The following is a 144,179-nucleotide window of genomic DNA, read 5'->3' as shown; positions in this document are numbered from 1 at the left end:
AAGTTTCTTCAGGGTTCCATACAGCAGTTCTTGCAGATATTAGTCCAGATATTTCTTCATGGATTTCTTCAGGAGTTTCTTTTAGGTTCCTCCTAGGATTCCTTCTTGGATTTCCCCCCAAAAATATTCGGGGATTCCTGAGTGTAAATAGTGTGACTTTATTATCAAGTTTGAGTGCTTCTGTAGATTCTAAGAAAACAAAAAAAAAGCTGTAGCAAAATCAATACTTAATTGGCCTTCATTTGCAATGGAGTAATGCAATATTCATTACACTAATGTCTCAACATTCCTTTCCAATTGTAAATATGTGTTATCCCTAACCTCAAAACATCCGCGAATTCTTCGGCTTCCCAAACTAAAATAGTATTTAGGCAGTTAAAAATTTGAAAAATGTAAACTACTTAAAATCAAAAATGTACAAATCATTTCGGCAACAAACATTTTAGCTGTACAGGAGTGGGACAAAAATAACTCTTGAGCAAACTTTAGTACAAGGAACTGTCTAATCACGCAGTGACAGACCCGAACAGAAATAAACAAGGTATTCATTCTACCGTAATAGTTTATGTCATCAATGGTCATGAAAAAGCTCAGACTACAAATTCTAGAGCGTAATGACAGCTTCTTTGCTTTTGCCAATGTTAAGGTGAAACGGGACGCCGTGTTATTTTTCCTATCTTGCCTCTCTTTCTAACAATTTGCCTCGCGATTTTGAAGATGGTAATCTCGAGTTCTATCGCACTAAAGATGCTGAAAAACAATCAGCATATGCACTCCAAGTGAGCATACACAGTGATAGGTTTTTGTTGCAAAATATGAAGTAGAATCTGAGATTACCATCTTAGTAGCAACAGAGCAATGGCGGATATTTCCCCGACCGTCCCGTCCGCCCTTAAAATTATGGGCAAATTTTGGTCACGCCGATTCACGCCGCCGCCGCCGCCGCCGAAAGCTGCCACCGGCGTGACGCCGATGACGCCGCCGCCGCCGGTAAAAAATGACCCTCACGCCGCCGCCGAGCAAAATATAGTCGGCGCACAGGTCTAATCCGGAATAGTTGTTGGAAGATGTGCCAATCGAATAAAAATCCAACTATCAAAAAAGCTGCTTTTATACAGTTCATTTTGTAATGTTGCAGCGCTTTGTAGCGTTCTTTAGAAGACATTGGAGGGCCGGCGGAAAAAAAGGCTAACAGGAAATAAAAATCTTCTCTAATGAACTACGCGTAACTTCCAAACTGTGGAAAAGCCGCGTAGAGAAAGTCGTGTAAAAGTAAAACCACTATACAGCGAATCTGCGCGAAGTCGGTATACGACAACACTTTAATATCTCGGTTTCGGGCGAAACTTAGCTAACGTATTCAGCATAACAATAGTATAAGTGTTTGTGTTGTGACGTGAGAAAAGATCGTTTGGTATCTAGAGTAACTTTTGAGAAGTGCATATATGTTTTTGACATGAATGTTCTTGAAAACTGTAACTCGGAAACCATTCATATTAGAGAAAAAGTGTCTGAAAAGGAATGGTAAGGAAACCAAGTGAAAAAATAAACACAGAAAAAAAAACATTTTTCACTCAAAAAAAAAACATATTTTAACACAAAAACTCATATTCTCAAAATACGTCATTCTTTTACCGTGTATAATTTTGAAGGAAACTCAGGTGTTCTGGTGACCAAATAAAACATGGAGCATACATTATTAAAAAAAGCTTTTCTAATAGTAATTTTGAGGGGTTTTTTTAAATTGCTTTTGGTCGATAAAAAGATATGTTTCAATGCCAGAATATGGTTCCACCAAAAATTTCGTATCGTAATGCCCGTTAATGATTATCTTACTAAAAGTAACCGTTTCATAGATATTTGGAAGTTAATTTCATGATTCTCTCAATATGTAAAAAATGGGCCCTTTTCATAAGTTATTTGTGATGCTCCATCAACAACACTATGTTAATTCCAACACATTTTTTATCCCACAAACTTTCTCTTTAACACTCACTTGATTGGACGAACAATTTGAAAGTTATAGGAAGATTGTGAACTTTATATTGTAGAAACAAATGAAATATCTAACGTTCTTATATCGAATGATGGTAATTGGTTGTTTTTATCGATAAACTCTAAGTAAGAACAAATAAATATGACTTCGAAATACCTGAATTCTCTGTTTGATAATCAACCATACGTTTCATTATTTTAAACAAGCGTCATTTTTTCTGCGTGAGCAAGTTTAAGGCAATATGGCTGACAAAACCCACGTTATGAAGATAACCAACCAGCTGATAATACCCAAAGTCACCCGATGGATATTGCATGTGGTGTAATTTCCGTCCAGATGAGCATTTTTTCCGTTACATGGAACTTCCAATACTTTTGACTTGAATTTTACACAAATGACGTGTCTTTACACACGAAAACATGAGATCGATTACGGGAAATACCAAAACAGTAGGAGGAATTAAATAATTATTATCATTAAAAAATGCCCTCTATATTGCTCGATTTAATCATGGAATTTGTTTATTCTGCCAATTTTACTTCGACCTTAGGGAGCATCCATTAACCTTTCAGGTTTTTTGATGTTGTACTTTTTCCACCAGCGCGCGTCCTGAAGGATTAAGTACGCAACGCTAAAATTGGAAATTTTCAACCCTCGCTGCCTCCTCCAAACGTGACAATATACTTGATGACCGCTTATGTGATGGATTTAATTTCATTGCTTAAAATAAAATAAAATTTTGAACATAACTAAATTATATCTAAAGTTGTTTTCATATCTGCATATGATATAATTGTGATCGATTAAAACAAAATCTCTCACGACAAATCAAGTCTTTTATGTGTCAACGAGCCCAATGTGACGTCATACTACCCCTCGCGTGTACGTCTGACATACAAGGATTTGAATGACGAAACTGGCAATACGCAGAACCAGTAAAGCTTCTATCACCACCCTCTTCAAGAGCCGTGATGGCCTCATTGGTAGAAGCTCCAGATTTCTACCGATGAAAGGTGTCTTGGTTCAAATCCCGTTTGGATCCAAAAATTTTATAACGTTCTGGAAACTATTTTTTTATGTTACTTACTTTTTCTAAAAATAGAATAACACACTTAAAAATATTTACCCAAAAATGAGTAAAAAAAAAGTTTTTACCCTAATAGGTGTCAAGGGAATTATAACACAATTTGTTATAATTTTGTTAAATTCTATCATATTTCATGGAACAAGCTTTGTAATATTTTTGTTATGATCATAACACAAGTTATTACATTTTTGTTCTTTTCAGTGGGAAATTTGTTAGAATTTTTGTTATTTTAACTACTAACGGTACATGTTTTATAACAACCCTTGTTATAAAAAATTATTGTAACAAAATAACACAGCTTGTTATAATTTTGTAATGTCCATCTAGTCGGGAAATCCCCAAAAATATCCTGAGGAATATCTGGAAGAAACTCAGAAGAAATACAAGCACGAGTTTCTGCAGAAATTCAAGGAAAAGGAGCTTTTGGAATAATTCTTGAAGAAATTCCAGCCGTACTTTAAGGACTTCCTCCCTAAAGGACTTCTTATGCTCCACCAATAGAAAATTCTGGTGGAAATTTTAGAAAAATCCTTGGAGAAATCTTTCCAAGAATCGCAAGAATAACTCTTAGAAAATTTATAGAGGAAACCCTGGTGGTATTAAAGGTAAAGGAAGGTAAGAAATAATCTGCAGCAGTAAGTTAATTCCTGAAGAAAACCCAGGCGGATTGAAGGATTCTATACGGAATTCTTGGAGGAATACCAATTGATACCAAGAATTCATCTTATTTGAATGCTTCCAAGTGCTGGAAGTCTGTACTGGGAATTCATCATTTTAAAAATATCTGGAGGATTTTTACTTGGAAATTCTAGAGGAATCCCAGCAGTAATATCCGAAGGAATCTCTACAGGCATTGTTTGGGAAATTCCTGAATTGTCGTCTGTTTTCAAAGGATACCGTAAATTATATTTTGAAAACAGTTGCAAATTTAGCATTATTTTTTTTTCACTGAAACGAATTTTAAATTGTTTGGCCCTTTTCAAATATAACGAGAGATTTGTTTGTTACGTAATTTGTATATCATTCCAAAATATATGAACTGATATTAAAATTGATTGTTAAATAGTATGCCGAATGTAAAACACTTTTTCTTGTTACAAAAGCTAACACAATCGGATCAGAAAACCGACAATATCTGAAGAAAACGCAATAGAGGCCTTTCAAAATCGGGTCAGCACAGTATTATGATAATATACGATTTCGAATTTCTGCATTAAAATATTTAAAAAATCTCAATAAAAAATACTCCGGATACATACATACATACATTTATTTGTTCCACATCATTAAGACAAGACATAATCAACAATAGTACGCCACAATACTCGGTTTGTGGCTGCCGCTCTCCATCCTCGGTCACGCCCAATGCTCGCCAAGTCACGCTCCACCTGGTCCGCCCATCGTGCTCTCTGCGCTCCACGCCTTCTTGTGCCAACCGGATCCGTTGCAAACACCAGCTTTGCAGGGTTGTTGTCCGGCATTCTTGCAACATGCCCTGCCCACCGTATCCTTCCGGCTTTGGCCACCTTCTGGATGCTGGGTTCGCCGTAAAGTGCAGCGAGCTCCTGGTTCATCCTTCTCCGCCACACACCGTTCTCCTGCACACCGCCGAAGATCGTTCTTAGCACGCGTCGCTCGAAAACTCCGAGTGCTTGTAGGTCCTCCTCGAGCATGGTCCATGTCTCGTGCCCGTAGAGGATTACCGGTCTTATTAACGTTTTGTACATGGTGCATTTGGTGCGTGGGTGAATCTTTTTCGACCGCAGTTTCTTCTGGAGCCCGTAGTAGGCCCGACTTCCGCTGATGATGCGCCTCCGAATTTCACGGCTCACGTTGTTGTCAGCCGTCAGTAAGGATCCGAGGTAGACGAATTCCTCCACCACCTCGAAAGTATCCCCGTCTATCGTAACATTACTACCCAGACGGATCCGGTCGTGTTCGGTTCCGCCTACCAGCATGTACTTTGTTTTTGAGGCATTCACCACCAGTCCGACCTTTGCTGCTTCGCGTTTCAGGCGGGTGTACAGTTCTGCCACCGTTCCAAATGTTCTAGCGATAATGTCCATGTCGTCCGCAAAGCACACAAATTGACCGGATTTTGTGAAAATCGTTCCCCGGCTGTTGAGCCCGGCTCGTCGCATCACACCTTCCAGCGCGATGTTGAAGAGTAGACATGAGAGTCCGTCACCTTGTCGCAGTCCCCGGCGAGATACGAATGAACTGGATAGTTCACCCGAAACCCTTACGCAGTTTTGCACACCGTCCATCGTTGCTTTAATCAGTCTAGTCAGCTTCCCAGGAAAGCCGTTTTCGTCCATGATTCTCCATAGCTCTGCGCGGTCGATACTATCGTATGCCGCTTTGAAGTCGATGAACAGGTGGTGCGTTGGGACCTGGTATTCACGGCATTTCTGGAGGATTTGCCGTACGGTGCGGTGAAGATCTGGTCCGTTGTCGACCGGCCGTCGATGAAGCCGGCTTGATAACTTCCCACGAACTCATTTGTTTTAGGTGACAGACGACGGAAGATGATCTGGGATAGCACTTTGTAGGCAGCATTCAAAATAGTGATCGCCCTGAAGTTCTCACATTCCAAATGGTCGCCTTTCTTGTGAATGGGGCAGATTACCCCTTCCTTCCACTCCTCCGGTAGCTGTTCGGTTTCCCAGATCCTGACTATCAGCCGATGCAGACAGGTGGCCAACTTTTCTGGGCCCATCTTGATGAGTTCAGCTGCGATACCATCCTTACCAGCAGCTTTGTTGGTTTTGAGCTGGTGAATGGCATCCTTAACTTCCCTCAGCGTGGAAGTTGGTTCATTTCCGTCCTCCGCTGCACTGGCGTCGTCGTTCCTTCCGTTGCCGTGGGCTCCCGTGCCTACGTTCTCCACGCCGTTCAGGTGCTGATCGAAGTGCTGCTTCCACCTTTCGATCACCTCACGTCCGTCCGTCAAGAGGCCTCCGTCTTTATCCCTGCATATTTCGGCTCGCGGCACGAAGCCGTTGCGGGATGCGTTGAGTTTCTGATAGAACTTCCGTGTTTCTTGGGAACGGCACAGCAGTTCCATTTCTTCACACTCCGCTTCTTCCAGGCGGCGCTTTTTCTCCCGAAAGAGGCGGGTCTGCTGTTTCTGCTTCTGTTTGTAACGTTCCACGTTCTGTCGAGTCCCTTGCTGCAGCATTACCGCCCTCGCTGCGTTCTTCTCCTCCAAAACCGTTCTGCACTCTTCGTCGAACCATTTGTTTCGTCGATTCCGTTCCACGTACCCGATGGCGCTCTCGGCTGCGTCGTTGATGGCTGCTTTCACTGTACTCCAGCAGTCCTCTAGAGGGGCCTCATCGAGCTCGCCCTCGTCTGGCAACGCGGCTTCGAGATTCTGCGCGTATGCTGAGGCGACATCCGGTTGCTTCAGTCGCTCTAGGTTGTACCGTGGCGGTCGCCGGTACCGTACATTGTTGATGACGGAGAGTTTTGGGCGCAGTTTGACCATCACCAGATAGTGGTCGGAGTCGATATTGGCGCCACGATAGGTCCTGACGTCGATAATGTCGGAGAAGTGCCGTCCGTCAATCAGAACGTGGTCGATTTGAGATTCCGTCTGCTGTGGTGATCTCCAGGTGTAACGATAAGGGAGGCTGTGTTGGAAAAAGGTGCTACGTATGGCCATATTTTTGGAGGCGGCGAAATCAATGAGTCGTAGGCCGTTTTCGTTCGTTTGCTGGTGGGCGCTAAACTTACCAATCGTCGGTCTGAATTCCTCCTCCTGGCCTACCTGAGCGTTCAAATCTCCTATGATGATCTTGACGTCGTGGCTTGGGCAGCGGTCGTACTCGCGTTCGAGCTGCGCGTAAAATGCGTCCTTGTCATCATCAGTACTTCCGGAGTGTGGGCTGTGCACGTTTATTATGCTGAAGTTGAAGAATCGGCCCTTGATCCTCAACCTGCACATTCTTTCGTCGATCGGCCACCAACCGATCACGCGCCTCTGCATATCACCCATCACTATGAAAGCTGTTCCCAGCTCGCGTGTGTTGCCGCAGCTCTGGTAGATGGTATGATTACCTCTAAACGTTCGCACCATGGATCCTGTCCAACACACCTCCTGCAGCGCTACGATGCCGAACCCGCGGTCCTTCAGTAGATCGGCGAGTATGCGGGTGCTCCCAATGAAGTTGAGAGATCGGCAGTTCCACGTACCGAGTTTCCAATCGCAAGTCCTTTTTGTTCGCTGGGGTCGTTGCCGTTGGTCTCGGTTCGTATTATTCTGTTGCTGATTTTCCGTTACAATGGGTTTTTACGGCTGGCTCGTAGGGCCTGACACCAACCCCCTACTTTCCGGAGGACCATAGTGCACAGTTGAGCTTAGAGTCCTTCCCTGGCACTCGGACGTAGATCAGCCGCCCCTAACATGGGGATCAGACGCTGTTGTGAGCCGCTCCTCCTGGAGAACAGACGCTCAGGTTTGCCGAAGCAATCCCCCCTGTGAGCCTTCGACCAAAATTCCCACCGCGGTTGGTTACCCGATCTTCCCTAAGGTTGCTCATAGTTTCCGGCCGGTACCGCGTGGAGGTAGGGATAGGAGTTGCTGGGCAGAGGCTAGTGGATCACAATGGGATCTGAATTGCGCAGCATACCCAGCCTTTACCGTGCCAATTATACTCCGGATAATCGAGTCTAAAATTCCGGATAATCGACGATGAGTTATTTGTGCAAAAATAACAAATATTTCATGGCGTACTATAGATTATTTTTTATGTCAAAGTTGAACCGGGCGATTTTGGTCCCCTGGGGTCCATTGGACCCCACGACACGAATGATTATTAGCGTGGGACACAAAAAGACATTTTACTCCTGTACACTTTTTGAGTTCCATTTTGGTCCCATATCAACTGTGCAAAATTTCAGATCGATCGGAGAAACTATATTTTAGCGCCAGCCATTTTAAGTTTTCATACGATTTACTATGGGGAAAATCACTTTTTCAAAGAAAAATCGCCACAGGTTGCCCCTTAACCCTTAAAAATATATCGATGATTGATTTCTGTTGGAAATTTTACGAGGAACAAACCTTCCGAAGACCGCAAAGCGATCTGAGGCATGCGAAAAAAGTTATTGACTGAAAACCGAATGGCATGCAAACGCTGTTTAACATGTAAGGAATAACAATAAATAATAAAATCTCGTTATTTTATCGATCTGGTGAGGCCTAATAACTTTTTCCACGAACGTCGCATCGATTTGCTGTCTTCAGAGGTCTGATTCCTAGTTAAGTTTTCTACAGAAATCATTCGTCGACCTATTTTTAGCGATCTAGGGGTGACTCCTAGCGATTTTTCTTTGCAGGAGTAAAATTTCCCCATAGTAAATCGTATGAAAAACTAAGAATGGCGGGCGCTAAAATATAGTTTTTCCGATCGATCTGAAATTTTGCACAGTTAATATGGGACCAAAGTGGAACTCAAAAAGTATACAGGAACTTGAGTTTTTCCATTTTTTGTATTTTCCCATATAAACCGTGTACCAGGCTAATGATTATATCTTTTGATCGTCACTCCCTAGAATAATGCTGTCTTCAACAAAATTGTTCAATAGACCAAGGGCAATCTTGTGACGAACAAATTGAATTGGAATTAGCCCAGTAGGTGGCGCTATTGTTTATTAAAATTATGGATTGAAAGTTAAATTTAGCTTGAATATCTTGAGATTCGGAATGTATAGAAAGTTTGTGTCTTCGGTAAAAGTGTTCAATACATCAAGGATTATTTGGTAATGAAAATTATTTTAAAGTTTTTCTGCCAAATGGCGCTAATTAGTTCGTATATGCCCAGCATCCTAGATTACCGAGTGACAAGCGTCCTCAAATAAGTACGCTTCTTTTGAAGTGAATATCTTGAGAATAACACAATATAATTACATTCTGTTCACAATACCAATACTTCCAATTTGGTGGATAATTTACTTCAGAATTGACTCACCCGGATACCTCCAGGAATTCCTCCCAAAATTTCTGAAGGAACTCCTACCAGGATTCTTCCAGAAATTAATACAGGGATTCTTTCAGTAATTCTTCCCGAGGTTCCTCTACGATTTCATCTGGGAAATCCACTTAAAAACCCTCCGGAAATGACTCCCAAAACTACATCAGGAATTCCACCAGGGATTCAACTAGGAATTCGTAATAGGATTCTTCCACAAATGCTTTCCGAGATTCCTCCACGAATTCCTCCCAGAATTTCTTCAGGAATTTGTCTCCGAATTGCTCCCGGGTTTTCTCCAGAATTTCCTCCCGGGTTTCCTGCATGAGCTTTTCTACGAAATCCACTTGAAATTCTTCCTGGGATTTCTTCAGGAATTCCTCCGGGGGTTGCTTCAGGAATTCCTCCTGGGATTTCTCCAGGAATTCTTACCGGTATTTCTCAACGAATTTCTCCTGGGATTCCTCCAAGAATTCGTCCTGGCATTCCACTTGGGATTCTTTCAGGAATTTCTCCCGGGATTCCTCTAGGAGTTGCTGTCGAGATTCCCCTAGGAATTTCTTCCAGGATTCCTCCAGGAATTTCTCTCTAGGAGTTCCTCCCGGTTACGGGAAGGAAACGTTGAAATTTACATTCCATTTTATTCGATTTTTCATGAAAATATATTTTGTATCATAGAGAACAGACATCCAAGCCTATAGAAAATTGTCTCGAAAGCTGTGCAAGGATTCAATTTTTTTAGCGTTGACAACACTAGCGTCACCTATGCGGCAAGTTGCTATAATTAGTGGTGAGTACGCATATCTACATAAGTTTTATATTCACCACCGACAACAGCGTGGGAACATTGGGATAGCAGCGCCACCACGATGTTGCCACTTGTGTTGCCATTTCAAATGAACGTTTAATTCCTTACACAGTTTTGAAATTGAGCTTGGATGTCTGATCTCTGTGCTGTGGAAAATTGTGTAGATTATGATCAAAGTATAATTGTATATATCCCATAATCTGTAATATAGACACTATAGATTCCATATGCTTTCCAAGGTGCAGACAACTGTAAGGGGCCGTCCATAGATGAAGTGGCATTTTGGGGTGGTGGGGAGAGTCTCTGAGTATGCTACGAGCCATGTATTAGGTATGGGAAAATAGGGGGAGAAGGGGGGTGTCAAAAATCGTAAAAAATGCTACGCCATTTATGGATGGCCCCTAACCATGCGATCTGTCAATTCGTTTAGCCAAACGAGATTTACGGAACGATAACGACTGTGGGTTGTGTGACGTCATTTTCTATTAGTACACACTAAATTCACTATAAAACACTCTAAAATTGCGTAATTCAAATATTTCTCCCCAAGTCTTGAAGGCTGTTCGGGCTCGTTTGGAAGTTGACCATCAATGTTAACTTCTTTTCCCGATCAGCCTAGATAGCTGTGTAGTGTCGGTAGCGGTTGTCTCAATTGGCTAAGAATAACACTACGGATCGCCTGATCCAGTGGTAAGAGTCCACTAAACAGGTGACCCCTAATTCATGGTGTTATGCGGCTTTATGCTTACCGTGCCAAGGAATGAATGGTTAGGGGGGTCTAATAAAAACCTAACTATAAACGGAGCCTGTGGAGTACTAGGGCGCCCTCCACAGTATTTTGCCCTTACTGCGCTAACCGGAGCAATGGTGCAGTTGACCTTGTGTTTCTCCGAGATAATCTGCTATCCTTCTTAAGCCTCAACTGCGAGGCTCAATAAGGGTGGGATTATTTAGTATGTTGTTTATTAGCTTTAATTATAACCTATATGGCTCTTCGCATTATGCGTTCTTCACAGTGTCCTCTGTGTATGTTCGTCTCTGGCGTTCTTCAATCGATACCGAATTGGTTTTTATCGCTGCTCTTTTTTTCTTGTGTTGTGATTGTAAGAGTTTGATCCTGCCTAGTTTGGGTAGTGGCTACGGTTATGAAAGCTCAGATCAATCGTCAGCATAAAAGAACAGCTTTGGTCCAAGAACCTTACTTTCGTAGAGATTTCTATGTAGATGTAAATGTTTTAATTACCACCTATATGGTTCCGCATTTTGTGTTTGACCCGATGTTTGCTACTTTCAGCAAAATTGAAATGACAATCTTGCGTGTCATGCCTCGAATCCCACAATGTTTTGTTAAAACTGCAGCCTTGCCATTCCCAAATCTTGGTGGAATTATACTGTCAAATTTATTCCGTAAGTGGATAATGTCTTCGTATGAAGATCAAACCTATCAATTTGACCTCTTTCTTCTGAAATGATTAGAACGCTTTGTCGAGCATCACACCCGTGATGTTTTTCTAGCAAACATGCCTTTCCATGGGAACCAACATGGTTACCAAAATGGAAAGTCCACTGTGATTTGTTTCCACAATGTTGTTTACTATATCGGAAAAGCATTCATTCAAGAACAATTTTGTTTGGGTGTTTTCTCGGATTTCCAGGATACTTTTGAACACGTACCTTACGATTCCATATTGGAAGCCGCATGGATTGTCCTATTTATCTTTCAATGATTTCCAATTGGATTTACCAAATTCTCAAAAACCAACATCTCTTCTCGGCATTACGTCAAGCAGCGATTAGGAAATTGAGTGTTTGTGGATGCCCCCATGCGGGAGTCTTGCCATCACTTTTGAGGAATCTCGTAGCAGAAACGCAATTAAGATAACTCAATGTGGTTTTCCTACTTATGATTTTGTCCATCACAAGCCTCAACAGGCTGCTTCATTTGTATATCTTAGCTGAGAATCCGACTGTGGAACTTTGAATCATTTGATATGTAACTACCCAGTTTTTACGCAACTGCGTTTCCGAGTACTCGGTAAACACTTGATTAAGTGAAACTGACCTAAGAAGCCTGAATCTTCAGGATGTTCTGTTGTTCTGAGCCCGTTGTGACAAGTAGCTATAGGCTTACTTTACGCTTTATGCGTTTTTTACAGTGCCCTTTACAGGGCGCTGTTTGAACCCGTTGTGGTACGCTTATGCGATTATGTCGACCCTATTCCCTTACCTTCCCTTTCCCTATCCCATCCCTTATTCCTCCCTTCGCTCTCCCTCAGGTAAATGATGAATAGGCTCGTATTCATGGCGATGGCACAAATTTCCCAAATGGAGGAGAACGTGCCTCTTGAGCCGACCTACTGATACCTGATACCTGATGTATTAGGTATGGGAAAATAGGGGGAGAAGGGGGGTGTCAAAAATCGTAAAAAATGCTACGCCATTTATGGATGGCCCCTAACCATGCGATCTGTCAATTCGTTTAGCCAAACGAGATTTACGGAACGATAACGACTGTGGGTTGTGTGACGTCATTTTCTATTAGTACACACTAAATTCACTATAAAACACTCTAAAATTGCGTAATTCAAATATTTCTCCCCAAGTCTGTAGATTCTATAGTGTCTATATTCGGTAGGTCCATGTCCTGCCAAATAACAGCTGTAGACACCATCTCTATAAATAATAAGCATCCCGCACCAGCGTCTCCCAATAGGAGAGTTCGTATCAAATGGCTCATCAACTGAACATTTTTGACCTACCCAACAACTAAGACATCATTTTTCTAAGAAATCAGGATACTGAGATATTATGAGATAAAAAATTTGCATGCTATCTAGCACTGCCTAGTGGTGGAATATCGAATCAAACGGTCCATAATCTATAAGTTCTTGACCAACCAAACAACTTTGCCGAAGACATCAACTATATAAGTAATCAGGATCCTGATATATATGAGATTTAAATTTTAATAGTGCTACGTCTGTTTGTCTCTGATTCCTCTTGGGTTTATTCAAATATTACGAAACGCAAAATTTGACAACTTAAGGGCTCCTCCCTTCTCCGTGCAACAACTTTTGTATGTAATATTTTAAATGAAACGTAACACAGCGCTAGACCACCTCCCACTCCTTTGCGTTACGTAATATTTGAATGACCCCTTTTGACCCGCTGGACATATGTCTACTCGTCTACAGCAGTGCGATTTACCCTATTGTTTCGGTACGTCTTGTCCGCTTGTTTAGGTACGTTATATCCTGTAGATCGGGGGCATTTTTCAATGCTCACTAGCACCACCTAGCGGAAACTTCCCGAACTAAATTGTTCATCACTAGATAGGCCTTGACTTTCCTAACATCTTTGCTGAAAACATCACCCTTTCAAAAAGTAAGGATCACGAGATACGCGAGAATATATGTTGGGGTCCAATGGACCCCAGGGTCCCAAAACGGACCTTCATTTAAGGTATCCTCTTGAGGGTTAATAAACGAAACTTGTATAAAAAATGCGCTTTTTCAATAAAATATACGATTTATTCAAAGAAGGCTATCAGTTCCTTAAGCCATTGCCTACCTTTAGGCGTTATTCTCGGTTTGGGGAATTTTAATGTTTAAATATCTCAAAAAGTGCATAATTTGTAAGAATTATGACAACATATTTGAAATCAGAGACCCCAAATTTAGTAAGTAAGTGTATTTTCCATACTAACGAACATTGTTCACTTAGGTGATCAATGTTACCCCAAATCAACAAAATCAAAAATTAGATCAAAAAGTTTATTCAATCATGTTTTAAAGTGTCACTATACTTTTTCGAGTAGCTTAACACATACTCAGAGGGCCAGTACTTGTTTTAAAAATATAAAACATGTAACGTTTGCTTTAACAAGAGAATTATTCAAGAAAACTCGAGAATTTTGATCAATGATACCCCGGATTACGGTATTACAAGTTTTATTTTTCTGTTAAATGTACTAGTTTAACTTATAAGCTTTTCGTAAGTAGTGCTCTGAAGTAACCACCATAAGATCTCAACCAAATCATGTTTGGTGGCCACTTTCATGTCATTTCAGGCATAAAATCAATTATCAGCTATGTGAAGTTCAGATATCAGGGAGTTCAAAATGTAAATGTCTCGTATTAAAATCTGAATCGGGATGCTCGCTTTGGATTACAAATTCCTTGACAAAATTGAAGCCATGAAAGCAACGAACAAAAAGGCAACCTGCCAGGGAAATTACCATTACAGGATTAAGTGTAAAATTAGCCTAAGTTAAAATATACGTAAATAAAATTTACAAAAAAAAACAGTACAGGATTGAGTGATGGACCAACAACAATTATGAAATTTCGTCATCCTAGGGGCTGTCCATTAATTACGTAAGGGTTTAAAGGGGGAGGGGGGGTTTGAAAAATCTTACGAGCCATATAAAAAATTTTGGGCTCTCATACAAAAAATCTTACAAGGGGGGGTGGGGGTGTCGGAAAATCGTAAAAAATCCCTTACGTAATTAATGGACAGCCCCCTATCACTAGGGTCACAGGCAGCGTTGCCAACCTTCCAGATTTATCTGGATTTATCCAGATTTTTGAGGTCTTATTTTGCAAAAATCTGGAAGATCCAGACATTTGTTTTCGGAATTTGTAAGGTTTTTCTCGGAATTTGTAAGGTTTTGTACGGAATTTGTAGGGTTTTTCCCACAATCCAGACTTTTCCAGACAAAACTTCCTAAATCATCCAGATTTTTCAAAAATTGACCTGGCGACCCTGGTCACAGGGCAAAATATATGTTCTGTGTTGTGTATGTCCATATGTGATGTCCTAATTTATTACGCATTTGTAGTGTTCCACTAAAATGTCATGCACGCAGAAGTCGGTCCACTCAGAAATAAGCAAGATCTACTCAAATTTGTATTCGTCCCATGGCATTCCTAAAGTGAGCAAGAGGAACCTTACTCAAACCAGCTTGAGAGCGTTTCACACATTGAAGCGTTCGCACTACTTTTCGGAAGAATGTGTAACTGTCACTCATAGGGCGAATGCTTCGTTTGTTTAGAAAATGTGTGACAGTTACACATTCTGTTTCTAATTGAGACGGCAAAAACGATGTCAATGCCTGCTCGCACTTACAGGGAATGACGTTCAAAATTGTCAGAAAAAAGTAAGAAAAACAAACAAAAACTATTCCCATCCTCTTCCCTCTTCTCCAGTAGTAAAATGTCTTATTGATGCATATTAAAAAAAAAAAGATGTTTTTCGCAGCATATTTTGACTGTAAATATATATTTAATGTAATTCTTTATGTAATAAAAACTTATATAGGGTGACAAAGGGTATTATCGGTAGGTTTGTTCTCTTCGTCCTAGGGAGTTTTTGTGAGCCACATTGCCTGAAATTTGGGCATACAACTCAGTTTGGTTGAGAAGGATTTGAGGCCTACCATGGGCCTACTCTGAAATAAACCGGATTAAAAAAAAACATGACGAAGAGAACAAAACTGCTGAAAATACGCAAGTTCCCCTATTATTATTAGTACCGTAATCTGGGGGGAAGTTGATCACTTTTCCTCCATTATTTTGAATAAAATCAAGTACAATGCACATGACTCCAAACAAATATTTTTAAAACATGTACTGAGTGGACCTGTTTCAAGTTCCGTAAACGAAATTCTTACAAGAAATTGCTAAATTTTATAAAAATTGCTCAAATGGCCAAATTAGAAAACTTTCAATCCGGGGTGAAGTTGATCAACAAACGACATAACATTCTAAGAATGGAAAATTATTGAACAAACTAAATTTGATGATGCTGAATCCGAATAAGTTTTTAAAATTCTTACAACTGGTGAAATTTGTAAGTTAAAAATAAGATAAAGTTTAGTAAGTTACAGAATGACCCACATTAAACGCCTAAAGGTATGCAATTGCCTTAAAAAACGTCTTTCTTTCGCAAAAATATGCTTTTTTCAAATAAAACTTATATGTTAACATCAAATTTAACTCAAAGCTATGTTCAATAAGCCTACCATGAATAAATAAAAGTGTTTTGTGAGTCATCCGATATACAAGGCGTTGCTGGGAGGCGATTTTTTGAAAGGCAGTCTTTTCGCCGAGTTTCAATATGCATCCAAAAAAGTCGATTTTTTTATGTAAAATCTGTCACAATTGCCATAACAATTTTCAATAATTCTTCAAATATATTCACACGATCGATTTACATCAAAAGTTCTTCCATTAAAACAGAATTGAGGCATCCTCAGCGGTTGAAGGACGTGGACCCCATTGTGATCAACTTCACCCCCAGATTACGGTATTATACAAAACTTTGTCGATCCTGCGGGCATCCAGCGTCTCGACTTGATGCGTCTACAGCCCAGCTGTATATCGGGTTTACGCGCGGGTCGCTGCTTTCGAAGGGCAGTAAAGCGGCGTGGTTGCCTCTCACCCCAGATGGTCTAGGTTCAATCCTAGTCGACGCCGTCGGTATTTCTATAAATAAATACAATACAGTACAATTTCTGAGACAAAAATATCTGTTCACGCCTTACCTCGGATAGAAGCTAAAGCCGTGGATTCGATATGTAGGGTCCCAGGTGTGGTAGCTGTCTCCTTGGACGTCGTAATTTAAGGCCTCCTAGACCCAGCCGACGTACAAACACAACTGGCGCCGAACGGTGCTAGTATGCCAGAAATGATGCTGTAATGTTATAATAAAATATAAAGCATAAATGATAAAACTAACAATAACATGTTTTGCTTTTGTTACATACCGTCCATGCTTCCTATCCGCGATCATGTTTTGGGCAGTTATCATCACTCTTGATGTTGGCCTGGCTTTGCCTTTATAGTGGTCGATCTTGGAACGATGCAGCATCGAAGGTTATGGAGGGAATATGCAATGCAATACAACTTCCTCTAAGTGTAGTATTCGGCGGGTCCGGGGCGAGATCAACCATGCGAAAGTATTCCTCAGCAGAGCCGAGCGCATCAATTTGAGCTTTATTTCATTCAGTATATTCCTGTTTCATTCACAATCCGGTTCCTTTTCATCGGTTACTCCGTTTCCACCGGTTATTTCGTACTCTGTCCACCTCTGACCAACAGCTGAGACCAACTACCGCCGTTTCAAAATTGCGTTTTGGCCGGCTATTAACCGCTGGTAGCTGGCCCAGCCTTCGCTTCCCGTAGCGCAGCGAAGTTACTCAGCATGGGATTTACTGTCGTCCTTATGCTTGCTTTTTGGGTAAAAAACGCCGCACACGCCAGAAAATCATAGATCATGCTCTGCTTGGCCGTCACCTTCAAAGCCAACACATCGTGCAACCGGAACCAACAGGCGATGGCCGTTGCAGCATTCCGTGCTGCCAGCTCTTGCTGGTCCCCCAGGTAAACGTGGTACGGCCCCTGTTTGGTGGCCGGGGCCAGACAAACAATATGTAGGTTTGAATCTTCTGGCCCAGCTGCGTAACCGCTGAAGGGATTGTCACCGTCGAGAGGCTGTAATGATACAAAAAAAATGTCCATTAAATAGAATGTAGAAACCGTATATCGACTCTCTACATCTCGATGTACTTACCTTACAGGTCAGGCTAAGGCCGGGGTGGCCTCTGCTGTACATAGTAGCCGCCTCCATTCCACTCGGTCCATGGCTGTTTGTCTCCAGTTCCGCACTCTGCGTAGGGTCCGCAGATCGTCCATTTTAGGCGGGTTGTTATCCGACATCCTGATGACGTGACCCGCCCACCGTAGCCTCCCGATTTTCACGGTGAGGACGATGGTTGGTTCTCTCAGCAGCTGATGCAGCTCGTGGTTCATTCGCCTTCTCCGAGTCCCGTCTTCCATCTGCACTCCGCCGTAGATGGTACGCAACACCTTCCGTTCGAAAACTCCAAGGGCGCGTTGGTCCTCTGCACGTAGGGTCCATGTTTCGTGCCCATAGAGGACGACCGGTCTAATCAACGTTTTGTAGATGGTTAACTTCGTGTTACGGCGAACTTTATTCGATCGTAGAGTTCTGCGGAGTCCAAAGTAAGAACGATTTCCTGCCACAATGCGCCTCTGAATTTCTCTGCTGGTGTCGTTGTCGTCGGTCACCAGTGAGCCCAAGTACACGAATTCTTCAACCGCCTCGATTTCATCACCGTCGATATAAATTCGGGGTGGCGGGCGCGGTGATTCCTCCCTGGAGCCCTTTGCCATCATGTACTTTGTCTTCGACACATTAATGACTAATCCGATTCGCCTGGCTTCACTCTTTAGTCGGATGTACGTTTCCGCCATCGTCTCAAATTCACGAGCAATAATATCGATATCATCAGCGAAACCAAGCAGCTGAACGGACTTCGTGAAAATCGTCCCACTCGTGTTTATCCCCGCTCTCCTTATTACACCCTCTAAAGCAATGTTGAACAGCAAGCACGAAAGACCATCACCTTGCCGTAACCCTCTGCGAGATTCGAAGGGATTCGAGTGTCCCTGATACTCGAACTACGCACATCACTCGATCCATCGTCGCCTTGATCAACCGTATCAGTTTATCCGGGAATCCGTATTCGTGCATAATCTGCCATAGCTGTTCTCGATCGATTGTATCATACGCCGATTTGAAATCGATGAACAAGTGATGTGTGGGCACGTTGTATTCGCGGCATTTCTGCAACACCTGGCGGATGGCGAACATCTGGTCCGTTGTAGCGCGTTCACCCATAAATCCAGCCTGATATTGCCCCACGACCTCTCTTGCAATCGGTGATAGACGGCGGCATAAAATTTGAAAGAGTATCTTGTAGGCAGCGCTCAGTAGTGTGATCGCGCGGTAGTTCCCGCAATCCAACTTGTCGCCCTTTTTGTAGATGTGACACACGATACCTTCCATCCATTCCTCCGGTAATACTTCCTCCTCCCAAATCTTGGTAATGACCCAGTGTAGTGCTCTCACCAGTGCTTCTCCACCGTATTTTAGAAGCTCGCTTGGTAGTTGATCTGCTCCAGCGGTGTAGGGATTCAATGAAACACGTCCAGTTGCGACTATCAAGTCCTTTATTCTGACATATCTTACAACCTACTTATATTACAGTCTAGTACAGTTCGGCCATCTTGACTTTACACATCGTCCTCGATGTGAAACAACCGCCTGATGTCAGGTTCCTTCAAACTCCAACACTCGGTGACATGCTCTCAGATGTTGTGATAAACTTTCTTCTGGGGAATACACTCAGCTTCTCCGTTGATAATGGCAGCTAGGTTACAGTTAGCACATTTTATTCCAAAACTCCTATCGTAGATGTTATATCTCGAGAGTAATGTGCCATATTCAGCAGTCCTTTTCGAACTCCAACTTCTGTCTTCAACAACTAGTTTATTTTATACAGTCCGTATCTTCTATTTGACTTCGTAACTCCTCTCTAACGCTGTGTTGTTAGAGAGCAATGCACCACATACAGATTACTTTCGGGTGTACACTCAAACCTCCATTTAGGTAGGATCCATTTAGGTAAAATCTATTTAGGTCCCTCCATTTAGGTAACGTTACCTAAATGGAATTTGATTGCCATTGGTCATCATTGATGACGTCAAACCCGACATCAACCTATCATTGACCTGTTTTCATTTTGGCCGGCAAACCCAATATAGACCCAACAGTTGTTCGATGTTGGTCCAACAGTGGCCCAACATACGATAAAAATTGACCCGACATTCAACAATTTTTCAGTCTGGCGGAATTTTGCAGAGTTTTTCGTGTTTCGTGCCCATCTAGTCATTTGAATGACAAGTCTGACCTGAGACCCTCCAAAACCCCCGAAAATGCCCCTAAAGCCCCTCCTTTTCTGAGACTCCCTTGAAAGTCTTCTGAAACTCCGCATGGCCCCCTTTAAATCTCCTAGTCAATCTCCCTTCTTGAACTTACTTTCAACCTTGTACTCCATTTAGGTAATAGACTGAATCCATTTAGGTAATGAATCCATTTAGGTAAAAATTCTATTTAGGCAGTCCCGACTCATTACCTAAATGGAGGTTTTGGTGTACTTGTTTGTCTTCACGTGTGAGTAACAGTTCTCTTGGCGGATAACTCGAAATTTGGAACATCTTGAAAAGAACGAAGGTTGTAATCCCACTTCTGAAATTGTAGGGATTCAATGAAACACGTCCAGTTGCGACTATCAAGTCCTTTATTCTGACATATTTTACAACCTACTTATATTACAGCCTAGTACAAGCGGCTTTGTTGTTTTTCAACTGGCCAACCTCCTCATCAATCTCTTGAAGGTCAGGGGCCGGAAGTCTTTCGTCCTGTGCACATACTCCTAGATCTGTTACCACGCCACCTTCGGTACTTGCAACGTCGCCATTGAGGTGCTCATCGTAATGCTGCCGCCACCTCTCGACCACCTCACGCTCGCTCGTGAGAATATTCCCGTGATTATCTCGGCACATGTCAGCTTGTGGCACAAAGCCTCTGCGCGAGCGGTTCAGCTTCTCGTAGAACTTTCGTGTGTCCTTAGCGCGGTACAGCTCTTCCATCGCTTCGTGATCTCGTTCTTCCTGCTGGCGCTTCTTCATCCGGAAGACTGAGTTCTGCCTGTTCCGTGCCTGTTTGTAACGTGCCTCATTCGCTCTCGTACGATGTTGCAGCATTCCTGCCCATGCTGCATTCTTCTCGTTTTTCAACTGTTCTTATTCGCCGTCGTACTAGTCGTTTCTGTGATTCGGAGTCGCGAAGCCTAGTGCTGTAGCCGAGGTACTACCTATGGCGGATCGGATGTCCCTCCAGTCATCTTCAAGTGTAGCTGCGCCAAGCTGCTCTTCTGTCGGTAGGGCCACTGCTAACTGCTGCGCGTAGTCTTGAGCCACTTCTACGTTACGAAGTTGCTCGATGTTGAGCCGCAGCGTTCGACTTCGACGCGTGGTGATAACCGTCGAAAGTTTTGAGCGCATGCATACAGCGACTAAGTAGTGATCCGAATCTATATTCGCACTGCGGTATGTGCGGACATTGGTTATATCCGAGAAGAACTCACTGTCGATTAGAACGTGGTCGATTTGGTTTTCTGTTTGATGGTCGGGGGATCTCCAGGTGGCTTTGTGGATATCTTTGCGGGGGAAGAAGGTGCTTCGGACTACCATACCACGGAAGGCTGCAAAGTTTACGCATTGCTGGCCGTTATCATTCGATACGGCGTGCAGGCTGTTTCGCCCGATTACCGGTCTGTACATTTCCTCCCTTCCTACCTGCGCGTTCATGTCGCCGACAACGATTTTCACGTCACGCGGCGAGCAACCATCGTATGTTTGCTCTAACTGCACGTAGAACGCTTCATTCTCGTCATCGGGTCTCTCTTCGTGTGGGCAGTGGACGTTGATGATGCTGTAGTTGGAGAAACGGCCCTTAACTCTCAACATGCACATCCTTGCGTTGATCGGCTGCCACCCGATCACACGTTGTCGCATCTTGCCCAACACTATAAATCCTGTTCCCAGTTCATTGGTGGTGCCACAGCTTTGGTAGAAGGTAGCCGCTCGATGCCCGCTTTTCCACACTTTCTGTTCAGTCCAACAAAGTTCCTGCAACGCCACGATGTCGAAGTTGCGGGGATGTAGTTCGTCGTAGATTTTCCTGTCACATCCTGCGAAACCAAGTGACTTGCAATTCCATGTTCCAAGTTTCCAATTGTAGTCCTTATTTCGTCGCGTGGGTCTTTGCCGATTGTATCGAGTCGTATTTTCTCCTATGGTATTCGCAATGGGGATTTTTACGGGTGGCTTATTGGGCCTACGCCCACACTCCTTTCTCGCCGGAGGGACATCAGTCCAGAAGCTCAACGACACGCTCATGTTTTCCCTAATAGACCTTACCAGTTCATATTGGCAAATAACAATCAAGCCAGGTCACCGGAAGTTCACGGGATTCTTGTTCGAAACAAAATCATACGTGTTCAACGTCCTTCCATTTGGATTATGCACTGCTGTGGCCAGTTTCTCTCGTGCGCTGACATCGTGCCAGTTCTGTTTAACGTCCCAACCAACACTGGGACGACCTCCTTGGATCTAGCTGGGCGTGATGCATCATTTCTTACTAAGTCGCTGGATGTCAGAACAGACGCTGTTCGAGCCGCACTTCCTTGGTGAACAGACGCTCGGAACATACCTCCTCAATCTAGGTGGTCAGAAGGACAACACTGCCCAGGCTGCACTACCAGCTAAGCACACAACTCTTAGCTGGCGGTCTTTGTCATCGCTTGACCCGTGGAAGCATGAGGTAGGAACTTGTGAGGACCAGAGCTATGTTGGACGCTCTCCTTATCGGCTCACCGTTTTGCAGCCCTGAGCATTGGTGATCTTTTATGTTTAGGCGACAGTAGCGCCTGCCACGTCGCTGGTCAATGTGGGGAAGGGGAAGGAAGTGATGATTGCAATCGTTTGTATCCACATCAGACCGAAAATACCTCTGCGTCTGCACAAACTCATGCGGATATCGGAGTGTTGGGTGGATATGGGAGGGTTCACAGAATGGTGCGTGGATACCTGGCGTAAAATGATATATGTAGATTAGTGCGATTATTACTATGAAGCTAATGCGGCACAGTTCGCTTGATTGTATAACTTGTAGGCTTTATCTGATAGATTGACACTGTGCTGTGAAAGTTGGAAGGAAGGCAAACGGTTATTCAACCGTTTATTGTTTTAACGATGGCTATAAACATATGAATATACACGAGTTGTATGTATAGAGATGAGAGTATAGAGAAAGTGGATAGAAAGATACAAAGCAGAAGGAAATGGAAGGGCCAGGGATTGAATCCTGGACCTTCTGTATATGAATCAGAAGCGGTAGCAACCAGGCTTGACAGAAACTCCCTCGCGAGAAAATGAGGAAGCGATTTTGGCGATTTTCTGAGGAGTGAAAATAAAACTCAGAAATCACAACGCAAATCCTCAACAGCACCGAGCGCGAGCTTGCAGGGCAGCGAGGAGTTCGTCCAACACTCATAATTGCTTGTTGTGTTTCTCACGTCCACTCACACTCAAAAAGCTCTCGCGAGTTCCACTCCCATACAAAGACAGACTCTCGAGGCGAACATCGCACTCAAAAACCAAAAATAATCATCGGCTCTTTTTTCATTCCCCTCTTCCTCGCTCAGTTTTTACTGCCTCTCTGTTTGGGGTTTGTTCGCTCCCTCGCGACGAGGCAAAAGCAAAACACCGCTCTAGAGCATGTTGCAAAACTCTTTTGATTTCGAGGAGGATTATCAAGCCTGGTAGCAACTAGACCACCAAGCTCATCTCGTAGCTACTGAACGTATTACTATGTAAAAAGTGTAGGGCTCGATTGTTGATATTATCCAACATAGTCCAATGGTTCATTTTACGCCCATCTCCCCTGTAAGTACGTGGAGCAGATTTGCTTCCTTCGTCACGTCTGCCGTCGCATCCGTGTCATCCACCGCCGAGAGGTCCCGCAAAGGGCCTCGGTCAGTCAGTCAGTCAGTTGGTCCAAACAGGCAGAGATATCTACGCTACGTGTCCACTCCGTGCCTCTCCATGTCACCCGCCATCTACAGCAGCAGCGAGCGAGCGAGCGAACCGTCCAACGTCCAGCGTTTTTCACTCAACTCTCGGACGTCGGACTCGTCGATCGCTGCCGTCCATCTCCTTTCACCCTCTTTTTCTCGTTATGTTTCAAATGGTATAAATTTTTGTTATCACATTAATATGTCGAATTCAATAATATACAGAATTACTTTTTCATTCTCTGTGTGGTGAGCCGTGTGCTTGTGCGCGAAAATATCGCGTCAGATTCGCTCCACTCGAGCCGTGGCACGGTCGGATCCTGGTCCTTGGTCCAATGAGAGGCTGAAAAAAGCCATCCATTCCTGTAGCTCCTCACAATCTGGTGGGTTCTGGCATCGTCATCATCATCATCGCCGTCGTTCGACGGGACGGACTAAGCTGAGAGTAGGATGAAAATCGTTGCCGAGGCTGATTGCTGCTGCTGCTGCTGCTCCGGTTGCAGTTTCATTTAGTTCTGGTTTGATGTTGTTTTCCTTTGGATTCTGCCTTTTATGACTTTTTATGGGACTCCATTATGCCGTACACCAAAGAAGAGCATCTCATTCGGCCCTCAATTCGCTCAGTGATATTGAAATTTAAGTTTTATTGTTGAAGATTACAGGGTTGGAAGTGTACATAAAAGTAATCCAAGAGTTTCGAAAGAAAAGGACGAATATTAATGATCGGAAGCGTCGGATATGAGTTCGTTGACTGGTCTTTACTATTCCTTGATCTTTAGATTTATTTTTTTAACTAACCCATTTACGCCCAGCGATTTTTTTAATCAAATGGCCCCCAGCAGTCTATTCTACTAGTCTAGATCAGCAACTTTTTCGAAAATCGTGGCGAAATGAGTAAAGTTGGAAAGCTAGTGTCTCCAGCAAAGTTGTTGAGAAGGCCTGGGACTGTCCAACATCACGTAGTTTTGTGCATGTTCCCTCCGGCAGATGGCTCTGGTGAACATGGAACAGTCATAAACCAGTACACTAAGGTCTTTTTTAACACGGGGACACGTACCGAGTAAAAAAAACATGTGATAAACCATGTCAATTCATGAAAACAAAATTAGTGAAATCTGAAAAGGGAGAGAGGGAGGGGTAGTGAAGTAAGGGATGGTTCTGAGGCATAGTGGTGAGGGAGGCAATGGATGGTTCTAGAGTGTGGGGTAGGGCAGTGCATACTGGCTTCAAAGAAAATTTCAGATGATATTTAAGAGTTTTAAAAATGGTTAGACGAAGCGAAGGATCAAGGAGACTATCACAAAGTGTTCAAGAGAATATGAGGCTATGATTAAGTGGTGTATAAGGCTCAGGGATGTTCCAGGAAAGTTTCAGCAGATCTACATATGCAGCATATCAGGTTTTTTACAATTATAAATAGAAACTTTCTTAGCAAAAAAAACATTTTTACAATCGCATACGGTATGGTTAACACGATGATATTTTGATCTGTATAAAATCTAGGATTTTTGTCAAAATGTTCACTTGAAATTTCTTTATGGACTCATACCCAGACTATTGAATCCCCTTTTCTTAAATAATTCCATCAAAAATAACTTCACGGCATATTTCAGAAATTACGTAATATAGTCCTCTAGAAACTTTTTACCAGCTTTCTTGACTTATAAGCCTTCAAAGATACCACCAAGAATTATTTGGGCCACTTGTCGCCGTAATTCTGTAGAAAATGCTTCACCGCCCATATCCTGAACCATATATAGATTAAGGTATTTCTCCTGGAACATCTGAAAAATATATGTAATACTTCTGAATCAGGAATCTAGCTTCATTTAGCATCAAGTTTTCTGAAGAAATATGTCAGTAATAGCTTTGCTACTAAAAATATTGCAAAAAGGGTCATAAGTTATAGGGATATTACCAAAACAACTTAAAAATAGACTGAATAAATCTTCAGAATTCACATTCTGATATTTTGCCGAAAAGACCTTTGAAAATATGGCCATCTAGTAGTGTAGTACTATCTAGTAGGTCTAGATAGTATAGAATCTAATAAAAAAAAATGGAAATATGGGTAAAAAGATTTAGAGAGAACAGTTATATTTTAGTAGAAAACAATATTCTTTTTTTTTTTAATTTTCGGAAAATCCCGGGATTTTCGAAAAAACATATCTCGGGATTCGGGATTTTTTAGATCCCGGGAAATCCCGGGCAAGATCCTCTATCCTGTACTAATGCCTGGAGTAGTCTCTGGATAAATTCCTGGTGGAGGTTTTAGAAGAATTCTGGGAGGGACCTCTAGAAGAACTCCCGCAGCAATCTCTAGATGAACTCCTAGAGAAATCCCGGGATGAGTCCATGGAGAAACTCCCAGGAGAAATTTCTGGAGAAACCTCTTGAAAAATTCCTAGAGGAGTCCTTAGAAAAATTTCTAGAGAAATTATTGGAAGAATCCCTGGAAAAACTCTTGGAAAAATCCCTGGAGGAATCCCTGAAGCAATTTCTGGAGGAACCTCAGGAGGAATGCCTGGAAAGTTCTGGACAAATTCCTTGCGGAGTCCCAGGAAGGATTCCTGGATAAATTTGTAAAGGTTTTTTTGGGGAAATTCCGTGGAACTATCCCTGAAAGAATTCATGAAGGAATTCTTGTATGAATTCCTGGAGGAATCTCGAGAGAAATTCTGGAAGCAATAACTGGAGGAATTTCTGAAGAAGTTCCAAGAGAAATTTCTGAAGAAATTCCAAGAGAAATTTCTAGAGGAATTCCCAGAGGAATTTTTGGAGGAATTCCAGTAGGAATTGCGGTAGTTATTTCTGAAGGAATTCCTATGGGAGTTCCTGGATCAATTCCTGGAGCACTTTATGAAGAGATTCTTGGAGTAATTCTTAAGAAACCTCATGAGGATGATTCCTGGAGGCATCCTTAGAGGAATTTCTAGAGAATTACTTGGAATAATCCCTGGGGTAATTCTTTGAAAGTAACCTGGAGGAATCCCTGAAACAATTTCTGGAGGAACCTCAGGAGGAATTCCTGGACAAATCTCTATAGGAAATCTTGGGGAAATCCCGTGGAACTATTCATGAAAGAACTCCAGGAGGAATCCCTAAATGAATACATTGAGGAATCCCTGAATGAATTCCTGGAAGAATCTCTAGAGGAATTCTGGAAGGAATCCATGGTGAAATTTCTGAAGAAATTCCTGGAGCAATTTTTAGAGGAATTTAGAAAGGAATTTCTGGTTCAGGAGAAATTTCCAGATGAATTTCTTGAGGAATTTCAGGAGGAATCCCAGAAGGATTTTCTGAAGAAATTACTGCAGGAATCATCGGTGGAAGTTCTGGAGGGAACCATGAAATAAATCCTGGAGCAATGTGTAGAGGAAACCCTAGAGAAGAAGTACCTGGATTAATTCTTGGAGGAAACCCTGGAAGAAATTTCGGAATAATTCATGGAAGAATTCCTGGATCCATTAAGTGTAGAGTAGAATTAGCGTTTAAGTTAAAATACACATTAATACAAAAGAAAATCCTGGATCCATTCTTGAATAAATTCCCGGAGGAATTCTTGAGGAAATACCTGGGGTAATTCCTGAAGAAATTCTTGGTAGAACTCTTGCAGGAGTCCCTGGAGAAATGTCTGAATGAAATTCTAGAGGAATACCTGGAATAATTCTTGAAAAAAAATCCGGGAGGAATTTCCGAAGGAATTCCTTGAGGAAATCCTGGAGGAATCTCAAGATTTATTCCTGATGAAATGCAAAGTTCGATTTCTGAGGGAATTCCAGGAGGAGTTTCTGAAGAATTCTCAGGGAAATACTGAAGAAACCACTGAAATTCCTGAGGAAATTCTTAAATCCTGGATTAATTCCTGGGGGAGTTTATGAAGGAATCCCAACAAGAGTTCTTGCAGGATTTTTTAAAATAATCCCGTAATTCGTTTTTGAAAGAATAACAGAAGAAATTTCCGGTGAATCCCTGGAAGAACTCTTGAAGTAATTTCTGAAGAAACCCGATGAGGAATCCGGGAAGCAACCCCATGAGGAACTCTTTATGGAATCTCAGGAGAGCTTTCTTAGCGAATACCTGGAAGAATTTTTGTAGGAATATTTCTGGATAAAAAAAATGAAGAAATCAATGTCTGCAATAACTGTTGAAGGAATACTAGGATCCCTAAAGGTTTTTTAACAAATTTTTCAAGCAATTCTTGGAGTATTTTTTAATACACTAAGGTATTTTTTTACACGGCTTTTTTACACGGTTTCGCGAATTAACACGGTTTTTTTTTACACGGATTCGCGAATTAACACGGTTTTTCAACTTTCTCGCGCTAAGTGTCTAGAAGGGAACTCTTACTAAAGAAGAAATGGGATTTATGGGAAAGGGTTGCAAGGGAGTTGAAAAGTGGTATGAGGTGAAGGCGGATGATGATGTAAGAGGTCTGCAGGATAGGGATGTGTGGGGGGGTCTGTTTCTTGAAGGGGAGGGGAGGGGGTTAATATATGGGGGGCTAGGAGGGGTTAAATGGGGAGTTTCCTAAAGGTGATTTCTGGAGTATGGTTCAGCGTCCTACAGGTCCATGGAGCATAGTTCTGAAGATAAGTAATTTTCAAGGATATTCTAGGGCATCCAAGAACTTCCGCGAATAAAGGCCTTAAGATCTACAAGCGTAATCGATGGATTGTAGTCACATTACTGATACGGTGCAACATCATACAGGTCTTTAGATCACAGTTCTGTAGAGACGTAGTTTTCAAAGATATTGTAGGACCTCCAAGAACTTCCGAGAGTACAGGCCTGAAAATCTACGAGCGTAATCAATTAATTGTTGCTATATTACTGATGCAGTGTAACATCGTGCAGGTCCATGAAGGATTGTTCTGAAGAGAAGATATTTTAAGGATATTTTAAGACATCCAAGAACTTCCGCGAACAAAGGTCTTACGATCTACAAGCGTAATCGATGGATTGTAGTCACATTACTGATACGGTGCAACATCCTTCAGGTCCTTTCAGCATAGTTCTGTAGAGACGTAGTTTTCAAAGATATTCTAAGATCTCCAATAACTTTCGAGAGTACAGGCCTGAAAATCTACGAGCGTAATCAATTAATTGTTTCTATATTATTGATACGGTGTAACATCCTACAGGTCCATGGAGCATAGTTCTGAAGAGATGTTGTTTTCAAAGATATTCTTGGGCATCCAAGAACTTCCGCGAATAAAGGCCTTAAGATCTATAAGCGTAATGGATGAATTGTAGTCACATCACTGATACGGTGCAACAACCTAAAGGTCCTTAGAGCATAGGTCTGTAGAGACGTAGTTTTAAAGATATTCTAGGACCTCCTAGAACTTCCGAGAGTTTAGGCCTGAAAATCTACGAGCGTAATCAATTCATTGTTTCTATATTATTGATACGGTGTTAAATCCTATAGGTCCATGGAGCATAGTTCTGAAGAGAAATAATTTTCAAGAATATTCTAGGGCATCCAAGAACTTCCGCGAGTAGTGGCCTTAAAATCTACAAGTGTAATCGATGGATTGTAGTTACATTACTGATACGGCGTTACATCCTACAGGTCCATGGAGCATAGTTCTGAAGAGATGTTGTTTTCAAGGATATTCTAGGGCATCCAAGAACTTCCGCGAATAAAGGCCTTAAGATCTGGAAGCGTAATGGATGGATTGTAGTTACATTACTGATACGGTGCAACATCATACAGGTCTTTAGATCACAGTTCTGTAGAGACGTAGTTTTCAAAGATATTGTAGGACCTCCAAGAACTTCCGAGAGTACAGGCCTGAAAATCTACGAGCGTAATCAATTAATTGTTGCTATATTACTGATGCAGTGTAACATCGTGCAGGTCCATGAAGGATTGTTCTGAAGAGAAGATATTTTAAGGATATTTTAAGACATCCAAGAACTTCCGCGAACAAAGGTCTTACGATCTACAAGCGTAATCGATGGATTGTAGTCACATTACTGATACGGTGCAACATCCTTCAGGTCCTTTCAGCATAGTTCTGTAGAGACGTAGTTTTCAAAGATATTCTAAGATCTCCAATAACTTTCGAGAGTACAGGCCTGAAAATCTACGAGCGTAATCAATTAATTGTTTCTATATTATTGATACGGTGTAACATCCTACAGGTCCATGGAGCATAGTTCTGAAGAGATGTTGTTTTCAAAGATATTCTTGGGCATCCAAGAACTTCCGCGAATAAAGGCCTTAAGATCTATAAGCGTAATGGATGAATTGTAGTCACATCACTGATACGGTGCAACAACCTAAAGGTCCTTAGAGCATAGGTCTGTAGAGACGTAGTTTTAAAGATATTCTAGGACCTCCTAGAACTTCCGAGAGTTTAGGCCTGAAAATCTACGAGCGTAATCAATTCATTGTTTCTATATTATTGATACGGTGTTAAATCCTATAGGTCCATGGAGCATAGTTCTGAAGAGAAATAATTTTCAAGAATATTCTAGGGCATCCAAGAACTTCCGCGAGTAGTGGCCTTAAAATCTACAAGTGTAATCGATGGATTGTAGTTACATTACTGATACGGCGTTACATCCTACAGGTCCATGGAGCATAGTTCTGAAGAGATGTTGTTTTCAAGGATATTCTAGGGCATCCAAGAACTTCCGCGAATAAAGGCCTTAAGATCTGGAAGCGTAATGGATGGATTGTAGTTACATTACTGATACGGTGCAACATCATACAGGTCTTTAGAGCATATTTCTGTAGAGACGTAGTTTTTAAAGATATTCTAGGACCTCTAAGAACTTTCGAGAGTTCAGGCCTGAAAATCTACGAGCGTAATCAATTAATTTTAGCTATACTATTGATGGGGTGTAACATCCTACAGATCCATGGAGCATAGTTCTGTAGAAAAGAAATTTCCCAAATATGCTCTAGGTCATCCAAGAATTTCCGCGAATAAAGAATTCAAGACCTACAAGCGTAATAAATGGATTTTTGTCACATTACTGATACGGTGTAACATCCTACAGGTCCATGGAGCATAGTTCTGAAGAGAAGTTATTTTCAAGGATATTCTAGGGAAACCAAGAACTTCCGCGAGTAGTGGCCTTAAGATCTACAAGCGTAATCGATGGATTGTAGTTACACTACTGATATGATGTAACATCTTACAGGTCTTCAGAGCATAGTTCTGTAGAGACGTAGTTTTCCAAGATATTCAGGACCTCCAAGAACTTCCGCGAGTATATGCCTGAAGATCTTCTAGCGTATTCAATCAATTGTTGTTACATTACTGATACGGTGTAAAGTCATACAGATTTATTGAACACGGAGATGTCATTTGCAAAGATGTTCTAGGTCATCCAAGAACTTCCGCGAGATAAGGTCTTAAGATAAGAATCATGCATAATCAATAGATTATTGTAATATTACTGATGCGGTACAATATCCCACAAGTCCATGGAGCATGGTTCTGTAGAGAACTTTTTTCCAAAGATATTCTAGGTCATCCAGAATTTCCACGAGTGCAGAATTTAATATCTACAAGCGTAATTGATGGATTTTTTTCTACATTTTTAGTATGGTGTAACATCTTACAGGTCCATGGAGCATGGTTCTGTAGAGAAGTTATTTTCAAAGATGATCTAGTGCATCCAAGAACTTCCACGAGTCAAGGCCTCAAGATCTATAAACAAATTCGATCGGTAATTGTTGCATTACTGATGCCATGTAACATCCTATAGGTCTATGAAGCATGGTTCTGTAGAGATCTACTATCCAAAAACAATCTAGATCATCCTAGAACTTCTGCAAGTAAAAGCCGTACGGTCTACAAGTATTAAAATGAAATGTTGTTACATAACTGATGCGGTGAAACATCCTAAAGGTCCTTGGCGCAAGATTCCGTTAACGTGTTCTAGGTCATCCAGATCTTCCGCAAGTAAAGGCCTGAATCTACTAGTGTAATTAATCAATTGCTTTTACATTACTTATACGGTGTAACATCATACAGATTTATGGAGCACGGTTCTATAGAGAAGTGATTTTCAAATATTTTCTAGGTAATCCAAAATCTTTCGCGAGTAAAGGCCTTAAGATCAATAAGCGTAATCAATGGAGTTTTGTTGCATTACTGATCTTGTGTAACGTCCTACAGGTGCATGGAAGACAGTTCTGTAGAGTCTTGATTTCCAAGAATGCTTTAGGTCTTCCAAGTACTCTTGCGTTTATATACCTTAACAAACAACTATCGACAGTGACAACGCTTGTGATGTATGTAATAAACGTTATTTTTCAATCACGGATTATCACTGCACGATATGCAGGCATTGGGATTCAAACATTTGCATTATGGTAAACAATCGGACCGCAATTCCAGATGTAGTATTGCAACAATGCATTTGGAGATTTATTATGCGGGAAACGTTATTTTCGGGCGAGTGATTTATTGGCCGAAAGAAATTCGAGCGTTTATTATTCAGGTATTTGGAATTCGGACGAATGACATTCGAGTTTTGTTTCCAAAGCATCTCACTTTTGGAGTATAATGGGGTACTTATTGAGTATGTATAATCCAGTCAGCAACATTTATGTTTCGTAGCGATCAAACCCAAACAAAAATTACCCAATCATCTCTCTTTTGAATTCTTTACCAATGCGCATAAATAAGTCCGAAGTTGACCAAAGTTCATGACTATCGCAGTCGCAGTTGACAACCGGTAAACCTCAAGGATGTTGCATCGCATCAGTAATGAAGCAACAATTCATTGATTACGCTTAGAGATCCTAAGGGTTTTTTTCACGGAAGTTCTTGGGAAACATAGATATTCAGGTCTTTACTCATGGAAGTTCTTGGAAGACCTAGAACATCTGTGGAAATTATTTCTATACAGAAAAATGGTTCATGGACCTGTAGCATTCTACAACGTATTAGAAATGTAACATCAATCCATTGATTACGCTTGTAGATCTTAAGGCCGTTACTCGCGGAACTTCTTGGAGGTCCTAGATCATCTTTGGAAATTATTTCTCTACAGAACTATGCTCACTGGACCTGTAGGACGCTACACTGTATCAGTAATGTGTCAACAAACCATTGATAACGCTCGTAGATCTTCAGGTCTTTACTCATGGAAGTTCTTGGAGGACCTAGAACATCTGTGGAAATTAGTTTCTTATAGAAAAATTGTTCATGAACCTGTAGCATGGTACGATATATTAGAAATGTAACAACAATCCATTGATTACGCTTGTAGATCTTAAGGCCTTCACTCGCGGAAGTTCATGGAAGACCTAGCATATCTTTAGAAATGAATACTCTTCAATGCTCAATGGACCTCTGTGATGTTACAACGTATCGGTAATGTAGCAAGAAACCATTGGCTATGTTTGTAGTTCTTGTGGCTTTTACTCGCGGAAGTTCTTGGAGATCAAAATTGGAGGTCAAGTTTGAAAATTCTTTATTTACAGAACAATGCTCCGTAGACCTGTAGGATGTTGAACAGTATCAGTGATGTAACAATACAATCAATCGATTACGCTCGTAGATATTAAAGCCTTTACTCGCGAAAGTTCCTGGGTGTCCTGGAACATCTTTCTCTACACCACCATGCTGCGTGGACCTGTAGGGTGTTCACAGTCTCCTAAATAGATTCTTCATTTCGTCCGTCTAGACAGTCCTTAGCACCCCAAAATATCCTTTGCGATCTTCCTTTGAAACAGTATGCATTCTGCTCCCCATAGCCAATCCCTTGTTCCCTTCCCCACTAACCCCTAGATTCAACCCACTACCCCCCCCCCCCCTCCCTTTCCTTATTAACTCTCTAAAACAAACCTCGAATATCTGAAGGTGAGGACATTTCAAATATTTTCAGATTCCCCTCAGTTTTTTTGACCCGGATTCCCGAATCAGCACGGTATTTTTTTACACGGTTTCTCAAATTAACACGGTTTTTTTTACACGGTTTCGCGAATTAACACGTTTTTTTTTACACGGTTTCGCGAATTAACACGGTTTTTTTTACACGGTTTTTTTTTACACGGGACGTATCCCCCGTGTAAAAAAAGACCTTAGTGTAATTGCTAAGTAAAACTTTCTAAGATAATTTCAGGAATACTTTTCTGCAGAAATACTTCGAATCATTCCAGATGTAATTATTGGGGCAATCTCTAGTGGAGTTCTGAAAGGCATATATGGAGAAATTCCTGTAGAAATCTCTGAATACTGAATCTCTGGTAAAATTCCTGAAGGAAACCTCGAAAAAAGCACTGGAACAATTACTGGAGGAACCACTAAAGATATCCCAGGAAAAATCCTCGAAAAAATGTCTAGTGGAATCCCTAGATGAATTCTTGATTGAATTTCTGGAAGAATTCATGGCTTCTTGGAGCAAATATGGAGCAAAAAAAAATGGAAAAAAAAAATCTTGGAAGAATTGTTCGTACTCATATAGTTTACGAAACTATGAACAAATCTAAAACAGTCATTTTGATTACTCAAAACTACAATACTGATTTGCATATTCACATCCCATCCCGCTTAAAATTCATCTCAAGTCAGCAGTCGGGTCCAGAAGCACACCAAGATCATTCACTTGATCAACTCTACGGTGCAGAGTGCCATCTGTAGTTGAAAACTATTGGGTCCTTACTACGATGAAATGTCATCACAACACATTTCGGAATACTGACGATCAGTTTATTCCGACGGCACCAACTAACGAATAAATCCAGTACATTTTGGAGTTGATGACAATCCTCCACCGTGCGTAGGTACAACAAGGTAAAGTTTCAAATCGTCCGCGTATAAGAGTTTGACTTTGGCTCCCAGAAGTGCCGCAACATCATTGAAAAATAGCGTGAAGAGTAATGGGCCCAAATTACTGCCTTGAGGCACACCGGACAAACTAGTGAATGGTTCAGACACATAATAATCCAGTTGCACACGAGGTGTTCTATCAATCAGGTAAGAATGCAGCCATGATGTCAGCGTTGCTGATATGAAATTGCTATGGGATTTCTTGATGTTTCACCTTAAGAGTTGGTTTTACCTAATGAGATTACAATCTCATTCTAAAAACTATTGCTTCAAATTCATCTAATTCCGTTTGTCTCGAGTTCGTCGAAAATCGATAGTGCTCTAGAGCAACCATGGGAAGTAGAGGGCTAAAATCTAGTCATATATTTTGGAAGATTTGGCTTACTCAGTATAAGGAATCCAAACGATAAAATTGTCATTGCCCGACGTTTCGGCCTAATTTATTTGGCCCTTTCCAAGGCCAACCCTGTAGCCATAGTTAAGGTGAAAATGCATGTTAATTGACAGGAATGTGGTAGAAGTTATTAAAACACAATCCAATTCAACAAATCACGACACCAGAATCGGCTGCAAAGCAAAAACTGATATGGGTCATCAACCTCTCAGAATCGCAACGGGAGAACCACCCTATTAATTACACAGCTTGGGCGCAGTTACATTTACGATCCAAAAATTGATTTCGATCCTCGAGGCCATTGTTGAAATTCAATTTAAGTTGAGCAGTTTTTATTCTGTCTCCTTGCAGTGAAAAACAACTACACAATTCGCGACGCTCGTCGGTACTCGGTTCTTCATCCTCTACACTCTACAGGATGCACCCCGAGAGCGACAGAAAGACGTACAAGTCAGTTCTTACTACAAAGCTCCCGCAAACCCGAGAAAGCTTCGCTCCAGTATCATGGATATTGCTGATGTTACATGAAAAAAGCAGCTGAACGGTGAAAGAACATCGTGACGAAGGAAGTTTTTCTTTTTTTTTCCTCGGTTGAGTTTTTCAATTCAAATGTGTAACCGAAGATGATGCTGTGCTGACTACTGTTTCACATTGGGCGCATTCCATCTTCAGATGACCGCATGTATTGGCTACAGGCAAACATGTGGTGAAGGAAGAAAAAAACACTAGCATTGCAGGTAATGGAGAAATGCGATTTTCCTTCAGGAATGTGCGGGGATGAACGAGGACCAATATCATTGGCGTAGCTAGGATTTTTTTTTTTCTGGAGGGGGTCCAGAAGGGGCCTGACTTGAGATGACTTTTAAGCGGCATGTTCGCCTGATATATGAATATGCAAATCGGCATTGCAGTTTTGAGGAATCAAAATGACTGTTTTGGAACTAGCTGCAACTTTTCGAAATTTGGGCAACTAGTTTTCTATCAATAGACCAAATTTGGGAAAGATCGGGCTGTTGAATAGCTTAAAGTTAAAAATATCGAAGTAACAGTCATAACTATCCGATAGCCAATTTTGAACCGTTATATCTCCGAATTCGATGAACCAAATGCAATAAAATTTTGAGTTAGCCTAGTGGTTAAGGCTATGGATCGCCAATCCGGAGACGGCGGGTTCGATTCTCGTTCCGGTCGGGAAAATTTTCTCGACTCCCTGGGCGTAGTGTATCATTGTACTTGCCTCACAATATACAATTTGATGCAATGGCAGGCAAAGGAAGCTCTTCAATTAATAACTGTGGAAGTGCTCAAAGAACGCTAAGTTGAAGAGAGGCAGGCCAAGTCCCAGTGGGGACGTAGAGCCAAAAAGAAGAAGGACATAACTTATATAATGAGCTTTGAGAAACGTTTGACTTAACTCGAAATTGTTCATAAGAAAAAAAAAAGTCAGTCCTTCAGGAATTTTTGATTGAACAGAACATGGATTCCTCCAGAGATTCCTTCAAGAATTCATCTAGGGACTCCATCAGACACATCTTCGGTGATTTGCCCTGGGCAGGTTTGTCCGCACTGAGCGCATGAAAATTCTGCTCTTTGGATTTACACCATCAAGCACATCATAAATTAGAAATCTTTTCATCTTATCAGATAGAAGGATGTTGAAATATTGTAAATGTCATTTCGAACTGTCAAAAAACCGCACCGCAGCGCCGCACGGGCTGTTCAAAGTGAAATTCACTAGAGTGTTTTTAGCCGGGTGAAAATTTCTGGAGAAACCTGAGGAGGGATGCCTGGAGGAACTTCTGGAAAAAATCCTGACTGAATCCCAGTAGTATTTCCCTGAAACTTCTGGAGGAAACCCTGGAAAAAATCCTGAAGGAATTCCTGAAAGAATTTCTGAAGGAATCCCTGGAGGACTTCCCAGAGAAATTCCTGGAGGAATTGCTGTAGGAATTTCTGAAGGAATTCCTGCATCATTTTCTGTAGAAATTCCTGGAGGAATTCCTGACGAAATACCTGGATAAATTCTGGGAAGAATTCCTGGGGTAATTCCTGGTGGAATTCTTGAAGGTATTCCTGGAGGAGGAATCCTTTTAGAAATCTCTGAAGAAACTCCAGGAGAAATGCTTGGAGGTGTTCCTAAAAGAATTCCTGAAGGAACGCCTGGAGAAATTCCTCTAAACGAAATTGTTAGAAGTCCAGGAGGAATCTCTAGAGAAATTCCTTGAGAAGTTTCCAGAGGAATCCCTGCATAAATTCCATGACGAATCCTTAGAGAAATCCCTGGAGGAATATTCTCGCGGATTTTCTTGAAGAACTGAAGAACTTTCAGGAAGAATCCCTAGAGTAATCCCGAAAAAATTCCTTGAGGAATTTCTGAAGGAATCCCTGGGAAATTTCCTAGAGAATTTTCTGGAGAAATAGCAGTAAGAATTTCCACAGGAATTCACGGAGGAACTTCTGGATCAATTTCTGGAGAAAATCCTGGAGGAATTACTGAGGAAATACCTGGAGCAATTTCTGGAGGTATTCTTGGTGGAATTCCTGGAGGAGTCCCTGGAGAAATGGCTAGGAATTTCTCAAGAGGTTTTTTCAGAAATTTCTCCAAGGATTCCCACAGAATTCTTCAAGGGAATCCTCCAGCCATTCAGGGATACCTTCAGTATTCCTTACAGGATTTGCAATTTATACAGGATTTTTTGCAGGTAATCCTCCAAGAATTCCTGGAGTTCCACCAGGGATTTCTCCAAGTTTTCCCCCAGTTATTTCTTTAGGAATTCCTCCACGGATTTTTCAAAGCTTAACTGTGGATTCATTCAGGGATTTCTTTAAGAATACATCTAGGGATTGCTCTGGAAATTCTTCCAAATATCCCTCCCAGAATTCCTCTACACAGATCGAAAATAGAATGTCAAATTATGTGACATATAATGCACATAATTAGAGCGTGGGATATCACAGAAGTTTAGTATCATGTAAATGTCATGTAAACTTCCATTATATGTCATGTAATTCACGTGGGAGTTGAAGAGAACGCTCCAGACATCGCAATTAAGCAAATCCATTTGGGAAAGGCCTAACTTTGATTGGACCGTTCTCATTTCGCCCTTCTGCTACCACACAAGACATCCATAGGCCAATATTGGCCGAACCACAGTTGTGTAAATCCATTTGATATATGTACTTGGGTTTTAGACCCCAAGTTATACCAAAGGTTCGCCGGCATTGCCCTAAGGCCATACAAGCTTTCTTGATTCTGAACTCAATGTGAGGTGTGCAGGAAAGCTTGGAATCAAGAATAACTCCAACGTACTTTACGATTTCAGAATCAAAGAGACGCAAACAAAGGTCGAACGCCATCACGGTTTCGCCTTTCCGTAAAAAGAACAAAAGATGTTCTACTCGGATTAACCGAAAGGCCATATTGGCGACACCAACTACCTGAAGGGCGTTTTGCATCAGGTCGAAAAGGGTGCTGATGCACATACCCACTAACAATGTTAGGTAGTCGTCGGCAAAACCATGAAAACCGCTATTTTTGAGTTGCCTCAATAGCGTATCTGCTACGAGATTCCACAAAAGTGATGATAAGACTCCCCCTTGGGGGCATCCACAAACACTCAATTTCCTAATCCCTGCTAGACGCAATGTCGAGAAGAGATATCGGTTTTTGAGCATTTGATGAATCCAATTGGAAATCATTGGAGATATACCATGACCCCGCGCGGCTTCCAATATGGCATCGAAAGGCACATTGTCAAAGGCACCCTCGATATCTAAGAAAACACCCAAGCAGGATTGCTTTTGAGCGAATGCTTTCTCGATATCGTAAACCAATCATTGGAGATATACCATGACTCCATGCGGCTTCCAATATGGCATCGAAAGGCACGTTGTCAAAGGCACCCTCGATATCAAAGAAAACACCCAAGCAGGATTTCTTTTGAGCGAATGCTTTCTCGATATCGTAAACAACCTTGTGTAAAAGAGTCACACAGGACTTACCAGATTGGTAGGCATGTTACTTCACATGAAGAGGCACGTTGGCCAGATGAACATCACGGATGTGATGATCCACAATGCGTTCTAAGCATTTCAGAAGAAAAGAGGTCAAACTGATAGGTCTGAAACTCTTTGCTTCTTCATACGATGCACGACCCAGTTTCGGAATGAACTTCACAGTAATATCCCGCCAAGATTTGGGAATATACGCTGTAGCAAAACTGCAAACAAGTATTTTTTTTTTTTGAAAACATGTTAGAAATAATCAAATCCCTTCTGAAGCAAAATAGGATAAATCCCATCAGCTCCAGGAGATTTGAAAGGAGCAAAGCTATTTAGTGCCCCCTCAATCGATTCTACAGTTACAATACTCCGAGCCGAGGCCAGGGAATCATAACTACAAGAAAAGAAATCAGGTTCATCCGAAGATGTAATATCCACACATCCAGGGAAGTCTGTGCTGAATAAGCATTCCAGAACTTCCTCATCAGAGGAAGTCAGATCGCCTTCACTTTTCATGAAAGACTGCTTCTCAGCTTAGCGTTCTATGAGCAATTCCACAGTTATCAACTGATAACTTTCTCTGCCAATAATCATTTTGCATTTGTATGTCGTACACCAGACACGAAGATACTCTATGCACAAGGAAGTCAACGAAATTTGCTTACGAAAAATTCCTGGAACGACCGGGAATCCAACACATCACCCTCAGCATATGTTCTTGCAAAATACCTATGCGCTTACCGCTTCAGCTGTATTAGCCCTGAGTAAGTGCATTAAATAAAAACAAAAAAATCCACCATTAAACCACCAATTAAAAAAACACATCTCTGATTGAAATCAATGTTAAGTAATATTCTGCACATGTTATACGATTGATCGATTGATCCGCGTGAGATGTCCATCAATAACAGCAGATAACTGTCAACTATTCCGCAATAGCACTACCTTGCCTCGAACTCCACTACAAAAGACAGGTTTCGACCTCGGGCAAAATATGGTTGACAATCCCATGACTCTGATCACTCTACTAGGTAATGAATGGCTACTTATTTAGCAGCATGCGAATGAATGAAACTATACGAGTGATCTGCTTCCATTTTCACTTTTTTCTCATAATTCATTATCGTGTCAAACGCCAGATGCTTGTTCGAACTCCATCAATTCCCTCGGAGCCCCCACCCTCTCCTCAGCATATCCCTTTATCGCACCATGAACACAACCAACCAACCACCAAGGGTATTACGTAAGCGCAGGTGTACAGGGGATGGCCAAAATGTTTGGGATAGGCAACTTTTTTTCTCTTACAAAAAAGTTCAACAGGCTATAACTTTTCATAGAGTGCATAAAAAAATCTCAAATTTTGACTGTTTGTCAACCTATTATATGTGCATCATTGGTACAAATTTGGGCTCGATTGATTAATCTTTCGCAAAGTTAGAACTGTTCGGGTAAAACACTATTTTTTAGACAACTCATTTTTGAGCTGTCATATCTCGGAAACCAGTGAACCGAATTGAATGAAATTTTGAACGTACACTAGCAATATACAAATGCTTCACAAACTATTAAAACATAGATACTTTTTGAACGTTGAAAAAAGTTATCATGGATAGACACTTTTTGGATTTTTCTCGAAAAAATGTAATTTTTTTACGTCAATGTCAATAAATTTTAGTGTTGATGTCCAAAGATATTCCAGTTCTGTTCTCAAGTTATCTTTTATCAGATATATTGGAGCCAATTTAGCTTAAAGAAAGAACACATTTAGTAATTTTTGTGTGGTACTGTAAATTTGACTAATTTTCCTCTGTATGGGTTAAAATTTCAACTCGGTATAACTTAATTCGCCGTGAAAAAATATTACATTTTATAACGTTGTAATAAGTATCAATATATTGTTGATAAACGTAAAAAAATTCATTCAATTCGGTTCACTGGTTTCCGAGATATGACAGCTCAAAAATGAGTTGTCTAAAAAATATTGTTTTACTCGAACGGTTCTAACTTTACGAAAGATCAATCAATCGAACCCAAATTTGTACCAATTATGCACATATAACAGGTTGATAAACAGTCAAAATTTGAGATTTTTTGATGCACTCTATAAAAAGTTACAGTATGTTGAATTTTTTGTGGAAGAAAAAAAAGTTGCCTATCCCAAACATTTTGGCCATCCCCTGTAAGTGCGAGAGTTTCGGATTGCCAACAAACTGAGCTTCGGCCGGCCACGAAATGTTTTAATCTTGTTTAATTTATTCATAAATCTAATTAATGAACACTTTCATTTTTCAATCTCCTCCGTTCCAGGCGATGCCGAGCCGATACTTCCATGAAGGCGATAAACTCCTCGTCCAGTGCTGCTTCGGCAGCAGCAGCAGAATCGTCGTCTGCTCCTTGCTGATGGAGCTCCCAAGTGGCCGCTTCTGCGTAGGCATGTGCTGTCATGTGATGGAATCGAGACGAACCGAGAAAGAAAGAAAAAAAAACACACATTGGGGAATCAGGTAAATCAGCAATGTTTGGGTGTTTGTGGCGGGGGTGGTAGTGGTGGCGGGTGATTTCAAACAACTTGAGGCATTTGCTCCTTCCAACTGGCGTTGTTACGCAAGCATCCCCTCTGGCGGTGTGGGGGAGCCCTCTAAGTAGCAAAGCTAATCCGAACGTGCCCGTACATATATTTACGTACTTGACGTACCTGTATGCATTAGTTAATTTTAATCGTTATCCAATTTGGGAACTACCTCACGCGACACTCTTACAACAATGATCTTGGTAAGCTTCATCACGAGTGGTAGGGTTTTAGACCCCATTCCGGGCACTACAGATAAACAAAATTGTGCATTACCTAAATTCACACGAAACGACCGTTTTCGTCCACTTCTTTCATCTGAATCAGATACCTTATTGCGTGAACTTGTCGTTAACAGTGATTGTTGTGAAGATTTTCTGCCGGAAAGTAGATTTTTAACGAGTTTACTGCACCTAGTTCAGTGCCAATTCCCGGCACCAGTGCCGGAATTCCAGCTAAATCAAATGGGGAATCACTTTAAATTATGAGTTTCCGCGATAGCCGATATCATAAAGTTTCCGGGTCCGTTAGAACATAAATGCTCAGAAGAGGTGCCAGCCACTCTCGGAAGAAGAACAACTGACGAAAAATTACAAGTGCCGGGACTGGGATCGAACCCATTTGACCTTATTTGTACAATAGTGCAAACATTATCACCAATGAGAGTATATTACAGGTGGAGAAGAAGAAGAGATGGCTATGTATAAGTAAAAATGTAAACACAAATAGTGACGTCACTATTTGACACGCGTTCTTATGGGAGCTCGCTTTGCTTGTAGTAGTGACGTGTTTCGCACCAAACACGGATCTCACGCACACGGAGTATCTTCTTCCCCACCTCTATTAGACTCTCATTGCATTATCACGCATACGGTAATAGGACAAAACTGTGAAGTACTAGATTTGTAATAATGTGCTGAATTTTAGTAGCGAAGTGGAACCATCTCGGCAGGGGTCCTATTTTGGGCACTCTGCTATAACTCAGCCAATTCTGAACCAATAGGAAGCAATCAGTGAAATACTAGATTGAAAGTAGTGAGCTGGATTTTTGTATGGTGAGATGATCAATTCTCCGTTTCTGCAATGAAATGGTGCAAACAGCGTGGGTTATATGATTTCTTGCCTAATTTGGTGCTGTTTGAGCAAAAGTTTGGTTAACTGTGTTGTTGTATTATTTATTTCTTACAACTTCAACAACACAGTTACCCAAACTTTTGCTCAAACAGCATCAAATTAGGCAAGAAATCATATAACCCACGCTGTTTGCACCATTTCATTGCAGAAACGGAGAATTGATCATCTCACCATACAAAAATCCAGCTCACTACTTTCAATCTAGTACTTCACTGATTGCTTCCTATTGACTCAATTTTTGGAACGCGATGAGATCAAGGATGAGATACGTATAGTATCTATCCGTGTACAAAATGATACAAGTCAATGGGGCACGTTCGGTGTAGTACTAGATTTGAAGTAATGAGCTGAATTTTAGTATGGTGAGAAGGTCAATAGGACAGATAGGTGAAGTACTAGATTTGTAGTAATGAGCTGAATTTTAGTATGGTGAGAAGGTCAATTCTCCGTTTCTGCAATGAAATGGTGCAAAAAGCGTAGGTATTATGATTCCTTGCCTAATTTGATGCTGTTTGAGCAAAACTTTGGACAACAGTGTTGTTGTTTTCTCCATTTCTTGCAACATAAACAACATAGTTATAAAAAGTTTTGCTCAATTTGATACTGAATTAGGCAAGGAATCATAATACCTACGCTTTTTGCACCATTTCATTGCAGAAACGGAGAATTGACCTTCTCACCATACTAAAATTTAGCTCATTACTACAAATCTAGTACTACACCGAACGTGCCCCATTCTCCGTTTCTGCAATGAAATGGTGCAAAAAGTGTGGGTATTATGATTCCTTGCCTAATTTGATGCTGTTTGAGCAAAACTTTGGATAACTATTTTGTTTATGTTGTAAGAAATCGAGAAAACAACAACACTATTGCCCGCAATGGACCCAAGCCAGCTAAATTGAATGCGCGCATTTTGTGATGCCATCGGCGGGCATCGACCTGTCCCAAAATCCTTTCAGGATCCATTGACCTTTCCCGTTCGGCTTGCGCACTCCTACCGAACTTGGGGAGAGAAACTGACTGAAGGTTTTAAGGCGGCCGTTGGAAAGAGAGGCCACAATGCCTTTGAAGTTTCGGGTGCAAATTCTGAGAATGTTGCACTCGCGGAATTGGACTTCGTCTGATTTCGTGACCTCGAAGCCGAAGGTCACATTTTAGCGGCCTTTCTGAGGACTAATCCCAGACTTGATCGTCCACTTCGAATCGAATTGTGGAAGAGGCAAGAGTGGTTCGTTTTCTTGTCCCGCGTCGTGGTGTGATTTCATAGGTGAAGCTACATGAGAATTCTTAGTAGGATTAACTACATAATTAACTTCCCTTTCCCTAAAAGTGTTTCCCGCTAAGCTTGTTAGTTCCGTTAGGAAAGATTAGGAGCAAGTGTCAAGTGTGTGTAGAAACCTGAACCAAAGGGTAAGAGTTCGGATTATGATTTCGGTGTTCATGTGGCATAATTTGTGAATTGTGATTTGGGTACAGGATTCGTGGCAGCTTGCCATTGCCGACACACCACCAGCCGTTAGAAACCGCTCTTGACCCCACCTTTCGAGTTTGAAGGATTCCCGGGGCACACGTGGCCGGAAGAGGGTTGCGTCACGCCAAGAAACGCGCCCTAGACAGGCAGGCCGCCATCATTTGCCGCGTCGGAGAACAACGCCAACTGCCAACAAGCCATTGTTCCGTAGGACGCTCGAACGCATGTGCCGCGTTCAGGCGTAAGCCCACGTTTCCAGTGGTGGAAGGATTAAGCGCGAACCGTCGGATCGCGCGTTCAACCCGGGCCGGAGTAGGCCAGAGAACACTCCGTGTGCCCACCGACGTCGCGCGTCACCGCGTAATCCACCCACAATCCACCCAATCATCTCGTAAATCCATGGTAGAGTCAACGTAAGTACCAAGCTTGCATGTTTCCGTGGTGTCGTCCATGCGCATGAGACAGTACGGCACAATCGATAGCCCGTAGCCGTCTCAATCAGTGAATGGGTTCAGAAATTTCGTAGCCCCAACTTCACACACCGATACCGATACCCGAACCGTACGACACCGAACGAACAGAACACACACTCGCAGCTGTAGGGGAGAATCTAGCCGCGGCGCCGCTGTGCGTTAGCGACAGCGAGGTAGGGGAATGACGTAGGCAAACACACACTAGGGAATAGTAGAAGGGAAAGAGAGAAAGACCTAGGCAAACATGTGAAGGAAAGATCGTTTGATGAATAAATTTGTGTATACCAATCCGTCCTTTAAGGTGAATATATGACGAAGCCACAGGCAAAATTTTCAAAAGCACAAATCTGAAGAACCATTGGACGGTTTGCTCTGAAAATTTGATCGATTGATCATCACCAGCAGGTAACCAATCGATCAACTATTCAGCGCAAACCGACACGTGGTTCTTCAGATTTGTGCTCTTGAAAATTCGGGCTGTGGCTTTGTCATATCTTCACCTTAAATAAAGCTTTTCGTTTTGTGCTTTTATAGCATGTAGGTACATTTGTAGTGTCGTCAATAAAGCAATACAGTGGTTCCCAAACGTTTCTTGATGTAGTTTTGAATTAGTGTCTTGTGAAGAATTTTCATGTAGTTCGTGATCGTTTCCTTGTAGTTTTATTTTGTTGTACGGGGTAAGTCGGCCCGAAATCGACCTTTGACCCTCTCGAATTGGAAGTAGTTCGATTTGGAGAGACTTTCGGACTGGGCCAATGATGATAAAACTCCGCCTAGTTGATTTGGTTTGAATCATTTAAGGGGTTTGCATTTGAAACTTCTAGGGCATTGAGGATCTTTTGTCTCTTCTGAAGTACTGCGGAAAGTTTAACGCAGCCAGTCAGCTTCTTTCCCCGGTTCCAAAAATTAACCCATTCCCCGGAAGGGTCTCAGGCCGGGCAAACCTGCAAACTGTTGGGTGGTCTCCTTTAGGAGTGGCGCTTAAGCCACCCACTTACGAACGGGAAAGCGCGACAGGCTGGCGGGTTACACCTTTCAAAAAATGGTAAACTAGCTGTAACTTTTCTAAAAAATCACGTATACGATGTTTACACTATTGTACAAATAAGGTCCCCGTATCCCGTATAACACACAATAATGTCTTGGTCTCCAGTTAGCCTAGTAATTAAGACCATGGATCCCCAACCCGGAGACGGCGGGTTGGCATAGTGTATCATTGTACTTGCCTCACAACATACAAATTCATGCAATGGCAGGCAAAGAAAGCCCTTCAATTAATAACTGTGGAAGTGCTCAAAGATCGCTAAGTTGAAGCGAGGCAGGCCGAGTCCCAGTAGAAACGTAGAGCCATAAAGAAGAAGAAGAAGAAGAATGTCTTGGTTTTTTTTGCATGCACCCATGACCTAACTCATCCCAAGTAATGGCTAGTTTCCACTTCGTACGTACTGTGCAAAAAGATAGGACAAGTAATGGTCAAGTAATGATTGCGCTTCAAAATTACTTGAACGGTTCGCAGATGGCAAGTAAGGATAAAAGTGTAACACTCATAACGCCTCCCGTGCGAATCAAATGGAGCTGTCACTTTTCCATGCGGTAAAAATGTCCGCGCTATTATTCCGTAAGGAAAAGTAACGTTTCTCCCCATACTGGATCAGTTGTCAAAATTGCTTGCGGAAAAAGAGGGAATTTTACTTGAGCGTTCTACTTGGCAACACGAAACTTAGCTTAACCAGTAAGCATTTCAAATAGCATTCCTGCAGCATTATAGTTACCCTCATGACAAGGCATTTAATGCTAATTGGCCGTATACACACCTACAGTGCTGCCCAACAGCAGGTTTTGGCAAAATAACGGGCTGTCTGAGTGCAACATCTTCAGGAACGTTGTATCAAAATATCAAGGAAGCGTAACGCCGGTAACGCGTCATCTAGCAAAACAAAATAAAAATAGATTTATGCCTACTTCTCGCTCTTTCGACGATCCCTCTTCCTCCACACTCCGACTGATTCACGTGGTACTTTTTTTGCTTGTTTGTGTTTGTGTTATCGGGGTTTGAACTTATGGTCCGGTGATTATTCAATCATGTTTACTACTCAAGCTCCAGGACACGCTACAGTTGGTTTGACGATGTGCGCTAATTTTGTCCCCAATATGAAAGAATGGTTGGAAAACAGCTTCAGTTCCGACACCCAAAACATGTTCTCAAAGAGATATTTCAAAGTGTGTAAAGCGTTTTTATTTTCTCTTCCATCAATAACATATAATTCCCTCTTTCGAATAATCTTATGGTCCGCCGAAGATCAACCTATTTAGTACACATTTTCCGACAAAATGAGGTGTAGTGGCAATGTTCCCAATCCAAAACCAGCTGCAGCAATATTGCTTCGGAGCTTTTGGATGAATAAGGAAAACCCGAAAAAGCAACTCAGAAGTCCAAATTTGTCAACAGAGGCATAGCTTCTGGAAGAGACAGGCAGCATATGCTGCCAAATGCATAACATATCTCGCATACTCTTTGCTCTTAGCAATTGTAGAGCAGTTGAAAAGCATTTTGATTGCTTCCCCCTCAAGCAGTTGAAATGCTAATTAACAGCCGAAGGCTTTTGAATAGCACAGCTAATGCTGATTCATGGCAGCTATGCATTCGAACTGCTTATGTAGGGCAGCAAGCAGTTCAAATGCTCAATACGGTCTGCTGTACGGCTTATTCAAATGCTTAGTGGTTACCTGGGGACCCTGGTTTAAGTCAGATAATGCACGAAAAAGATAAATATTAATATTTGGAAGACTTGGCAAGGATTGCTATAAAAAGTTTCAATGATTCCATACATTTGTCCAACCCGCACAATTGGACAAGACTATGTCTAAGATACTAAGCTATTTGATCTATCTGAACAGGCTCCACTTGTACCATTAAAAGGAGTTATGCTCACTTCTAACCATAGCTCCATAATGAATACAGGGGATAGACAAAATGATTGGGGATAGGCAAAATTTTCACTTTTCAAAAAATGGCCAACGAGCAGTAACTTTTTGAAAAGTGCATCAAAACATCTCATAAAAAACATGAAATTCGAGAAATGCAAAGTCTTCAACATTGTTTTTTTTTTGTTCACTACACGTAAAGGAATAACAAAATAACAAAGTCCCGCTTGCCAAGAATAAATACATGATCTATCTATTTTAAACTTAAAGCAAACGCTTCTACTCAAAGCAAAATTCGAAAAAAGTACACATTATTGCTACCCTACCGCTATTCACATGAATACCCTACGTTTTGTATGGTTTTCTACCCACGTATGACAACATTAATATACCTACCATATAATTTCCATAACAACAATAGTCCTGTTCAACGACGTAGGTTGAACTTGCTCGAACTTGCTCCATCCCGCTCTTTCTCGTTTGTTGACAAATGGGTAAGAGTAGGATGCAGCAACTTCGAGCAAGTTCAACCTACGTCGTTGAACAGGACTAATGTATTGGGTAGATTATATTTTGAAACTTCCCCTCCTAATGAGCAGACAACCTAGGCAACAGCTTCATGGAAAATTCCATAAAAATAGTTTTTTTCCCTAGAATGCTTTTGGAATTGAGAAGTTGATAGCTACAGTACAATCAAACAGCAACATCTACGAAAAAGCGGCCTGGGATCGAATCCTTGATTTCATGCTGAGCAAGCAAAACCAGAACCACAAATTTACAACGAGCACAAATGGTGCCATGCAATTTCTACCAGAAGAGAAGACTGTTTGCAATGTTTTACCAGAAGAGAAGACTGAGCTAAGCAACAACTTTTTATTAAAATAAATAAAGCTAATTATCGAAAAACGCCAGGAAGGTATGTTTAATGATGCCCTTTTTTGTAAACAAGTAAATTACTGTTGTAATGTTCTGTTCTAATAATATTATGGTTGGTAATTTGTATTTTGCCTTATTATTTCCCAGATTAATATGATGATTTATAAACGAAGAAAAAAATTTCACCAAAATCGCTGCCTTTTCTATTATTAATCATGGAACACCTATGATTAGAAGTTTCGAAAGTAGTGTAATTCCTCAGTTTGTAAGTAACAAGCCAGTCTCAAAAATCAACTCAAACAGGTACATACCTTCATCCTCCTCATCCTCGGAGTGCTCCACCGCCATACGCCTCCTCAGCCGGGCATTTTCCTCCCGCAGCAGCATGGCGTGCTGCTTCCAATAGTTCATCTGATGCTGAAATTGCCACTTGACGATATTCTGGTACGTTTTGATCCACACATTTTGTGCATGCTTGATCTGGGGAAAGCTTGGCCCAGCAGCGGTGGCATGCCTCGTCTCCGGCTGCCGTCGACGTCGTTGTTGGTGGCCATAACAATCCGGAACAGGTTTGGATTTTTCCTCACGTAAACTGTGCTCGAAGGCGCGCTTCGTGTGGTGCTTGACATTCTTTTTCCGCTTGTACTTTCGTTTGTTTCTGCTGCGTAAGGATTTGTCCTTGGTGGACTTGGATTTGCAATCTGGATCGGTGGATTTTTTCATCGAAAAAAACGGGCTATAGACTACTAATTTACAACTGAGAATTTTACTCAATGGAGTCGTATCAATGAAACTTGAGCTGTGTTGAGAATGAGAGGAATAGACAAAGTGCGAACAAAACAGTTTTTATCGTTTTCCGACGCGTTTATGGCAGGGATGCCAAACGCTCAGACATTGCTTTTTCTTTTTGGACGGCTAAAACTACGAAACGATAAGTTAATCATCGATCACGAAAATCAGCTTCCTATCCCGAAATCTTATGTTGTTACTTTCGAAAGCAATTGAAAAAAAAAATACCTTTCCACTTATTTTTTTTATTGAATTTAAATCAAAAACCTTATTTTCACTGAACATTTTTTCACTGTTGTCCAAACGAAACGTAAACACTAACAATAGGGTACTGCAAGCACCTTGCTTTATTTGACAGTTTAGCGAGCTGTTTAAAAGGTCTTATACCGACATTTCGAACCCTCTAAGCAGAATACCCTCTTCAAATGAGTGTAATCAGTTTCGTACCTTTTAATTCCGCCCTAATTTGCTTATCCTTTGACAGATACGCGTTTTTCGACTACCACTTGTAATCTTCCTCAGTGTCAGTTATCTACTGTTTAAAAGGTGTTAGAATTTTTAACGAGCGATGAAAATTAAATTCAAGTTTTCCGTCTCGAAACCATAGGATATTGCAAGATGACATCATGAAGCTGTGAACTGACAGTTCAGCGAGCTCTTTGCCAAAACTTAGTCTCTGGCGGAGATCCGCTGAAAATGTTTTTCAATAGAATCTCAATAAAACGATATTTAGAAGATTGATGTTGTACTAGCAAAGAATATAATCGATATCAACATATTGGGTTTCTCATTAATGTTTAGACTACTGTGATAATTTGAGAATATACTGAATCATCATTTCCCAGCGAAATCTCACACTAATCAAACTTATTTTGTTTACCTGTCTTGAACTCAACCGAACTTGTGCATGCCAGCCGCTGCGAAGTCGTGTGCGAAATTCGACTGTGATGATAATGAATTTCGGCCGAGTCTAAATGGGTGCAAATGTCGCAATATCAAAATAATTATTATTTCAGGACGGAAAGCTTTGGATATTACTGTTAAAATTTTTTTTTGAAAAACACTTACATACACTTTACTTTCTACGAAAAATAAGCTTGAGCTTGAGCTTGAGCTTGATTGACCGCCCGTGGATGCTACTCCAGTATCGCCAGACCAGCTACACTCACACAAGGACCAATGAGATAACTGCCGGGGACTAGCAGGCATCTTCAGTGTGTGAGCGTTGGTGATCGTCTATTTTTAGGCGACAATGGCGCCTGCCACGTCAGGTTGCAGGTCAATGTGGGGAAGGGGTAAGGAAGTGATGATTGCAATCGTTTGTATCCACATCTGGCCGAATATACCTCTGCGCCAGCACAAATTCATGCGGATGTTGGAGTGTTGGTGGGAATTGGTTGGCAGAAGGTTCACACATTGGTGTGTGGATACCAGGGGAAGGTGATAGAATTGTGTGTTTTTATTATTTTGAAGATGTGCGGCACAGTTCGCTTGATTGCATAACTTGTAGGCGTTTTCTAATAGGATTGTGACACTGTGCTGTGAAAGTTTGGAAGGAAGGGAGACGGCTTTTTCAACCCGTTTCTGTTCTAGCGACGGCTATGAACATGTTTATATACATGAGTTTAATATGTAGAGAGCAGAGAGAAAGTATATAGAAAGATACAAAGTAGGAGGAAAGGGACGGGCCAGGGATTGAACCCAGGACCTTCTGTATATAAATCAGAAGCGGTAGCCACTAGACCACCAAGCCCGTCTATTTACTTTCTACGAAAAATAAGTTACATTTAATTGTAATATAGGGGAAATTGTGGATTTTCGGCGTTTTTGTTCTGTTAGTTGTAGGGTTTTTTTTTTTTCAAAAGCTGTTAAACTCAGAGTTGGCCTCAAATCCTTCCCAACCAAGCTGAATTATACGTCCAAGTTTCAGGAAATTTGGCCGACAAAAACCCCTCATGACAAAGAGAACAAACCTGCCGATAATACCCATCGTCACCCCTATATCCACGTAAAGTAGGGGCACGGTTCTAAACTTCATTTTCAGGTATAAAGCGATTATTACTTTATCATACATGCTCATTTCTAACAGGAAATATAAAAATAATAAATAACACGAACAGTCCTTTGTTTCGAGTTAAATAAAAAATAGGGTTTATACATGACGACCGTAACAAGTCGATGAGAGTTACTATGTGACGACCGTGACAGTCAAATTAGGCCCTTGTCATCGTGAAATCAAACAACTGCTTAGTTCATAGTTAACGACACTCAATCAATGTTCATGCAGCTGCATCAGCTCACTTTTTATTCGGTTATCCGCATTATTGTTACAATAGTTACTTTATAAATATAACTTTCTACACGTGTCAATTTTGGCTCCCGTAGATAAAACTTAAGAAACTTACGTGAAATCCTCACTCGACAGCAACGAATCCCAATCGATATTGTTATTGTACACCTCTTGCTGTAGCCAGAGTTCGTAGTTTTGCTTGAACTCCTCGCTCAGCTCGATATCGTCCGATTTTCGACCACTCGTTCCGTTCCCGGCCCCGGTGGTTCCTCCTCCTCCCCCTCCGTTGACCGCGTCACCCTCAATCGGGTCGTCAAATTCGCTAGCAATGAGATCCGGAGCGTTCATCTGCAGATAGCGCCGGTTGTTAAACCGGTCGACGCAATTCCTCAGGGCACATTCCTCCGCCTGGAAGTCCCACGGCCGCGCGTCCAGATCGTTCCCAAAGGCCCAATCGTCGTTCAAGCGGTGCCGCACCTTGGCGTAGATGGCGCTGATGGTTTTCATGTTGGACTTGCGCCACTGCCGCCCCAGATACTTGGTTTGCATCTTGAGCAGCTTGAGGACGTAGAGCTGCATCAGGGCATGGCGGACCTTAAGGGTTCGCTTGAGGATCGGAGAGGATTTGAACACCACCAGCATCATGATCCTGGAGTGCTTCCACTTGGTCAGTTTGTTCAGAATTCGAAGTAGATTGATGCAGGAGAACACGTTGCGCCAGGAGTATGGAGCGGAATCTCCGATGATTAGCGATTCGGAGGTGAGTTCCGGCTGTTCGCCAATAACGCACGACGGGAAGTCCATGATCGGGATTACGTTCTTGGATCCGACGTAGCTCATGATGTTCTGGTTGAAGAATTTGAGCACCAGCGGGATGCAGTTGGCGAACACCAGATGCTGCGACATGAACTCAAACTGGTAGATGTGGTTGATCTTGAAATGCTTCAGATAGAGCAGCAGAATGGCGGAAACTGCTTTCACTGTGATTTCCTTGTGTCGACTAACGTCGATGCCCAGCTTGGTGGATTGCGTGACGGTCATTCTGAAATGTGGACCAGAGAGAATAACGAGACTGATGGTCAAAGAAGCTAGGAACTTACGGCATATCCTCTGGCAGTACGTCGGCCATAATGTTGATGCTTTCGGTTTTGGCCTTGGAGGTCGGTGCCGCGGCCAACAGGATCTTCAGCAGCGAAATCATGTACTGGGGAAGATTCGGGAGTATTGCTTGGTACAGTATCTCGGTTGGCGTTTGGGGAATCTCGCCTTCCGAGGTGGAAATCGGATTACGGGTAATATCCTCTTCCTTCTTGATTTGGACATCCGCCAGGCTGATGTACATGTGCTGTGGGAGACACGGATGTGTTGAGTAACATACCAACAATTGTCAATTAAAACACGTTACACCACTCACCTTCTTAAGCGTATAGAATCCCTCCTGAATGGGCTGCGGCAGCCCCGCCAACGTCTGGTGATCATCCTTCAGGATATACCCGATGAACTTGCTGCGCGATGTGTTCAGGAAAATCTCGATGTCTTTCCGGCGAATCTTCGGCGCCCACGGCAGCTTGTTGGTCAGCTGCTCCGGAGTGTCGTTGCTTTCCGCCGGTGGCGTAGTTTCATCTGCGCGGTTGAAAAAAAACGGATTAACGTCACCGAATGTGCTGTAACCAAACGGAACCAACCTTCAGGCCCGGGTCCATCCGTGTTCGGGGCGTTGGCCCCATTGACCGGATCGTCGTACTGCCGGAAGTACTCGGACAGCTCTTCCTCGTTCTCGGTCGAGGGGGTTTCCATCTCGAGTCCGATCTGCTCCTGCTCGTCGAGCGAGCTCTGCTTGATGAGACTCTGCACGAGTTGTTGGAAATTTTGGATGGATGTCGATCGGTGTCATGGAATCCAGAGAGAATTAGTAACGCAAGGATTTGGAGCAGGTGCTTACCGTACGAAGGATATATAGGTATATATATTTTGGTTACGTGACACGAACTAATTAGTTTTGTAACCATTACTGTATGAAGGTGCACTAAATAGACATAAGTGGCATGTGACAGAGATACTTATGCTTAATGCAAGAGAAACGGTGGTGAGTTTAATCATTATTTGAATTACTATAGAAGGAGATAGTGTCGAACACAAGCATTAACATTTTGTACTTTGATAGATACTGTGATGAATGTAATAATAGGTATGCTATGATGGTGATTATGCATATTGGATGAGATATATTGTGAGGATTACATACTGTATTTGTGAGAAGAATGGAATTAGAATATTGAAAAGTTTTTTTCTGAATAAGTAAAACAACAAGCACAAGAACGTCAAGGAAAGGGATACAGATCAGGACAGCGAATGGGAAGTCACACTGCAATTGAAGACAAGTTCAACTACTGCATGATGAAGTGTTCGGACTGTTCATCATATCAACTTGCAAAAAATTTGATGAGTTATCTGAATTGTACAGTACCAACGTCGGATGTTATTACTTGTTTTGCTAAAATTTGTCTGCTGCACATCACCTTAGTTTTTGCAATTGTAAAGACTTTCCGTTGCACCACAGAGAACAGACATCCAAGTCCAGTTCCAAAGCTGTGTAAGGAATTTAACGGTCATTTGAAATGGCAACACAAGTTGCAACTTCATGGTGGCGCTGCTGTCACAAAGTTCCCACGCTGTTGTCGGTGGTGAATATAAAACTTATCTAGATATGCTTACTCACCACTGACTGTGGCAATTTGCCGCATAGGTGACGCTAGTATTGTCAACGCTAAAAAAATTGAATCCTTACACAGCATTCGAGAAAATTTTCTACAGGCTTGGATGTCTGTTCTCTGTGGTTGCACTACAGTTTGGTTTTCTTTTCATAGTTTTCTTCAAATTGATAAAACTATTATGATAGCTTCCAGAGAAAAAGTATTATTCGTCTCCGGTTTTCTTTGAGACTACCTACTTTTAAACTACAAAAGCTCGTATAACTGTAGTAAAACCCGTAAAACCTTTCTAACGTCATGTTTTGAATTTTAGAAACAATGCTGAACTTGAATTACGAACCATTTCAACTTAGGGGTCGTCCATAAATCAGATAAAATGTTAAGTGGTAAAGGGGTAAAATGATGGGAAGTCCAAGGTGCCCGGTTTTAAAGAGAGCATCAGATAGTGCTTGTTCTAGGTGAAGCTTGACCATAGTAGGATGTTGGGGTCAATATGACCAAGACAGGCGCGTTGAACGTACACTACGCCATCATGGTGCGCCTAGCCTAACATCTTAGGAGGGTTAATCATTATAGCGCAGTCCACCTACACAGCAAAAAAAGTTGTTGAATATTACATCGAAATCGCTGCAACCAAGTCGTTACATCGATCGATTAATATTACACAGCCCGATGTACTCAATGGCAGTTGATGTAATAAACAGAACCGATGTAATTATCGCGATGTAATAAATTCGACGTACTTTTTACGATGTAATGGAAGTGATGTAAAATAAACCTTATTGCTAAACCTCCCGAATGGTTGATTAAATTGTATTTTTGACTTTTTTCGTTCAGAATTTCGTATAATTACTTAAACTATACTAAATTCAAGTCGAAAAAGGACAAAAACCAATTTAATCAGCCATTGAGGAGAAGATGGTAAATAGGTGAAGAATGTTAGTTTAAAACGATGTTACTTTATTGTTTATTTTCTTTTAGCAATATACGCATGTGTACATAAAAAATATATTTGGTGCTATCTTTAGCACGCAGGCATCATTTTTATATTTTGCACGTAGGTACTGGGCCGGCACGTCGAAATAGCAATTTTTCGATTATTAACGTGGTGCGCTCTTCGCTCTTCTGATGCTCACGTTCGCTACCGACGCTTCTATCGCGAATTTCGGGTACTTATCGCGTTCAGCAAGTGGAAGAGCGGGATCTCTGGAATGGGGACAAAGCAAATCAAAAATCTTGTAGTTATCATATGGATAAGACATGAGTGTCAGCTTACCGATTTTAACGGAGATTCCCACAGTACGCTGCTGACAAAGGCTTTCAGCGTGGACACATGCGGGCATCAGGTCCAAAATGGGCAGCACCAGATCCGCAGCTTGATGCGGAACTGTTTGCTCAGTCAGATCTTCGCCTTGAACCTTGGCGGATATCCGTTTCGGTATGCTAACGTCTCGCCCCTGGAGATCGACTTCCGGCGAGAAGTATTCCGCAACGTTGGCTGCAGTCCCAACCGAGCTGGTAGTCTAAATTTCCGCTGCCGCTTTCCGCTTATAGACAGGGCTGTTGTTGGATCTGCTTCCATTATCCTGACCTAGCAAAGGTGACCCTTGAGGCCATTCCCATGAAGTGCTACAGTGGTCTATTCTTAATGCGGGCCTCTTCCTCACTCAGGTGGCCAGGTATTCGTTTCTCATACGGGCTATGACTTCCACATTGCTCGCTCCGTACACCTTGTACTCGTACCCGTTGATGTTCTCGGTACGCCGTCGTTGGAATCCGGATTTGTTCCGCTCGAAACTAATCTTGTCCATGTCGATGTGGTTACAAATAACGGGAGCCTGTAGGCGCAATTGTATCGATGTCTTCCGATACGATCTCGAACATGATAGCCGTCTCCGATTGGCCTTGAAAAATGTAGCTCCTATTTCCGCACTTCCAGGTGTTGTTATCGAACACAAACAGCGTGGTGTCGATCTGTACGTTCGACTCCCGTCCGTATTTGTAGGTATCGCTCGGGCAGACCCGAGCCATCAACGGTACCCAGCTGATGTTTCTCAACGTAGAAGTCCGGCGTTTCCTGAAAGTGCTGCAGCAGCTGTGGGACGTGTGACACTCATTTTATGTGGCGCTGTAGATCCCGGACCTCCAGTCCGGAGGTGAGGATGTTGGCATCGCCGAAGCAGATCGCTTCCTGCACCACTATGGAGTAAGGGAAAAAGACATTAAACATTACAAAATAAAAACAAAGTAAATATAATCAGAGTTTTATAAGCGCTAGGTATAGCTATATATTTTTTTTGACTGAGTGAGAGTATAATCATTATCTGATCAATGGCGTGGCACAATAAAAGCTGGGCATCGAGAAATTCTGATCGAATTTAGATTACTAGTCTCGGCCCAGCTATCCTTACCTCCCCATGGAAACTGCAAGAAACCTTAGGGAAAAATCGCTAAAGAAACTGCAGTCACTTATTAAATAGGTATCTCCGGAGCTCTTCCATGGATTTTTATTCATGTCTCCTAGAGATTTTTTACTCAGTCTTGCGATAGGGAATTTTTCGTAAGTTGCTCGTTGTTTTTTTTCTCCAAGAGCTCTACATATGATTTTTTCTCCAGAAGCTACTTCTGGGTATTCTCAATTTAATTGAAAATCGACTAACGAAGTTGGATTTTCCTCCAAATCCATGCGTCGGACCTAACTTCGGAACTGGTGCGCTGTATAGCAAACCTGGTCTGCTATACAGCGCACCAATTCCGAAGTTAGGTCAGACGCACGGGTATGGACAAAAATCCATTCTCGCAAGTCGAAAATTCTGGTTTTCAACTGCACGGAGAATATTTTTCTGCATCAATTCCTTCTAGGCACATCTCTCAGGAGATCCTTGTAGGGATTCTTTGGGGTTTCTTTGCGGATGTTCCTCCAATTGTGTTTTTAAACAGGATGTTCCTGAAGGCTTATCTTCAGGAATTCCATTTGAGAAGTTTCTCTAGGGTTTTTTCTTCAAGAATACACCCTGAGAATCTCTCTTTCCGTTTTTTTCTCCGTGAGTTTTTCCTAGTGATTTTCAACCAAACTTCCATAGTTCATTTTTTAGAAGTTCTTCCTAGAATTCCTCATTATTTTTTCTTCGGGAGTATTTTTTTTTCATTTCTACTCTAGATAATATTTCCAGGAGTTCTATCTGAGGATTTTCCTCCAAAAGTTCTTCGTTATGAATTTCCTTCAATAGTTTCTCCTACATTTTTTGTCTCCCTCCGCTGTTGGACAAATTAAGCCACTGCGTCCAATAAGCTGAATTTTTGTGGCATAACTCCACCTACATACATGTAGATGTGTTTGTTTAGGAACTCGTCCTGCAGGACTTACTTATTGGTATTTTTCTTCAGTGGAATTCCTTTTTCTGGATTTACTAACAAAATATTATTTTTAAGGAGTTCCCCTTGAAAATTTTCAGAAGTAGTAACATCTTGAAATATTCCCTGGAGTTCTTTCTAGTACATACTGTTTTTAATAGTTCTTCCTAGATATTTTCCTCTAGCATCTAGGAACTCCAGCAGTTTTTCCTATGATTTTTTCTTCAGGAGTCCCAGCTGGAGCTATTCAGGAGCATTTTCCTCCAGAAGTTTCTGCTAGGGATTTTTTCAGTTTGTCTGAGGTGTTCTTCTTCTTCTTGGAGTAACTTTCCCACTGGGACAAAACCTGCTTCTCAGCTTAGTGTTCTATGAGCACTTCCACAGTTATTTACTGAGAGCTTCCTCTGCCAATGACTGTTTTGCATGTGTATATCGTGTGGCAGGCACGAAGATACTCTATGCCCAAGGAAGTCAAGGAAGTTTTCTTTACGAAAAGTTTCTGGACCGACCAGGAATCGAACCCGTCACCCTCAGCATGGTCATGCTGAATACCCTCGCCTTTACAGCTATGGCTATAGGTAGGGGCCTATGAGTTCCTCTAGAAGATGAGTAATCATTAGACTAACACAAATTTCGATTTTCTCTTATGTCACCGCCCCCTTGGAAAATTTTGGTCGAAATTCAACATTTTGAGGGGGGACACCAATAAATTATTCAAGAAATTTTAAAATTTTAAGGTGTAATTAGAGTTGCACAGAAAATTTCTTAACAAATCCGATGAGTATATAGATTTTGCCGAATTGTTTTGGTATTTCTTCGTCAAATACATTTATTATTTATTGTCCTTCCCCTTAGCGAGCCAGCGAGTATTGTGACACAAGAAGAAAATGATATTTGTTCCGGGCTTACTGGTTTTCTAAAGGATTCCAACCTGGGGATTTCACTCTGGGAATTCATCTTAGAGCTTTTCCCTATACGTTGAGAACGTTGCGTCTGAAAATTTTTCTACCAGACAGGGTGGCCACTCAAAACAGCAAATAAAATTCCCGAGTTTTTCCCGGTAGAGATTTGAAAATTTTCCAGATTTTGAAATGTAACTGTTTCTAGTGGGAATTAAATGTAACTTTCTCAGGAAAATTTAAGATGACACTAGTTTACAGCATTTTTGAACTCGGTAAGCCGATGATCATTTTGAGTGTAGAATCACAGTGGTAGAATCATGCCCTGAGTTCGAAAACGAGAAGGAAAAAAATACAGTAGAGCGGATTTTTTTCCGAATTTCCATACAAGGCTGTCGAATTGAAATCGATTTTCGTTCTATTTTTAAGCAAAGTTGCTCCCTTCATACATCCCCATTTCCGTGACCAAAGCTCCGATTGAACTGAAATTTTTACTGTAACTAACAAACATCTAATGTCTCAAATGTTCGTTGAGAAGATTTTTTTAATTGAATTTTTCTTACTGAAAAAAAATACAAACTTTAACTATTTTTTGGAAATTTTGCTAAAATTTAAGGAGATTGACTATAGGGGGATTCACTAAACAGTGTAAACTGATTAAACGTCGCGATCACCAAGGCAATCTTTGATTATTTCATTCGCAAAATCATGAAACATTTCAAATAAGCAGAAAATCATGTCTTACGCAGCAATTTAATCTGTTTGGTGAGTCCCCCTTATATAATCACCAATATTTCGAATCAAACTAATTTGATGCAAAAATTATGTTCAGATGACCGAAACATATTATATTTAGCTTTCTATTCATGCAAAAAGATTGAAAGTTCGTTGACTGCAACGCAAAATATTTGAATTTTGGTTAATTCCATGTTTTAAAAGCTGTAGAGCTCGATTTTAAGGAAAAGCTCAAAAACTGATCTACTTAAAAAAAAATTGAAGCACGATCTTAATATCAGAACATAATTATGCAGCAAAAAATTTTGGTCGTTGATAGAAGTTCATGATTTTCGATTTTTTTTTTGTAAACTAGTGTGATGAATATTTTGAAAACCTTAGATTTAATATATTATTCACACTTCAGGTTTCGAAATAATTGAAATAATTTACAAAATATGTAGTGTTGTTTGATGAGTTTATCTCGTATCCTATGATGAAGAAAACTGACGAATTTCAACATGAAAGTCACGACATCAATCGTCAAATTGAAAAATTTATGAAGTTATTTGTGGAAATAAATTAAGAACAAATTGTGGAGGATCGTAACTCCTAAAGAAAACATTATAATTATAGGATTTGCTGTACAAATCTGAGGAATATCCATAAAAAGTAATAGGGTGATTTCTTAATAAGATTCTAACATTTCTTCTAAAAGATTCTTGGTAAATTCGTAAAAACTCTGGACAAAAACAGAATGCCCAGAAGAAACAAAAACATTGTAGATGGCCTTCTGGTGAAACACCCGGAAAGATTACTCGTGAAAGAATTTTGGAAACAATTTCTAGGGAAATCTCTGATTACTTCTGGTGAATTCCGGGAAGAATTATTTATGGTCGTTATTAAGTTATTTCAATGGAAATATTTCATGAATCTGTGGCGAACTTTATGGCAGAGTGAATGGCTACTGCAGGAAATCGTAAATTCTGAACGTTCTAATTCTTAAACGATTGCAATATGAAATTCCCAGAGCTTTAGTTCATAATGGTGTTTTCAGACATGTCATGAATTTCTCCGGGAATTGCTTGAAAATTTGTTTCTGAAAAAAAAAATCACTAAAATTTCAGTAGAAGCAGATAAATTATTTGGAAATTATTCTACATACAATACAATTATTGCTTCAAATGCTTTTGAAGATTCATTTCCTCAAATAATTTCAATTTGTAATTAAACAAAAACTTATTCTCTAAATCCTCCAGCATGTCTTCATATGTTTCACCAGGAATTTATGCAAAGGCTTCACAAAAAAAAATCCGGCAATTTAATCCGGCTTTTTGAAAAAAAAACCTTCGAGGATACATTATAAAACTTCATGAAAAAACTAAAGAAATTTATCAAAATATACATAATATAAACTATTTTATGAATTCCACCAGAAACTAATGAGGAGTTTCTGCAGCTATCACTCAAAGAATCCCTGGATGCTTTCTTACATATGTGTTTTCGAATTGTTTTTAAATTGCCAGAAATTTTTGAATTGTACCAGAACTTCGTCCTGAAATACACCAAGCACTTATTTTTAAAACGAAGTTATCGTTTTTTATTGCTCATCCTAGGGATTTTTCTTTAGGACATTCCTCAAGTTCCTCCTAAGTATTTTTCTCCATCAGTTCCTACAAGGTTTTTTCCAAGAGTTCTTTTTTGGTGTTGCTTTAGTATGTTTTTTTTATGAGGATTTTTTTCCGGTTGTTTTAAGAATTTTTCCGGAATTTCTTCAACTGATTTTTTTTACAAAGTAAGTAAGTTTACCATTAGTTTATACTTTGTGAATGTGCTTTCTTAAAAGGATGCATAGTCCACTACACGGTGTTCAATAAGTTCGGATACACCATATAACTTGAGTTAATTTCACATCTTTTAAGTTTACATCGCTCTATACTAAATTAAAATAACTAAATTAATAGACAAAAGCTTTACACTGCTATTTCAGTGATGATATGGTGATAAATTTGCAAGTTTAGTCAAAATGTGCTTAAAAAGGCATAAATACATTTTATAAAGCAAATTTTGGTTCAAATTTGCCACAATAGGGATATAATCAAGTTTTGGAAAAGATAACTATGGATTAAACTGAGATATAACGCAGCCTTGCTTTTTGACAGAACAAAAATCATTAAAACAGGTATAGCGGCAATTTTAGCAATTTTAAAGATCAAAATAAAATGAGTCCGTACTTCACCCAATCTGAATCTTATAGATTACTTCGTATGGTCATAGTTGCTACCACTAATGCTGAGGACAACAACCTAATTTAGTTTAATTTAACAATGACTCAATAAAAACTAGCCAAATACCAATGACAGACGTGCGTGCCGGCCAAAAGGAACTTGAGACACATTTGCAATTATTACAAAAGGATAAAGGACAGTTTATTTCAAAACATATACTGTATTTGATCAGTATTATGTGAGCTTTCAATTAATACATTCACTTTGCAGATGGGAATTACAGATAGGAAATAAATTAAATTTTACTGTGTATCCGAACTTATTGAACACCGTGTAGAAGTACATTTTTTTTGTTTTTCCGTTCTCTTAGTAGATGTTCTTTCTTTTATACCCTCAGTCAAATAGTATTTTGTTTTATTGTGTTAAGTTGGTTGGCTGAGAACTGAGTGTCCACTACTAGGGTCCAAAAGGCTTATCAAAGAACTTTTTAATTTTGACGAAATCAATATTTTTCATTAAAAGTTCCTACTGTGGATTTAAATTTCGCTTGAGGATTTTTCTCCAGGAGTACCTGGACAACAATCAAAAGAAGAGCTCCAGTAATAATTTCAACAAAAATGTCTGGAGGAATCCCAGAAACAATCCTAGAGGAATCCCAGAAGAATTCCTAGAGTAGATTCCAGAAAACAGTCCTGGATTGCCGGAAGAATTACAAAACAAATTGTCTGAAGAATTTGAGGGGAACGACACAAGTTTTCAAGGTCCGAGATATCCCAAATAACAGCCGAAAAAATATATAAAAAAAAAACGTAAAAGTTTGCCGTCTTTTCAGTGGATAATGCCCACTTTTTATGGGATATTGCGTCTTTTTTGGATTGTGAAAATCTGTGTCTTCGCTCCAGGAGGAATTGCCAAAGGAACCCACGAAGCAATAAAAAATCTGAAGGAATTTAAAAAAAATCGCAGATTGCAGATCTCTAGGATTCAGGAAAGCAAAACTAGACGGATCACAAGTATTTCTGGAGGAATCGTAGAAGGAATTCCTAAAGTACAGATACGAAACAGAAAAGGGCTGAAAGTCTCTTAAATAAAGACAAATCAATCAATCAATCCTTAAGTAATCCCAGGAAAAATTCTTATGGATCTTAGAAGGAATTCCGGGGAAACCCAAATAAAATTCCTGTAAGAATACCAGAAATAATTCCTAGAGGAATATCAGGCAGAAGCTATTCCTGGAGGTATTCTATAAGACTTTGCTGGAGAAGTATCAAAAGGAATACCATAAAGAATTCGTGGTGGTACCGTGACCGGCCCTTATTCTGCGCAGTCCCTAATTCTGCGTATTTCAGGGGACCCGCATGCGGCAAGGTAGGCCTACTGCTCATCTTTTACGAGTGTGTTAGTGTGACTGGCAATGCGACCAGAAGCCTAGTCGAATCCTGCTTGGAAATCGGTTTGTTTTGTCGATGGGGGTGGCCCGCGAAATCGCATTGTGTTGTTTGGGAAGGCCCGCTCGATGCATGTTAGGTAGGCGTAGTTTGTTCGAGTTTGACGTGCCTGCACCCTCCCTGGCGTATTTTCACGAACTCGATTATCCGTAGTCAAGTTCTGGCGCTTCCCAAAATAGTGATAGTATCTCACAAACGGAATTTTGTGAGAAGCTGAAATTTTGACTGATCACTAACCAAAGTTGGCTTGACAAAATGTCAAAATTTCAGCTTTATAAATTATTCCGTTCCCTAGATATACGTTTGGGAAGCATCCGTATCCGACTCCGGATAATCGAATCCGACCTGTTAATCTCAAAATCATAGATGATAGTTCAATATTAGCAAAACATATATTTTTAGAAAAGAATATTGTTTCAATAGTAATGAAAAAGTTCGTAAAAAAAATATTTCAAACTAACGATCATTATTTTGTAAAAAAAAATGATTTTGAAAGTACTGGAAATTGCCTGAAATCTGTGTCCGTTAGTAAAAGTGCTAAGAAGTTGCCTAATCAGTTGAAGCATTTTGCGACATATAATTATTGTGAGTATGAGCCCTCCACGGTATCATTTATTTAGCTTTTATTGTGAGATTATCTTAACCATTCCGAAAATGGGTACCGCACGGTACTCCTGCATGAATTTCAGAAGGAACTTCTGGAAGAGTTCCACAAGAAATTTCAAGAAGAATACCAGACTGACTTTCTAGAGTAATCTTAGAAACTATACTCCTGGAAAAGTCCCAGAAGGAAGTCCTGGAAGAACTCCAGAATAAATTCCTGGTAAATGCCAGACGGAATTCCAGGAGGAATCCCAATAATAATTCTTGGAAGAATACCGGAAATAATGTCTGAAGTACCAGAAGGAATTTCTGAAAGAATACTATTAAAAAAAACTACTAGAGAAATGTCCAAGGGTTCCTGTGGAAATTCCAGGAGTTCCACAGCAGAATCCCAGAAGGAATTTTTGGATAATTTCCAGAACAAATTTCTTGAGGTTTTCGAGGAGAAATGTAAGAAGAAGTTCTCGGACGAATACTAGAAGTAATTCCTGCAGATTTCTGTAAATTCCCGGGAAAATCCCAGAAAGATGTCCTGGAGCAAACCCTGGACTAATCTCAGAAGGTATCCCTGAATAAATCTTAGAAGATATTTTGAGGGAGGAATTCCTGCAAGAACACCAGCAATAATTCTCGCAGTACCAAAAGGGAATACTAGAAGGATTCCTAGATGAACACCAGAAGCAATTTCTGTATAAATATCAGAATTCCTGGAGAAAACCCACTAAGAATTAGTTGAGGAGTGCTAAATGGAATGTTCAGAGGAATACCAGAGGGAACTCTTGAACAAATATTAGAATGAATTTCTGGATAAATCTGAAATAATTTCTAGAGGAACCACAGAAGGGATTTGTAGAGAAATCCCAGAAGAAGCTCCTGCAAGAATATCAGAAGTACCTGACATTTTTAGAAATGAATAACATAATTTCTAGAACTTTTATCGCGAATCGCATATCTGTCCTATTTGCATAGGAAATCCAGCAAAGATGGGACTGATATGCGATTCACGGCAGTTTATTGCATTTATTTATTTTTTAGATTCAGATGAATTAATGTAATTTCTGGCTTAAATGATGAATCCCTTAACAAATTCCCGAACGAAGAAGAATGTGAGATATTTCAAATACACCGCAAAGAATACTAGTTTACCTCTCTACGAAATCGGATAGAATTTCATAGGAATTTATCGATTTTTTTCTGAAAATTTAGTCAGTTTTCAGCAAAAACATTTCGATTTGGCAATAGTTTAACTAAAATTTTATTCAGGAAATTCATCTGATCAATTCATGAGTTCTTCCATAAATATCAATACCTAAAATATTTCATATTTTTTTATTTAACTAGAAATCTCTCAGAGGCTGTCCATTAAGGTGAAACATCAAGAAGTCCCATTGCAATTTTGCATACAAACTTTAGAGGCACAAATCCGACGAACGAAACACCGAACCAAGGCGCACTTGTTTATCCTGGCTTTGCTCTCTTGCAAAAAGAGGCAGCTTTTCCTAATCAGGCGCATTTGTTTACGAACTTTTAAGATTGGTGCTCTTGAAAACGTGAGTAGGGGTCCAAGTCGGCCATTGTGGCAACCATATTTCTATTCTCTGAAGTTTCTCCTTAACTACGTGGACTGATGTTTCGGTCATCTTAGAACACTCCCTCCTCCGCGTAGACGTTGACTACACAAAATGTAAAAGTTTATGGATTTTGGCTAGATCCTGCCCAGCCACCCCCCCACCCCCTCATTAGAGTTTGCGTATCCAGCTCTCCAATATTTTATCCAAGGAATTCACGAATTCTCCAAGAATTACCTTATGATCACCTCCTAGACAAACTCATAAAGGAGTATGTGCTCCAAGCGTACTTGCAGTAGAATATAAGAAATCTCACAATATTCCAGAAAACCATTTAAATTGATTTTTACAACACACGAAACCTGAAAAACCCAATGAAATGCTTGAAGAGATTTTACCAAATTTTACTCTCCAACAATTTTTTTCGAGAATTTCCGCCTGACATTTTTTGCAATATTCTGCGAAAAAAAAAACACAAAAATACATTTCAGAAGCATGTTTAGAACTATTCATGAGCCTCCAAACATTATTTTACAAATTATCTGCCAGTCGGTCTCACTCTAGGGCTGTCCATTTATTAAGTAAGAAATTTTTTCCGATTTTTAGACATCTTCTCCCCCCTTTGTAATTTTTTTATATGAACACCCAAATATTTTTGTATGACGCATATTCTACCGCCCCCTCCCCCACAAACCCTTACGTTATCAATGGATGGCCCCTAAATCAAGACCAACAATTGAACAGGCCGCATCAACATTTTATGAAAAACATGTTTCTGTCGACTTAAGGTCTTCTGAACTCCACCCACAATCCTCACCACCACTAATAGAAAGCGCAAACCTGCAACCCCCCATCATGCTTTCATAGCAGAAATGTGAACTAAAATTCATTTTCATTTTCATTTTGCAGCATTTTGTGGGGCAATGACAGCGCAAGTCAGTCCAAAGCTGATGATAAGGAGGGGTAATGGCTGAATAGTCTTTGCTGACCACATAAACGCCATGGGATAGGAAAAGGGTATTTTGGTGTGGGATTAGGGTGTTGGTGCAGACTTGACGATATCAATGCTATTCAGATGCAAAATAATTTTAAGGCTCAATAGTGAATCGCATACCTTCCAAAACCAAAAAACAATAATCCACAAAATACCAAGCAAGTCATAGAAAGAAATAGCGCCCGATTGTTTATTTTGTCAATTATAGCAAACGGAAACTTCTACCCTCTCCGACTCGCCAGTCACCCCGGAAAAATGTCCCTTCAGTTCTGGAAAATATATTATCCCCAATTAAGCCTTTAATCGAATTGTCCGCGTGGTCTTGTAGTACCCCTGCTAGGTAAGAATCAGTTATTGCCATACATATTAAATGCTAGACATGACCCCATGGATAGCATTTGCATATGTAAAAGCTTTGCTGATGTGACTTTCCTATTAGGCAATTCTCTCATCTCATGTTTGTCTTCAAAACCTTATCAAGCTTAGAAAATTGAAGTTGATAAACAGTACATTACAAGGTTCGAATTCCCATAGAATGAGATCATTCATTCGCACTACAACACCATAGGAGATAATACCACATTGGCTGATTACAGTACAAATGTGAAAAATCTCCTTTTTCCCCCTATCCGCAACCCGGGGACGCGCCCTGTTGGATTTCGAAAGCCTCGGAGAATATTACAAACCTTCAATGGCATTCCCATAAACTAACCCACATTGCCCATTCAGGGGTCTGACTGGGCCTATTACCCTCCCTCAGTTTGTAATATTCTCTCCAACTTGGAATTATATTTTCCCGGCACATAAATGACTTCGACAAATGTTCGATATACTATGCAGCGTCATGACCAGTATAACTATATCAGATGACTTGGAGATCTGATTCTTACAGAATTGTTTGCCATTGATTATACATTCAGCTATTCTAATCATTACTGCAAAGGCCATCGACCACATGCCTGAAATCAAAGCTTCCTGGAAGATATAATCCAAGCCCAGGGAAATGTGAACTAAAATTCAGCCACATATAGTTTCTCCGTAGATATCTTACCGTGTGTAGTCCAGGGAAAGCGGATCTGAACCGGATGGCCTACAACTTTCATGTCCGCTTGTCGACACTCCTTGGATCAGAAGTAAAAAGCACCCGATGTATGCAAATTGTCACATCAGATACTATGGGCCAATTGGTCGAACAAACGGTCAGCGTCTCCTCCAGCATGACGTCTCCGGCTTCGAGTGACTTGTCGGCGACCATACTAGTCCACCTTTGGGGTGCCGTCACGCTTTTGTTGGCCACATTCATTGGTTCGGGTGGTTAGAGCTAGACCGTGATCTCCTCAAACTTCACCGGTTCCACCACCACCGATTACTGCTCTTACAATCGCCTCTTGTCCGCTGCTACGGAGGGATTTCGATACTTCGATCCTTTGGTATTTTAGCCCGACTTGCGTCGCCCGTCAACTGATGGATCCTTCCACCGAAGGACGATACTTTCGCCCGAAGAAGCCGGAGCATTTGTTCCCGTTGCAGTGAACTGTAATAGAAAACATGTTATTTTTTTTATGACTTCACAAATAAGAGAAGATTCATTCACAATAAAACTATTCCACTTACCGTGTAAACAACCCGAACGCGCGATCGCATTGGGACTCGCATCGATTGTCAGCTCGGGATCCACCGTAAGGAAATGATAGCTCTCGTCCTTCTGGGCCACTTTATGCCGAACATCTGCGCCAGTTCATCATTGTTGATTCCCTCGCCATCGACTCGATCATGAACTGCCCATACCGGATGTCCTCCTGTGCTTCAGCCTCCAGCGCTTCTGTTATCCGCCGGGCAGCCAACGCTGGATACTGCCTTTTCTTGAAAGATTGTTTCTGGCAGGTTTCATAAGCTTAACACACCAGACACCGATTCCGACCCGCATGACTCATTGCCGTGCACTAGTAAACGTTATTTTCCTGAAAACAAACAATATTATTATTATAATGATTGTTAGTTTTAGCACCAAATCCCGACTCACAATTTCTTAGGGCGCCTTCAGCGGTCACATACTTTCTGCAATAGCCCGGAAGTGGCTTCATTATGATACCATCGATTTGGAACAAAACCTTCTGATTTGCTGGAACCAGCTGGAACGCTTACTTTGAAGAGGGAGCTTGAGGGAAACCGGTGAAATCTCTTCGGGTGACAGCCAAATTGGCCGCTCACTATCATCCGCTTGCATTCAGTTTCCAGGTTCAGCATCTGCTCGTCGGGATCTTCACCAACTGTAAATTTGTTTAAAAAGATTACTAGATATAATTTAGACTATTAACTTATCAAAACTGTTAAAATACTTACCAAAAGTAGAAAAAACAGCAGCCACTCCGATGAGATGAAAAAAAAAAAACATGGCTGCTTGATCGGCCTGGATCGCGAGACTGCGGTCGATGACAGCAGTGTTGCGAGACATAATATTGCATCGCAAACTAATGTGATATGACATCGACTTTGTGTAATCGTACACAATGTTGGCACAACCAGTTGGTTGCAGCTGTTTCTGTGTAATATTCACATTTGCTCGATGTGAATATTACACAAACATAACGGAAAGGAGAATCGTTATTTGTTTTTTGTGTAATGTTGAGACAGATGTGATTCTACGCAAAATCGGTGTGATTGTGCATCTGAAAAAAGCGATTACATCGGTTTTCTGATACATCAGTCGCATTACATCGAGGCGGATTACATTATTTTTTGCTGTGTACTGAGTCATATCACGTACTCGCCGGAAACGGTAATAGAATCTTAGATGGGTTCAAAATAGCGGCAATCTGTATGGTGGATAGACTAGACAGCTTATCTTGTGGATTGTTTCTACATCCTACAAAGAATTTATTCATGGTAGCCGAAGTTAATAAACAAGTCTCACAGATGGTGGACCGTATGACCGCGAAGTTTGCGTTGCGATGTTCGATGATAATAGCAAGTGAACCTGGCTAGCATATGTACTATGTAGTTACCTAAAGTACATTCAACAGGAGCGATTCGGAATCGATTATCCACGTTACACTCTGTAGACCTGGTAAATTGGAGGGTAGAGTATGACTAACTACAGTCAGTGGTAGCCTGGCGGTTTGCTACAATATCAAGTACCTACAACAACAGCAGGTAGCGTATACCTAGTGGAAGGGGAGACCTGGTAAACCCTTCGTACATGTAAGACATCATACTTCAATGACAAAATATTTAGTGAGGCGCTCGGTCTGCGCGGCCAAAGACGCGTGAACGTCATACGTCACCGGCAGTTACAGCGTATAGGCTAATATGTCTACGGATGAACTCAATGGCAGCGTAAGTGGGACAGCTTCACGAAAGAAAGGTTGACCAACAGGTTAATTTCTATGGTAGATATCTGGATCAACAAGAGTCATGGTGAAACATCCTTTCGCTTGACGCAGTTTGCTTGGGCACATGGCTGCTCCTGGCAGTTTCTATACATATCCGGTGACATGTCTGTCGTGAATCCAAAAAAAGGCTGCCAAACTGTCGCTGGCCGCAGCACCACAGCGCCGCACGAACACGTCCGTTCGTTCCAAAATCCGTCGAAAGAAGAACGAGTAATACAAAACCGAGCATGCCTGAAGCTTGGCTTGCTTCGTTCGTTTTCTGCTTTACCGGCGCATCTGTCATTCCGCTATTTTGTTATGTCGACTATCAGTGTTGGCAAATGCACTGAAATGGTTTTTCAAGTTCGAGTCGAATAACTTTTTCGTTAATATTTCTTATTGACTTTTGCTTTATACACTACATTCTTCCCCTCCTCTACTCTTCCTGTGAAAAAAGGTGCTGGAAATTTTACATTCTCAGTCCATAATTCATAAAGCATTTGTTTAAATATTTTCATACTTTTCAATCCTTTCATAATCTAATCAAAATTCAATCCACTCCAAATTGTATTTAATACATAATTTTAAAAATTGAGAACCAATCGAAACCAATCCCAATTTTTACTTCCAATCCATATACTGTCTATAGAATCCTAATTCAATCTAAATGCAATTAAGATCAATTCAATTCCAATTCAAGTCAATTCTGATCCAAGTTTAACAAAATCCCAATCAAAATTTAATGCAACTTCAACCACCGACGAACCGACGTGACAGCTAGAACAAAAAATTCAAATTTGTTGTCCGTGACGCCATGATGAAAAATAGCCGAACACTATCGCCACCTCTATAACGGCTCGCAATGATTTGCTAGCTCGACACCAAACCCCCGTGTGTTCATATAGGAAACGGTTCGCGTCTGCGCTGATTTGACAGAAGCGATCGCTCGCTTCGCTGGTCGAACGTTAAAATGGGGGGGGGGGGGACAGTTTTGAATCACCACTGTCACGTCGGTGCTTCAACCCCAATCCAATTCCAATCGAAATTCAAACCAATCAACCAAACTAAACGAATGTCAATTTAATCAAAGTCGAATCTGAATGCAAACCAATGCAACCATATCCAATCTAAGTTTAATCCATTTACTATCTGAATACATCAAGTTACAATGTAAATCCAATTTCAATCTTATCCAATGCTCATCCTACAAAATCCAAACAAGTACATATAAAGTGCACATCCAACCTAGAATCAACTAAATCCATCAACCTAGTACAAACTTCACCTAATGTAATTTTTTTTTAATTGTTTTATTTTAATATTGTTTATTTTTTTCTTCTCTATAAAATTAATGAAAATTCAATCGTAATCTAATCGAAACCCGGTCCACATTAAAATTTCAACCTTTGTACTGCCTAGGTCCGATCCAAATTCAATCAAGTCCAAAATCCCGATTTGATCCATATTCAATCAAAATCCAAACTAATTCTAATCCCATTCCAATCTTTATGTATCCCTTGTGCTATCCACATACAATCCAATCAAGATTCCAGTGAAGAGAATGGTCAGACAAAAGAGGCACGAAACAAGCAATAAAGAAGACGCGGCGATTACTCTTTATCCCAACTGGTAACAGATAATGACATGATCTCAAAAATTGTTGTTGCAGACAAAATGGAACCTGAATTTGTTGCGTACTTTTCAACTCGTGAATAATCAATTATTATCAACCCAAAATCGAAATTTTTTGATGATACATCTTCAGCAGCGTTGCAGTGTTTACCGACTCGAAGTTACCATTAGAAAATCACAAAGCAAGCCTTAAAAATCTCTAATTTCGTGGTGCCCAATCTTGTCCTATCCTGTTTAAGTTGTGACAAACCTATGTCGCATTGGGTACAATGTCGCAACAAATTCAGGTTACGACATTGTCGTTATTGTCGCGCGATGGTTGAATTTTGATTCACTGTTCAATTCCAATTTATTCCAAATCAAATAAAAACCCAAAACAATTGTCATTCACATCAGATCCAATTCTAATCCATATTCTCTTGTATTATAATCCAATTACAATGCAAATTCAAATCAATCCATTCAAAATGAAAACCAAATTCATTCCACATCCATCCCAAATCCAGTCAAAAATAAAACCGAATCCAAACCGTCTCCTATCCTAATTCATTCCAAGTTCATCCCTGAATTATGTCCTGCTCTTATCCACATTGAAACAAATTTCAACTGGAATTTAATAAAAATGTAATCCACATCAAACCCAAATCCAATCTAAATACATTCCAATTCCGATCCAATAGAAATTGAATTCATTTCCAATTCAATCTAAATTTAAACAATACATATTCATTTTATTTTCCATTAATTTTCTATCCAAATGTATACCAAATTCCATCCAATCCAATAAATTCCACTCTAAATACAACTCAAATTCAATTCCCATTCATATATTTCATTTAAACCTAATTCAATCAATAATCGAACCAATTTTAATCTATTGCCACTCTAATCCATGGTCAATTCAATCGAATCAAATTTCAATTGAATCCACATTTACTTTAGATCCATTCAAAATACAAACCAATTTCAATCCCTATTCACTTCAATTCTTATTTTTGTTCAACCCTAGGTTCAACCCAATTCAAATCAAAATTCGATTCAAATTCAATCCACATATAATTCAAATGCATCCAAGTCCAATCGCTACCCAATCTAAATCCAATCCATATAACCTTATTTCAGTACAAATCCATTCCCTATCTAATCCAAATTTCATCTAAATTGATTCCAATTTAAATCCAGTCTAAATTCAATTGATACCCATCAAAAACTTATTCCAACTTAAAAATTCCTTCTTAATCATCGGGTAACTTAACATAGTTTTTGTATTATTCCATGCTCTCTCTCTTACCCGAAATCAAATCATTCCTTCACTCGACGTCCTTGCGCGCCTGCGAATTGAAGTTTTTTTTTATTGCACGGCGTCCTCTCGCACCGGCGAAACCAATTTTTTTTCTAGGCGTCCTCTCGCACCTGCCGAACAGTCATCTTCCACGGCGTCCTCTCGCACCGGCAAAAACATTTTTTTTACAGGGTGTCCTCCCGCACCTGCGTCCAATCTATTCAGCACGGCGTCCTCTCGCACCGGCTAATACAATCTTAATTTTGATTTTCTTTGATCTCCTGCTCCGACGAAGCACCTTGTCAACCCGCTCGCCACTGGCAGAAACACAAACTTTTCATCACTTTCTATATTATTTGCAGTTTAGGTTCTTCACAATTCCGAGATTTTCACAATACTTACAACTGGAAGCATCACGCCTACCGGCTGTGCCATTGTCGTGAATCCAAAAAAAAGGCTGCCAAACTGTCGCTGGCCGCAGCACCACAGCGCCGCACGAACACGTCCGTTCGTTCCAAAATCCGTCGAAAGAAGAACGAGTAATACAAAACCGAGCATGCCTGAAGCTTGGCTTGCTTCGTTCGTTTTCTGCTTTACCGGCGCATCTGTCATTCCGCTATTTTGTTATGTCGACTATCAGTGTTGGCAAATGCACTGAAATGGTTTTGCAACTTCGAGTCGAATAACTTTTTCGTTAATATTTCTTATTGACTTTTGCTTTATACACTACAATGTCCTCACCCGTCTGAGCATGGTTTGAACTAACGGCGGAATACGTTTTGTTCAAGTGCTCGCAGTGTCCTGAATACCTAGCAGAACAACATGCTGGCCACAGACGGTTGGAACACGACTCCGAATGTGCCTAGACGCGGTTCGCTGGAATGCGGTTAGTTCGGCAGTAACCCACTCTATGGGAACTCGAGAGTCGAATAAGATCCAGAGTTGCCGCCTAGCTTCCATCACTCCTCCTCGACGGATGAACTTCAGATGCTTCCCTAAATCTTCATAGTTTCTCATTAGTCTGGCGTTCCGTCAGTATGTCGGCGTTTTCAGTGGAACAATACTGAATCCGGATCATCCCATCTTCCATCAGCTGGTATACGAAATGGTACTTAGTGATGACATGTTTCAAACGGTTGGTTGACCGTCCGGACTCCAATTGATGGATACAAGATTGGTTGTCTTCATGGATTATGTCTTGGCTGTATTCACTGAGACGTCCGATAGTAACCGTTTGATCCATGGCAGTTCTTGGCAACATTATGCGACTCCGCCTCCGTACATCTAATGGCGCGATCCCCAGCATATTGGTCCTCCGCCGAACATGAACAAGTACCCGGAGTTAGACTTACGAGTCGTTGCATCACTTGCCCAATCTGCATCAATGCACATCACCAGGACGGAATCGGGTTTTCCTTAAACGAGTTCATGATTCATGGTATGCTTGAAGTACCAAAATATTATTTTGCTTTGATCCGATCTGCCTGTTTAGATGCGCTCATTGATCTGCCCAGAATGGAAATGTTTACGGCAATATCCGGGCGAGTATTTTCTGCCACGTACAGCAAACACCCGATGAGACTGGCATATTCTGACGCTTATCAGCCAGCTTTGCTGCCTCCTCCTTTTGTTGAATGTGTCCAGAATCCATGGGTATTTGGATGGATTAGTTTTATCAATCCCAAAACGTGCCATAACCTTTTTGTTACGTCCTGGAGTTTGGGATGGCCGTGACACATTGTCGTGTATTTAAACTCACAGGAGTAAACAAGAACACATTAAAACGTAGACTTATTTTACACTACAAATACTACATTACCAAGACGCGACACGTTTACAGCACGGTTGTTACAAAACTTCTAAATCTAATTGACTGCTTTGTGCAACGACCGAAAGGCAGACTCATTGCCTTCGATGAGCGAGCAGTATATGGAGAGAATGCTGATCTGCTCAGTGGTTCCCAACACGTTTGTCTGCAGATTTAAGGAGTATCCTTTCTCAGTGCGTCGCATCTTCATGCCAAGCAAATGGTTGATGTTACCTAGTGACACCACTTGAAAATGCATGTTCAGATATCATTGAATCTCTCCTTATTCTTCTTCTTTGTGATAGGCAATCACCATGTCGTCAACGTTAACATGAATGAACTACCGTCTACCCCCGTTGGTTTGAACAACATCTCATGCAAACGAACGGGGTTCATTTTTTAATTTGAACTTCTAGTAACCCTTTGGCCGTCGGAAAACACAATGCTGGAAACCGTTTTTGCTGTTTTGTTTTGATTCTGCGTTCCGTTTCACCCCGTTCCATGAGCAGAATGAACCATTATTAGTTTGAACGATGTGCAGATTAGCGGAGGTCAAATTAAAAAGTGCTCAGATTGAATGCGGTCAAACCAACGGGAGTAGACGGTACCAGGAAGGGATACTTCTTTCCATTACGCCTGACGTACATGCACCGGTAATTCTTCGATAGTTGGAACTTCATCTGCTTTAACAGTTGGTCGAACTTCTTGTTCCGGTTTTCACATTCGCGTGTTTGACTAACACTTCTCGTTGACTGGCAATTGTTAGCAGCACTCCAAACGTTACCTGCCAGATCACTGGCGCAAATACTTCTTCATGGTCTGCCCCGAACTACTGATTTAAGTAATTTGAGACAAGACGGACTTCATACCTTGCTATACGTTGCCGTCTTCGTTCAATTTTCGCACAAAAATCAACTTGCAGCCAGTGTTGAAAAAGTCATTTCGTCATATCGAATTTCAATCACCTACCGCTCATATTAGAAGCTGAACCTGAGAATATGGTGTATGAAAAACTTGTGCGGCTAGACCAGTTCTGCAAGAAAGTCACAGAAAAAACGCTATTTTTTGAAAATTTAAGGTAAATCACCTTCGAAAAATGCCAATGATATTCACGGTGAATATCATTTGGAATTTTTCAAAGGTAGTCCGTGACATTTACCTTAAATATTCGAAAAGTAACGGTTTTTCCGTGACTTTCTTGCAGAACTGATCTAGCCGCACAAGTTTTTCATACACCATATTCTCAGGTTCAGCTTCTAAAATGAGCTGTAGGTGATTGAATTTAGGTATGACGAAATGAATTTTTCAGCACTGCTTGCAGCCAATCGCTCTGCTGCCAATCGATCTGTTGGTGAATCCGTCAAATGCCTTCCATAGTTCAGCCTCGAGTTCAGCTTCGGGGCCATTCATTGCATCGTCGTACGTTTTCGGCTCATCTGTTAACTTCTTCATTTTTCCAGTTGTTGCTCGGAACCGTTAAGGCGGCACTCCCTTTGTGCTACGAGATGATCGTCTAACCGGCGTAATGGTTGGATAGGTATCTCGTCGATTGTTGCCACGACTGCTGCAGCATCTTCATTTTCGTTCAGTGTATCGCACATGCTTGAATTTACATCCGTTGGCTGCTCTTCTTACTCCTTCAGATTTTACAATCAAAACATCATGGTCATCCAAGGAATCGACGAACTGCGGGACGACGGCAGGACTTCAGATTGGTATGCTACGATTTGAGGATTCAACTTCACAGAATACTTGGTTTCCTCCTGTTCCTCCATCTCGATAAACTTCACATCTCGGCTGATGGTTATTTTGTCGGTGGTGGGAACTATGAATCGCAACGCTTATGGTTATCAACATACCCCACGAACGTGAGCTTCTTACACTTAGGATGGAGCTTCTTGCCACATGAACTTTTTTTTTTTTGTCTTTATTGACGTGGCTTTTCGCCCTAGGTGAGTTCGCCACGAGTGAACTTATCATTTACTGAGCATCCAAAGTACAGATTGCTGTAGTCCAGCAACTTTGCGTACCACAACTCAGTAGGCGCCATCTCGATGAACCTCAATAGCATAATATTCTGGAGGTATATACGGCTGCATTGATGGCCTCGGCACAAAATCGGTATCCAAGCTTCGCATCAAGCAATATACAGCGGGTCTTTTCCACCAGCGACCCAACCTGAGAACCTTCTAACTAAAACTTTCTCTTTCGCAGAAACATCATCAAATAAGCAAACCGAAATCTTTCGCAGATTCCTTAAGAAATTTCGTCGAACACTCTTCTAGGAATTTCTCTAGAACTCCCTTCGAGGATTTCTCTAGTAATTCTTTCGGGGATACCTTCAAGAATAGTTTCAAGAATCCTCTAGCAGGATTGTTTTCATGGATTTCTCCAGAAACTTCATCGGAGATTCATAAAGAAATCCCTTCGGTGGGTCCTTTCAAAATTTCTGCGATTTTTTTATTCTATGACTTCTTTTGTATTTTTTTTTTTTTTCAGAAAGGCCCACAGAAGTTCCTTCTCGAATTTCCTTCAAGATTTCCGTCAGGGATGTCTCCAAGAATTAATTTAGATTTTTTTTCTGGGATTTCACGTACGCATCCGGGATTCTAGGTTTAATTTGGAATTTCCTTCTGGTACTTCTCCAGGAAATTCTTCGGGAATTCCTCCAGGAGTAGTCATTAGATCATCATCCAGGAATTTATTTTGGAATTCTCCCAGGTATTCTTTCGATAATTCCTCCAGGCATTTCTTTGAAAATTCCTCCAGGAATTCCTTCAGAGATTCCTACTGGGATTCCTCCGGGAATTCCTCTGTTGATTTCCCTAGGAATTCTTTTGCGCATTCCTCCAGGAATGCTTTTGAGGACTCTTGCAGGATTTTTTTTGAGGATTCGTCCAGAAACTCCGTCTCAGATGTGTCTAGGAAGGATAACTCCAGATTTTTTTGATGATTACTTCAACAATTCCTTCAGAGATTCCTCCAGGAATTCATCCTAGGATTCTTCCTGGAATTCCTTTGTGGATTCCTCCAGGAATTCCTTTGATGATTCCTGCAGGAGCTATCCCTGAAGGAATTTCATGAGGATTCTCCGACTGCATTTCTCGAGAATTCTCTGACGAAATTTCTCAAGCAATCCCAGATAAAATTTTCTTGAGTAAACCCTGAAGGAATTCCTTGAAGATGTGCTGAGCTAATTTCTTGAAGAATCCCTGAGGAAATTCAATAAGTAATCCATGCGGAAATTTATTGAGTAATCCATGCGGAAATTTCTTAAGGAAACTTTGAGGAAAATTCTTGAGGATTCCGCCAAAATTTCATCAGAAATCCTCAATGGAATTCCTTGAAGATTATCTCGAAGAGCCACTGAAGGAACTCCTTGAGGATTCTCTGAGCAAATTCCTCGAGTAATCTTTGTGGGAATTCTTTGATTATTGTTCAGGGAAATGTCTTGAATGATCCCTGATGGATTTTTTGGGGATTCTGTGTGGGAATGCCTTGGGTCATCCCTAAGGGAAATTTTTGGGGATTTCTTGAGGGAATTTCTCGAGGTTTCTCTGAGGAAATATCTGTTAAGAATTCTTGGAGGAATGTTTAGATTTTCGGGAATTCCCGGAGGAATTTCTGGATGTATGCTCGGAAGAATTTCTGGTGGAATTTCCTGCGGACTTTTTGGACGAGTTCCTGTAGGAATTTCTGGAGAACCTCCCGGAGGAATTTATACAGAAATTCCAGGAAGAATTTTTTAAGAAATTTCTGGAATAATTTCTAGATGAATGCCCGGAGGAATTTCGTGAAAATATTTCAGAGGAATTTTTGGACGAATTTCTGTAGAACTTTCTTGAGGAATTCGCGGAAGAATTTATGGAGGAATCCCCGGAGGAATTTAAAAGTGAACTCCAAGAGGAATTTCTAGTGAATTCACAAAGGACTTTCTGGAGATATTGCCGGATGTATTTCCAGAGAAATTTCTTGAGGAATTTCTTGAAAAATTTCTTGAGGAATTTCTAGAAGAATTTCCTGAGGAATTTCTGAAGAAATTTCTGGAGGAATTCCCGAAGGAATTTCCGCAAAATTCTAAGAGCTATTTCTGGGGGAATTCTCAGAGAAATTTTAAAATAATTTCTGGAGGAATTTCCGGAAGCATTTATAAAGGATTTATAATTTGGGTCTCCAGTTAGCCTAGTGGTTAAGGCTATGGATCGCCAATCCGGAGACGGCGGGTTCGATTCCCGTTCCGGACGGGAAAATTTTCTCGACTCCCTGGGCATAGTGTATCATTGTACTTGCCTCACAATATACAAATTCATGCAATGGCAGGCAGAGGAAGCCCTTCAATTAATAACTATGGAAGTGCTCAAAGAACACTAAGTTGAAGAGAGGCAGGCCAAGTCCCAGTGGGGACGTAGAACCAAAACGAAGAAGAAGAAGAATTTTGACGAATCTCCGAAAAACTTCCTGATGAATTTCTGGAAGAATTTTCGAAGAAATTTCTGAAGGCATTTCTGGAGCAATTCCCAGAGGAATTTCTGGAGGAATTCCCAGAGGAATTTCTGGATGCATTCCCGGAGGAGTTTCCGGAGAAATTTCAGGAAAAGTTTCTGGAGGAATTCACTGAGGAATTTCTGGAGGAATTTGCGGAAGAAATTCTGGAGGAATTCCCAGAGATAATTCTGATGGAATTCCCAAAACAACTTCTGGAGGAATTCCTGGAAAATTTCCCAGAGAAATTTCTAAAGGAGTTCTCGGAGGAACTTCTGGAGGATTTTCCGGAGGAATTTTTGGAGGGATGGGGGACATCGCGGAGGAGAGAAATTTCAAGAGGTATTCCGGAGGAATTTCTTCAAGATTTTCCAGAGGGATTTCTGCAAGAATTCCCGAAGAAAATTCTTGAGGAATTTACGATGGAATTCCTCGGAGAAATTTCAGGAGGTATTCCCAGCGGAATTTCTGGAGAAATTCTCGAAGATTTCTAGGAGGAATTTGTTGAGAAATTCTTCTATCAACTTCTGGATAAATTCCTGAAGAAATTTCTGGAAAGATTGCGGGTAGAAATTGTGGAGGAATTTCTGAAAAAACCTGGAGAAATTCCCGAAGGAATTTCTGGAAGAATTCCCGAAGAAAAGTGTAGAAGAATTCACGAAGGCATTTCTGATGAAGGAATATCTGGAGAAGTTTCTGGAGGAATTCCTTAACGAATTTCTGAAGGAATTCCCGAAGTAATATCTGGAGGAATTCCCGAAGAAATTTCTGGATCAATTTCCGGAAGATCTGGAGGAATTCTTTAATTATTTTCTCGAGGTGTTCTCAGAAGATTTTCTGGAGGAATTTCATTAAGAATTCCCGGAGGAATTTCTGGATTAATTCCGGTAAGAATTCCAGGAAGAAGCCCTGGTGGAATTTCTGGAGGAATTCCTAGAAGAATTTCTGGAGGATTTCCAAGAAAATTTCTGGTTTAACTTCCGGAAGAATTTCTGGAAGAATTCCGTGAAGCATTCCCGGAAGGGTTATTGGAGGAATTTCGTTATAATTTATGTAGGTATTCGTGAATGAATTTTCGGATGAATTCCCGTAGGAATGCAGTAAATGATTCCCTGAGACATTTTGGAAGAATTTCAAAGGAAATTTTGACCCACAGGAATTTCTGCAAGAGAAACCTTGCAGAAATTTTGATTCAAACGAATCTCTGAACTAATTGCAGAAAACAATACTGGAAGAGCTACTTCCCTAGAAACTCCTGGAAGCAGAATTTGTGGACTACATTTGCAGGAATTTTGCAAGAATAATTTACGGCAAATTTTGTAATCCCTCGGAGAATAAGAAGGAATTTCGGTATGAATATTATGTAGTCTACGCTCCAAATAAATTTTCAAATTTTTGAACGGAGTCTACGACGGGGAGGGGAAATCTGCGAAGGCAAAAATTTCTGTCTACGTGGTTTATGGACGACCCCATAACATTTTCAAATTGAGGATATCGGAGTTAGGTAAAGGAATTTTGATACGTGTGTATGTGCGAGGGTGTGTTAGTAACATCGAACTGCAACATCCAGTTTTTTGGTAGTATTTTGGTAGGTACTCTGATAGAATTGAATGAATAATAGTGTTATCCGGATTAAAGGTTGCTGTCGTTTGTTCTAATATTTGATTCATGATTATGTACTGTTTTGTTTTAGTAAGAGTTGTTTTTGTAATCAGGAATGAACGTGGGTGCTTGTGGCATGAGTTTTTGTAACTGCAGTAGTCCTAGTAGTACTGGTAGTTGGTAAATATGAGATACATTAAACAACAGTGAACAGCAAACTCAACTAAACAGCAATCTATATTCTATACGTTTTAAAGTGTATGGTCTCAAATTAAAAAAAAAACGAAAAAAATTGAGAATGGGCTATGATTCCAGTTTGAGTAACTATCTATCCAGCATTGCAACAATGTAAAAACGAAGAAATGGGAATAATAATTTCGGATTTCATTTTTCTAAATCGATAATATTTGACTAGAAAATTGAAAGTTTGAAACAAACAAAAAATATGAAAAAAAAACAAAAACTTGAGATGAAACATTCAAACTGAAAATGAGTTAGAATCTAAATATGATAATATAGGGAATACGAACATAAAACAAGAAATGAATAATTGAAATGCAACAATGGGTAAGTTTCGAATACAGCAGCAACTACGAAGGTTCAAGCACCACTGAAAATAAACTGAAGAGGCAAAGTTCCTGACAACTAGCATGAACAATGAAGTACAATATAGGTACGTCGAGCAGGCAAATGTTGGCAAACAAACAACTACTCGTAGAAGGGCGTGGAAGAGTCTGGCATTATGCGCTCAGCTAATGGATGGATGGATGATAACGATTACACGGTAGACTATATGTTTGGGTTTCTTCTTCGTAATTGCAATCGAAGGTAGCAAGAAGGCTCTCCTGAGTGGTATAATGGAAATTAAAAAAAAAACATAAAAAAGAACTTTAAATAGACCATTTCCGTCGGGTCAAAGCTTTAGAATTAGCGAAATTACCTCTGCAAACCAGCTTGTTTTTAAAGGGAAAAACATTTAAAAGAAAAGCGACGAAATCAAGTAAGAACAAAGAGTCCGTTTTTAGTTCTGAGAAGGTTGTGAGAACCGATATAAAACCTAAAGGAATTTATTATGATTTTATGATTATTTTAAGGACTCCTTTGAAAATGTTTGGCTTAACAGTGTTGCTTAAAAGGTAAGATCTAACGGGTATGGTCTATTCACAGGAAAAAAAAAAAGTGCAATGAGAACTAAAACTTATAAAATTGAATCAAGAAACAATTATCTGAAGATTTGTCGTTCGCTAGGCAGAAGCAGTAAGGCGGATTTGAAATTGATTCGCTGTCGCTGTTGTTGTTGTTGTTGATGTGGTCCGTTCGAACAGTAGGTAGTGGATTGAGATTCTAGATTCTGTCTTCGGTTTTTTTTTTTTTCGTTTTGTAAGATGTGTCTGCTTTGTTCGCGCTTCTCTTCTCCCGTTTAAAGTTGTTCTTGGTGAAAATAAAAACATATTCGGCAAAGAATGATTCAACTTTCGAACAAGATTGGTTTTAATAAGAAGGGAAAAAACTGTGAGCAAAAATTCGATCATTTTGGGGTAAAAATTGTTTTGAAGAATCGGAATCGAAATAACGGAAAAAATAATTGATATTTTTTTTCGAAAATTTGAAAAAAGTGGGGAATCAAAGAGTGGAAGAAAAAATAATACTCAAGAAAGCTTTACTACCTCTTGCAACTGACTAGTAGTGTTCGTACATACTCTTCGGAACGGCTTGTTGCGCTTGGGATTTTGATTGTCCTCGTTCGAGGGTGCCGTTATCGGGGGCGAGCTGGCACGCATCACCTTGGAGATTTCCAGGGTGTCCTCCTTGTTCTGGGGGAGATCGGCCTCGGCACGGTACTTATCTGGAAGGAGCGGTAATGATTCCAATTAAATGGTTCTCAAATCATTCAAGAAGCCTCACCTTTCAAAGTCTTAAGGGTGTCCATTCCACCCAGCGATACGAGGGAAACCTTCCACAGAAGCAGAAGCACTTTCTTCATCGGAAAGTGCGGAGCCAGGCCACTGCAAAACTTCGTGATCATACCCAACAGTTTGACTGAAAGCAGCTCATCTCCAATGGGATACGCTGAAAAGGTGAATTAATTTCGATTACAGCACTTTTCTGTGTTGAGGGTAGTTTAATATGATTTACTGCATTCATATCATAGCATTGGGTTTAGACATTAGAATATGTATATCTCTCATCAATCGGTTACTGAACGGACGCGTCAAGTACGAGACACTGAAGATGATCTTAGTGTTGAGGTCCAAATATGTAACTGCCATAGGATACAAACACATATTTGGAATTAAAAGAAACAATATTTGTGGGATGTGAACAACGATAGTGTCATTCCCCTTACCTACCCTTCCCCTAGCAAGCATCATGCCGAAGTTGTCAGTGTGATGCCTCCTCATTGAGCAGTGCAGCTTTGGCGAAGTAAGTCGCCTTGATCGCGAGTCCCGTAGAATGCCAAGTGATTCTACTGTAGTTTGCTAAGATGACTGGGAACAGATTGTTCCGGTGAGTTACGCAATATTCACAGTATTTAACTCGATTTTCTTCTACTTACTGGTACTCCACTAACACGCTCAGGTACATCATCATAATCATACTGAGCTTGCCTGCGTCCAGAATCTTCAGACAACTCTGATTGTCTTCATATGATAATGTTTTCGTTTTCTCACCTAGGTTCTCCAACAACAGTCTTTGCAACCAATCCAGTTTTTGGGATGCCTTGGAAAGGGCTACTACAAACTCTGATTCTGCTGTTGACAATGAGGCAACTACCTTCTGATGAACCCAGGAGACGCGACATGAAAACGGACACAACACGTTTTTTTCTTACTAATGGTAAGTTTCCAGTTCCCAAGTAGAGCGCTCAAGTAAAATTCCTCCTTTTTCCGTAAGTAATTTTGACATTTGTTTAACCGACAGCATTTTTACGAAAAGATGCTGTAAGAAGGATGTGAAGAATAGGGCACTGCATACGGCGGTTGCTAGATAAATTGTTCGTTGTTCGTGTGGCGTTTCGTTGCCTTGTTGTTTACGATTTGGACTTCGAGAAATTTCGTTCGTTTCCTCAGGAAGTGTGATTGAAATTAAAATTTAATTTTTGCGCGCGTATGGGGAAAATCCAGATTGTGAGATTTCAACGGAATTCCAAGGGAAATGCTAATGAGAGACATTGTGCTGGGATTCTAAGGGAACTTTTAATGGTATTACAGCGAGAACTATGGTTGGATACTAATTATAAATTCTGCAATATTGGGGTTCGGACTACGGTGGGAGGAATTCTGCTGGGACTCTGACGGTTACCTTGTGGAGTTTTAGACGAAATACGAGGTAGGACAAAGCTTCACGGGGAATTTAATGAAGATCCACGAAAGATTCTTTGTGATGAATCTTTTGGCATTCCGTACGAAGGTTTTTCTTTGGGGTTTCGCAGAAAGTCCTCTTGAAATTCTTTCAGATTTTCCACCGAAAAATCCACCACAAGTTCGCAGGGGATTCTCATAAAATGTCTCTGAGATTTTCATTAGAAGTTCTACAAAAAATCGCTCCGTGAGTTCCTTCTAATTCAGGATTTATTTATTTATTTTGTTTTTTTTGGGGATCTTCTAGGAGTTCCTCCAGGGTTTTCTCCAGAGGTGTTTTCTAAGATTCTACCAGGAGTTTTTTCGAACTATTCTACAATCATTTCATCCGGGATTACTTTAGTATTTTTTATCCGGGGTTCACTCAGATATTTATTCGGAGATTCCCGCAGGAATTCCTTCCGGGATCATTTCAAGAGTTCCTTCTAGGATTTCTACAGGAATTCATTCTTAGATTCATCCTGGAGTTCTTTCAGTGATTCTTCCAGGAGTTCTTTCTAAGATACAACTTTTTGAGATTCCTCTAGCTTTTATCTGGACGTTTCTTATGTGAATCCTCAAAGAATTCCTTTTGTAATTTCTATAGCTTCTTCCGGGATTCCTCCAGGAACTCCTTCTAGGTTTCCTCTAGGAGTAAATTTATGGGTTCCTCTCATAGTTTCTTCTGGTATTTCTCCAGGATTTTCTTCTAAGATTACACCAGGGGTGGCATCAGGGACCACTCCAGAAATTTTACCCGGGATATCTTCCGGGAATTTTTCAAAAGTTCTTTTCGGAATTTCTTCAGAACTTTCAGACTCCTGGAAAATAAGTCAAGGTTTTTCCAGGAGTTCCTTCTAAGATTTGTCCAATAATTCATCCAGGATATCCTTCCGGGATTCCTCCAAGAACTTCTACTGGAATTCATTCTGAAAGTTTCTTAAATTTTGCTCATGGAAATACTCCAGAAGTTTTTTTTTATTCTTTATGGAAGTACTCCAAGACTTGCTCTTGAGTTCCTTATAAAATTCCTCCAACAGCTTCTTAACGAATATCTCCAGCAGTTTTGCAGGGAATATCTACACGAGCTATTTAAGAGATTCTTTCAATAGTTTCTTCCCAGATAAAAATCTGAAGACATTCCAAAAGGTTCTGAAGAAATCCTAAAAAAAAGTCGTGAAGGAATCCCTGAAAGAACTTCTAGAATAATTTCATAGGAATCTTCTGGAGGAATCTCTAGAGAATTCCATGAAGGAATTTCTAGAGAATTCCTTGAAGGAATCTCTGAAGGAATCCCGTATGGAGTTACAGAAGTAATCCTAGAGAGAACTCCTGGAAGTTCTGAACAAATCCTAAACAAATTGCTGGAAGAATCTCTGAGGGAACTCCCTTTGGTATCCCAGAAAGAACTCCTGGAGCAATCCTGAATTTATTTCTAGAGAGATATAGGAAGGAATTTCTGGAGGAATCCCAAGCAGAAATTCTGTGGGAATCTCAGAGCAATTCTCGTAGGGATCTCGGAACGAATTCCTGGAATTCAGAAAGATGTCCTAATAAAATGTTAAATGACTAATTTTTTACCAGGAATAGTGTATTACGTAAAGCTAATACCATACAAATTTCATCAAAATCGGTTGAATATTGGTGGAGATATCGTTGAAACAAGAATTTTGACATTTGAGAAGTTTGAGCAAACGAATGTTTTAAAAAATATCACTTGTTCACTGTTATAGCTCTAGATCCAAAAATACTGAACCGATTTCAATCTGTTCTGTATGTAAAGTATACATGTAGAAATATTGTGTAAAAATTTCATTCTAGCCGTATATGTGGCACAAAGTCACAATAAGCAAAAATGTTTTTTTTTTGTATCGTGACATTCATACAGTTATAACTTGAAAAGTTTTCAAGCAATTTGGCTAAGAACAGTTTTTATAATGGATTTACAAATTCAAATGTTAATAAAAATCGGAACAGTCATGACAGTTGTACAAACAAAATAGTACACACGGAATAAAATGATTAAAAAGTACCTAAAATATGCCTTGAAGCGATTTGATTTTTTTTTATCTGTATTAAGGTTGAAGGATTTGTCATTGACATAATCGCCATCATTGAAAATTCGAAAGCAGTTTTCTCGTTCAAAGCTAAAAATTCCGCAGTGAAAATGTATTCACTGTATTGCGTATGCAGAATGGAGTACAGTGAATACAATTTCAATGTAAACATTCATGTTTTGAGCGAGAAACTGCTTTTGAATTTTCAATGATGACGATTATGTCAATGACGAATCCTTCAACCTTAACGAGATTTTTAGCCCTGGGCTAGTTCATCTCGGGACCCACGCTTTACTTCCCTTCCGAAGGAAGAACTCACATTTTGCGAGTTTGTCGGGTGTGGGATTCGATCCCAGGTCCTCGGCGTGATAGGCATGCGCTTTAACCATCACACCAGGTCCGCTCCCTGTAACATTTGATTTGAATTTTGAATACTAGGAAAACGTATTGAATTGAACCGATTTTGAGATTTTTTTTACCAGTTTATTGATACTCTGTTAAGAACTTCGAGTCAAATTTTCAGACGTCTTGACGAGTTACATCAAAATTATAGCCTACACAATTTTTAAAACGTGTGAAAAAATTTGCTAAAATCTTATTTTATGATATTAACAATATCTGCGCCTAGATCTGCGCCAATACCAAACTGAATTTGTTGCGATTGTTATGGTATTAGCTACACATTATATATTATTCCTGTTCAAAAAAATATTTGATTTTGTGAACGCAATGAAAAGCTATACATTATTTTCTGTGTCCAAATTTCATCGAATACAGTCTTTACTTCCCTGGTTCTAGTGCACCATAGAACATTCAACAAACGAAATGAAATGATTATGATGCAACAGTTTTTAGAATCATTGTCTCCTCATCAGCTAAACTCAAATGCTATTTCCTTTTTTAAACTGTCGAACTATAATATTATAAACAATTCAGTTTTGGGGTGTCTTTATAAATTTTTAAACTACGTAACGGCAAATTATTCAACCTCAAGAAATTCAATCTTGTGTTCTGATGCAGCCATGCTGAGGGACGACGGAGTACACATTATAGAGCGACACGGCTAAATACTAATGCACACTGTGAACGCGCAGGCGCGAAAGAAGAAACACGAAGAAAGAGAAAATGTCCCTTTTACCGAAGACTACTTTATCAAGAAGACATGCAACTCTGTTATTTTCCCATACTAACGACAAGCGTCACCGACGACACCGCCACCTGGTGAGCTAAGGTGGTACCTTTGTGTAAAAGTGTAAGAGTGTATTGGTGCGAGTATGAAAATTTACACACACTATCATGAATATTGTCACCTTCATCCGGGGTGGCGCTGCTAGCAGTGAGTTCCGATTTTTAGCAGTGCTGCAAGTCTTCTTGATAATGTGGTCTTCGCTTTTACTCACGGAATAATACATCGACATATTATTCCGTACGGAAAATCAACAACATGACTGACAGCATCGCACGACAGTGCCATCTGTTGGCAAATAGCTTTCTGGCTGCGAATTACTTATCAACTGCGAACGCTTAAGTAATTTTGATTGCAGAAGTTTTACGTGAGCATTACTTGTCCTATCCTTTTACACAGTACTTATCAAGTGGAAACTAGCCATAACGATTAAAAAGGATTAAACAATTACCTTTTTTGCCGGCTGATTTCGGGCTGGTTGCTCACACAACACACATATTCATACCGTATATAATAAACGTCGAGAAGAGATTTATATTACTGCATTTCCTGCTTCATGAATGGGGAGTCGGCAGTAGCTATATACATGTACATGTACTGTTACACTTGATTCGTTCAACCTACCATTCGCAACCGCATTCCTATCTTCTCGCAGGCGAATTTTTAATTTGCAACAAGTTTGTCCGATGTACACAGCTGGACAATCTTTGCAATGAATTTGGTAGATTTCGGTGGAAATCTTATCCTTGATATTTCACAGCAACTTACTCCTTCAGTGTGTTTTGAGTTTTGTATACTACGTGGAATCCATGGGACTTCAGAGTGTGTTGAACCGAATTTGGTAATTTGGGATAGAAAGGGAGGCTAACCATCGGGCATCTTCTTGTTTCTCGGGTTCTAGTGTTGTAGCATTTCTCCTGTTTCTTTTTTTCGTGTTTGCGAAGAATTTTGTCAAACGAAATATTTGTCGTATTAATCGTTTAGCTTCACCGCTTTGTAGATTTTATCTGCGATTAAGTCTTCTTTTTCCAACGGTACGTTGAAAAGACGGTGGGCCATGGAGTGGAACGCTGCTTGTTTCTGTTTGAATGTTCTGGTTTGAATCCGACGTTATGTAACGATGGGTGGACGTTGGTTTTCGGTAGATTGCAAACTTTAATGTATTATCCTCTTTTCTAGTGATCATTAGATCTAGGAATGGCAAGTTTCCGTCTATTTCTCTACTGTGAAATTTATCGTGGCGTGTTGTGAGTTAAGCAAATCAAGGATCTGTTGTAAGTAGCGTTGTTTTACTGCCGCAAAAATGTCATCTACGTACCTTCTCCATACTCGAGGAAAATGTTTTTCTCTTTTCAGTTCTACCTATAAATCACCCATAAAAGGGAAATCTTATTGCCCATATTAAGGCGAAACTCGAAGCATTTCCTCAATTTTTTGGTTTTTCATTTTTTATTAAATAAAGAAGCAATATTTTTAAAATCGGTTTTCGTGCACATGTAGAGTATGGATCAGGGTATCTTCTGATTTTTTTACGCTGTAGAAAATGTTTTTCGTTTTTGCAGAAACCATTTTTTAGTGAAATTTTGTTCAAAAATGGTTTCTGCAAAAACGAAAAACATTTTCTCTCGCGTAAAAAAATCAGAAGATACCCTGATCCATACTCTACATGTGCACGAAAACCGATTTTGAAAATATTGCTTCGTTATTTAATAAAAAATCAAAAACCAAAAAGTGAGGAAATGGATCCAGTTTCGCCTTAAGACCCAACGTTTGCTTATAGAACTTACCTCTGAATGGTTCTGATTCATGCAAGTTTTAGCCACCAGGAAGCTTTCAATTTGGTTCGGAGGAATTCGACATCTTTCTAAATGTCTTTGGAAGCTGGCGGCCAGGGCATCGACTACTGGAACGTCCGGGAAGAGCGCCATAACACCGAACGACACGAGAACTTCACTCTGTCTAACTTCGAAATCCATCAGTTGCTCTGCTAACTCTATACAGTTTTAACGCCTTCGCCATGCACTATTGGATACTTCTGATACCTTCTGATACTTCAAATTGTTTGGAAGCATGTTGCCGTCCTCTGCTGTCTTGCAGTGGCCAGCATCGATAGGCACGATTGACGCTTTGGCTCTCTAAAGACCGGAAGATTGAACAATAGTCAAGTTATACTTCCGTTGCCTGATGAAGAAATCTTCATTTTGGTCTCGATCAACTTCGATTCCCAAGTAAAGCTTGATATCGCCGAGAATGGTGATCTTCTGCAGTACCAGCTTCAGTCATGATAAGATCATCAACGTAGACGAGAACGTAGCATACTACCTCACAGCGCTCGAATCCATCCGCTATCAGAACTTCATGAGATGCTGATTCCGGCAAACGGCATACCTTGCTTTGCTTGCCGCCGACTACAGACCCCAGAGGTTGCTTCATGAAGATCTCCTCATCGAACTGTTCAAAAACACCCTTTTGACGTCGAATTGCTTGACACACATCTCCTTCTGCGACGGACATCAAAGCACGAAAAGTCGTATGACGAACCACAGGCGTCAGCGCCATTGTCCCGTTCTGCATATCGCTGAAGCCCCCGAAAGAACTTTCTGGATGCTTCTGATAAACTAATTTCATATTGAGCGTTCCCTTGAGATAGCACAAAATATGCCTTGCTACATAAACTGCATTAGCATTATTGGGTCTTGTGACAAGAATTGAAGTCTACCAATTAATTGACGAAACAATACATTCTTCATCTTATCTTCTTCTTCGGAAGTACATGGACCCATAACTTCCGTTAGCTTCTGTTCCACATAGACTTGGGCTCACATTACAATTAGTCATCCAGATTCGTTGCATCATTTCTCAAATGTACTGCCTCTGGTCCAACATCATCGTTTGTGTTCTTCTTCTGTGTGATTCACATTCCTTAAACTTTTCCTTTTCTTTTAGATCTTTCATACGGAACCTTTCCATCAAGCGATCCTTCACGTAGATCACAGTATTTGAAATCAGCAGCAAGTCTGCAACATACACTGCGATTGCGATTTCTCACTCGCTGACACAGGGATGAAAACTGGAGTTTTTTAAACCACTGTTCATCAGTTCTGGATCCAGTTCCTATTCCATACGCGTTCAGCACCTTCCGCAGGTGATAAACCTTCCTTGGAGAAATTGTTTCCTTCATAACCTTCGGTCCGTTTCATATGAATGTCTTCATGCAACGCTCCTTGCAGGGAAGTTGTTAGAGCATCCATCTAGAACAACGTCCTGATCCCATTGAGCAACTATTGCTAATAAATAGCGGATCATGTAGCGGATTGTGGCGTATCATACCACATGCTAGCGACTCCATGGAAGGTCGTGCACAAAAATGCGGTTTGCGGTTGAAAAGGATCTATGAGCAGAGCACTCAACGTCCAGGAGGACTAGAAGCGATTGTTCCAGGGAAGAGCCCAGTAGAGAAAGATGCTTCATTCGATATAGATTAAATGAAGCGAATTGTAGCCCGCCAAATATTCCTCTGGGATTTGCTATTCGGGTCATAGTACTAACTATAACAACTATATGACACATAACTGTGCAATTATTAGTCAATCAATACTTACTAATCTCATTGATGAAGTTGGTCACAAGATGAGCGTACTCCTCACAATCACTTTCCTTCTCAGCTCGCATCACTTCGGTAATAATGTACAGCACCGACAAAATCACTCTCAGATCTACTGAGTCTGCGAGTGAAACGGCAACCTTACGAATGGCAATACTGGCAGTCGATGAGTTGCTGGAATGATCAAAAAGTAGCAAGTTAGAAAGATACCTTCCCAATCATATAGTTCTTACTCAATCTCCAGATTCAATAGCTCTACAAATGCTCCGAAAACACCCGCATCATACAGCAGCATTATATTTTTACGAGCAATAGTTTGCTGTTCCTGGTCGCACTGCACTTCGGCCCAGCATCCTTGCGCCAGATACAGAATACAGCGGGCCGCTTTCATCCGAAGACCCTTCTTGGACATGTCGAGCTGATCCAGCAGCTTCAAGATTATTCCCCGTTGCTCCAACTCGGACAGTTTCTGCCAGCTCGGTGGCAATTTGTAATACTCCATTTGATCCTCGAAGGCCTGGAACCACCAAAAGAAACCAGTGAGTCATATTCATCCCCTTCGAGCGTGCGCCACTCACCTTAACATTGTGCTGGAACTCGGCCTGCTCGGTGTAGCTGTACAGTTCCGCAATCTCGTTCGCATGCGAGTCGGCGTCCGCGTAAACGAAATCTAAATCGGGAAACTCTAAACCACTGCTTCCCTGCAAAATAGCGGTTCATTCATCGGTCGATCAGTAGGTAGGTAAGTTAATCTTCAAACAAACAAACTCATTCGAGGAGTTTAATCAATCAACGAAACAACGATAAAGCAACAACGCAGGAAAAGGAAAAAACACGTATAACAAGCGGTCAAAACTGAGAAAGTCGTGTTTTAGGAAAATCAGGACACGGATGACACGTATAAAATGGAAAATGATGCGTAGTTACAAACTAGAATGTCCTCTAGACTAGCGGTTTTTTTTTTCAACTAAACTATTGAAACGTTAATAGGTAGAACGGTGATGCACAGTGAGTAGAATCGAGCAAAAATACGGAATTTCTTACGCCAATTGTAAGAGATAGACCAGTTTTGATCAGAAAATATCGTTTGCGCATAATTATCCCATATTATAAGGGAATGCCTATCTACATGGTAAGGGTTCATTCAAATTCATTCTATACTAGTTTTAAGTGGTAGTTTTTTTTTACTTTGCACCTTTGGCATTCCATAAAACTATCATATAACTTCTGCTGTAATCATCGTCATTTAAAGACTTGCAAGTGGTCATGAATTGGTTTTATCACTAATTATATGCCATATCAATAAAACTTGCATTTGCGGTTGTTGTCGGAGAGATTTCTTTTTGTAAACAAATAAACAAAACTGTGAGGCAGCGCTTAGGACCAACAAAAGATTTCGTGGCCGTAACGACTTGTGCTGTGCCTACATCTGTTTTACATCAATATAAATTCTTTACCCTTAGCAGACCACCCTGCTTCATACAGTTCATAAAACTGCAACATAAATCTTTTACCGAAACCTAAAGCATGTCGTAACCACTCGAGGTGACAGACCCGAACCATACCCAGATCAATTTACATTTCACAGCGTGAGAACACAAATGCGAACGAACTGCAATGTAACAGTCAGCAGTATGCATTCTATTTTACTTAACCCATCTGATTCCTATTAACGACACACAACACTAACTGACTAGCACAGCGCAATCTATCTGTCCCTCTCTATATCTCTACACTGAAATAATTCTAAGAGCCTATTTTATCAGACACTACACATACATTGTACCCCTAGTCTGACACGTTCACTTCAAATGAATCGTTATGCGTATCATATCATAAATCAGTTTAGATTCATATGATGTTCCAATAGTGCAGTAATATAGGACTGACACATAACTATGATCGGGTGAGTTGGCTCAGTGTATATACTTTAAACGTGTAAGTGAGGATCGATACATATTTGATCGATCCCGAAATTCATGTAACCTAGCAAGTAAGATTGGTTGAAATAAAACATTCGTTCAAAATCGAACCACCAAAGTATCCGCTTGTGACGACAAGTCCCCACAGACTTTTCGTGCTTTGATGTCCGTCCCAGAAGGAAATGTGTGTCAGACATATATTATAATATATATAATAATATATACGTATATAATAATATAATAATGTAATTATAATACAGTAGACGTTCGATAACTGCAACATGTTTACGTTTCACTTAGCGAACAAAATTCGATAACTGCAACGTCAGACAGGCGTCAACAACCCGTCAATTGACGTTAAATGAACGGAAAATTCATTCGATTGTTCATTTGGGCTAACATGGCGCACCGTATTGACGGATGGCGGTGCGATAACTGCAAATTTGTTGCACTTACCTGACTTGCAGTTAAAAAGCATTGCAGTTAAACCGCTTGCACCGACCGAACGTCTACTGTATCACAATAGTTTGTTTTGGTGGCTAAAATGCCTTCGATCAACGGATTGACGGACAGTTGGCAACTAATTAGGAACTGTCCGCCGATGCGATTGACGAAATCATCCAAGATTTGCATGTTTGCAATAAAGGGTATCCCGAACCAAATTGCACCACGGAAAACAGTGCATAACTTTTGAATGCATGCATCAAAATAGCTGATTTTTTAACCAGCAAGCAGCAACAGTCTATTATGTGTAGATGATGCCATACAAATTTCATCGGAATTGGTTAAGTATTGGCGGAGATATTTCTGACGCGAGAATATTAGATTTTCAAAATCTTGTACACTCATTCTAAAAATGGTTTGGGCTATAACCACCGACGAACCGACGTGACAGTAGTGTTTCAAAAGTGTCCCCCCCTAAATTTAACGGTCGACCAGCGAAGCGAGCGAACGCTTCTGTCAAATCAGCACACGGGGGTTTGGAGTCAAGCTATCAAATCAACGCGAATTGTTATAGAGGTGGCGGTAGTGTTCGGCTATTTTCATCATGGCGTCGAGGACAACAAATTTGTTCTAGCTGTCACGTCGGTTCGTCGGTGCTATAACTTTATTGTTAATGTGTCAAAACGTCTGAAAATTTGACTAGAGGTTTTCAACATAATAAATATTAAGTAGTAAAATTTTCATCAAAATCGGTTGAGTACTTATTGTTAGACAATTCAAAACTCAACCCGCTTCAAAGTGAATTTTAGGCACTTCTTAAACATTTTAAGGTCCGATTGCACTATTTTGACTATAAAACTGTCAATACTGCTGCGATCCTCAATAAAATTTCAATCAAATTTTGAGCCATTTTGGATTGACACTTTCAAAGTTAAAAACTTTGAATGTCACAAAACAATAAAACATGTTTGCTTATTGCGACTTTCGGCTACATATACAACCAAAACTGTTTATCCGTGTAACCAAATCGAATGAAATTTTAAAACAGTAGGGTAACGGTTGAATTTTGGACCCCTAGAGGACATTGATTTGAATTTAATTCAAAATCAAACAGATTCAGAGGGTATTTACACATAATGATGATGTTAGTATGTTCGTAAAAGCCTCCACTGTCCGTTAAAAATACCCACAAGTTCATCTCTGGCTGAAAATTTGATGAAAATAACTGATTTTTGAAGCATCAGTTTTCACTGTTTTGGACACCCCAATATATTTTGAACCCTCTTCAGTATATATTTTGGACACCCGGTGTTTAAACTCGTTTGAAACTATTTTGGAAGAATTTGCCGCTTGAATATGCTGGATCACATCCTAATTACTTGATTGACAAAGGCTGATTAGACGAACTTTGCGAATTTAATGCGCTAGAATGATAAACGTTTTTGTTTACATCTGCAAGTTTCCTCAGCACCGCAATCTCTTTTTGTAAACATGATGCGCCACTCGCACGGATGATGAGCTTGGCAAAAAATAAATTCAAGGCAAATAAGGATATTTCCAGTGAGGAAATGATTGCTGCCCGTGCAGAGCGATCTTATTTAGCGAACGATTCTAAAAATTTTCGTCATCTCATCATTAAACCTGTGTAAGTTGTGGTAAAAGGACACAGGGGGTCCAAAATATATAGGGGTCCAAATTATATTGGTTACCCTATTGCTGACTGCACCCCAAATTGGACTGACACAATAGTTTGCACACACCTTCAAAGTGTGATTGCAGCGCAGGGCCACGTCGGATCGAGTTGAGGTCTTCGGTGCACTTATTCCTTGTAAATGGAGGAATAAGTGCACCGAAGACGTCGAGACGATCCGAGGCAAATGTGCACTTTTATCACACTTTTTAGGCGTACCAAAAAAAGTGTGATAGTCCAATTTGGGATGTAGTCTGCAATATTTCTACATACATACGCCACGTACAGAAAAAAATATATATACAGTGACGATTCGTTCGTTGAGAGCTCGTTAGATGGGCTGTCTCGATGATTGAATGTTCACTGGTTGGGGTAAAACCCAACTAAAAAGCACTGTCAATGTCAAAATAGATGTCAAAACGAGTTTGACGTCTGACCGCCGTCGCATTACAGCTCCTGTATACAGAACGTTTGCGCAAGTATGTGAGTGTTCCGTGACGTATTTCTCGTCACTTGCGTGTGTCTAGAGCATTTTGATCAGTTGTCAGTTGCACCAACGAACGAACACGATTCGCTAATCGGGGCGCAGTCGTGACCCAACCAGCGAATCCGAACTGTATTGTAATCGGTTCTGTATTTCTGACTCAAGCGTTACATATACTTAAATTATTTGTTATTTTTATTCTTTGTTTGTACAAGATTCCCGAAATCTAAATTTCTCGCATCAAATATACCTCCATCAACACTAAACCACAGACAAACAGACGTAACACTTGCGAAATTTCCAGCGTGGTCGACAATCATTTTAAATTTTCATAGTTGTGGCTTTCACAACCAGAGGCGCGCGCATCGTTTTTCTATGTGTTTGACGTTTCCCACTAGCGCCTTCTGTTGACGATATGGCACAACACAGTGATTCGTGCAACTTTTCCACCAGGTGATGGTAGTGTGAACTGGGCGATGGTTTTCCATGAAAATCGTTCAAGGTGATACGTCTGTTTGTCTGTGACTAAACCAATTCTAATGAAATTTAGATGGCATCATCTACACATAACCATTCGCTCTGATTTCGGTGGCTGGAAACAATCGAGAACACGGAAACAAATCCATTCCCAAAATCTTGAATATAACTCATGATTTCCCGATAACCTTATGATTTTATGTTATAAATATACACCATGATTTTAATTCATGTTCTTATGTTTTATTTCACCGTAACGCAATGTACCCGTTATTGTTTTGGCTTTCGACGACCAAAAATGAAAAATATAACCATGAATTTATGAATAAATTAGCCGATAACCATGAATAGAATTCATAAGATCAAGAATTATTTTTATGATTCTGTCTATCGTTCTTATGCTTTTCAACCACATTCATAAATTTATGGTTGGGCGAGATGGAACCATGATTGGAATTCATGAAATCAAAAAGTATTTTTGTGATTTCGTCGTCGATGGCCCCAAATGCTTTGCTACTGTTTTTCAGGAAGGAGAGCGCCAAGCTTGATAGATTGTTCGGGAAATTGGCTGATGGTTAGTTGAATGTGCTTTTTTAAATCCGAGCTGTTCATTCGGAATGAATTCGTGCTTGTCAAGATGCTGATTCATTCTAGCTAGAATAAGCCGCTTGAGATTTTTACTCATAGTACTGAGGAGACTTAGTGACTGATAGTTCTCTGTCTTTGTTAGGCTTCGCAATAGCTATTACCTAAACGTGTTTCCACAGCTGAAGAAAATAGCAATGTTTGATGCAGGCGTTATAAATTTTCTTTAAGCAAACCAAGCCTTTTCGAGGTATTTGCTTCAAACAAATAAATATTCTTGATGTCATCCAAACCGGATGCTTTCTTCTTCACGAGCCTTCGGATGTTGTCGTTGACCTCTTTAGGTTTGGTATATGAGGACCAGTCAATATTATAGACGTGTTGTTCTGATAGGGTAGCTAGTTGCCTCTACATCGTTGTTGATGGTAGGGTCTCCAGGCAATGAGTTATTGTGTGCTTTAGAGAAGCTGTCCGCAAAAACACGGGCTTTCCTCCAGCAATTACCAATTTGCTCTGTCGTAGCAATGGATTTGTCTGTATGTACTGGATCGCAAAACGTACTACGTGTACTGGGCTGCAAAACGGTGAGTCGATAAGGAGAGCGTCCACCATAGCTCTGGTCCTCACAAGTTCCTACCTCATGCTTCCACGGGTCAAACGACAAAGACCGCCAGCTAAGAGTTGTGTGCTTAGCTGGTAGTGCAGCCTGGGCACTGTTGTCCTTCTGACTTCAGCTAGATTGAGGAGGTACGTCCCGAGCGTCTGTTCACCAAGGAGGTGCGGCTCAAACAGCGTCTGTTCTGGCATCCAGCGGCTGAGTATGAAATGCTGTATTGCGTCAGCTATACCTAAGAAGGCAGCCCCTTCAACGCAATGTAGGCAGCGCGGCCCCGGTAAGGTAGCCTGCTGAAAAACTTCAAACACCCAGAAAAGCAATAGTAGAATAAACGGATTGATTCAACGGCAACAGACCCGGCAACGAATAAAGGACAACGATTGGAAAGTCGGATCTTGGAACGTGAGAACTTTGAATGAACCCGCACGTGTTGGACTCCTGGCTCGTGAACTGCAGAATGTCGGCGTTAATGTGGCCGCTATCCAGGAGATACGCTGGCCCAAAACTGGAGAACGCGAATTCCGAGCGGTGGATCCCATCGCCAACACTTCATTCAAGTACCACATCTACTACAGCGGCGGCGATAAGGCAGAACGCGGAGTTGGCTTTACAGTGATCGGGAAGCAGATGAAGCGAGTTATTCGGTGGAAGCCGATAAGCGACCGAATCTGTGTGTTGAGGATGAAGGGCAAGTTCTTCAACTACAGCCTGATCAGCATCTATGCGCCAACGAACGACAAACCCGATGACATGAAGGATGAGTTCTATGAGAGCCTTGATAAAGCCTACGGAGAGTGCCGAAAACAAGATGTCAAAATAGTCATCGGAGATGCAAATGCGCAGATCGGCAGAGAAAGTTTCTTTCGGCCTGTCATTGGAACGGAAAGCCTTCATTCTGTTACCAACGATAATGGTCTGCGCCTTGTGACATTCGCTGCTGCTAGAGGGATGGCAATCAGCAGTACCTACTTCGCACGTAAGAATATCCGAAAACACACCTGGCGACACCCGAGTGGTGACACTTGCTCCCAGATAGACCACGTGCTGGTCGACGGGCGACATTTCTCGGACGTCATAGATGTGAGGTCCTACAGAGGCCCGAACATCGACTCGGATCATTATCTTGTAGCCGCTAAAATTCGGGCGCGATTATCCAGCGTCACGAGTTCAAGAAACAACAGGACGATGCGTTTCAATATCCAGCGCTTGTTAGCCGAAGGGGTTGCTGCACAGTACCATCAGAAGCTAAACGAGAGGATAGGAGAGATCAACGGATCTGGAGATGTCAACAGCTTATGGGGAAGTATCCACGAAGCAGTCACAACAACAGCGCAAGAGGTGATTGGTACCGCTCAGCGACGCCAACGTAATGGTTGGTTTGACGAGGACTGCCAACGAGCGACGAACGAAAAGAATGCCGCCAGAAGTCGAATGCTAGTGGCCGGTACCCGGCAGAACAGAGAGCGGTACAGGGTGACAAGAGCAGAAGAGAAACGAATCCATCGCAGGAAAAAACGGCAACACAAAGAGAGTGTTATTGCTGAAGCGCAGGAAAGTATGGACAGGAACGATATGCGGAGATTTTATGCAACTGTCAATGACGCGCGGCACAAGACTGCACCAATGCCCGCCATGTGCAATGACCGGGAAGGAAATTTGCTGACAGACAAAACAATGGTGGCAGCCAGGTGGAAGGAGCACTTCGAAGATTTGTTGAATGGTAGCAGCGAAGGAGCACCCAGGAACAGGATTAACATAATGGATGACAGTCAAGCAGTGGAACCACCAACACTGGATGAGGTTAAAAAGGCCCTTAAGGAGCTGAAAAACAGCAAGGCTGCTGGGAAGGACGAGATCTCGGTCGAACTTCTTAAGCACGGAAGCGAGCAGCTACATCAATCAATCCATCAGATTATTATAAAGATTTGGGAGGATGAAGAATTGCCCACCAGTTGGTTGGATGGCCTTATATGCCCAATCTACAAGAAAGGGCACAGACTGGAGTGTGCCGATTACAGAGGGATTACCCTTTTAAATTCGGCGTATAAGATACTGTCGCGTGTCCTGTTCAACAGACTGCGACCTCTTGAGGAGTCCTTCGTCGGCGAATACCAGGCTGGTTTTCGTGAGGGCCGATCAACGACGGATCAAATGTTTACCCTGCGGATGATCCTAGATAAATTTCGGGAATATAACTTGCAGACTCACCATCTGTTCATTGATTTTAAAGCAGCATACGATTCAGTGAAAAGAAATGAGCTTTGGCAGATAATGTCAGAACATGGTTTTCCGGCGAAACTAATTAGGCTGATACGCGCAACGCTGGATGGATCAAAATCAAGTATTCGGATCGCGGACGAAGTGTCTACGTCGTTTGTGACCTTGGATGGATTGAAGCAGGGGGATGCTCTTTCAAATTTATTGTTCAACATTGTACTCGAAGGAGCGATTAGGAGGTCAGGCGTGCAGAGGAATGGCTCTATCATCACACGGTCGCACATGCTCCTTGGTTTTGCGGACGATATTGATCTCATCGGCATCGATCGTAGGGCAGTGGAGGAAGCTTATGCTCCTCTGAAGAGAGAGACAGCGAGGATAGGCTTGACGATTAACTCTACCAAGACGAAGTACATGATAGCGGGTAGAGACAGAAGCAGGCCTAGTGGTGTTAGTGCTGAGGTAGTGATTGATGGGGAAGTGTTTGAAGTTGTTGAAGAATTTGTTTATCTTGGAACACTTGTGACATGTGACAATGACGTTTCCCGTGAAGTGAAAAGGCGAATAGGGCCTTTTACGGATTGCGTAGCCAGCTTAGGTCCCGTAACTTGCAAACGCAAACAAAATTCGCTCTGTATAAGACGCTGATTCTTCCGGTTGCCCTCTACGGTCACGAAGCGTGGACGTTAAAGGAGGTAGACCGAAAAGCTTTTGGAGTTTTTGAGCGCAAAGTGCTGCGGACAATTCTCGGTGGGAAACGAGAAAATGGAGTGTGGCGCAGACGCATGAATCACGAGTTGTACCAAGTGTACGAAGATGCGAATATTGTGAAACGTATAAAATACGGCAGACTTCAGTGGGCTGGACACGTAGTGCGAATGTCGGAAGAAAGAATAGCGAAAACAATATTCAGCAGAGAACCCGGTAGAGGTAGGCGACTTCGTGGGCGGCCGCGAACTCGCTGGCTGCACGCGGTTGAAGAAGATCTACGATCCCTACACGTTCGGGGAAACTGGAGGAACATCGCCCAAGACCGACGAAGATGGTGCTCTACTATACTGCCGTGAATCGCATATCTGTCCCATTTGCATAGGAAATCCAGCAAAGATGGGACTGATATGCGATTCACGGCAGTATACGCTCGGCATTGGAGTAAAGTTACTTTGTAGCCAACAAGGTATAAAGGTAAGTACTGGATCGCAACGCCAAATCCAGCGGTCAATTCGAATGTGTTTGGGAGATGATCTGAAGAGATCGTGGTAAACTACTGTAACTGTCATGTTCAGTAGGTTATTTGATAGCACAAGAACCATAACCGAGGGTCTGCCGGGACCAACTGGTAGATAGGGTTCTCTGGAACGTAGAAGTTGGAGGTCTGTAGTAATTTCGCCAGTATATTATCGTCCGCATTGGCTCTGTTGCAATACCACAGACGATGTAATGCATTAAAATCTCCAGCGATGACAAAAGCTTCAGAACTTCGAATGAGTGACTTGATGGCGTGCTTGAACTTCAACAAATCTTCTTTCGATCGGCTACCGGCAAAATACGCAGCTACTATGTTGAGGCAGTTGTTGACCAAGCGAATGCGAATACGACTGCTTCAATAATTTTAGTCATCGCATGCTCAAGCACTGTGTAGGTATGTGATATCCCTTCGCACCAAAACCGCTACTCCACCACCGCGATCGGCTACAGAACGTGGACGATCTAGCCTAATAATACACGAGAAGTCGAGGGTGAAGAACGACGTATTCGGCTGTAATCAAGTCTCCGTCAAAACTACAACGTCCATTTCATGGAGTTGTATAAAATTAACTAACTCGAAAGTTTTGCTACGAACCGACCTTCCATTCATGTTCAGGACTTTAATTTTTTAAGGTGAAACATCAAGAAATCCCATTGCAATTTTGCATACAAACTTTAGAGGCACAAATCTGACGAACGAAGCATCGAACCAAGCCGCACTTGATTATCCTGGCTTTGTTCACTTGCAAAAAGAGGCAGAATTTCCAATTCGAGCGCATTTGTTTACGAATTTTTAAGGTTTGTGCTCTTGAAAACGTCCCCTACTCACGTTCAAGGTGGCCATTGTGGCAGCCATATTGGTAATCTTTGAAGTTTCTCCTTAAGGCTATCGAATGTACAAATACTTAGCCAACAACTCATGAAGAGTGAAAATTGTTCTTCAATAGAGGTACATACATGCTTTGAAACGGTCAAACATGTATCTGGCTAGGCTGAGAAGTATTCGTTAAGATACCAGATGCGGTGAGCGCGAGACAAGTTCTGCAAATGATCGATTGCGAACTATCCAGTTCGAGGTGCGATTGAAATATGTATGGGATTTTACTTTTTTTTCAAAATTCCTTATAAAATATTAAAATAATTCTAAAACGATGTAACCGTTTATGTTAAAGTGTAGTCTCAAATGTCCAGTGACAAGCAGGGCGTGGAGGCTGAAACTTACCGCATTTCGTCGTTCCCGCGTTTTCGTATTTTTCTTTGTGTTTTTTGTTCGCACTTTGTGTAAACGATCGACGATGGCTCGGTGGCAAGAGACCACATTGCCCGCATCGTGGTGCTCGTGTTCGTCGTTATTCCGAGTTCGGAAATGCTAGCATCCAAGAGATTGTTTTTCAGTGCGTCGGGTATTCTCGCTTATGTATTTTTTTTCGGATTCTTCGATGGACGATCGGAGAATCAGTGAGTGGTGTGAACGAGTGCACATATAATATGGTTGGACTGTTTGCATGCTGAGACCAAAGCCAAACATAGAAAACCAGCTGGTCAGGATTACCCGGTGAGTTCGTTCCTTAATATTACTTTTTATATTTGAACATGACATATATGGGGATTTCGGAGGTGTAGCCTAAGGAAGTTAAATGAACTGGTTTCCGGGCAAATGTTCGTGGGGTGGCCAGACTTTGTCACGAGATAACAATTATCATGTTGTTTTCCGAAGGTCTCCAGTAAATTTAGCTTACCCTGCTACAACAAACCATCAGGTAGATCATTCCGTTCCGGTATGACTCTGCAGCCATAGGTAATCCTTGCGCTGATGGTGGGTACACAATCATCATCATCATCATCAAGTGTAGTCTCAAATGTCCTGAAAAAATTTGCCGAGGACCGCAAAACGATCCGTTTTTGGGAAAACGCTTAGCAGTCTTCATGGAAATTAAAAACGAGTTGTTTGAACCTTTCCCGACGTTTCGTTCCGATCACTTCCACTGAGCGCTATCGAATTTTACGACTGACATTGTTGACTGTCGGCTGTTGATCCCGGCTCGTCGCTTTACACCTTGTAGAGCGATGTTAAAGAGTAGGCTTGAGAGTCTTGCACACTTTCCATCGTTTCTTATCAGTCTAGTCAGCTTCCCAGGACAGCCGTTTTCGTCTATGATTTTCCAAAGCTCTGTGCGGTCGATACTGTCGTATAACGCCTTGAAGTCGATGAACAGGTGATGCGTTGTGACCTGATATTCGCGGCATTGCTGGAGAATTTGCCGTACGGGGGAGATCTGGTCCGTTTTTGACCGGCCGTCGATGAAGCCGGCTTGATAACTTTCCACGAACTCATTCGTTTTAGGTGACAGACGACGTAAGATGATCTGGGATACCACTTTGTAGACAGCATTCAAAATGGGATAGCTCTGAAGTTCTCGCATTCTGACTACCAAACGGTGCAGACAGACGGGTGGCCAAATTTTCTGGACCCATCTTGATGAATTCAGCTACGATACCATCCTTTCCCAGCTGATTTGATGGTTTTGAACTGGCGAATGGCATCCTTAAGTTTCCTCAGGGTAGGAGTTGGCTCATGTCCGTCATCTGCTGTACTGATGTAGTCGTTCCCTCCGTTGTCGTGGTATCCCGTGCCTTCGATCTCCACGCCATTCGTGTGTTCATCGAAGTGCTGCCTTCACCTTTCGATCACCTCACACTTGTCTGTCAAGAAGCCTCCGCCCTTATCCCTGCATAATTCGGCTCGCGATACAATGCCGTTGCGGGATGCGTTGAGCTTCTGATAGAACTTCCGTGTTTCTTGGGAAAGGCACAGCAGTTCCATTTCTTCACACTCCGTTTATAACGTTCCACGTTCTGCCGGGTTCCTTGTTACAGTACTACCGTCCTTAATGCGTTCTTCTCCTCCAAAATCGCTCTGCACTCCTCGTCGAACCACTCGTTTCGTCGACTCCTTTCCACGTACCTACCCGATGGTACCCTTGGCTGCGTCGTTGGTGGTTGCTTTTACGGTTGTCCAGCAGTCCCCTAGACGTGGAGCGGACCTGGTGTGATGGTTAGAACACTTGACCATCACGCCGAGGACCTGGGATCGAATCCCACTTCCGACAAACTCGCAAAATGTGAGTTCTTTCTTCGGAAGGGAAGTAAAGCGTGGGTCCCGAGATGAACTAGCCTAGGGCTAAAAATCTCTTCTTCTTCTTCTTATTTCTGGCGAGCCGACACCGTTCGGCATCAGCTCTAGTTTAACGTCCGCCTATTTCTGGTACTAAGCCTAAACACGGACGGTCAGGGAGACATCCACACACACCTGACACCCTACATATCGAACCCATCAACACATGGGCCGGGACCTACGGCTTTACTTCCTATCCGAGGGAAGGCGTGATCAGATATTTTTGTCTCAGAAATACCGACGGCGTCGACTAGGATTGAACCTAGACCGACTGGGGTGAGAGGCAACCACGCTTACCACTACACCACCGACGCCGCTACTAAAAATCTCGTTAATACAGATAAAAAAAAGTCCTCTAGACGGGCTACTTCGAGCTCGCCCTCGTTTGGCAACGCTGCCTTGAGATTCTGCGCGTAATGTGGAGCGACATCCCGTTGCTTCAGTCACACTCTAGGTTGTACCGTGCCGGTCGCCGGTACCTTACATTGTTGTTGACGAAAAGTTTTTAGCGCAGTTTGACCATCACCAGATAGTGGTCGGAGTCGATGTTAGCGCCACGATAGGTCCTGACGTCGATAATGTCGGAGAAGTGCCGTCCGTCAATCAGAACGTGGTCGATTTGAGATTCCGTCTGCTGTGGTGATCTCCAGGTGTAACGATAAGGGAGGCTGTGTTGGAAAAAGATGCTACGTATGGCCATATTTTTTGAGGCGACGAAATCAATGAGCCGTAGGCTGTTTTCATTCGTCAGCTAGTGGGCGCTGAACTTTCCAATCGTCGCTCTGAATTCCTATTCCTGGCCAGGAGGAAATCCCCGCTTGCTTCCTCACTCACCTCATCAAATTGGGTTTCACCAGCTAGTGAAGGAGACCCAACCGCGAGGTGAGGCCGGAATTTTTGAAGAACTTCTCCAGGCTTCCTCACACTTCGTGTGCCGTTTTCGCCTTTTTGACGTGAGCATAGTTTACCGTTTCAAGAAGTATTGCCTTGGCTCGTTGACGGGCTTGGTGGTCTAGTGGCTACCGCTTCTGATTCGTATGCAGAAGGTCATGGGTTCAATCCCTGGCCCGTCCTTTTCATCCTACTTTGTATATTTCTATCCACTTTCTCTCTCTCTCTTCTCTACATATACAACTCATGTATATTCATATGTTCATAGCCATCGCTAGAACCAGAAACGAATTGAAAAAAAAGTCGTTTCCCTACCTTCCAACTTCCACTCACAGCACAGTGTATATATAACGCCTATAAATTATGCAACCAAAGCGTGCTGTGCCGCTTGACCTTATTCACCTTATCACCACACAATCTATCACGAACACTATAAATAACCCTATCCATGGATCGCATCACCGACCCAACGGTGACTCCCAGATCTCCCATCCTTTCCGTCTAACAAATACCCCAGTCCGTGCGGGTTGTGGGGACGCAGAGTGCTCTCGGTCTCTAGTAGCAACAACCAGTACACTCTAACATTCCTTTCCCTTCCCAGCTGACTATAAGGACTTGGCCGGCGCCGTTATTGATTAAATATGCATGAGCTGCTAAAATTGCACTTTGAGAATAAGTGGAATGTCCCAGCCCCTTATTCAGTTGGATCTCAGTGCAACTGGTACCAGTTCAGATCAATCACGGAGGAGCAACCATTGACATGTATAGTCAGAATTGATCGTTTTTTTTTTTTGATCGTTGATCGATCAAGAAGTATTGCCTTGGCTCGTGCTTTCGCATCCTTCACAGGGTCCAAAGCTTCGTAGCTTCCATCCGGATTCAGTGTCTGCTTGACAGCTTCCCAGAGATCTTCCAGCTCGAGTTACATTTGAACTTCCACGTAGCCCAGTTCTCTCGTCTGGATAAACGCTTAATACCTGGTAGCCTTGAAATTGTTTGCACAAGCTGCCGTTATATGATAGGCCCATAATTTATTGTATCCTCAGAATGAAAAGAAAACAACTATTGATCGTTTGACGTGTGAACAGGAAGAGAAAAGTGACGCTTAAAATCCGTGTTTTGCTCGTTTTTACCCACTGTGCGATGGAACAGAATCAGAATTTTATATCTTTTTGCATTACTCTAGCTGGCAGATTTAGTGATTAGTGGACAGAATGGTGAATGGTTAACAAAATAAACTATTGTTGAATTATACTGTTAGTAGAAGAATGTTAGTATGTAGCAGTAGTATTAGTAGGTAGTAGAAGAGGTACTCATCGCTTTCGTTTAGTGTCAACGACATTCAGTTTTTTATCGCTTATCTTATTATAGTAGTAGCGGTAGGTAAGTTTGTCTGATATTGCAACTCAAAATGAGGAAGATTGCGGAAGTGCGACAGTGACGGCGGCGGCGGCGTCGGAAGGATTGCTGCTGCGCCGTAGCCGCTTGGCTTAGTTTTTGGATGGTTGATATCAGGTCACTTACATCAAACTATATAGTAAAACGGTAGCACAGTATTATTATCGTAAACTTAAAACCAACGTAAGCCGGAAACACGGCGCAACATTTCCACTGCACTGCACAGCATTGCACAAAAATTCCACCACCATTCGTCGAACGCAATCCGTCGTCGTTGTTTGTTGTCCGAATTTCGTAAACAATCCACCACCCAAACATTCCATCCATCAGTGCAGCGAAAATCGATTCTCCCGCTCTTCCCACTCATTTTCCGCGAACGAGGTGCTCAGCCCCGAACCACGACCCGAATCCGATCGATTTTCCACATAGCGCTAGCTCTGCTGCTCTGGCTGGGATGGATCGGATCTGCATTCGACTGACGGTGGAAATGTTTGTGCCGTGTTTCCCCCAGCAAATTGCCTACTTACATCCAGCATGTCGTTCTCGAAAAAGTTGTTGATCGTCAGCATGTCTCCGGAGGTTTCCATGGTGGCGGATTTGGTCCCGTTTGGGGACGAATTTCACTGGCTAAAAGCGATTTTCCTGATCGGGGAAAATTTTTTCGCACACACAAACGACGTCGTCCATTGAAGTCTTTTTTTTGCTTTCGTTTTGTTGTCCCTTCTTTGCGTGTGGTGACAGTTCCGTTCCGACGACTATCCCGAGTGCCCTTCAGAAACGATCGAGAGAAACACGAAGAAATCCGGTGTGATCCCGGAAAACGGCGAATCAAATCGAGATACTAAAATTTTTATTTTTAACACGATTTCTTTTAAATATACGCTATTTTCTGGGCAATTTTAATCATTTGCGAATGCGAAAGGAAATCACGTTAAAAAAAATTCCTTTGGATTTTTTTTGCGCTTTCTCGAGGTTAACGCGATTTTTTTTTGCGCGGATAGATTTATCACGTAAAAACAGAATTTAAAGTCCCGAGCCCCACAGAGTCACATCCCAGATAATATGGATTATAAATAGATAGTAGAGAGGACACCGCTGACTAAAATATTTTAAGCGTGTAAGTAGTAATTTTCAAAAGTGCGACGATTGAATATGACGTCATGCGGTCCATTCATGTTGTCCAAATCGTGACGTTATGCTCGTTTGGATACAGATTTTGACAGTTCGTTTGGATACAACGGATTCATTTCACGCTAAAGCCTAGTTTGGTGTTTGAAAGGAATCGCTCAAGAAACTTCTTGACCGATTCCTGGCAGAAACTCTCCACGGTGACTGCCATTTGAACTGTCATTTCTTCGCAACTGCGTACTGTGATCGAAGAAAAACGGTTTCTTGGGCGATTCAGGCAAGGAATTTCCCATGCATCAAGATAGGCCGAAAAATTCCTTCTGAACTGCAAACAGCGCTTAATCTATCCCGGATAAAAATTAACCATAGAATGTATAGTGAAAACCATTCCTGCACCATACAGTGTACCAGCTACAATAAAGTGTATTGTAATGATATGGTTCGCTATTGTTACGTTCTATCTTTATTGTTTGAAGGTTGGAAATAGAATGAATCTTAAATCTAGGCTTGCTGTCAGCATACCAAAGTCATGGCTTGCTCTGCTACATCTCCCTCCTAGAAGATATCGTATGGGGCCAACCACGACGGAAGTCTTCTGTTGCGCGCTGGCTGTTCTCTGGCTACTTCCGAGGAACCTTGATCAGTTCGAAGATCTTCTTCAGCGGATTCATCCGTCAGGGACATAATTGATTGCTGTTCATCAGGTTCAACGACATTGTTTTCGTCCAAATTGTCATTGGCATCCGGAGGAAGAATCGGTTGAGCATCTTCATCGTTTGGTACTGCCTGGATCGTTGTAGCTGCAAATTCTTCAATCAGGATCTCCCAAGGCAGCTGAACGTCTGGAACTGATGCTTCCGGTTGATCGTTGTCTGCACGTGGTCGAAGCTGATTCGTATGAGACTGGATTAGTCTCTGTCGTCTACCAAGGTCCAAGAGCACATTGTAGTTCACTGATCCTTTGCGTTCGATGATAACTCCGGGTTTCCATGATTTCTGATTGCCATGATGGTATTCAGCAAACACCATATTGTCTGGTTGAAATTCACGGCGGGTTGCTCCGTGCCGCTTATTGAACTGGATGTTTTGTTTTTCGTTCGGAATTGCAGGAACAGGAATCGGTTTCTTGAGCAAATCCAGAGTGGTCCTAACTGGTCTTCCCAGGAAAGCTTCCGCTGGAGTCTTCATATGGGGTGAGCTTTTGTTGGGTGTTGATCGATACACGGAAAGGAAGGTTTGAAGATGTTCTGGAGTTGATGGTCTTCCTCCCTCATTTAACTTCTTCAGTCCTCGCTTCAAAGAATCCACAAATTTTTCGGCTTGCCCGTTGGACTGTGGGTGATACGGGGCTGTACGGATGTGCGTAATTCCGTTGATGCAGCAGAAGTTCTTGAAGCTTTCACAAGTGAATTGTGTTCCGTTGTCCGAAACTAACGTGTTTGGATTACCGTAACGAGCGAACGTCTCTCGTAGTAATTCGATTGTAGAGGAGGCGGTGATGGAACGCGTTCGGAAAATCTCGGGCCATTTTGAAAAGGCGTCCACAATGACCAGGTAGTACAATCCGTCGATCGGTCCTGCGTAGTCAATGTGTATCCGGCTCCAGGGTTTGGTAGGAATCGGCCAAGATTCAAGAGTAGTTTTCCTTGGTGACTTTGCAGCATCAGCACAGGCTCTGCACTGACGTACATATTGCTCCACATCGCCATCCACATCCGGCCAGTAGACATAGCTTCGAGCAATGGCTTTCATGCGCTCCATGCCCGGATGTCCTCTATGTAGCTGTTTCAAAACTTGTTTGCGGTACCTCTGAGGAACGATGATCCTGTCGCCGAACATCACACAGTTATCGATGAGCTGGAGTCCATCACGCCGGGCGTAGAATTTCTTCACAGCAGGATCCATTAGCTGACTCACGTTCGACGGCCAGCCGCATTGAAGGAAACTTGAAACTTGCTTGAGCGTCGCGTCCTTCTGTGACTCGGCTGCAATCATGTTGAACGTCACTGGTAGTTTCCGCAGGGTGTCTTCGAGAATCGCTCTGATTTCGGTTTCCACGTGGACGGCAGCAATAACGTAGTCCTCATCCGGTCGGCGTTGTGATGTCATCAATCGGGATAGGACGTCAGCATGGCCGAAATTCGTCGTAGAAACATACTGAATCTCGAAGTCATACAGCAAAAGAGTGAGGGCCCATCGCTGCAGTCTATTCGCGGTGTAAACTGGGATGCCCTTTTTTGATCCAAAAATCTTGAGGAGGGGTTGGTGGTCGGTTTGCAAAACGAAGCGTCTTCCGTATAGCATCTTGTGGAATTTCGTGACCGCAAAAATCAGCGCCAGTGCCTCCTTCTCCACCTGGCCGTAGTTGGTTTCTGCTGGCGTCAATGAACGAGATGCATGCGCGATGGCCTTGACCTCTCCAGTTGGGAAACGATGCATTATAACGGCTCCCAATCCGTATTTGGAAGCGTCGCCGGCAACAATGATCTCCTTGGAAGGGTCGAAATGGGTCAGCAACAGGTCCGATTGAAGAATGGTTTTGAACCGGTCGAAAGATTGTTGACATTCTTCCGACCAAATCCATCGAGCGTCCTTCTTGAGCAAGTTGTCCATGGGCGATCTGAGCTCCTTCATTTGCTTGACAAACCGGCCGTAATAGTTCACGGCGCCGAGGTAGGATCTGAGCTGCTGAACATCTTGAGGTGGGGGCATTTCAGAAATGGCTTCAGTCTTCACTGGATCGGGGCGGATGCCATCTTTGTTCACGATATGCCCGAGGAACTGGATCTCCGGCATTGCAAAACGGCACTTCTCGATCTTCAGGTGAAAACCATACTCACGTATTCGTTCCAGAACTGCTTGAAGAGACCTGTCGTGTTCTTCCCTGGTTCGGCCAGCGATGAGGATATCGTCCAGGTAGGGTTTGACTCCGGGAATACCAGCAACCATGCTGTCGATTATGCGCTGGAACGCTCCGGGCGCCGACTTGACTCCAGGTGGAAGACGGTTGTACTGGAAAAGTCCTCGATGAGTGTTCACCGTAAGTAGTTTCCTTGAACTTTCTTCGACCTCAACTTGCAGGTAGGCGTCTGACAAATCGAGATGGGTGAAGTAACGGCAACCAGCTAACTCTGCGAAAATATCGTCTGGATGGGGCAGCGGATGACGGTCGGACTGCAACGCTTCATTCAGGCCGGTGGAATAGTCTCCACAAATGCGAACCGAGATGTTGTCTGCTTTCCGTACGACGACTATTGGTGCTGCCCAGTCAGAAAATTGAACAGGAGAAATTATGCCGTTGTCTTCGAGACGCTGGAGCTCCGCTTCTACTTTCGGTACTGCGGCGTAGGCTACAGGACGCTTCGGACAGTAGATTGGACGTGCTTCTGGCTTGACGTAAAGCTTCACCTGCGCCTTGGTGCATCGGCCGAGGGTGCTTTGGAAAACTTCAGGAAACTGTCGCTTGAGCTGCTCCACGGAATCTCCTGGCCGTTGGGTGACTGAACTTACGAGGTTGTTGATCGGAATGGACCAGAGGTCGAACAGGTCCATGGTTTCGATGCCAAGCACGTTCAAATCGGGGTTATCAGCAACAAAAATTCTTCCTCTCTTGGTAGCGTCTCCGATCGTGATGTCCGTCCAGATTTCCGTGAGAAGCTTGAGACTATCACCGGATGCTGATACCGCTAGCTCTTCAGTGGCGAAAGCTGTTGGTCTTCCGATGATGTTCCATGTCTGCTCCGAGATGACGGTAATGTCAGATGCGGAATCGTGTTGGAGCTGAATCTTGACGCCGTTGAGATGAACTGGAACGAATTTGCGCTTGCTGCTGATGTTACGTACCATGTGGATGCTCCTGGACTTCAATTGTTCCTTCGGTTTTGTATTTGTGGGCTTCTTCGAGGTGGGGGGCTTGTCGCTGGAACAGTAACCTTCCTTGTGACCTTGACGTTTGCACTTCCCACAAGTGTGATCGATGAAAGGGCAGTCACGAATGTAGTGAAAATCACCGCATTTCCAGCAGGGGGTTTTGGGAATCCTCTTCACAGGCTTCTTTTGGTTTCGAGCGATGGCGTTGACACATCGGGTATCCTTGCTTTCCACCATCTGCGTATCCTGCTTAAGATTCACCATCCGATGGCATTCTTCCACTAGAATCTCCAACGTGACTTTGCTTGCCGTTCCTTCAGTTGCGGTCGCTATCTCGTCTGCTTCTAGCTTGGAAATCAATCTGGCACGGATGTCTGCGTCTCTCGGCGATTGGAGTCCACAGATGAATCGCAAAGCCTTAAATTGATCGCTTGAGAGCTTCGAGAGTTGGAAGGCTTCACAATGTTTGTTCACCATTGCCGCATATGAAGTGAAATCGTCCGCTTCGCTCTTGAAGTATTGAAGGCAGTGATATCGAGCGTGGAAAACGGATTTCTGCCGGCCGAAGAGCTTCTTGAGCTTGGATACCGTCTCGTCCAGCTTGTAGTCACGGGGATGCTTGGGAAGTATACTGTTGACGTATTTTTCGTGCACCGGACCGCTTAGCTTGCGAAGAAGTAGCCGGACCTTAGCCGCGTCGTCGAGGCGCCGTCCATCCTCTTTGAAAACGTCTTCATACCTTGCGTACCAGTCGTTGAAGAAGATGGGTCCATCCGGGTCGAAATCGAACTCTTGAATTCCGCTGGCCAGTGACTCAATGATTTTCTCGCTTCCGTCAGTCGTTCCGTTCGTCCGTTGAAGGGCGGAAATTTGTTGCTGCTGGTGGGAAATCAGTTGGGTCAGGTGCAGAATAGCGTTCTTGAGGTCGTCGTTGGACATCTTCAGGCTGGCTTGGAAAGAGCTTGAAAATAATGAGGGTTTTGCGAGGGTTTCTTTCTTCTCGTCGCCAACTGTTACGTTCTATCTTTATTGTTTGAAGGTTGGAAATAGAATGAATCTTAAATCTAGGCTTGCTGTCAGCATACCAAAGTCATGGCTTGCTCTGCTACAGCTATACTATACATTTACATTGGATTTTTATGTAACAATATATTAAACTGTTTTTCTTACGTTTGAACCATTCACTTTTCCGAAACATTATTTTTCCGTGAATTTTTAATTATTTCTGGTGTTCGATTTGAATAGGTCGTATGTTTGCTGTGATTCCTATATGCAGATTCGACCTATTCAAATCAAACACCAGATTTATTCAGTTTAAGATTTTTTCCGTGCTTTGTTTTGTTGATGTTTGTGACTTTTTTGATGCAAAGGAAAGCAAAGAGAAAAAAAAGTGAATAAGTTGAAACATCAATTTAAAGTCAATAACATGTTTAAATCAGTGGTAAACCAGATGTCCTAAGAACTGCAGGTCCAAGCAGGGGTCCAAGAGATATGGCAGGCTAGGTGTGTAGAGTGCGACGAGAGAAATACGAATATAGGCCAACCCGGAAAGACGCAGGTCAGATTACCGTAAATCAGTGGATGAATTCAACACTATTCTTGCTGTATTTGCATTTAGGGGAGTTTTCTCCTCTTCTTTCATGTGAACTTGCCTTCGACCACAATCGAATCAAATGCGATTGACAAACTTTATCTTTGACGTAGAGCCATCTTTAACATATGGACTGGACTGAACACTGAAATGACTTTTAATATTCTCAATTTAGTTGAAAATCGGAGTTTTTGACTAGCGAAGTTGGATTTTTCTCCAAATCCATGCGTCGGACCTAACTTCCGAAGTGGTGCGCTGTATAATAAATCTGGTCCGCTATACAGCGCACCACTTCCGAAGTTAGGTCCGACGCACGGATTTGGAGAAAAATCCAACTTCGCTAGTCGAAAATTCCGGGTTTCAACTGCACGAAGAATATAGGTTCGTCTGCGGGTTCGCTTTTCAACCTAACTTATATTTGAATCGAACTTGACAGTTATCTCATGAGTTGTTATGTATTTCAAACTTTAGTCAAACTGGTCCCTCAATATTGCAATAACAGTTAAGCATGCTGTAATGATACTTATGTACCTCGTCACCCACTTCATGCAACTACATTAGTGGTCTAATAACACTTAGCGCGCTCGGCATAGTTCCATCATGCCGCTCAAAGTGTTGCTACAAATAATGCTAAGTTTGCAAAATCCGGTTATCTGGCTGGTGGGGCATGGGAGCCTAAGCTTCAACTGTTAATGCAATCAGAGACTACTCAGACTTAGACGTGGGCGATCCTATATATGAAGGGTTATCCAAAACTTTCTGGAGAATTCCCAAAGCGCATTCTAATAAATCTAATAAACCTAAGATGCCATTAACAGGAGGAAAATGGCAAGATAATATAACAATATATGGTTTATGTAATGTAAAACAATACAACATAACAAAAGAAAACCATTCCAAAACCATTTAATTAAATGTATAACCAGTAGTGAAATTGCAATTAAAAACAATTTATTTACGGTACATTTTATTGTTTGAAACCAGAAGGCGCAGTAGATGTTGCCGCGTGCAGACGTGTTTTGCTCTGCTTGTCGTGGTTTCGTACGTGCTCGATTTTTTTTTCTCGCGATTCCGCTGACGGTTTGTCCGGTGCTACGCCATCCGGATCGTTCTTCCGCGGGTGAGAAAGTGTCAATGATTGATTTTGCGATGATTTGTGAGAGATTCGGCGGGTGCTACGCCTCAAGTATTGAAAATTTCCAGTCCATGTTTTAAGGATAGAAAGTGCTAAATATTTTGATTGCGAAAATGAAAGTGCGTTCTAATAAAAAGTTTTCTCCGCTGTCCTTTTTTTTGCGATTCCGGTCGTGGCGTGACAGCCGGTATGTACTACGTGTTCCGGAGAGTTCAATAGTTTCGTGTCGTAGAATTATTCGGGACTGGGAAAAGTCAAAAGTGCCGAAACTCGTTGTTGTTCTCGCGTTTTGTCGTGTGCCGCTACCGCTACCAATTGTCCGGCAGACGCAGATTGGAAATTTAGCATCACGGGGATCATCAAGAATAACTTCGGACCGCACAAGCCAAATGGGTGAGAGCTTTCCAATATTCACCATATTCCATTCAGTATCATTATTTACATATTCCTATATTTCTCAATCATATTTAACACATATTTGGAGCGTTTGGTACGGTATGTCCACGCATCTCTCCTCCCCTGCAGATTCTAGAATTGCTTCGACGGAAAACAATCGTTTAAACTCGAGACAATTCGAAGAATCATCTTTGCGGAAAATACAACGCAGTAGGCCTGGCCGCTTTGACGCTTGCACCATATTATTGATATGCTGCAAGCCTCAATATTGTCAAGAAAAGTAATTGGGTCTAATCTAACCTGATTACTTTCCAGGATGCTTTCTCGTACTGGCTGCGTTTGTATTAGATTAGATTATTAGATTAGATTAGGTACATTTTATTGTTTGAAACCATTCATGTACCATACAATGTACAGTATATTTGAACCCACGTATCAGTATTTTGAACAATTCATTAACAATAAAGTGTATGGTTTTGCAAAAAAATATATATGGAGAAAAATATTTTTTTATATTGTTACGATACTTAACAACCTGTATAATATATTGTAAAAATCTTATTCACAATTCACGGTATGGTGTTTTACATTACATCTAATTGTTTTTGTATTTTTTATTTTTACAGTGTTGTCTATTGTAAAAATATGGTTCTAAATAGTACTGTTACAATACAACGTTCGGTTTTTCTACTGTATTTTTTATTCGGGATGTTTACTCTACTATCTATAATATCTCGCGTTACATTTGAAAAGGGCCTATCCCTAAAATGTAAACAAATCGATTTTGATACCTTTCCATAGCACCCCCCAACAGTAACATACTGTTCAAACATCACCCGCCTAACCGTTAATCTTATCAGAATAAACCCCACTTTCAAAACGGCCGATCATTGCTTTTTTCCCCAATCACTCATAAGCCCGTGCTCCAAATGGGCCAGTAACGGTAAAATTTTGTTTTCATTTGTTGGTCCTCTCGTTTAAAGGGCCGACAACCGAAAATTTTCCGAACGGCTCCCCGCCCGAGCGCCGAGAGAGAGAATTCTCTCTCTCAAAAACGGCCAAGCCTTGATACGATGTAAACAACGGACTCACTCGGGGGACCAATCCACGCTAAGAAAATTTTAGAAAGACTCACAATAAGGCGTACACCGGGTGAAACTTTCCAAATTAGCTTAACAAATTTATCTATAATTTTTCACACTTTTTTGATAATCTTTAATGCAAACTTGATTATTGAAGCATAGATACATCTATTCTTGTGTCATTAAAATGAAAAGCATGTTGAAAAATCCGAAAACTGTGAAATACGAATAGGAAATGTGATGGAAAATGTTCGCATCGATTTTTCTGAATGTTTACGTTCTAGGGATAGGCCCTTTTCAAATGTAACGCGAGATATGGATGATGAATGGTAAAAATGATCAAAAAATCAAGGAGTCACTAACGACTGACTGATAAATAACAACACTCTATTGTATTATGAAAAAAAATCCAATATTAAAAATATTAGAACACCAAACTTTTGCATTCAATAAAGAATATTTTTTCTAACTGCTGGTCACCCCCAACTCGTAAAAAAATCCCTGATGGCATCCCTGCTCGCATCGACTTTTTGATCGCTCAAACGTCAAGCGTCGCGACGGCGACGAACCCGTTGACAAAACAAAACGAGCACCAGACGAAAAAGGAATGAAAATATTTTGATTACGAAGTTCGTCCATTGTGTGTTGGAAGCGCGAACAAAACTAGTGAAAAACACTCCCATTTTGAGTATTGTGCAGCAGAAAATCTCATTATGGTGTGAACAGTCGCTAATTGGAACCGCCAAGTCGTGAAATTCGAACCAGTGAATAGTGCAAGTGGGTGCAATTCCAGTTGCTCCGATTTCGAAGGGCATTCGTCATCGCATCGCATCGGAGGAAAGGAGGAAGCAGCTGGTGGCGTGACTAATAAATTTCGCCTTTGCCTAGGAAGGTGTCATCAGCGTACGCTAGCTAACAAACTAGTGGAACACGGAACTATCAAACGCATCGAAACAATGGACAACGAAAATGAAAACGCATACGAGGTAAATTCCTGAATTAATGGATTAATGCCGAATGGTCAAATTTTGATGGCGATGGCCTTCAAGGACTTCCGTCGTCCATAGTAGTACTTTCACTAAACAATTCGTTTTATTCTATTTGCAGGAAATCTTCATTCAACATGGAGTCACACTGAAAAAGGCCAGTGCAAACTACATTTCGGCACTGAACACGGTCGGGGTGCTGCTGTTTGGCAAGTATAAGAAGGGAAATGTCCACTACTTTGAGTGGAAGATGTCGGAGACGTGCGAAATCGTGGACACCGACAGCCAGGACAGCGATTGGTCTCTGGTGCACACAACGGCCACTCCCGACGGCAAATCCTCGGATGATTCCGGCAGCTCGGAAAACGATTCCCAGAAGAACGCCAAAATCACCATCAGGGTGTTCTTCCGGGAGCTACGAGGCATCGAATTCCACAACACGGAACTCCGCCTATACAATCAGGATGCGAACAACAAACTCGTCGTTCACAGTGTTTACCTCTTCAATCATGTCTCGCCTGTCGGTTTCGTGGATTTCCTGGAGCGGAAGCGATTAATACGCCGGAGTTCCCGCCGGAAGTATTTCTACCACTGCTTGGAGGAAACCGACAGCGACAAACTGCAGAAATCCTTCTCTGAGCTCAACATAGAGGACATTACCAGCCGGCCACGGGCCACCAACCCCTACTACGAATTGGTGTCCCGATTTGCCGGAGTCCACCAGCAGTTTATGCCTTCGAGCAGACGAGCGGAAGCGGTGCGGACGCGACCGTCTCCTCCGAAACAGCAGGAGGAGGACGAGGCAGCCGGAAACAGTGAGCCCCAGGACGGGGCTAGCAACAGTCAGAATAGCAACGAGGCGGAATGTAGAAAATTGGCACCCAGGCCGGATGTGCATCGGGCCGAGCCGTTAGATGCTAAAAAGTGGGCAGAGTTCCGAGCAGCTGATGGATCCATCACCGAACCGAATCGGGTTAAGGAGATTATCTTCCGAGGGGTAAGCTATACGTATGGACTAGAGATCTTTATTTAGGAATGTTTGAATAGGTATAGGGTTCAGTACGGTTGTAAAAAAGCACCATGCCTCGGCTGTTCGAGCCCGTAAGAAGTTGATCATCCATAGGGCAGCGAGCCACTTGGGCAGTGGCCGGTATTTTGGGCACCTTTATCTATAAATCAGTCAATTCCAAAACGGTAGTAGTCAATTCCAAACAGTAGATAGCTCTGTAGTGTAGTCTCACTCAATTGTCCAATAATAGCACTACGGATCGCCTGTGCCGGTGGTAAGAGTCCACTAATCAGGTGACCCCCAATTCATGGTGTGATGCGGCTTTCTGCTTACCGTGCCTAGGAATGAATGGCTAGAGAGGGGTCTGATCAAATCCTAACCGCTAACGGAGCCTGTGGAGAACCAGGGCACCCTCCACAGCTAAGTGGCTTTAGTCCAAGAACTTTACTTTCGTAAGGGCAATTTCTATCTAGGCAACCTTATGCATCCGGTGTTTGCTAACTTTCAGTAAAAACGAAATGCCAAACTCGCGTGTCATGCCTCGAGCCTGTGTGCTTGTCAACAACGCAATGGTCCATCATTTTTACCTTCAATTTGCTCTAACGTAGTCAAATCTTAACCGATTTTAATTCTCTTGGCACGGTTGGATCGGGATTTCCTAGTTCTGATGGTCCAAATATGGATTGGATTGGCCAAGTGGTTCCGAAGATATTCCGGATTCCGTTGGGGTAATAGATTATCTTGGACCAGAGAATTCTCGAATTTGTCATCTGCTTAATTATTTTCACATTATTTCTAGGCCATTTATCCTACAAAAACTCGGTAAAAAGTTTCGACAATATCCGGAAGCCTTCACGAACTCTCTGGGAACCACCTGGCCACGTTACAGATTCCACGCGCCCAGGGAAGTTACCAAATACCGACCTGAGCCAAACCCCAGCTTGCGACCTATCAAACTTCATGAATTTTAAATGCCACCTTGTCGGTGGCAATTAAGTACAACTTTTCTATGTGAAACCGCTTGGCCATGTTCCTGAAGTTCCTTCAGGAATTCTTTTGAATGTTCCTTCAGAAATACCATTGAGGTTCCTTCCCGAAATCCTCTGAAAGTTCTGTCAAAAATTTCACTGGAGGCTTCTTCAGAAATTCCTTTGAATGCTGCTCCAGGAATTTCTCTGGAACTTCTTTTGGTAATTCTTCTGGATTACTTCAAGAATTACTAAAGAACTTCCAGAGAAATTCATGAAAAAAACATTCAAAGGAATCTCTCCAGAGGAATTCCTGACGAAATTTCCAGTGGAATTCCTGAAGGAACTTCCAGAGGAATTCCTGAAGAAATTTTATGGTCAATTCCTGAAGGGCTTTCAGAGGAATTCCTGAAAGAACATCCGGTGAAACTTCCTGATGAATTCCTGAAGGAACTCCCAGAAGAAGAGGAATTCCCGAAGAACACTCCAGAGCAATTCCCGAAGGAAATTCAAGAGAAATTCCCGAAGAAAACTCCAGAGGCATTCCCGAAGGAAATTTCAGAGGAATTTCCGAAAGAAATTCCAGAGGAATTCCCGAGGAGCTTTTAAAGAAATTTCCGAAGGAAATTCCAGAGGAATTCCCGAAGGATATTCCAGAGCATGGTTTCCAAACTGTGGGTCGCGACCCCGCAGGGGGGTCGCTGGCCTTCATTCAGAGGGTCGCGAGGGACAGTTAAATATTTTACTGTAACAGAGATCAAATGAGGGAATTTCTATGGGGGGTCGCGAAAGCTACATCTGCTGGCAATAGGGGGTCGCGCGACCTGAAAGTTTGGGAACCTATGTTCCAGAGGAATGCGCGATGGAAATTCCAGAGAAATTGTCGAGGAAAATTCAAGAAGAATTTTTGGAGGAAATTCCAGAGGAACTCCCGAAGGAACTTCCAGAGAAATTCCCAAAGGAAATTCCAGAGAATTTCCTTATGAATTCTTTCAAGACCACCTTCAAAAAATCCTTCAGGTATTTCTGCAGGAACTTTTCCAAGGATTCTTTCGGGAATTTGTCAAAGGACTTATCCAGGAACTGCTCCTTCGTGAACCTGTTTCATGGGCATCTTGCAGGGATAGTGATTGTTTCAGGGCAAGGGCGTAGCCAGCTTTTCGGCCAGGGGGGGGCGAGCACCCTTACACTGAAAACCACTTTGCAGTAACAAGGAGTTCAAATACTTCATCATTAAAAAAAATAAAAGTGAAGTATAAAAAATGGGTGATTAACAGGAATGGTTCAATGGAAGAATCATATTTGATATTGCTTCAGGAATTTCTTAACAAATGCCATCATGAATTTGAATTTATCCAGCAGTTTCTCCAGAAATTTCTTTAATATTTTTCCAGGTTATTTTAATGTAGATATTCCAGCAGAAATTACCTTCGGAAAACTTGCAGTAATTCCGTTGAGAATACCTTCAGAAATTTCTTCAAAAACTCCTCCAGAAGTTTTATTACGAATTTTACCATGCATTCTTTTGAGAATTTCCCCAGTAATTCTTTACAAATATCATTCTTAATTCCACCAGAAATCCGTTTGAGAAGCTCCAGAAAATACTTTAAGAATTTATCTGGGAATTCTTTCAAAAATTCCAATCAAACTAAGAATAGAGGAATACCCTAAGAAATTTTTGGAGAAATTTCTTCGAAAAATCCTTTAATGAATTCCTTCGGAATTATCGGAAAAAAATCTTTGAAAATTTCTAAAGGAATTCCTTCGGAAATTCCTGGAGGAATATCTTTGGAAGTTGCTAGAGGAATGCATTCAGAAATTTTTAAAGGAATGAATTAAAAAATAATTTCAGGAATTTATTTCGAAAATCCTTGAGGTATTCCACCGGAAATTCCTTGACAAATTCTTCAGAAATTTCTTGAGGAATTCCTTCATTTCTAAAGCTCCTTGAGAAATTCCATAAGACGTCGAGAGTTCTTCTACGATTTCTTTTAGAAGATTCTTCGGGAATCCCTTGAGGAATTTCTTTGAAAAAGATTTAGAATATTCCTTGAGGAACTCCTTCGGAGTTTTCGTGAGGAATTCTTCCGAAAATTCCTTGAAGAATACCTTCAAAAATTCTTGGAGGAATTCATCCGGAAATTTCTGTGAGAATTGCTTCCCAAATTCCTGAAGCAATTTTTTCGAAAATATTGAAAAAATTCCACTAAAAGTCTCATGCGATATCCCTTCTGAAATTCCATAAGGAATTTCTTTAAAAATCTTTCAAAACTTCCTTGAAAAAATATTTCGGAAATTCCTGAAGAAATGCTTTTTGTGATTTTTTATTTCCTAGAGGAACTCATTCGGAAATTCTTTGAAGAATTCCTTTAAAAAAGCCTTGATAAGGAAAATTCGGAAATTGTTAAAGGAGTTCGTTTGGATTTTTTTGACGTATGTCTGAAATGTCTTATGGAATACCTTCGGAAATTTCGTGAGAAATTGTTTGATAAGTTCGTTGAGGAATTTTTTCGTTTTTTTTTTATAAATCTTTCTCAAGGAATTCCAGCGAAAGATCCTTGAGAAGTTTCTTCGGAAATTCCTCAAGAAATTCCTTCAAAAATGTATTGCGGAACTCCTACGAAAACTTGAGAAACTTCTTCAAACATTCCTTCAGAAACACGTTTGGGGATTATGTGAGAAAATCCTAAGGAAATTTTTTAAGGACAACCGTCAAAAATTTTTGGAGGAATTCATTCGGAAATTTTTGGAGGTATTTCAAGGCCAATCCATAAGAAATTTCTTTGGAAATTCCGGGAGGGATTTCTTTGGAAATTCGTAGAGTGCTTCGGAAATTCAGGAGAAATTCCTTTGAAAATTCCAGGAGAAATTTCTTTGAAAATTCCTGGAGGAATTCCTACGGAAATTCCTGGACAAACTCCTCCGGAAACTCATGGAGGAATTCTTCGGGAAAATCCTGGATGAATTCCCTCGGAAATTCTTGGAGGAATTCCTTCGTGAATTCGTTGAGGATTTCCTTCGGGAATTCCTGGAGGAATTCCTTCGGAAATACCTGGAGAAATTCCTTCCTGAAATTTATGGAGGAACTCCTTCGGAAATTCATGGAGGAATTCCTTTAGAAAATCCTTGAGCGATTCCTTCGCAAAAGTCCTGGAGGAATTCCTTCTGAAATTTATGGAGAAACTTCGTGAAGGAATTCCTGGAGAAATTCTTTCGAAAATTCCCGGTGGAATTCTTTCGGACATTCATGAAAGAATTCCTTCCGAAATTCCGGCAGGAAATCCTTTGAAAATTCTAGGTGAAATTCCTTTGAAAATCCCTGGAGGAATTCCACCAGAAATTACTGCAGAATTCCCTCGGAAATTCCTGGAGGAATTCCTTCGGAAATTGTTGGAAGATTTCCTTCGAAAATTCCTGAAGGAATTCCTTCGGAAATTTATGAAGGAATTCCTTCGGAAATTCCAGGAGGATTTCCTTCGGAAATTGCATAAGGAATTTCTTTGAAAATTCCTGGAGGATCTCCTTTGGAAATTCCTGGAGGATTTCCTCCGGAAATTTCTGAAGAAATTCATCCGGAAATTCATGGAAGAATTTCTCAGAAAATTCCTGGAGGAATTTCTTTGAAAATTCGTGAAGGAATTTCTTCAGAAATTCGTGAATGAATTCTTTCGGAAAATTTCTGGAGCAATTCCTTCGGAAAATCATGGAGGAACTCCTTCGGTATTTCCTGGAGGAATTCCTCCGGAAATTCCTCGAGGAATTTCTTCGGAAATTCGTGAAGGGATTCCGTCGGAAAATTTCTGGAGGAATTCCTTTGGAAATTCATGTAGGAATTCCGTCGGAAAATTCTTTAGAAATTCCTTCGCAAAATTCCTGGAGGAATTCATTCGGAAATTCATGGAGGAATTCCTTCGGAAATTCATGGAGGAATTCCCTCGGAAATTCCAGGAGGACTTCCTTTAAAAATTCCAAGAGGAATTCTTTTGAAAATTCCTAGAAGAATTTCTTCGGAAATTCTTGGATGAATTCCTCCGGAAATTCCTCGAGGAATTTCTTCGGAAATTCGTAGAGGAATTCCGTCGGAAAATTTCTGGAGGAATTCCTTCGGAAATTCATGGAGGGATTTCTTCGGACATTCATGAAGGAATTCCTTCGGAAATTCCAGGAGGAAATCCTTTGAAATTTTCAAGAGGTATTCCCTTGAGGAAATTCCTAGAGTAATTCCTCCAGAAATTTGTGGAGGGATTTTTCCGAAATTTCCTGGAGGATTTTCCTCGGAAATTCCTGGAGGAATTGCAACGGAAATTCCTGGAGGAATTCTCTCGGAAATAAATGGAGAAATATATTTGGAAAATCCTGAAGGAATTCCTTCGCAAAATTCCTGGTGGAATTACATCGGAAATTCATTCCTTTGGAAATTTCCAATGGAATTTCTCCAGGAATTTCCGACAGAATTTCTCCTGGAATTTCTGAAGGAATTCTTCCTGGAATTAAAAAAAAATCCTTCAGAAATTTCCAAAAGAGTTTTTCCAGGAATTTCCGAAGGAATTTCCAAAGGAATTCCTCCAGGAATTTCCAATGGAATTCCTCCGGGAATTTTAAAGGAATTCCTCCAAGAATTTCCGAAGGAATTCCTCCAGGAATTTCCGAAATAACTGCTCCACGAATTTCAGAAGGAATGCATCCAAGTGATTCCGGAAGGATTTCTCCAGGAATATCCGAAGAATTTCCCCTAAGGATTTCCGAAAGAATTCCTGCAGGAATTTCCAAAAGAATTCCTCCATGAATCATCAAACGAATTCGTCCAGCAATTTCCGAAGGAATTCCTCCCGGAATTTCCGAAAGAATTCCTCCAGGAATTTTTGAAGGAATTCCTAACGGAATTTGTGAAGGAATTCCTCCATGAATTTTCGAGGGAATTCCTCTTGGAATTTCCAGAAATAAAATCCAAAAAGACTTTCCGAAAAAATTTCTCCAGGAATTTCCGAAGGAATACCTCCAGGAATTTCTGAAGGAATTCCTCCAGGAATTTCCGAAAGAATACCTCTAGGAATTTCCGAAGGAATTCTTCCAGTAATTTCCGAAGAAATTATTCCATCAATTCCCGAAGGAATTCCTCCTGGAATTCCCAAAGGAATTCGTCCAGTAATTTTCGAAGGAATTCCTCCAGGAGTCATGAAAAGCATTCCTCTAAGAAGTTTAGAATGTTTTTTTTTTCCAGGAATGTCCTAAGGAATTCATCGAAGGATTTTCTCAGGAATTTCTCTATAGATTTCTGAAAGAATTCCTCCAGAAATTTCCGAAGGTTTCATCCAAAATTTTTCGAGAGAACTCCCCTTGGAATTTCCGAAGGAATTCCTCCAGAAATTTCCAGAAATTTCTGTACGAATTCCTTCAGGAATTTCCGAAGGAACTCCTTCAGGAAATTCCGAAGGAATTCTTCCAGGAATTTGTGAAGGGATTCCTCCAAGAATTTTGGAAGGAATCCCTTCTGGAATTTTATTAGGAATTCCTCCAGGATTTTTTGAAAGAATAGCTTCAGGAATTTCCGAAGCAATTCCTCCCGGAATTACCGAAAAAATTCCTCCAGGAATTCCTAAAGAAATTCCTTCTGGAATTTCCAAATGAATTTTTCCAAGAACCTCCAAAGGAATTCGTCCAGCAATTTCCGAAGGAATTCCTCCCGGAATTTCTGAAAGAATTCCTCCAGAAATTTCCGAAAGTATTCATCCAAGATTTTTCGAAGTGCCTCGCCAAAGAATTTTCGATGGAATTCCTCCTGTAATTTCCGAACGAAGTCCTTCAGGAATTTCCGATGGAATTTCTCCAGAAATTTCCGAAGGAATTCTTCCAGGATTTTGCGAAGGGATTCCTCCAAGAATTTTGGAAGGAATTCCTCCAGGAATTTTCAATGGAATTCATCCAGCAATTTCCGATGGAATTCCTTCAGGAATTAGCGAAAGAATTCCTCCAGGAATTCCTAAAGGAATTTCTCCTGGAATTTCCGAATGAATTCCTCCGGGAATCTCCGAAGAAATTCGTCCAGCAATTTCCGAAGGAATTCCTCCCGGAATTTCCAAAAGAATTCCTTTAGGATTTTTCGAAGAAATTTTGCTAGAAATTTCCGACGGTATTCCTCCAGGAATTTCAAAAAAAAAATCTAAAAAGAATTTCCGAAAAAAATCCTCCAGGAGTTTCCAAAAGAATTCGTCCAGCAATTTCCGAAGGAATTCCTCCAGTAATTGCCGAAGAAATTATTGCAGGAATTTCCAAAGAAATTCCTCCAGCAATTTCCGAAGGAATTCTTCCCGGAATTTCCGAAAGAATTCCTCCAGGAAATCCTAAAGGAATTCCTCCTGGAATTCCAAAGGAATTCGTCCAGCAATTTCCGAAGGAATTCCTCCCTAAATTTCTGAAAAAAATCCTCCAGGAATTTCCGAAAGAATTCCTCCTGGAATTTCCGAAGGATTCCTGCAAGAATTTCCAAAAAAAAATCCAAAAGCATTTCCGAAAAAGATCCTCCACGACTTTCCGAAGGAATTCCTCCAGAAATTTTCAATGACATACGTCCAGCAATTTCCGAAGGAATTCCTCCAGGAATTTCCAAAAGCATTCCTCCAGGAAGTTTGGGATTATTTTGTCCAGGAATTTCGTAAGGAATTCACCTAAGGATTTCCTCACGAATTTCTCTGTGGATTTCTGAAAGAATTCCTCCAGGAATCTCCAAAGGTATTCATCCAAGATTTTCCCAAGGAACTCCCCACGGAATTTTCGAAGGAATTCCTCCAGGAATTTCCGAAGGAATCCTTCAGGAATTTCCGAAGGAATTTCTTCAGGAATTTCCGAAGGAATACACTCAGGAATTTTCAAAGATATTCCTTCAAGAATTTCCGAAGGAATTCCTGCATACATTAAAAAAAATACGAGGATGCAGAAGAATTTTATTTTTACTAGTCAAAAACAGCTCTGATCATCTATGTTTCTCGGTTAAGTTAGAATATAGTTGCTCGGTCAGGGGGGGGGCACGGCCCCCCCCTGTTCCCCCCCTGGCTACGCCCTTGTTTCAGGGTTTGTTCCAAGAAATGCTTCAGGAATTCCTCCCACGATTCCTTCAGAAATTTTTACAGATACTTCTGCAAGGATGCATCGATAAATTCTTCCAGGCTTCCTTCATTGATTCATGGATTGCTCCAGAGATTTTTTTCAAGAATCCCTTAAGGGTTTCACCAGATATTCTTCCGGGAAATTCTCCTAGGATATCTTTACAGGTTCCTCCAGTGATTATTTCAGTGCTTTTTTCGAGGATTCCTTCAGAAATTTCTCCAGGGATTACCAAAGGGATGTCAACAGAGATCCTTTTAGGTATTTCTATAAATGTTCCTTCAGAAATTATTCTATATAATCCTTTAAAAATTCCACTAGAGATTGCTCCAATAATTCAATCTGGAATAATTCCAAGTATTTCATCAGGAATATCTTCCAGAGACCCTTTCAGAAATTTTTTACCAGATGTTATCTAAAAATTATTCCAGGGATTTCTTAAACATTGTACAAAACATTCAAAGATTCCAACAATAATTCATCCAGAAATTATTGCAGACATGGATTCCTTTAAATTTTTTTTTTCTAGGTATTCCTACAGAAATTCGTTCAGGAATTTGTTAAGAAAGCTTTCCTGAGTTTCTAAGAGTTTGCTTCCGGGATTCTTGATGAGAATTCCTCCAAGTTTTCCTCGAAGAGTTCCTCCAGGGATTCTTCCGGGAATTTCTTCTGTGATTCAGAAACAACTCCAGGAATTAATCCAGTACTTCCTCCAGAAAATGTATAGGGGTTTTCTTAGGAATTCCTCTTCTTATGATTCCTTCAGAATTTCTCCAAGTGTTCCATCTGCGATTTCTCCAGGAATTGTTCAAGGGATTCTTCCACGAATTTCACAAGATTCCTCTGGGGATCCCTACAGGCATTCCTCTATGATATACTCCAGGGATTCTATAAGGAATTCTCCTGAATTACTCCACTAAGGCTTCGCTCAGGAATTTCTTCCTCTTGAAATTGCTTCCGAAATTCCTTCTGGAGATTCTTCAGGAATTGCTCTAGGGACTTCTTCAGGATCTGCTTCGGGGATTTCTTCACAAACGCTTTTAAGGATTTCTTCAGAATTTCTCCAAGAATTGATTGATTGATTTGTCTTTATTAGAGAGACTTTCAGCCCTTGGCTGGTTCTCCAAGAATTCCATCAATGAATTCTTCAGGAATTGTTTCTATTATTCCTCTACGAATTCCTTAAGAGATCCCTCCTGAAATTCCGCCAAAAATTCCTCTGGACATTCCTTCAGGAATCCCTACAGGTATTCCTCTGCGATATCCTTCAGGGATCCATCAAAGAATTGCTACATACAGGAATTCTTTCAGGGATTCCTCCAAAAATTCCTCCAAGGTTTCCTCCATGTATTCCTTCAGGGCTTCCTTCTGGTATTCCCTTTAGAGATTCCTTCAGGAATTGCTTCAGGAATTTTTTTAAGAATTCCACCATGAATTCTCCTAGGAAATCCAGGAGAATAATCCTAGGAAATTATCCACAAATTCAGCAAAAGAATTCCTCCAAAGATTTTTCCGGAGACTCCCACAGGAATTCCTCCAATAATGGGGCACGTTCGGTGTAGTACTAGATTTGTAATAATGAGCTGAATTTTTGTATGGTGAGAAGGTCAATTCTCCGTTTCTGCAATAAAATGGTGCAAAAAGCGTGGGTATTATGATTCCTTGCTTAATTTGATGCTATTTGAGCAAAACATGGGATAACTATGTTGTTTATGTTGCAAGAAATGGAGAAAACAACAACACTGTTGCCCAAAGTGTTGCTCAAACAGCATCAAATTAGACAAGGAATCATAATGCCCACGCTTTTTGCATCATTTTATTGCAGAAACGGAGAATTGACCTTCTCACCATACAAAAATTCAGCTCATTACTACAAATCTAGTACTTCACCGATCTGTCCTATTCAAGCATTCTTCCAAGAATTCCGCGAGGAATTCTCCAAGACATTCTTCCAGGGATTCCGCCTTGGATTCTTGCAGCGATTCCTCCAGGAATTCCTCCAAATAATCTTCCAGGAATCGCTTCAGGGACTCCTCCAGGAGTTCTTCCAGGAAATTCTCCTGGGATTGCTTCAGAAATTCTACCTGAAATCCCTCCAGAAATTCATGCGGGCATTCCTCCAGGAATTTTTCAATAATTCTAGACATTCCTCCAGGGATTCTTCCAGCAATTCCCACAGGCACACCTCTAGGAATTCCTCCAGGATTTTATCCAGGAATTGTTCCAGGACATCCTTCAGAAATTATGTCAGCAATTCCAGCTAGGGATTTTTTCAAAGATTCTTCCAGGAAATTCTTTAGGAATACCTTCAGGATTTTTTAAGGGATTTCTCAAGGAAATGCTTCAGGGATACTTTTTTTTCAGGGATTTTCCCAGAGATTTCTCCAGGAAAACCTCCCAAAACTCCTCTGAAGATTTCTTCAGGAATTCTTCCAGGGATTGCTCCAAGAATTCCTTCAGGGATTACGCCAGGAATTTGTCCAGAAATTCCTCCAGGACGTGCTTCTAGATACGTGCGTATTTCCGCCATGTTGTTTTGGTTACGAATGTCAACTGATTCCTTCAATGATTTCTTCAAGAATTTCTCCAAAGATTCCTTCAGAAATTTTTTTGATTTCTTTTATAAATTCTTAAAGTGATTTCTTTAGAATTTTTTCTATGGGTTCCTCCCAGAATACCTCCAGGAATTTCTCTAGAAATTCATTCAAGAAGTCCTCCAATAATTTATTTTTTCTAGGAATTCCTCGAGAAATTTCTTCAGAAATTTCGCTAGGGATTCCTCCCAGAATAAATTCTTGATGCTCCAGATATACTTGAAGTGATTATTGATGCCTGGACTCACAATGCAAAATGGTCATTAGCAGAGAAAGCTCTCAGTTAAAAACTGTAGAAAACTGAGAAGCAGGCTTCGTCCCAATGAGGACATTACACCAAGAAAAAAAAAGAACAATAGGAAGCAAGCAGCTGCGGTTATGCTAAAGTGCCGGTAGTGGCGCTTTTCTGATAAATGCGGTAAACGTGATAACAGTGTAAACAAGCTGGAAAGTTTGCGCTACGGAATCATAGACGGCGCTCGTGTTCCGTGTGTTTTTCACATATACAGCGGCGCCGTCTGGCACTTATCCACTCGAAACATCATGCGCAACACGGGTGGAAAATGCCAGTCAGGAAAAAAGAAGTAAACAACTTGAAATTTGTATGGTGATGTAATCAATTCTCTGTTACTGCAATGAATCCAGAAGAAACGCGTAGGGATAATGATTTTGTTTCTAATTTGCAACTTTTTGCCCCAAGGCACAAATCGCTGCGATGCAGAACAAGTGCAAGCCAGCGATTTGTCCATACAAGGAAACTGATTTTACTTTCAATGTGGTGGCGCCATCTCTGAGAAAAACAAGCTTTGATTTCTTACTATTGGTCACACGGATTGGTATTCCGAATCTTTGCGCTTTAACTAAGTCATGCTCCTTCCTTTCCAATCCGCTGTTCATTATGCCTAACGACGATGTCTTCCTGTTTCAATTAAAGCCAAAACTAATCTTCATTCTCTCTCCAAACCAGGGTATCTGCAACGACATCCGACCCGAGGTTTGGAAGTACCTGCTCGGATTAGAACTCTGGGAGCACACCAATGCCGAACGGGTGGAACATCGAACCAGGAAAACCGAAGAATACTGCCTGATGAAGTTCCAGTGGGAATCGATCACCCCGATTCAGGAGAGCAACTTCACCGGTTACCGGGAACGAAAGTGTCAAATCGAAAAGGACGTAAAACGAACGGATAGGGCCTATGATTTTTTCGCAGGCGATGATAACCCGAATCTAGCCAAGCTGCAGGCTATTTTGATGACTTATGTGATGTACAACTTTGACTTGGGTTATGTCCAAGGAATGAGCGACCTGCTGGCGCCGATTTTGTGCCTGATGCAGAACGAGGCGGATAGCTTCTGGTGCTTTGTCGGATTTATGCAGAAAGTTTTCAGCAATTTCGATATCGATCAAAAGGGAATGAAACAACAGTTGGAATGCCTTCGGACGTTGTTGGCCTTCGTCAACGAGAAGCTCTACAAATACTTGACGGACAATCAGTCGGAGAACATGTACTTCTGCTTCCGGTGGCTGTTGGTATGGTTCAAGCGGGAATTCACCAACTCGGACATTATGCTGCTGTGGGAAGTTCTGTGGACTGACTTACCCTGTCCGAACTTCCATCTTTTCATCTGCGTGGCCATCCTGGATCAGGAGATGGACGTCTTCATCGACGGACAGTTCACATTCACCGAGATCCTCAAACACGTCAACGAACTATCTGGCCGACTGCATGTGACGGCCATCCTAGAGCAGGCCGAAAGCATCTACCTCCAGGTCAAGAACACACTAGAGGAGTCCAAGGAACCACTGGTAGAGCTGCGCAAGATCATCGGAGAGGAAGTGAGCCCGGATGGGGCTGGGGCGAGTACCGGTAGCGAAGAGGAAGACGACAGCTGTATGTCCATTGTGGGCGAGAAATCTTCGTCGGAAGAACAGGAACTGGCGATGCAGCGGAAGGTTGACGAGGCATGTGATTTATCGCTGAGCTTTGCGTTTTTCTAGGCTCGTAAGTGTACGTATATGTAGAGGTTTTTTTCGGGGAAATTTTCTTAACATGTTTGTTTCTAGAAATTCAAACTGAAATGACGCTATTAAAAGGATAATAATATCGGCAGTTGTAAAAATGTGTTTATATAATCGTACTTCTACCTTTTTAGGTTACATTTAAAACTACTTCTTTGCAAACTTTGTACAATTTCGTAGAATAAACATGATTATTCAGTTGTAACAAGGCTCTGCTTTATATGTATCTCACAATGATTCCCAAGGACTCCATTTCTTCTTAATTCTATTAAGTTTGTTAATCACTTCCAACTAATTAGTTGGGCTTCCGGAGGATTCCGGAGGAACCCAGACCGACCTAAAGTTTTCACGAATAAAGTGACCGGAACAACTCATACGGGGGTAAACTCAAAGGGGGTTTTCTTGTACGTTTACGCGGAGTGAAATGAAGTACGTCCTGCTTGTTCGATTGCACAGATTAAAAAAAAAGACCCTCTTCAGGCTTGTTTATTGACAAGAGTCTTCAGGCAGCAGTGCTGCCAGTTTTCTGCAGGTTATAATTATTGGTACAATAAAAGCTGAATACACGCTTACGTGTAACCAATCAAAATGTCTATGCAATATACATTAAATTCTTCTGGAAAATCGGGCCCTATAACTTCCTGACAGATCAACTAACTATGGTTTCATGAACGACTCGCACTAGTAAGCTACAATAAATGATTATTGCAGTTCGATTCCTAGTTCGATCCCAATCTAAGGCCTTTTCATAATTGACATATTTTAGTCTTTTTTGTGCCTATAATATACGAAAGCTTACAAAAGTTCTATGTAAAACTGTGTTAATAATATTGTTAAATATACCTTGAGCTTGAGTAAATACCGATCCTGGCGGCGGCTGGTTGAGGTATACCTACATAAAAACAATTCGTATTTAAAACAGGACAGCGCTACTCGACCTACTGTCTCTGGGCTATAACAGACTCTATATGACTCTATTCAACAGACTATGGGCAGCAATTCTTCAGCAGGCTTCATCCTCAAAGCCTATACATTCTTTGTTGTTGGTATTCAGATGTTCATCGAAATGCTGCATCCACCTTTCGGCCACCTGATGTTGGTCCGTAACGGTTGCGGAATGCGTTGAGCGTCTGGTAGAACTTCCAACCTTTTTTGATAACGGCACAGCAGTTCCATGTCTTCGAACTGCGTTTCTTAAGCTGCTAGTACACAGGGTCAAATATTTGTCCAAAAAGAAACCAATGCTCAAACATCGTGTTTGACTCGATCGAATTTTCATTAGTGTCAAACTGATGTTGTTTCTTGAGTTCTTTCCTTGTCAAATATTTGACCCTGTGTACTACTGGCCTTATAGACTACGTTTTTTTCTACAAAGAGATGAGTCTGCTGCTTCTGCAACAGTGTGTAACATTGTGCGTTCTGTCGTGTTCCATGCTGCAATCAACATTGCGATCAAATCATTCTTTCGACTCCGTTCCACGTTGCCGATGGTGCTCTTGACTGCATTGTTGATGGCTACTTTGACTGTCCAGCAGTTCTCTAGAGAGGTCATGGAGTACGCTCTCGTCTGGTAACGGCTGTCTCGACCTCAAGATTCTGTGCGTGCGTATGTTGAGGCGAGAATCTCGCCGCGTGATTCAGGTGTTTCAGTCGCGCTAAGTCTTATCGAGGCGGCCTTCGGTACCGTGCATTGTTCGACCATCACCAGATAGCGGTCAAAGTTGATTTTAGCAAAATGTACTGATGTGGATTATATCGGACAAATATGATCGATTTGCAGTTTCGTCTACTATGGTGATCTCCATGTGTAACGGTAAGGTAGACTGTGTTGGTATAAGGTGCTACGAATGGCCATATTGTATGAGGTGCCAGTCGTAGGCCGTTTTCTTCTGTCGGCTGATGAGCTCTGAACATTCCGATCGTTTGTCTGGATTCCTCCTCCTGGTCTGTTAGTTCATTTAATTTATTTAGTTCAACATCAAATTCATGATGACACTGAATCAACAATTTGCCATAATAGGTACTCGGATTGCAGCTGCAGGCGTCGGTCACGCCCGACGCTCGTCAGATCACGTTCCACCTGGTCCGCCCGTCGTGCCCTCTGCGCTCCTTCTTGTACCAACCGGATGGATAGCAAACACCAACTTTGCAGGGTTGTTGTCCGGCATTCTTGCAACATGCCCTGCCCACCGTATCCGTCCAGCTTTAGCCACTTTCAGGATGTTGGGTTCATCGTAGAGTGCAGCGAGCTCGTGGTTCATCCTTCGGCGCCACATACCGTTCTCCTGCACGCCGCCGAAGATCGTCCTTAGCACACGTCGCTCGAAAACTCCGAGTGCTTGCAGGTCCTCCTCGAGCATCGGCCATATCTCGTGTCCGTAGAGAACCACCGGTCTTATTAGCGTCTTGTACATGGTACATTTGGTGCGGGGCGAATCTTTTTTGACCGCAGTTTCTTCTGGAGCCCGTAGTAGGCACGACTTCCACTGATGATGCGCCTTCGTATTTCACGGCTCACGTTATTGTCAGCCGTAAGCAAGGAACCGAGGTAGTCGAATTCTTCTACCACCTCGAAAGTATCCCCGTCTATCGTAACATTGCTGCCAAGGCTTGTCCTGTCTCGCTCAGTCCCACCTCCCAGCATGTACTTTGTCTTAGCCGTATTCACCAACAGTCCGACCTTTGCTGCTTCACGTTTCAGGCGGGTGTACAGTTCTGCCACCGTTCCAAATGTTCTAGCAATAATAGTCATGTCATCTGCAAAACAGACAAATTACCCATGGTCTTAGCCTGACGAAAGAACAAAAAAAAAACAGACAAATTGGCCGGATTTCGTGAAGATCCTACCTCGGCTGTTGAGCCCGGCTCGTCGCATAACACCTTCCAGGACGATGTTGAATAAGAGGGCAGGAAAGTCCATCACCTTTTCGTAGTCCCCGTTGAGATTCGAATGAACTGGATAGTTCACCCGAAATCCTTACGCTGTTCTGCACACCGTCCATCGTTGCTCTTATCAGTCTGGTAAGCTTCCCGGGAAAGCTGTTCTCGTCCATGATTAGCTCTGTGCGGTCGATGTACAGGTGGTGCGTTGGGACCTGGTATTCACGGCATTTCTGGAGGATTTGCCGTACGGTGAAGATCTGATCCGTTGTCGACCCGTCGATGAAACCGGCTTGGTAACTTCCCACGAACTCATTTACTTTAGGTGAAAGACGACGGAAGATAATCTGGGATAGCACTTTGTAGGCGGCATTTAAAATGGCGATCGCTTGAAAGTTCTCACACATTAACTTCCCGCATAAATCAAAACCACACCAAAACAACACCAGTTATGGTTTATGGTCCATCCTCAACCATAATCAAAATGGTACACTCGACCGTAAGACGACCATTGCTGAATAATGTTCTGACTGTAATGAGTGATGTTTTTGAAGATCCGACCATACGAACAACGGGTCGTTAAGAATGTTTACCGTTTCAAAATGGCATTTTTTTCATAGAAATTTGATTCGCTCACCGTAATGAAAGCATATCCAATATGGTTGAAAAATTTACTACTGGAAAGTTGGAACTATGGTACGATAACAATATTACAATAACAAACAACAGTACGTGGTGTGGTTAGCAATGGATTTTGTTTTTTCTTCATTTTGTAAAAAAAAATATATTAAAACACCCTTTCGTCGAATCATTTTATAAATTTATTAAAAATATCACAGACAAGCCTTAAATACATAAAGGCTCAACATATTCTCTGGCAACTGATAACACTCTACACAATATTCTTATAAATTTCTTCAATTTCACTGAAACAAAAGTCGAGCTGTTTGGAATCGACGGCTAAACAGGCGATGAAGAAAGGTTGAAATATGTTGGCGAAAGCCCTGCCGGATCAAGTGCCGGATACTTGTCTTATCGCTAATGCAGTTGCTCTCACGCGAACTCGCCAGGAAGGAACATCCCAAGGAACATCCAAGGATTTCTGCCGATCTGGTACTGGCGTGCACGATGCTCTTGCTGCTGCAAATTATTCAACATTTGTACATTTATGACTACCACTAACAATATAAAACACTTACCTCCACCTAGTTCACCATCACTGCTTGTGCCAAAATTATTCTTTAAGCTTATTATCAACTAAAAACACGAAGCAAATTTCCGTAGGAAAGATTTTTTTGTAAACAAAACATGGCTGCCAATTTTTCTGTGCGTGATGGGTTGGCAGACCGATGTCGGGAACGAACATCAAAAGTTATGGTTAAATTGATGTTCGGTACAGTGGGATTATTCCAAACAATAAATGGACATCATTGACTAATGTAACAATAGTACTAACTGTCGCATTGGCATTGTATCGTAATAAGTAGAGCGTACGTGGAATGTATAACAAATAGGTGACATTAAAATGATTGGTTGCAAAATGGTTCGTACTGTATTGGATACTGTAAATTTTTATGCGGGTTGTCGCCTTTCTTGTGGATGCGACAGATTATCCTTTCCTTCCACTCCTCCGGTAGCTGTTTGGATTCCCAGATCTTGACTACTAACTGGTGCAGACAGGTGGCCAACTTTTCCGGGCCCAGTTTTGAGTTCTGCTGCGATACCGTCCTTGCCAGCCGCATTGTTGTTTTTGACCTGGTGGATGGCATCCTTAATTTCCCTCAGCGTGGGAGTTGGTTCGTTCCCGTCCTCTGCTGCGCCAACATATGTAGTCAGTCATATCCTCCGCTGCCTTGATCCCCCGTGCCTACATTCTCTTCGCCATTCAGGTGTTCGTCGAAGTGCTGCTTCCACCTTTCAATCACCTCACGTTTGTCCGTATGGAGGCTCCCGTCCTTATCCCAGCAGATTTCGGCCTGCGGCACGTAGCGGGATGCGTTGAGCTTCTGGTAGAACTTGCGTATTTCTTGTGAACGGCACAGCAGCAGGCTTGGAAAGCGCCAGCGTCAACACGGGTCGTCATGCGAATTTTACAGAAGAGCCTCTCTCAATGTCATCGAATCGGGAGACAATGACCAAGAGAGTCTAACAATATTCGCTCATTTTTCTGTCATGACGAAGCGTGACATGATGGTAAACAAGGCCAAGGCAATTACTACAACATTCATGGATTTTGACATTGTTTAAATTCGTCAACGCATGAATGTATGTCTTCTCTATCTGTTAAATTCAACGGCTAGCCTAAATTTGCTTGGACCAGGTGAAAATTTTAATTTCAAAACAATATGAAAGTTTCCGTCATGACGCTTGATCATTGCAAAATGACATGACGAAGTGCGTGAATACTCGTTTTGTCTTGTGACGATGAAAGGGCCTACTTGTTCATCGTCATGGAAAGCTCACGACCAATAACAGCGCTGCACAGCAGTTCCATTTCCTCGCTCTCCGCTTTTTCCAGGCGACACTTTTTCTCCCGGAAGAGACGGGTCTGCTGCTTCCGCTTCTGTCTGTATCGCTCCACATTCTGTCGGGTTTCATACTGCAGCATTACCGCCCGCGCTGAATCCTTCTCCTCCAGAACCGCTTTGCACTCCTCGTCGAACCAATCGTTTCGTCGACTCTGTTCTACGTACCCGATAGTGCTCTCGACTGCGTTGTTGATGGCTGCTTTGACACCCTCGTCCGGAAACGCTGCTTAGAGATTCTGTGCGTATGCGGTAGCGACATCCGGTTGCTTCAGTCGCTCTAGATCGTGCCGGGGCGGCCGCCGGTACTGTACATTGTTAATAACGGAGAGTTTTGGGCGCAGTTTAACCATCACCAGGTAGTGATCATAGTCGATATTAGCGCCACAATAGGTCCTGACATCTATAATGTCGGAGAAGTGCCGTCCATCAATCAGAACGTGGTCGATTTGCGATTCCGTTTGTTGTCATGATCTCCAGGTGTAATGATACGGGAGGCTGTGCTGGAAAAAGTTGCTACGAATGGCCACTTTCTTGGAGGCGGCGAAATCGATGAAGCGTAGGCCATTTTCGTTCGTCAGCTGGTGGGCGCTGAATTTTCCAATCATCGGTCTGAATTCCTCCTCCTGGCCTACCTGAGCGTTTAGGTCCCTTATGATGATCTTGACGTCGTGGTTTGGGCAGCGGTCGTACTCGCGTTCGAGCTGCGCGTAAAATGCGTCTTTATCATCATCAGTGCTTCCGGAGTGAGGGCTGTGCACGTTTATTATGCTGATGTTGAAGAATCGGCCCTCAAGCTGCACATTCTTTCGTCGATCGGCCACCAACCGATCACGCGCCTCTTCTGCATGTCGCCCATCATATAAAAGCTGTTCCCAGCTCACGTGTGTTACCGCAACTCTGGTAGATAGTATGATTACATCTAAACGTTCGCACCATAGATCCTGTCCAACACACCTCCTGCAGCGCTACGATTCCGAACCCGCGGTCTTTCAGTATATCGGCGAGTATGCGGGTGCTCCCGATGAAGTTGAGAGATCTGCAGTTCACGTACCGAGCTTCCAATCGCAAGTCCCTTTTCATCGCTGTGGTTGTCGGCATTGGTATCGGTTCGCATTCTTCTCTTGTTGATTTTTCGGTGCTAGTCTTTTTTACGGCTGGCTGGCAGGGCCTGATACCAACCCACTAACCGAGGGAGCTGGGCTTACCTTCCCGGAAGCTACGGGTTATATGATTTTTTAAGAAAGAAATAAAAAGACCGTTCTGGTTCGTGGTTTACGATCATCTCATTTATTTTTCGTACTACAATCGTTGAGAAGCTTCTTCGTCTATTTATCGAGTATGGAGTCACAACAATGATCCTTTTACTTCTATAGCGGGATGTAAAGTGTGTTGTGCCCTTGATTTGACTACAGCTTATCGACTACCTCAGGGGGCATCCCACGGGGCATCCTGAAGTGCTGCAATATTCCTGCAGACCATGGACACGATTTTAGAAGGCCTTGATTTTGTTTTTGCTATCTTGACGATGTGTTGATTTTGATTACTGTCACAACAAATTATTACTCGTATTAGACAGATTGAACAAAGCTAACATTAAAGTGAACCTCAAAAAGTGCAAATTATTTGTTGAAGAGTTACTCTACCTTGGTCATATTGTGACGGAACAGGGTCTGTAGGGTCTATCCTATAGCATTAAGAGACAGCATCGAAGTAGGCACAGTTGGGAAGAGAGGGGATTCATGGTCAGCGATCGACAGAGTGTAGAAGTGTGAATGAGAGCTCGAGAGTAAAGTGGTGGAAATATATGCCGTTTTTCTTTTTTAACCTGGGTTGGAACTGGATTGGCGGAAAATGTGTAAACAAACAACGTCAAACAAACTTTAGTATACAAGCGAAACCTAAGTCGGGTTGGGGTCGAAACTGTGTTCTCATCCAGTTCCAACCCAGGTTATTCACAATATATACGACTCGGACTTTATTTGTAGAACTGTAAACATGAGGAACCCAAAGTACAGAAGACGAGATCACTTCATGGAACATCTCGATGTGAATTTTTTTTACTCTGTGAAAATATATTTACTGATCAATGTATATATGGTTGAAATATTTCCATTGAATAATTTTAGCTTGAGCTGATTTATCGCATGCTAGTTCAGCAGCAGATGTATTACTTTCCAAGACAGAAGACGTATTAAGCGAAATCGAAGGGAAATGCAGCAAGCTCTACTTTATAAATAAACCATATCGGTTACCTGGATAAGCATACATGTGAACCAAAAGAATAACAACACTGCGTAAGTACAAAGCAAATGACGGTAAGACGATTATCATTCATTAGTGATGTATAAATTGGAACGTTAACGTGCAGTGTGAAGCTTATAGTGTTTTACCTATTCAAAAATAAGACGCATATCACACATATAACCCAGATGTAGGCGAAAATCAAATTCACATACAGTATACAGCTCTTGAAAATGCTTAAAATTAAAATGACAATGCTCCATTAACCCTTCAGCATGCGCGCTGTTGTAAAAAGTTCAACCACAGACAAACAGACGTAGCTTTTAGAGGAAGTTCATCAAAAATTTTTGCCTGGTATCTATTTCATGAGCACACTGCCACCTGTTGGAAGAACCGCGCGAGACACTGTCAGCCATGATGGATTTCAACAAGACGTTTGTCTAACACGCACACTACTACATAAATCGGTTGTAATTTTCGTTTGCATCATTCAGCAACGTGTACACTGACAAACGTCAAAACGATCGAGCACTAGCGCCTCTGGTGGAAGACTCGCGCAAATCAAATGAAATTTGAATTGATTGTTAAATGCATGTGCCAAGTCGTTTTGAAGAGTGTTACGTCTGTTTGTCTGTGGTTCAACACAACCCGAGCGCGTAGCAGTTTCATTGCTTGATGGCTTGCGTCCTGGAAGATTAAATTCTTATGTGAACTTTACAACACTCCATACAATTGGATATGTGTACATAGAAAAATCGAACATATTTCGCATTATAGAAATATGTCACCTTAAACAATGATCAGTTTAAGATAGGGTACAAGTTTTAAATTTACGAAACATCCTAAAACCTGTAACTTGAAAGGGCATACTTGAACATCTTGTTCATGCAACATACATAGTTTCACACTTATCACTAGTCACTAAAATTATTTTGGATATAACCGCCTGCTGGCAAGCTGGTCATAGATAAATTGAAGAAACTATTATCATTCACGAAATCACCAAAACACAAATTTCTATTAGAATGAAACAGAGTTTAAGGTATACACTTTAACAGAAAAAAATAATTACTACTCATGTATAAATGGAGTAGCTGTTATGTATAAATAGAGCTATACTTCTATGGCACAACAATATTTAGAAATAAACCAAGGATGACTGGATTTAAGTTTCGATCTGAATGAATATTTTGAGTCGTTACATAAGAAACGTATCAAGACTTCAAAATTATTAAAAGAGAAGAAAATATTACAAAAATGAAACCACAAGGAAATTGTTAACATAGATGGCTCAGGAAAACAAGAAACTGGAAGATATGACAGCTGTATTACTAACAAGCTAACATAATGGCTGATTTGATTTTATTACAGTTCCTTCATATCCAAGTCGAATTCCCTATTATTTCAATCATCATTTCAGATACTTCCCATTCGTTAAACAGCAGGCGGAAGAAGAAACGCACATGTCACTTTGGTTCTGGATGACGGTCGAATTAATTAACTTGAGGACCACACTTCTTCACAACCGGTTGGTCAGGAATCTGGACTGAATGTTCACTGTATATGTATATAGACAATGAAGATCTTATTCAATATTAACAAGTATTAGATATAGAAATATTTGATAGAAGTATAAAAAAGGGAAAGATTGTAGGATCGTAGTAACCATGAATTGTATCATTGACATTTAACTGTATCTAATAAATCATTATTGTTCCAACCACCACCAAGAGAACACTACATTTTGTAGGATATTCGGATATCACACTGGGTCTTTTACCAAACCCTGAAAAGATCCAGGCAATTCAGGAAGCAAAACCGCCGCGCCGACTAACTCAACAGAGTTGAAAGCATTCCTCGGGCTTATCAGCAGGACAGCATCCAACTAAAAGATACAACACGGCCCAAGTAACCAAAATTTGCGCTTCCCATGACAAAATCTATTTTCAAGTTACATGAAGTTCGGATGAAGTTCCGAATGGAACATTCTGGTTGCTTAAGAGGCTAATAATAAGCCTAGCTGGAACTTTTCACTCTGGCAAGGCTCATTTTTAGCCTCTTCAGCAACTTGAAAGCTGCTTAAGATGCTACTGAGAACGTTGTTAGAACTTTCAAGTTCTTGTTGACCCAGCGTACTAGCATCCTTACGCCTTCAACGAGTTTTACACTTTCTTAATCAATTTCGTGTTGGGAGTCTGCCAAATGTGATGTTATAACATATGAGGAAATATTTCGAGGAATTTCAGAAGGTACCATTTGTTGTGCGGCGACTCAAATCACGTGCAACGAAGCAACCTACAAATAATTTGAAATTAATCAAAGCAATCATGTAATCTTAGTTCAAATAAATTTTCTTCAGTCTCTGTTCATTTTCCAACCAAACCAGACGGTTTTTAATCCCACTGCAACCTACAACAGGTTATGGGCCTGCGAGGAGAATTTTTTCAATTCTAGAAGCAAAATGGACGGAAGCCGATTCAGCCTGCAAAAGCTGAACAACGCCAATTATTCAAGCTGGCGCTTCAAGGTGGAACTTTTGCTGGTACGGGAGGAGCTGTGGCGTTACGTGACACCAGGTGAGAAACCAGCAACGGAATCGGATGCAGTTTGGTCCGCTGGAGACGCCAAGGCCAGGGCAACCATCGGGTTACTGATCGAGGACAATCAACACCCGTTGATCCGGTCATCGACAACCGCAAAGGAAGCATGGACGGCCCTCCAGAACCACCACCAGAAGGTCAGTCTAACGTCGAAGGTCTCGCTGTTGAAGCGAATCTGCGACAAACGTTTTTCAGAAGGCGAGGATATGGCGGAGCACATCTTCGGCATGGAGGAGCTGTTCAGTAGCCTGGCGAATGCCGGACAGCAGCTGGAGGAAAACCTCATGGTCGCGATGATCCTGAGAAGCCTGCCAAGCTCGTACGACACGCTGACTACCGCCCTCGAAAGCCGTTCGGACGACGAACTTACCCTGGAGCTTGTTAAGCGGAAACTTCTGGACGAAGCAGCGAAGAAGCAAAGTTCCGGTTCGGATTCCGCGATGAAAGTTGGACCAGGGAAGAAGAAGAAGCCGCTGGCCTGCCACTACTGTAAGAAGGTGGGCCACATTCAGAAGGAATGCCGCCAATACCAACGGGACAACGAGAAGGAAACGAAGCCAGGTAAACCGGGGAAGCCTACACCGAGACAGGATAGCACCGTGTCGTTTGCGTTTCTGGCCTGCGGAAGCGAAACTGAAGACGGAACCAAGCCTTGGATCGTGGACTCGGGCGCGACAAGCCACACCGTCGCGAACCGAGATTTCTTCCTAGAATTGCACGAGAGTGAAGTCAAGCACGTGACGTTGGCCGACGGGAAGAAAGCGAGCGTGGAAGGAGAAGGTCCCGGCGTGATCCAGTGCTACGATGACACGGGTAAGCAAACCGAGATGAGGCTGTCCAAAGCGTTGTACACACCCACGTTGGCGATGAACCTTTTGTCTGTTCCGTCGCTGGCGCAGAAAAATGCAACTGTTATTTTCGACATCAACGGTTGCCGGGTGATGCATGGCAACCAAACCGCTGCCATGGCAACGCTCAAACAAGGTCTGTACTACCTCAAGCAACCAAGTGAAGTCATCCTCCTGGCTGACGGAAAGCATTCGAAGGACTGCAAGCATGAGTGGCATCGGAAGCTTGGGCACCGTGATCCCCACGCCATCAACCAAATGGAGAAACGGAACCTGGTCGACGGATTGCAGATCCGAAAATGCGAAGTGAACGAGCCGTGTGAATGCTGCTGCAAGGCGAAGAGCACCCGCACGCCTTTTCCGAAGGAATCGAAATCTCGTTCGAAGGCGCCCCTGGATCTCGTGCACACGGACGTGTGCGGTCCGGTGGAAGTCCCGTCGGTAAGTGGAAAACGATATTTTCTAACCATTATCGACGATTTTTCGAGGTTCTGCGTGCTGTACCTGCTGAAGGAGAAGTCGGAAGTACCGGACAAGATCATCGAGTTCGTGGAGGCGGCCAAAACCCAATTTGGTCGTAAACCGAAAGTGGTGCGCTCAGATCAAGGAGGAGAGTACACCAGCGAGCGACTTCGTTCATTCTACCGACGAGAAGGCATCAAGGCACAATTTACGGCGGCCTACAGTCCGCAACAAAACGGTGTAGCAGAGCGACGGAACCGTTACCTCGTCGAGATGAGCAGGTGCCTGCTATTCGATGCCGGACTGGAACAATGCTACTGGGCGGAAGCGGTGAGCACTGCGGTATACCTGCAGAACATTTCCCTATCACGATCCGTTACTGTCACGCCGTACGAATTGTGGTACAACCAGAAGCCGGACGTAAGCCATCTCCAAGTATTCGGATCCCGTGCATGGGTGCACATTTCGAAGCAGAAGAGGAAGAAGTTCCACCCGACGGCTCAGAAGCTGATATTCGTCGGATATTCCCAAGAGCACAAGGCCTACCGGTTCCTGGACAAGACGACGCGGATGGTGTACATCAGCCGGGATGCAAGGTTTGTCGGGGGCGAACAAGAAGAGCCCACCGAAAACGTCCAGGAGGAGAATACGGTCGAGTTCCAATCGACACTGAAACCCAACGTAGTGAATACACCAGCGAAGGAGGTCACTGGTCCCGATCAAAGTGAAGACGACGACGGCGACGGCTACGATACTGCTGCTGGCGGTACAGATGAAGAGTTCACTGACAGCGACGACGAAGCGACTGTGAACATCGAAACACCGATTGAACCGCGAAGATCCACTAGAACCACGAAGGGAATCCTGCCGGAGCGTTACCGAGAAGTCACTAGCGTGACGAGTAATTCCGTAGCTGAACCCCGAAGCTACACCGAAGCAATCCAATGTCCGGAGAAGGAAGCATGGCAGGAAGCGATGAAGGAAGAAATCCAATCGTTGGAGGAGCACCAAACGTGGGAGCTGGTTCCACTGCCACCCGGAAGGAAGACCGTTGGATGCAAGTGGACGTTCAAAAAGAAGCAGGACGAAAGCGGAAACACGGTGCGGTACAAGGCCAGGTTGGTCGCACAAGGTTTCACCCAACAGTATGGCACGGACTATGATGAGGTGTTTGCGCCTGTCGCGCGGCAAACCACCCTTCGCACGCTGCTGACCATCGCCAGTCGAGACGACATGTTGGTACAGCACTTGGACATCAAGACCGCCTATCTGTACGCCGATCTGAAGGAAGAAGTGTACATGCGACCACCACCAGGACTCAAGACGGGCGAGAAGGTATGCCGGTTGAAACGCAGCATCTACGGGCTGAAGCAGTCGGCTCGTGTCTGGAACCGGAAAATAGACGACACGTTCAAGAGAATGGGGTTCCATCCGTCGTCGTCCGACCCCTGCCTGTACGTGAAGGAGAACAACGGCAAGCGAAGCTACATACTAATATACGTCGACGACATGTTGGTATGTTGCCATTCGAAGCGTGAATTTGAAGCGATTACCAAGGCACTGGCGAAGCAGTTCAAGTTTTCAAGTCTGGGAGAACTACGGCTGTTTCTCGGAATCCGCATTGACAAGCAAGACGGACACTACACCCTCAATCAAGCCGGGTACATCGACAGGATCGTGGAGCGGTTCGGGCACGAAAACGCAAAACCGTCCAAAATTCCACTCGACCCTGCTTACGTAAAGCAAAAGGAGGAGGAAGAGCTGCCTACCAACGAATCGTACCGCAGCTTGGTGGGCAGTTTGCTATACGTTGCGGTCAACTCTCGACCGGACATCTGCCTCAGCACATCGCTACTCGGCAGAAAGGTATCCAAGCCAACCAATCGGGACTGGACCGAGGCGAAACGGGTATTGAGGTACCTCAAATCGACGAAGGACTTGTGTCTTCACTTGGGATCCGGAAACGAAGATCTGGAGTGTTTCGTCGATGCTGATTGGGCCGGCGATGAAGCGGACCGAAAATCCAACTCCGGATTCCTGATCAAGTTCGGTGGCGGGCTGGTAAGTTGGGGCACTCGCAAGCAAACCTGCGTTGCACTTTCTTCCACAGAAGCCGAGTTCGTGGCTCTCGCCGAGGGATGCCAGGAATTGCTGTGGATGCGGAAGCTTCTGGACGAACTCAACGAGAAACCAGCTTCTCCGACCGTTGTGTGGGAGGACAACCAATCCTGCATCAAGATGGTCGAATCGGATCGGTTGCAGAAAAGGTCCAAGCACATCGACACCAAACATGCCTTCACCCGGGATCTCCAGCAGCAAGGTATCATCGGCTTGCAGTATCTATCGACCGACAAGATGGAAGCCGATCTGATGACCAAGCCGTTGGAACGTGTGAAGTTGGAGCGACACCGTGACGCAATCGGAGTCCGTGGCAACCTCGGCGCCGAGCGTTAACCGTTCGCTTCGTTGAGGAGGAGTGTTGTGCGGCGACTCAAATCACGTGCAACGAAGCAACCTACAAATAATTTGAAATTAATCAAAGCAATCATGTAATCTTAGTTCAAATAAATTTTCTTCAGTCTCTGTTCATTTTCCAACCAAACCAGACGGTTTTTAATCCCACTGCAACCTACAACACCATTTAGGGTGGGGCGGGGCAAGATGGGTCGCCTATGGATGGATCACCATAACTTTGTAAATACAAATCGTATTGATTTGTATTCGTCCGCTACTCTTTAATACAGTAATTAGCTATGCTAAAAGTCGATAAAAAGTTCAATAAATACAAAATATGATGTTAAACAAACAGTTTTAAAAAGTGATCGATTTTGCGCCGTGAAAAAAGTGCGGGGCAAGATGGGTCACCTTTTATGTAATTCACATTTTCTCAACGAAAAACGTCAAAATATAAGATTTGCTCCGCATTCATATATGCTCCATATCCATACTGAGTAAACAAGAGCCACTAGTAAACATTTTATAAATTTATTTGGAATATAAAAAACTTTACGATTTGAGTGGTCCAAAGGCGACTTGAAAATCGATGTTTTCACTAAAAAAATATCATAATTTTATGTTATAATTTTGAGAGTTCATTCCGCTTGATTGAAGTCGTCTATGAGATAGTCTTGTAATAAAAAAATAAATAAAATTTGAATGCTCCAAAAATACGTTCAAAATTGAAGGTGACCCATCTTGCCCCGCGGCCGTTTATATGGAGATTATATGGAATGTACCGCATAAGAAAAATGGCTAAAAACCATTATATTTTCCAATGAGAGTGAATAATTTCTCAATCAAGGCCCCAAACTTTTGTATATTCATGTTGGTCATCTAACAAAATTATTAACATAATCAAAACATGAGTAATGCGCCCGAAAATGGCACTGACCTATCTTGCCCCGCCCCACCCTACTGGATGAATTAATGAAGGCATATTTCTGAAGATTGATACGGTAATTTTTTTTAACTTCGAATGAAATTCTCGAAAGCAATCGTAAAAAACCTTCAAAAATGCAAAAGAATGTTTTTTTTTGTTTCTTGAGAAATTCTAAAGAAACCTTTGGATTGGATGGTTTGTAAAATTCTAAAAAAAAAAAAATAATGAATCCAATG

At 41.7% G+C, this 144,179-nt stretch overlaps 4 protein-coding genes, 2 long non-coding RNA genes and 1 pseudogene across 8 annotated transcripts; 1 reads left to right on the top strand and 6 right to left on the bottom strand.

Moving 5' to 3' along the window:
* Positions 1–11,694: 11,694 nt before the first annotated feature.
* Positions 11,695–20,472, bottom strand: LOC134287400 (uncharacterized). The gene is made up of 2 exons (XR_009997275.1): positions 18,523–20,472; positions 11,695–12,237 (listed from the first exon to the last, which is right to left on the bottom strand). It is a non-coding gene; the product is annotated as an uncharacterized LOC134287400 (long non-coding RNA).
* A 20,326-nt stretch (positions 20,473–40,798) lies between these two features.
* Positions 40,799–48,838, bottom strand: LOC109429883 (uncharacterized). The gene is made up of 2 exons (XM_019705875.3): positions 48,328–48,838; positions 40,799–41,006 (listed from the first exon to the last, which is right to left on the bottom strand). Exons 1-2 carry the CDS (start codon positions 48,737–48,739, stop codon positions 40,837–40,839), a joined length of 582 nt encoding a protein of 193 aa, XP_019561420.3. The 5' UTR covers positions 48,740–48,838; the 3' UTR covers positions 40,799–40,836.
* Positions 48,839–51,056: 2,218 nt separating this feature from the next.
* On the bottom strand, positions 51,057–105,842 carry LOC109429882 (striatin-interacting protein 1 homolog). 3 transcript variants are annotated; one of them, XM_062849186.1, is made up of 11 exons: positions 105,653–105,842; positions 105,252–105,257; positions 90,557–90,679; positions 90,212–90,495; positions 89,977–90,152; positions 81,696–81,860; positions 81,458–81,636; positions 52,781–52,943; positions 52,510–52,718; positions 52,196–52,440; positions 51,057–52,137 (listed from the first exon to the last, which is right to left on the bottom strand). In XM_062849186.1, the coding sequence occupies exons 1-11, from the start codon at positions 105,710–105,712 to the stop codon at positions 51,207–51,209; spliced, it is 2,541 nt and encodes an 846-aa protein (XP_062705170.1). In that variant the 5' UTR covers positions 105,713–105,842; the 3' UTR covers positions 51,057–51,206. The 3 variants fall into 3 exon arrangements, with proteins under 3 accessions (XP_062705170.1, XP_062705172.1, XP_062705171.1); XM_062849188.1 differs by having other exon boundaries at positions 81,491–81,636; XM_062849187.1 differs by lacking the exon at positions 105,252–105,257.
* LOC109419127 (ankyrin repeat domain-containing protein 13B-like) lies at positions 54,746–65,520 on the bottom strand (annotated as a pseudogene).
* On the bottom strand, positions 67,637–68,366 carry LOC109399121 (uncharacterized). Its single transcript, XR_003895788.2, has 2 exons — positions 67,958–68,366; positions 67,637–67,884 (listed from the first exon to the last, which is right to left on the bottom strand). It is a non-coding gene; the product is annotated as an uncharacterized LOC109399121 (long non-coding RNA).
* Positions 105,843–106,707: 865 nt separating the features above from the next.
* LOC134287399 (uncharacterized protein K02A2.6-like) lies at positions 106,708–111,233 on the bottom strand. The gene has a single exon (XM_062849185.1). It carries the CDS (start codon positions 111,060–111,062, stop codon positions 106,809–106,811), a length of 4,254 nt encoding a protein of 1,417 aa, XP_062705169.1. The 5' UTR covers positions 111,063–111,233; the 3' UTR covers positions 106,708–106,808.
* A 3,674-nt stretch (positions 111,234–114,907) lies between these two features.
* LOC109415445 (TBC1 domain family member 15) lies at positions 114,908–129,213 on the top strand. The gene is made up of 3 exons (XM_029864253.2): positions 114,908–115,313; positions 115,435–116,310; positions 127,953–129,213. The coding sequence occupies exons 1-3, from the start codon at positions 115,284–115,286 to the stop codon at positions 128,982–128,984; spliced, it is 1,938 nt and encodes a 645-aa protein (XP_029720113.2). The 5' UTR covers positions 114,908–115,283; the 3' UTR covers positions 128,985–129,213.
* The last annotated feature ends 14,966 nt before the right edge of the window (positions 129,214–144,179 follow it).

The sequence above is a fragment of the Aedes albopictus genome, chromosome 2, assembly GCF_035046485.1.
Source record: "Aedes albopictus strain Foshan chromosome 2, AalbF5, whole genome shotgun sequence".
Taxonomy (NCBI): Eukaryota; Metazoa; Arthropoda; class Insecta; order Diptera; family Culicidae; genus Aedes; species Aedes albopictus.
The sequence above is the reverse complement of the archived record's forward strand: the minus strand, read 5'-3'. Positions and strand labels throughout refer to the sequence as shown.

Bases quoted from the DNA above. Each gene is read 5' to 3' on its own strand.
- LOC109429882 (XM_062849186.1), bottom strand. From the start codon at position 105,712: ATGGAAACCTCCGGAGACATGCTGACGATCAACAACTTTTTCGAGAAC. The intron at 52,719-52,780 runs GTTGGTTCCGTT...TCAACCGCGCAG, and splicing joins GGATGGACCCGGGCCTGAAG to ATGAAACTACGCCACCGGCG. The intron at 52,138-52,195 runs GTAAGTTCCTAG...TCCACATTTCAG, and splicing joins GTACTGCCAGAGGATATGCC to AATGACCGTCACGCAATCCA.
- LOC109429883 (XM_019705875.3), bottom strand. From the start codon at position 48,739: ATGAAAAAATCCACCGATCCAGATTGCAAATCCAAGTCCACCAAGGAC. The intron at 41,007-48,327 runs GTATGTACCTGT...ATCACATGACAG, and splicing joins CGAGGATGAGGAGGATGAAG to CACATGCCTACGCAGAAGCG.
- LOC109415445 (XM_029864253.2), top strand. From the start codon at position 115,284: ATGGACAACGAAAATGAAAACGCATACGAG. The intron at 115,314-115,434 runs GTAAATTCCTGA...TTCTATTTGCAG, and splicing joins AAAATGAAAACGCATACGAG to GAAATCTTCATTCAACATGG. The intron at 116,311-127,952 runs GTAAGCTATACG...TCTCCAAACCAG, and splicing joins AGGAGATTATCTTCCGAGGG to GGTATCTGCAACGACATCCG.
- LOC134287399 (XM_062849185.1), bottom strand. From the start codon at position 111,062: ATGTCCAACGACGACCTCAAGAACGCTATTCTGCACCTGACCCAACTG.